Here is a 142,951-nt window from a genome sequence, read left to right on the forward strand (position 1 = left end):
AACTGCAAACAAGTCACTGGCAGGTCAGTTCTGTGACCACTCTGTGGTTTATCACAGAGGCAGCAATGAAACAATACAGAGCACCAAGCCTGGGTTACATGACCTCTACCTGCCTCAAAACTGCACAGGCTCAGCTCCAAGCACCTCATTTTGAGAGTGATCTGTAGTTCTCACAGACCTGAGCCTAAGCACTCATGGGCAAAATTCTACTTATGCCCTACACATCTTCTAATTAAAACAGCAGGTACAAATTAGCATGAAATTGAGTCCCTTAATGGATGGTTTTCCCTTTTCTCTTCCATTTAAAATCACCCTAACAAGTCTGATTCAATGTGCAAGTGGAATGTATCCTCCAGTGAAAATTCAAATTTAAGTCACTGCAATTTTACATGTGAATATTTTTTCTCCTAACCCCTATACAGCATGAATCTGGAAGTGCTAGCTGCAGAGGACACTAACTTCTAGTGACACACAGAAAAAAAAAAAAAAAAAGAAAAAAACAACCAAAACCTCTAACATTTAATTATCCTGTCCTTTACCAGGTGCTGAACCTTTTCTCCAACACCTGAAAAATTTAGCATTTTCCTTTTCATCCCAAATCTACCTTCTTCTCCCACAGCTGTCAGGGCCCTGACTGCACTATTTGTGTGACCAGTCTCAGCTGGAGCTTCCACTCACACTCTTGGACAGGGACTTTATTTAACCTTGGGGTTTAAATAGAACCATAGAATGGTTTGGGTTTGTAGGAACCTTAAGTTCATCCAGTTTTAACTCTCTGCCATGGTCAGGGACACCTTCCTGTTCCAAGCCCCATCCAGCCTGGCCTTGGATGCTTCCAGGGATCCAGGGGCAGCCACAGCTGCTCTGGGCACCCTGTGCCAGGGCCTCACCACTCTCACAGGGAAGAATTAATTCTCAATATTCAGCCTAAATTTTTCTGCCCTTTTTCAGTTTAAAGCCATTTTCCTGTGTCCTGTCACTCCAGGCCCTTGTCCAAAGTCCCTCTCCAGCTTTCTCTTGGAGCCCCTTTAAGCACTGGAAGGGATTCCAAGGTGTCCCTGGACCCTTCTCTTCTCCAGGCTGAACACTGAGCTCTCCCAGCCTGGCTTCCCAGGGGAGGTGTTCCAGCTCCTGAGCCTTTTTGTGGCCCTCCTCTGAACCTACCTAACCATGTCCTTCTCCTGCTGGGATGACAGAGGTGACTCATGGGTGTCTTTGCTGCTAATTCTGTTCCTGAACTGCTGTTTGGGTTTCCTGGGGCTGACATTGTGTCCATGTCCTTGCTGGACTGTGCCCTGTTTGTGAGGTCTTTACCTGGCTGGTGTTGTGGCCACCCTCAGCTCCCAAATTCCTTTTCCTGAGAGACAACAGCAAGAGCTGGATGAGGCTGGGCAGAGCCACTTGTCCCTGTGCACTCAGGACACCAATAATGTTTTGTTCTACATCATTTTCCCCCCAGACAGTGTCAGCTGTCAGCACTATTGCTTTAATCAAAAAATAAGTACATTTCAGCGTGGCTCATTAGGCTAAATGAAAACAACAGGGGGCTAATGAGCATTGTGAACAAGGTATTAACATGGCAATCAGAGGTTTCCACAAGAAGCTGCATCCCTCTTCCAACACCATGTATACACAACTGTGTATATAGTTGTGACCTCATCTGTTGACTTTAATTCAGGGAATAAATAGATTTAGATGTCTAACTTTGGTTTATCTTTGTGGCAAATTATGCATTGTGTTACTAATAAGAAACAAAACTGCCAGCTCAGTTTGTGCAACTGTTCAGGGGTCATTGTTACTCTTCAGTGAACACATTTAACACATCTAATATTCATAACTGTGTTAGCACATTTAATATTCATTATTTTGGAGTAGAAGTTAAAGTGTTACTCCCTCAATAAGTGTTGTGGGAGGCTTGGACCAGTGTCAGTCTGTACAGGGAAGGTGGCTGTGGCCCTGCTCTGGCAATGGCACTTCTGAACACACCCACCCAGGCTGTTATGTGCGTCCCCAATGCTGAAATAACACGTGGAGGCCAAAATCTCTTTTTCAAATTTATTTTTTACCTCTTCTCCTTTAAAGTCTAAAAGCGTGAAACAGCCTCTAAACGCTGCCGGACAGTGGGCTCGTTAAAGCGGCCACCATCGCTGCTGGTGTGGCACCGACAGGGAGAACCCCATAGCGCAGTGGCTCCAGCCCCGCCGAAACGGGCGGACAGGGAAACATCCGTGAAGAGAAGCCGTGGGAGTGGAGAGGGAGGGACAGGGAGGGACAGGGAGGGCCGGGCCCGTGAGGGAAGGAGGCGTTCCCGCCCGCCCCGTCCCTCCCCTCAGCCCGGCCGCCATTTCGGGAGCAGTGCGCGGGCGCACGGCGCCCCCTGGCGGCCCCGCAGCCGGCCCGTCCCGGCGGCCATGAAGTCCGTGTTCGTCACGGTGGGCACCACCAGCTTCGATGAGCTGATCGCCACGGCCCGCTCCCCGCCCGCGCTGCAGGTCAGCCGGCCGAGACACCGACAGCGACACCGGCACCGGACCAGGCCAGGCCTGCCCTCCCGGGGCTGGCGCCTGCGCGCCGCGGGCTGCCCCGCCCTCCCTGCCGCGTCCCGGGGTGCCTGAGGGCGCCGGGGCCGTTCGGGGATTCCTGGGGGAGAAGCGTGAAGTGTTGGCGGAGGAAGGGGAAGGACGGGGAGGGGGCGGCGGTACCGGGGCCGGGTAGTCGGGAGCTGGGCACACCCCTCACACGCCCTCTCTATCCCTGCTTCATCTCCTTCATTCTACCTCCGTTATCCTCCTCTTCTCCATCTCTCTCTTCATCTTCCCCCACCCTGCATCTCCCCACCATCTTCCCCTAACCCCCGTTATCGCCTCCATTCACCGGTGCCGTGCCCGCAGGCGCTGCAGAGCCGCGGCTACCAGAAGCTGGTGCTGCAGGTGGGCCGGGGCTCGCTGCCGCAGCCGCAGCCCAGCAGCAGCCCGGCCGTGGCGGTGGAAGCGTTCCGGTTCAAGGACTCGCTGGCTGAGGACCTGCAGGGAGCAGACCTGGTCATCAGCCACGCAGGTACAGCCCGGCTGCCTCTGGGGCTGCGGGAGGTCCGTGGATGAAATCTCCCCGGCCTGGGGTGGGCTGGCTGGGAGTGCTGAGGTTCACACTAGAGTTGGGTTGTTCTAGAGGCTCCCCTGTTTCAGCAGCAAGTAGGGGGTTATTTGATCTCTCACCATGTTTTCTGTTTCTCTCATAGGTGCTGGTAGCTGTCTGGAGACTCTAGAGAAAGGAAAACCACTAATAGTAGTAATAAATGACAAGCTGATGAACAACCATCAGCTTGAGCTGGCCAAACAGCTGCACAGAGATGGCTGTGTCCTGTACTGTAACTGCAGGTATGGAGCTGCTGGGGCTGTTCCTGCTGGGCAAGAGCATTCAGTCCACGAGACTGCACAGCTGAGAATGCAGCAAGGAAATTTACATCCTCCTCTGTCATTTCCATCTGGATATTACATTTTCCAGAGTGAACACACTAACACTAGGTAGAAATTTACCACACTTACCAAGCCTTTTTACCACAACCTCTTATAATAATTTTTTTCGATTTGAGGTAACATGTACTTAGATTAGAAAAAGAAAAACACTTGGATTCAGGGGATTAATAAATCAGATATTTTCTGGTTAGTAACTTTAAGTACCCTTGCCTTCAAGTCCTCATTCAGGCTGCCCTTTTAACCAAACTTCCTGAATCCACCATACCCTCTGACAAGGAAATTCACAGATCTACTGCCTGTCACTTCAGGAGAAAAACCCACCCCACAAACAAACAATGCATGAAAAAATCCCACCATCACCAAAACCCCTAGCTCCTTTTTTTAGAGTTCATCCTGACTCCTGTTGGGTTTATTTATTCTCCTGGTTTTGATTGTATCTTACTGTTTTCTCTTTACTTGTGATTAATTCCACTCTAAAAATAAAAGATTACTTTTAAACTGAAGGCAGAAAAAATGTAACTCCCATTACTTAGTCTGCATCTTGTTCCTTTGCCCTGCAAGCAGAGTTTCATATGTTTCAGAAGAGCTTTCTGAACAGACCGGGCCTGGCATTCATTTAAATTGAGCAAGTTTCTTAAACTCATTATCTTGGTGCTTCTGTCAGCTTTGGAATTTTTATTTCTTTGTGTTGGGCAATGCCAAGCATTTGAGCTTTATTTGCAGCCTGCTAATAGCAAGTAACAGATTGATGTAGCTGTTCTTTCTGGCTCTGTGATCAGGGGAGAACTCTGCCATGTGTTCAAATAGGATGGATTTCCTCTTATGGTTTATGGAGCAGAGCCTCAGATCTTGTTCAGTCTCCCAGCATTGCGACCACAGAAGATTAAAAAGTTTAGAAGTTGAATTTGTCTCAGAAAGCTGATGGAAGTGTGTTCTCAGCAATGCTGCCTACGAGCCAGTGCTGGCTGGGGCCTGCTGCTCTGGGCATTTTCTTCCTTTCCATACATATCCTAATTTAATATTTCCATGCTAAAGAATCATGTATGGATGCATGGAAAGAAAACTGTATAAAAACATTTCCTGTGGGATGGCTGTTTCTTCTTTAATTTTTGCCTTTGGTCTGTTTTTTACAGCACTCTTGTGGAGACACTGCAATCGATGGACTTGTCAGCTTTGAAACCTTTTCCTCCTGGACAGCCAGAAAAGTTTGCTTCATTCTTGGATAAAGTTTTTGGGTTACAATAAACAAAAAACAGAAATATAAAAGTTGGAATAAAATGTGTCTTCTCCTCCACTTAAGATCTGCAACTGGGCCAAACACTCAAAGAAAATATCATTTGATATTAACTCATATTAAATGCCTTCCAATTTGGCATCAAACTCATTCAGCTTTATGCATAAAAGAGAACAATGCCAACAATGAGGGAAGTATGCACTGTCCAGTGGCATGGACAGACCTATTTCAATCACAAAAGCTGCACTGAGATGGTAATTCCACGGATGAGGACAAGCTAAACTACTTCTTTACAGGCATGGCATATGCCTTGTGGTCTCTTGACCTTTTTTGTCAAATACAGGTGGAAATAAATTGTCCTTGTTGATGTTCCTGTGATGTCCTGCAGATGCCTTCAGCTCTTGGTTCGTGTGTTTACAGAATCACTGAAAAGAGACCTTGAAAGTGAGCTATTTAAAGCTCAAAAGGGAAAAAGGCATGTGGTGCATCCAGGTGAAAAAAGTTACAAGCTGCCAAACTGCCGCCCTTTGTTTGGGTGATTTACCCACAAAACATAGGACAGGAATGGGCTTGGCAATGCAATTCCTCCTTTTGCATGGTGTTACCCCATCATAACCCAGTGTTTCCTATTTACATTATATGTAAGGAAGAAATTCTCCCCTGTGAGGGTGGGCAGGCCCTGGCACAGGTGCCCAGAGCAGCTGTGGCTGCCCCTGGATCCCTGGCAGTGCCCAAGGCCAGGCTGGACAGGGCTGGGAGCAGCCTGGTATATTAGAAGGTGCCCTGCCCATGGTAGGAGTGTTGAAACCAGAACTTTAGGGTCCCTGCAAACCCAAGCCTTTCTGGGATTCTTTGATGCTGATCAGAGCTTCCCGTTTAGAGTATCGAATTTGGCAATGATGTGTTACATCGATTTCTTCAAGTAAATATTTTGAAAACCAAAGCGGGTTTGGACTTTAAAACCTCCATGCAGGTTCTTAGGTTTCTAATGCTCTAGAACTTTAGAAGTGCATAATTGGTGCTAATTGCCCTTCCCACAAAGACATTATTGGGGGGGGGGGGGGGGGGGGCGGTTGCTTTTGTTGTTTAAAACAAGAAGATGAAACTCCTGAATTGGCCCATTGGATGTCTAAGTACAATTTTCATGAGGAAGTTAAATGTACATAGAAGCATTCAAATCAAGCACAAAGGGCCACAGGTGGAATAAATCAGGCCGCACAGCTGTGCAAGGCTCAGTTTTGCCAATCCCCCAAAGTTTGCCCCAGATATTTGATTAGGACCCACTAAGATTCTTCACTCCCTTAACGATTTCTACGGAGTTATTTCAAACCCACTGCTAGCAACTCGCCTCCAGCTCGGCAGCTGGAGGAATCCTGGACAACCACCGGGGCGACGTCCGCGCTGGTTCCCCGCAGCCGAGCCATGAAATTGAGCTCAGCCAAGGCAGGTACGGGACGAACCGCTTCCCAGGGGCTTGGGATGCGCACCCACGCCGGGCACCAGGCACTCTAAAAACTACCCTAAACCAGCCTAAAATAACCCCAGCGGGATCCGAGGGGCCGGGCCGGGCTGTCCGTCCCGCAGGTGGGCGCGGTGCCTCATTACCGGTGCCTTATTAGCGGCGGCCGCGCGCCCGGCGCCTCGCGCCTCGCCCGCGTCTCCGCGCCCGCCTCAGCCGCCCCGGCCGGGAAGATGCACAAAGGCTCCAAGAAGTACTTCGGGCAGAAGTCCTTCAGCGAGGTGGCCATGGACGAGTACCTGGGCAGCCTGGGGCTGTACCGCAAGATGACGGCCAAGGACGCCTCCTGCCTCTTCCGAGCCGTCTCCGAGCAGGTGCGCAGCCGGCCGGGCTGGGGGCAGCCGGGGCGCCTCAGGCCCGGGGCGGGCCGGGGGTGCCCCCAGAGAGCTCCTGGAGACCCGGCCGTGAGCCCAGAGCGAGGAGGTGGCACAGGGATGGCTGGGAATGTGTGTGGGGATGGGTGCGAGCGGCTCCGGGCGCTTGGGCTCCCCTCAGCTTCAGGTGTCCCCAGGTGTCCCCAGCCTCTGCACCGCCTCCTGTTGTGGTGGCGTTAGACTGGAGGATTCATGCCTAACGCGAGGCGTGGGTTAAACTATTGACGTTATCTCTTTGTTACCGTTATTTCCCCAGCTGTTTTCATCTCAAATTCATCACGCAGAAGTTAGGAAAGCTTGTGTCTCGTATATGAGGCAGCACCAGTCGAGGTTTGAATCCGTAAGTAACCCCGAGTTTTGTGTGTGAGCTGGGTGCGTGCGGTTTGGAAGTGCTGTGGGAGGGGGTCACTGGTTTAGCACCGAGAACACGATGGTTTGGCGCACTTGATGCTTGAAAGACAGGGGAAATGACAGAGTGACTGCTTCTTTATGTTGAGTTGCAGTTACACAAGTTTTACTTGCCTTTGGTTCTGAAGTTTCTGAAACCACTTAGTAGTGAATGGGGCAAGTTATTTGTGTAGTATATTGCCTGTGGAGTGACCATTGCAGAATTTAGTAGGTGGGAAATGCGTAGGTTTCTGGAGCTAGAAAGTCATATCAAAAGATAGTGGGAAATTCTGGAATAATTACATAAAGTCATGGAGTTTTGAGATATGGTTTTTGGTTGGTTTTGTCCGTGGCAGTTTGTGTGTGTGCATTGTGGTGTTGGAGGGTTTTGAGGTGTTTTGGGGTTTTTCATTGTTTTCCCTCTAATCCGATTGAAGTGCTTCATTTAATCTAGAAGGAACTTGAATGCTACTTGGACTCATATCCTTAAATATTTTTTTAGAATCTCTTGGTATTCTCACATTGATACCTCAAATCATTCCTATGTTCTATGTGCCTTGCCCCTTCCAAAACAACAGCTGGTAGTTGTTAAGTAGTCTTTAGGTTTAATTTTAACTTTGCTTTCTAACTGCTTAAGTTTTTATATCTGTTTTCTTCTTTGGTTTTTTTTTTTTTTAAGTATGTGGAAGGCTCATTTGAGAAATACCTAGAACGACTAGGAGATCCAAAGGTAAGCCTGATTTTAGACTTATTAAGAGACTTAAATCTGAAGAAACTAGAACAGGAAGGTGTTTAGATAGTTGTTTGAAATGTGATTATTTGAATTTGAGGGTTTTTTATAGATAGACCCAGATCTTGGGGAATCAATTACATAAGTAATACTAAGGGTTTGTACTGATAAATGTGAATAAAGTGTACATGTATAAACAATACCAGTTTTAGTAGGGAATTTTTATGGGTGCAAAGGAGCAGTCCAGTCTCTGCAGGCTGAACCATAAAAAGCTTATTCCTAACTGAAACTCTTTAAGAAGAAAAAAAACTAAATATGTGGAGTACACCTTAAATGAAATGTCTGTCAGGCTTTACAATTCCCTGCTTCCTCCTTTACTGTTCAGACTTCTATTTCTTTAGTCTTTAACCAGTAACTTTGGTGAGTGCAGCAGTTTCTGAAACAAATGTGGGTTTAAAAAAATAATATCTAAAGTGATGTGTTGGAGCAGCTCAGTCTTAAAAATTTTGGTAATTGTGGCCACCCCATGTAGCAGACTCCTTTTACCTCACTCTCCCCCAAATCCTTGTAACTCAACTTTCAGTGCATTATTGCTTTAACAAACTGATGATTTTGAACAGATGTTTTAATAGTACAAAATTCTAATACTACAGAAATGTAGAATATAGTTGTTGATGTTTAGATTCTTCTGCTATCTCACATAATCTCATCATATTGCCTAGGAAAGTGCTGGCCAGCTGGAAATAAGTGCCTTATCAATGATGTACAAGTACGTACCCCTTTCTTAAGGTTTACTTTGTTTTGCCCTTTGGTGTGGGGATTCTGGCTCCAAAACTTTGTGTGTTTGCCACTGAGAGGTGAAGGTATGATACAGGATGAAAAATGCTTCCCTAAAAAACTTAACTGACATGTAAATGGTGCTATCACAGCCCCGTTCTAATGGGGGTTGAGGGCAGGGTCAGTTTCCAGCGATGCTTGTTTGCTATCATTTTGCTGGTATTAAACTTGAATGTCAGGTGTTTGCTTCTAGTGGCTGAAGACTGGAAAATGGGCAGAACTGAGGAGCTGTGTGCAGTGCAAACACTGTGTGGTAGTTACAAGCATGGCTAAAAACTTGTGTAGGTGTTCTTGAAAGCTCCAGCAGTGAGGAGTACCTGCCCTACCTGGTGTGTAAACACTGCTATTTATTTCAGAGGTAACACAGAACTGTGCAGGTGCTGCTGTCTCGCTGAATTAAGCTAATTAAATGATGCCAATTGTAAAAGGCAGTCTGGCTCTCTAGTGGTGGGAGATAAAAGCCTCCTTTTGCAGGCTCACTCTGTCCCAGTACTAAAGGAGCAACAGAAGTTTGGCAGGAATCACTAGCTCCCTGCACTGAGGTTCTAGTCCTTTTGCAGGGTGCCTAAGTCACTTAAGACTGAATAGTAAGAACAGGAATTAAGTGACTAGTAAGAACAGTAAAGCAGGAATTACTAGCTCCCTGCACTGAGGTTCTAGTCCTTTTGCAGGGTGCCTAAATCACTTAGACTGACTAGAACACCCTTCTGTTGGTGTAAGTACTTGACCTAATCTATGAGTAAGCATCATGGCCTTTCACAGATAATTTTTGTTTCCCCCTCAAGACAGGTTTGCTCATATGGCTGTTCCTTTATGGTAGCATTCATTTATCAGGGAAAGTGCTTTGCTTGGTTTTTCTGTAAATCAACAGCTCTAAACTGCTCCCTGGAAACTTCCTTATAAGATGGTTTACTGAGAGTGTGCTCTTGCAAGTCTTGTTTTCCCTCTGCCTACCTAGGCGAGACTTCATAGTGTACCGGTACCCCGGGAAGGCACCCGCACGTGCTACAGACAATGGCTTTGAAGACAAGGTCAGTAGAAGTGAGGGAAATTTCCTGCTGTTCCCCTGCCAGTCCATTTCTTTACTTTCACTAAAGCTGGATGGGTTGTCTAATTTTTTCCCTGAGAAGGGGAAGTTAATGGGAAGGGATGATTGTAATAAATTGATTGATTTTTGTGACCTACAAACTGATCCCAGTTCAGAGTGAGAGTTATTGGAACAGCTTATGTACATCAGAACTGCTGATAGTAGTAGGAGCCAAAGGAAGGAGCATAAAGACAAATACTGTGTATTACCTTGCATCTGACCCCTCTGGAGCTGTGTAGATGTGGGTGCATAATTATGTGGCTACTTCAGGCATGATGCCAGTGAAGCTCCTGTGGCATGGATTTCAGTGTGGGCTGCTAGATTTGCAAAGGTGGTTCATCTGCTCTGAACCTGTGCTGCTGCAGCTGTTACTGATCTGTTGACGAGCATTGCTGTCTTCATTACCTGTGCTTCTTTCTTCATCTACACAGTTTCCTGTGTAGCTTAATTTAATTCCAAAATGAGCTGAGTTTAAAAATCAAACAGCATGGCCTAAGTGCTCAAGGCTTTCCCACCAGAAGTCTCATTAAGTGTTGGCAGCTGTCTGGCATTACACTGTTGAGTTTGGGCAGCAGCTCCTTCTGGTGTTGCTCCTCCTCGCCACAAGAGGAGAGCTTGTGTTGGCAGAATCCACAGAGCACCCAGAATGAAGAGTCCTGGCATCTGGGCTCCTTCTGGGAGCTGGTTTTCTGGGCAGCATCCTCGCTGGCAGCATGCTGACAGCTGCCTCAGGGTTCCTGCCCATTGCAGTTGGCTGTGGTTGTGTGCCAAGAAGTTTGGTGGCACATGTTTACATGATGTGTCAATGCCTGTGATGTAGAAAGCATCTCTTCTGCTTCTAAAAAGCAAGTTTTTAAGGGCTAGAGAAGTAAATGCTCTTCTAATCTTACAGGCAGAGAAGGATGAAATGTGCCTTTGACACTTGGGATAGTGTGTCTCAGGGTGCTGCATGCAATGGGTTGTATTTATTTTACCTCCTGAGCAATTGGTGGTGTTGGAAACAAATTCCTGTTTCATGTTCAATACAGCAGGATGTACAGATGGGTTTTTTTCTTTGTATGATACAAAGTTACATAGAGACTTTACCTAAATTTCAGTTTTGAGCTGATGGTAAAGCTCAAAAAAAGCTCAGTTTTTTCATGTTTATATTGAGAATATTTACTGTTCTCTTGGTGAGTTGGTGTCAACTGTAGAATAAAAGGATATCAGAAATTACTGAATTCATCATAATTGATGGGATTACATCATTCCAGCCTTAAAACTTTGTTTTTTTAATTTTCCCAGATTTTACTGTGTTGTTCCGGTAACGGCCATTATGACTCTGTGTATACAAAACAATTTCAGGAAAATGCTGCCATTTGCCAGGGTAAACTTGAAATCATTTTTCTGTGAAAGAGAATTGTGTGTTTTCATATGTTTAGAGGCAGGGTTTGTTTAGTTTTCAGGGGTGGGGAGAAGAGAGATGGAAGCTCACTTCTGGTATATTTTTATGCATAGACTCATTTTTTTTACCTGTTAAGTGAGTTTTTGAACTAAATGACTTCCAGAGGTCCCTTATTCCCAACTAAGTTACTTTATGATCCTGTCCTTAACTGCATTTTATGTCAGTACAGCCCTTTAACAGTAGATAATATCTGAAGATCTGCCTGCCTTAAACTGCAGGAGTTCTTATGGATCTCATATTGTCGAGCTTTGTGTTGGTTTGTTCAGCTGTATTATATGAGATCCTCTACAAAGATGTGTTTGGCATGGATGAGGAAGAATTAAGGTCTGCAGTTGAGGTGTTTCGAAGTGGATCCAAGAAGAACAGAAACAGTGCTCCTGTAGGAAGTGAGGATGCAAACTTTGGTTGTCTCCATGAAAAAGTGCCCCGAAATCCATCAGAAAAGAGGTAGTATTTTGGGAAGGGGATCTGGTAAGAGGAAAGCAAAAAAAACCACCTTAAAAACCTTGCAGAAGACAACTTTTCCAAGTTTCTATGGATTTTTATGGAGTATTAACTCTTCCTATGTTATGACACAAACACAAAGCTCAGGTATATCATTGAAGAGAGTGTGCTTTTCTTGGAGTTGGGAATTGCCACATAATTGACTGTCCTCTGCTGCAGGCTGTTCTATAGTTGTGTGTTACTCTGTAAAATGACAGCTTATTTGTAAGCAAAATTGCTCCTTATTCATTAGAGCTTTTTAAATTATTTTTTTAATGAGAGACTTATTCTTCTAAGCCTCCATAGCTCTGAAAGGCTTGAGAGCTGCCTCTGAATGCTTGCAGACAGCATTGGTTTGATGGTACCTGGCACAGTATCTTTTTGTCCTTGACAGTGCAAGAATTCTGTCAGTGGGATCACCTCCATCCTTTCCTAATGCAAGCCCTCATTAGGGGTGGGTATTGGAACAAGCAAAGGTCATGTTTTTAAAGCTTGGAAAAGGCTGGTCCTGCACTGCATTGCACCTTGCTGGTGTTTAAGGCAAAATGTGCCACTTGATGGCACCATGGTGCTTTTTCAGGTTGTCTGAACAGTTGGTGATATTAATCCTGGCTGGAAATTGTGTGTTGTAGCTTTTGTAATCTTATTTTCAATTTTTTAGACTGGACGACTGGGAAGGCAATGATGCTGACAATCCACAGGAAACCAAGTTCAAACAAGGCATTGAAGAACAAAAGGTTTGGCACTTCAGGAAAAATCCTTCTGGTTTGCTTTTGGGGGTTTTTTCCTGTTGTATGGTGTTACCTTTGTTAGGGCTAAATCCTCTTTACCACTTTCTAAAAATGTATTTTTGGTTAGTAGGTGGTTTATTTCTTCCATCTACTTGTCTTTTGGTTTTGCCCTTGAGATTCTCTTAAACCGGAAATGGCTCTTTTACTTTCTGAAATTCTCTAGTCCTTCTCTAGTTGATTTTTATTTCCCCCAAAAGATGGAGCTTAGCAGATGTTTCCTGATTTGTTTTTCCCAGAATATGGTTTAAATTAGTTCACTTTTGTCTTGACTGTAGTATAAATTGCTTCAGAATACTTCTGGAAATTGTGCAGAGTTTTCAGATGTAATAACTGAAATGCTCACTTACTTTTGAAGCTGTGGCATCATTGATCTGGTTAGCTTCCTTTGATTCATTTTGAGTACAGAACAATGCCAAGTGTTACTCTTGAGTGTGTTCTGCTTTCCAGAGTCAGTTTGCTCAGCACCTGAGTGCCTGAATCTGTTTTCATACTCTTTGAGTTTTAGTTTTTGGGGAAATACAGTGGAAGTGAAAATTTCGGAAAATAGCATCTGTACTTTTTTAAATGGTGCACAGATGCTGGCAGAGTAGAGACTGTGCTGAGCACATGAAATGCACTTGTTAATGCTCCATTCCAATTCTGTTTTTAGCCTCCAGAAAATCCTCCAAAGATGCCTGTTCCTTATAAAGTGCTAAAGGCACTGGACTCTACCATCTATCGAAATGTGGAGTTTGATGTTTGGCTGGACAGTAGAAAAGGTATCTTTTGGAAAGCAAAAAGTCAAAAAGCTCTTCCTGTAGTAGGGTTAGCATTAAATTTATGAATCTTGAGTCCTGTCACCTGATTCTTCACAGCTGAAATGTGAAGGGCAGGGGTGAGCCCAGCAGACAGCTGTAGGTAGGACATGCTCTTGGTGTCCTGTCTGCCATTCAAAGCACAAAATACCCAGCTTTGGATACTGTATAATGGTACAAGGTTGCTAAAAATCTGATCTCTGCTGCTCATTGACTGTACACAGGAAATAGGAGGATTCACAGCAGAGCACAGAACTCTGTTGCCATTCTGTTGTATTGGAAAGTGTTCAAATGTGAGAGTTTTTTGTTAGAGCATGTGTGCAGAGACTTCTTTTTAGAGCATGATTTTGGCCTCAGAATTGTATAATAATGAATATCTCAAATATAGCATTGAGATCTGTCAGATGAGTTTTTCTCCTGCCTCCTAGCCCTCCTGGGCTTGAACATTCTGCAGAGATTTTGTGGTTCTTGTGGCTTGGGAAAGGTTGGCTGCTTTTTGGCATTCACTGTGGCTGATCTGTAAAGCAAGAAGTTATCAAGAAAGAGAAGTTTTTAAGTGATGCTTGATGTCTGACCCAAAGTGCTTTGCATGCTGAAGAACTCCAGCATTTCACCACGGAGTAATCAGTAATGAGGATCATTAAAATTCTTGGAACAGAGTGTGGTAACCAATTATCTGTGTAGAATACTGACGTGCAGAAAAGCCAGGCAAGGAACAGAGGTAAAAAAAGCTGAAATCTAACAGCAAGGGGACTTTAGGCAATGTTAGCTTTTCCTGGATGACATTTCATGTTTGCCAAGTGCCACTGGGACTCTGGCAAGATAAGAGATGTCCAACATTTTTAATTCCAGGATTTATATTAAATGCAGGATTAGCTCTGTGCCACCACAGGAGCTGCAGTGTTGTAGCAGTGCTGCTTGCTGCATTATCTGGCTGTTGCTGGTGACTTAGCCTGGTTATGGTCTATTGTAAGAACACCTAGAGTTACTCCACTGTTACTATGGGGAATATTCAGGTATGCACAGGAAGTATTTAACTCAATTGGCCTATAAATTGTAGTTGGCTGCTGTCATGAAGTATTTTAGGATATGTGAAGAAAGAACAGTAGCTGAAAGGCTGTTTTCCCCCCATTTATTTATTCATTTCTTTTTAGAGCTTCAAAAAACTGACTACATGGTGTTTGCTGGGAGACAGTACTACTTAGGAGATAAGTGTCAGGTCAGTACTCAAAGGAGATTCACTTCTGATCAGCTGTTAAAACTACTTTAAATGGACTGTGATAAACAATGAAGTCATTTGACTTCATAGAATTCTCTAACGCTTTTCTAATTCTCTTCCCTGTAGGTGTTCTTTTAAATGAAATTTCTTTCTGAAATCTACCTTTAAACTCGGTAGTCTGATAGAAAATCAGTTTGGGGATTCAATGTAAACCAGTCATCCACATTCTCTGAGTGTGGAAGTTCCAGGCAGAGCTCAAAATGCACACAGGGGGTGCTTTTGATGTAGTTGTCTTTAGGTTTTTCACTTGGGCTAAGCAACAATTCTGGATAGTCTTATGTTTCTCAAAAGTGAAGTAGCAAAATATTTTTATAAAATAAAAAAGTAAGAGCTAAAAAGGGAGGAGTAGAATGATCTGGACAGGAGATGCTGAAAGGAAAGTCTGTTTTCTTTGTATCCTGATGTCATATGTAGTGAGGGCCCATTTTTTTTTTATCAATCTTTAAGGTAGTGCTAATTATTCACTCAGTGATTTGTTTCTTACTGAGCTGAGCTTTCCTTTTCTTACTTTATCTTCTGTTTTCCTTAAGTTCTTAAGCAGCAGTCTTCCTTGGCACTTATCTGCTGGGCACAGGGGATAAAAATAAGTTAGGGAGCTGGTATCTTGCCTCTCAGTTGCTCACAAGACTGATTTTGTCATTTTTATCCTCCCTAGAGTTAGTACACTGCTCTTTATTTTGGTTGCTGTTTTGAAGAAATATTGGAGACTCCTGGGCCAGCTCAGTAACGTGGGACTGGCTGGGAGCAGCCTTTTGTGTTAGTGGTTTGTGGGCAATATCCTGATGCAGTTCAAGTTTTTTAGAGCCTTCCTTATTCTCCCTCCAGGTGCGTCTGGAACCAGGAGAGAAGTATTACAATGCTCACATCCAGGAAGTTGGACAGGATAGCAACACTTTGACTGTATTTGTTGAGGAGCTGGCAGAAAAGTAAGCAGTGATGACTTTGAGTTTAAACTCTTTATGGTTGAGGGCTTTCTTTTTTTTCTAATGACCAAAATCATTATTGTAATGCTTTATGTAAAACCTTGCTGCTTTTCCTTCACTGGAAAGTAAAAGTGATCTTTACAGCTTGGGCTTAATTCACAGAGAGCAAATTGCCCTCCTCTGTTGGGTTTCTCTGGAGTTTTTATGCTGTACCCAAGCAACAAAATAATTGGCACTTCTGGTGAATCTAATCACTTTCTCCCCCTTGCTGTTGAATCATTCACCCTCCTCCAAAGCTGGGATTGACAACATCCTGCAAAAATTCTGTGTTGTACCCTGCTTTTAGGTGTACCTCTGGAGGCACACAGATGCAGGCTGGGGAGAGAGACTTGACCCAGGAAATAATAGTGATTAAACTAAAATAGTGTTTAACCTAAAGCCTAGCTTGTCTTTCCTTATTAAACAAGTAGCAGTAATGTGCCAGAGAAGCAGATTATTTATTTTTACAAGCTATTTCCTCTGTCTTGGTGTTGCTTCAGCTTATGTTATTGTGCAGAGTGTATCCCTGGGGCACTGCTAACATGGGTGTCCTTCCTGCAGGCACACAGTTCCTTTGGCAAACTTAAAGCCAGTGTCACAAGTGGCTCCTGTCCTCGCTTGGAATATGGCTCACAACAGAAGAGGAGCTTATCAGAAAGTAACAGGTGGACACTTCTCAGGAATAGGTTTGTACAATGCTTCCAGAAACATTTCTTCCCTGGGGAAGCAGGGGAGTTGCTCATGGGAGCTGTAACTGTAGCAGTCTTTGGATATTGGAATGGACTCAATTCACCCTGTGATGTAAAACTTGGTCACTTGTAGGGTTTTTATAGAAAGCTATCTTTCAGACAGGGATGAATTTAACTTTTCAATAGAGCAAATCTGTTGAAATACAGAGTAAATTTGGTATTGCTCAAAATTGCCCAGAAAAATTTGCTACTTGAGAACAATCTAAAAACACATGTCAGTGAACCAGAGAGCTTGTCTGACCTGGCATTAGCAGAGATGCATAGATGGACCAGGAACCCACTTAAAATGGGTTCAATTTAATTTGGAGGAGGAATTGTGAGGTTTTTTTACTTTTATAAGTAAACACAGCCTGCATAGATTTTAACACTGAGTACTGGTTGGATCAGCTGAATCTGGGAAGGTGTTCCCGTGTCAGATGCTTGTATCATGAATTCCTGCTTGATTCTTTTAAAGAAATGTCTGTAGTGTCCATATTTACAATGCACTTTTTTCTGGAACATGCCTCTGGCTTTCTTCTCTATGGGTTCTTCTTCACTTTATCATTTGAGGCCATAGCTCGGGTTTAAGGTGTAAATCTTTTCTGTCTCATGGAAACTGCAGAAATGGATATGAAAACACGGAAGAGGATGCTCAAGAAGGTCCGTGGAAAGGAAGTGTTCATGGCTGTGGCTTACAGCAGGGGCCAGCCAGTGCTGCCCCCCAGGCTGCAGCACAGTGCTCCCTCAGGGCGCTTCCCTCCCATCCACTGCTCCCAGGGAGCTGCAGCCATGGCACCCTACAAACCCTATCACCAGCAGAACCCTCCCAGACAGCACCGTGACTCCGGCATGCCCAGGTAGGAACCTTTAAAAACATGAGCTGGCCACTTGTTTCCTGTTCACTCTTGCTGCACACTGGCTGGGAGGGAGTTTGTGCTATTCTGGTAAAACTACAGCTGAGAGGCACTTCTGGTAGTTGCACCTTTTCCCCTTTAAACTCAGGGGATCTGCCTGGTTTGTAGACATGGGTATGTACGTGGTTTGTAGACATGGGTGTGTGTGGGTTTTGTAGACATGGGGGTATATATATATCACCTGGAGAGAGAACAAGGGAAGCTCTAGAAAAGCTTAAACTGCATCAGAATATTGTCACAAACCCCTGATAGCACAGGCTGCTCCCAGCCAGTCCCATGTTACTGAGCTGGCCCAGGAGTCTCAAATATTTCTTCAAAACAGCAACCAAAATAAAGAGCGCTGTACTAACTACAGGGAGGATAAAAAGACACAAAATCAGTCTTGTGAGCAACTGAGAGGCAAGATACCAGCTTGGCCCTCAGATAGCATTCTACCCCAGCCCAGGGGAGAGAGGCTGTCAGAGTTATGACAGCTTGTCCTGGTGAGTGACAACAAACCTCTTCCACCAAAAATTGCTCTGCCAGGATGCTGGGGCATGAATTGCCTGTTTGCAGCAGAGTGTGAAAAGCAGGTTTTTTGGTGGCTCTGCAGAAGGAGCTGGGTTCAAAGTGAGCAGCCAAAGGCAGGTGGAAGTGCAGGTGGTGGTGACTGCTCAGCCCTCTCTTGCTCCCCAGCTCGTACAGCCGCAGCCGCCGCCCGCTGCCGTGCCCGAACAAGGAGTGCCAGTACGGCTTCGTGCCAGGGGCCACCGAGGAGCCCCAGGGGCCAGAGGAAACTGTCACCTTCTGTGAAATCGAAGGAGATGACACTGCTTTTCCTGCTCTGCCTGTGAGTTATGAACAAAGGGTAAGCTGGAGCCTCTCAAAGAGAGAGGAGGAGGGGGAAACTAAACATGTGATGATTCTTAACCAAAACAACATGCTGTATATTTAGGTATTCTTGGAGTGCGGTTTATCAGTGAATGCATTTTTGACAATGGAAGACTGAAATTAGTCTAGTTCCTGTAAAACCTGCTTGAAACTTCAGTTTTTCTAGATATTCCCTTCTTTGTATCCTCAGTAGCAATGCTTGTTTTCTTTTAAGCATATTTTCATAAGCATAATCATGTTTCTCCTTTCTGTTGCAGTTTGAAAACAAACTATTTTCCTCCTGTGCATATCTGTCTAGCTCTAAACATTGTGGGAGAAAGCTTTTCACTTGTTTGCCACACTATAATTTATCATTTGGGGAGCAAGATTCAGAAACTGGATAGTGATAGCCTGGGTGTTTTTCCCTATGAATTTGTAGTTGTGATGTCTTGGATTAATGTGTTGCTCCTGACACAGTTTCTTCTACTACCAAAACAAGGAAAAATTGCAAACCTAGACTTTTCTTAAAGCAATCTTTCTGTTGAGTTGTAGATAAAGTGGCCAACTGTATTCTTAAACTTTAAAATGCCTTTTTTTTTTTTCGTTATTTGTAGTCTAAACCCAGTCCAAAGCTGGGAGTGCTAAAAAAAAATCAATTTATACTTGGGTATCTGAATAGGAAAACAGATTAAAAAAACCACAACCAACCTGGTATGTTTGAATTTTTTTGCTGTGTTGATGCAGTGAACTATTGTTAGACTCATATTTAAATGAGGAAGAGAGAATATGCTTAGGGCTGTTTCAGTACCAGTCATTTTTTCTTTGCTCTGATGTACTAGATCTGTAATCTTTGCTCTGATTTTTCCTCCAAGAGTGCCAAGGAAGAAGAAGGACACATTATCCTGCAATTTCTTTTTTCCAACATGAAATCAATACAGCTCAGTGGCTTTTTCTCCCCCTTTGCTAGACTTGCCTGTAGCTCCTAATGAATAGGTTTTCATGTTCATTCAGTGACTTTGTTATTGTCAATGCCAAAGCTTTTTCTCTGTCTCTTCCTTGTCTTGTTTAGTAAAGGAATGTGACATTTCCTGGGGAAAGATGCATCTCACAGAGGACTCTGCCATGCTGCCAGAGGCCTGGTGGGAGAATCTTCTGACTTACCATCTCTGCTTCAACCTTGGAAATCTTTCAAGCCTCTCTGAGCACTTTATCGATCTCGTAGTCACCAGTGGCTTCTGAGGAGAGTTTTGAGTGTCACCTTAGCCACCACAAGAGTGAATCAGCTTATTTTACTTAAGCATCTCAACCCTACATTCCTCCTTCAGAGAACTGATTTTTTAAACTGGGGTGCAGCCAAGGATTTATTTCAGTGCAGCAGCAAAGGGCCTGTAAAAAACTGAAGGAGTGCTGTGGGTGGCCTTGGGGTGTGCTGCTCTCTGAAATAGTCAGGGTTGCACATGTGCATCAGCCTAGTGCAGACAGTGCTGTCTATGCCAGCAGCCACCTTCTGGTTCCACTGGTTGGGACTAAAGATGACCTTTCTCCATGGTGATCAGTGTTTGGATGAGCTGATCTACTGCTGCTGTGGGGGGAATGCTCTGGAATGAGGAATGCACTAATGCAGCCTTGCCTGGGATCTGCTCCCTCCTTTGCAGCTTTGTTAGAGCTTGGGAAAAAGCTGGCTGAGTTCTGGGAGAGAGCAGCTTGACTGCCTGCATGGGACAGTGGTAAAGCTTCTGAACTGCCTTAAGTGTGCAAGGCAGAACAGGAGGAGAAGGAAAGAAATGTTTGTTGCATTAGAATGGACATACAGATGATGCTTTTAGTAAGCTTTGGTTGCAGCAAGCTGGGTCTGCCAGCCTGGTTCTGTGTGTCTGTCTACAGAGCATGGAAAGGTTCTAAATTATTTCTAAATGTGTGCTTCTGTCTTTGCTTTTCAGAGCCACAGTAGCCATGCTCCCATTGTCCATGGTCCAGGGGCATTTTGGGTAGCAAGGAGAGGTCCAAACTCTGTTCCATCCAACAAGCAGACTCTGAGTGCCTTAGAGGAAGAGGAAGAAGCAAGTGAAAACGGTGAGTTCTTGAAGGATTAATAGACAAAAAAATGTTTGAGAGATTGTATCTTTTAGGAGATGTAAGGAACCTGCTTTTGACAATGAAAAGCACATTGACAAAATGAGATGATACTGAAAGCAGGTTATTTATAGATGCACTGAAGGATAATTGCAGTAACTCCGGGCTTGAGCTTTTTTGCCTTCCCTTTTTTTTTTGCCCCTGAATCAAAACTTCCTGTTCTCTTTCCCTTGTAGGGAAATTTCATGAGGAATATATCTATGTATCTTCAGGTAAGTAAAAGTTTAGTTTTTACTGATAGAACATTTGGTGAATGTAATACACTCAATTATGAGCTCTTTATATGTTTCTGAAGGATTAGATTTAGTGCAGCTCTTTTCCATTAATTTTGCTTATGTTCCCCAGATCCCAACTGTGAAACTGCAACCGTGTTTAGTTCACCAGAACCTGCAGCAAACTTGGTAAGTATTACTCAGACTGTTCAGATTTGAGATCTTTGAGGTGTGTGGCATTCATGGAAACTGTCCTTGGATGCACAGTAGGTTAGAGACTTAATAAAAGAAATGAAATCAGCATTTCTTTCTATATTCACCATCCTTTTCCTCTGTGAATGGTGAGGTTTTTATCTGAGTCTGCAGGTACAGTGTGAATTGCCCTGGATGCATTAATGATTTTCCACCTTTCCCTCTGCAAAGAGGGAATGTGTATTTGAGTGCTGTTTACTTTTCTTTCTCTGCTCCAGACAGCACTTGCTTTTATCAGGCAACCCTTCAGGTTACATTCCAGTTAAACTTAGCCCTCCTCTGTGAGACTGGAGAGATCTCATCTGTAATAGAACTTATCTTGGAACTTAATTTTTTTTTTTTTATTTGAAACTAAATCTTTAGTCACCTGCTGCTCCACAGTGGGTGTGAAAGCAGTCCTGAACATGCCAGAATAGAACTGTGTTTAGTGGAACTACAAAAGACACTCTGGGTGTATAGTCCATAAACTTAAAAATAAAAACTAGGGGTGTGGTGTGTGTGCCTTGTGGCTTCTTTGCCACTGAAATGGACCATGCTGTGCTTTGGAATCCCTTCAGGAAGAAGGGCCAGTCTCGGTGTCACCTCCAGATGAAGTGGCTTCCTACAGCTATCCCCAGAAGGTAGTGTCTGGTACTCTGAACTGTATCTCACACTGCACTGTGGTGGCCCTGCAAGGAGGTGACCACTCTGCTTGGACTGTGACACTTTCTGGGGACCCCTCACAGCCTCTGGCAGCAGAGAATGCAATTCCCTCTAAATACAAGCAAAGCAGAAGATGCCTTGCAGGTGTTTGCAACTCTAAACTGGTATTTTCAAGCCAATTTTTTCAGAGTTTGGATAGTTAGTGCCTTTACAGCTAGGATTTACAAGATGGATTTGTGTGAAGTGAGAATTTTTGAAGTGTGTGGTATTTTCATAGTCTTTGTCAAAGCCAGTTGCAGAGGCAGACTGTTGAATACTCTTGACTCTTTTCCAGGTGTTGGTGAACTCTGCAACAGTTTCCACCTCCACAGATGTTTATACTGCTCCAGCTACAGGTCTCTCTTCAAATTCTGCTGCCTCCACTCCAGCCAGTGTCATTACAGCAGCTCCCCCACAAACAGCAGTGCAGCCTGTCATAGTATCTCCCTTTTCTGTGGGGAGGCCAGGTAGAGTGTACAGACTGCAGCTGTGGACTTGGATTTCCAAGTTTTCAGTTACATTTTCCCCTCCCTTTCTCCCCCCATCCAAAACAAGTGTTAAAAGGCTTTAAAAAAAAAGTGTCACTTGCTTTGGTTTAAGATTACATAGCTGTAACTTGGCTGCTGGCTTCTTGTTTTAAAGGGGCTTTTGCCCCTAAATTTTTGTGGGAATTGGAGTTCTGTGCTTTGGGTTCCCCCCTTGCCACCTTTTAACCATTAATGCCAAGTGTTTGCTAGAAAATTCTTTTCAGAAGGCAGAAGTTCAGTGTGACTGCTTTCACCTCCCCTTTCCTACAGCTAATTTTCCTCTTGAGCTGAGGTAGCAAGCCTCTAGAACACCATCACTTCCAGGAGAGTCACTGCCCAGGGTGTTCCAGTTTATTTTTGTGACCCTTAGTTTCCTCTGTGCAGGGAGATCAGGTTTGTGGGTGCACAGGGTGCACTCTCCACCTTAGGTCCTCTATTTGCTTTGCTCTTAGAAAATGGCAGTTATGAAAAAATTGTTTTCCTTCTTACAGAGAGCACTTTTCCTGTCTTCTGTAACTTTTCATTTAGCATCTAAGACATCTCCACCTTCCATTCTTCTCAGTTCTGTCTCACTTTTCTTGGGTTTTTTTTCTGCTCCTACTCTGCATGAGAGTTTAGTCAGCATGGTTCTCAAAGCTGTCTGCTCACTGGTGCCAACCTGCTGCTGTGTTAGAGGTGTGGGCTACCTAAAAGGATATTTAACAGTTGTCTATCCAGAAGATTTTTGTTCTGATACGTCTCAAGCCTTCCCTTGTTTTTGTGGGTTTACTGTCACACTTCTGAGGACTTTAGGTGATTAGCCTAAAGCTGTTGTTCTCTTACAACAGAGAAGTCTGGCCTGCCTTCTAATATGAAGAAATAATTGAAAAATACTTTTTTTCTTTAACTGGGATATACATCTTGCAGATAGAAGTGCAGTTAAGGGAAACCTTCCTATCTAGTTACAAAATTTCTTCTGTTTGCCTTTTAAAGTGCATGCTGAGTTGTGTAAGTTAACACCTTGCTCGTTTGACATACCATGGCAAAGTTAACCTTTTGGGTGACATTTGTTTCCTTCCAATTGTAGCAGTTTCTTCAGTGCCATTCCCAGTTTATTCAGCTCCTCTTCCCCCAGTGAGTGAGGTGGGAGAAGCCAGTGCTGTGCTTCCAGCTTACTCCTGTGATCCCAGTGGCAGTGATTTGCCTCGAGGTAATTAATGATGGCGGTTTGTATTTTTACTCCTGTTGCTCTCCAGCACACTTCTGACTTGTGCTCTCCTTGGAAACTTAACAGAACACCAAGTGAGAATACATAGTGAGAAGAAATGGCTCTCTGCAATTTGCAGGGAATGAGAAATAATATTATAGGTACTTATGCTGAAACATTTTCATTCCCAGTTTGGAACAGAGAGTTTATATCTGAACTCAAATGTGTGATTTTTGCAGCTCTAGACAGCACCTTAAATAAATGCAAGCCCAGGGAGAGAGTGCTTGGCCTGTGTCATACTTGTTTGTGGCCAAGTAACCACTTTTCTGACAACTGGTTAAAATAAGAACTGTGTGTTTATAAGTTGTGCTGTTGCACAGTGGGGTATTTTAGTTGTTTTCCTTTATGGCTCCAAGCTGTAATTCTGTGATATTACAAACCAGCACTGAAGTGTGGGCTCAGCTTGTTCCTTGGGTGTGCAGCTGTGTCACACACTGCCCTCAGCTGGGACAGTGTCCCAGGTCCACGTTGAGCAGTGAGTGCAGAGCCCAAGCCTGCTGCCTTCACACTGCTGCTGCTCTGCAGTTGCTCTGCTGCCTCCCCTGTGCCCTCAAACCCAAGATTTGTTCATCTTGGCTGTTCTGGCTCCCTTCCCTGCTGTGGTAGCATCACTCTGACCCCATGCTGACATCAGAGCTCCTGCTTTCCAGCTGGAGTTGAATGCCCTTTAACTGAGGCTTTCTCCACTTGGGAGAATGGGGTGTGAAGTGTGTTGACAAGAATCTGGAGTGGATGTGGATTAATAACCTCTCCAGACCCTGCCTGGAGCTCTTCAGCTGAGTCAGTCCACATCATATTGGTCCTGTCCTTGGCACAGGCTGTAGGAATTTTAAAGGTTGCTTGTTAAATGCTACATGCAGTACTGTTATGCTACACTGCTGGAGTATAATCTGGATGGCCTTTAAGTTAAGAAACCCAGCAGGTTTGGAGTAGGGCAGGGTGAAATATGTGGGTATGCTTGATCTGGAGTTCTGTGTGCTTTGCTAAAGACACCAGGCCTGGTATAGATAGGGAGCAGGACTTGTCAGTAGACTGAAGTCCTGGACCTGGGAGGAAATCCTGCTGTGGGCTCTAGCATTGGTTGTATCTGCATTTATTCCACTTTTCATAGCGTCTTGTGTCTTGTTTTAATGGCATTTAGGATTTGGCAAGTGTGTTTATTAACCTCAAGTATCCTGCCCTTGCATGGTGCCTTGTATTTGAAGGAGCTGTTGATAAAAGCCTGCTTGAAATTGCTGTGTTCCAGAAACAGAGTGTTAAGTTCTGGCCAGAGCTTCCCAACAGCACAGTGAAAACTCTATCACCAGATGAGATTTTTATCAGGCATCAGTGTGATCTTTATGTTTTCATGTCAGAACAGGTAACTTTTTATGGCTTAGCTGTTGCTTCATAAGCAGCACATTTTACTGAAGATGGACTTGATTTCCAGACATCTAAAAGGAATATAAACACAAACTGGTCTCCTACTGTACTGGTTTCTTTTCCATCATTCCACAGATGTCAGTGTTTCCAGTGTCACTTTGTCACTTCAGTCTCCCAGCAGTTCCTTTGTACTGTTATTGCTGCTATGGAAGCAGCTGTTTCATTCAGCTGTTATGCTTGCTTTGCATAGATTTGCATAAACAATTGAAGAACAAAATTGGGTTTTTAAAAAAACATCCAACTTCTTCCAGATGTAGATGGAATTTCAGCTAGATAGTAAAAGGTTTGCACTTGTGTAAGCCTTTGAGTTATTTTTACTATTTCACTGACCGTGGTCAGTGTTACAGCCAGACCACCAATACCTCCAGGACTAAGTAAGGAAGGATCTGTGAGCATTTCCTGAAACAGCTGCATGGATTGCTGCCCCGATAATTGGGCTGAGCAGTAAAAGAATTGAGAATTGGCAGCAGCAACAGAGGAATAAATCCACGTGCATTTTAAAATTGTGGTTTGCTTTGCTGATGCTTTTGCCTTCCTGCAGCAAAGCACAACACAAAGTGCCACAGAAGCAGGGCTGGGGAAGTGTGGGAGATGGGTGGGCAGGGAGGCACTGTGGAGCCTGGTCTAGGGCAGGGTGGGTGTTTGTGAGGATGGAATATGGGAGCTCTGGAGGTGTTGCTGAGTTGAATCCCTAGGAAGTTCCTTTTGAGTTGTCTCCCTGCTTTCCCTTGGCTTTCATACAGCTGGGAGCTCAAGGACTGTGCTGTGGAATAGGTCACTTGCTTTTTCTTCAAAGCAAATCTGGATTGAAATCTAAGAAATCAATTTTTCTCATGCACAGTTCCAGAACTCCATCATGGGATTAAACACACACCCTCTTTTTTTTTGTTGTTTTTTTTTGGTCCTTTCAGTGGGTCAACTTTAAAGATTTAAAGCTGCTTCACAGCTTTTGGACAGTTGGAAATGTGTTTCCAAGTTCAAAACCCTGTTGCTTTTGGAGAGAGGTTTCAAAGTCCCTTCACACACCTGGGACTGTTTCTCAGCATGTCACTTACTTGGCTGGGGAAAAATTATTCAGTACAGGGAAGAGAGAATAAAAGACTCTGCAAGGCAGTAGGGAACTGAGTACCCTTGTGAGGAAGGAATTTATTCCTTATTCCTGCCCCCACTGAGCTTAATATAACAGTTGGAGGGGTGCAAAACTTGGTGAGAAGCTCTGTGTTAAGTCCTAGTTGCTTAGACAACTTTTTTGATTATTTTGTAAAAAAACTGCTTTATCACTTGAGTAATCAAGATGAAAAAAGCAAAACTAAAGCTAATGTAATCATTGTATTAAATAATTAATTGGCCAGACAAATGCTCTGCCATTGCACAAACATCTAACTGGATTTAATTTAAAAGATAAAACTACTTTAACAACTATTTCTATTCAAGATACTTTCGTTACCCTTGATATTTTAAAGAAAAGGTAGTGCTGAAATACTGTTATTCATTAAGTAAGAATAACTTCAGGTAAAATGTTCTTAATGTAAGTTGCTTTTGCTTCTTGGTTTATATTCCTCTGCTCTTTAATATCCTGTCTTTAATTTCAGATACAAAGGTCTTGCGGTATTATTTTAATATGGGATTGCAAGTAAGTGCTTTTAAAATGAGTATAGCAATTGCCTGTAAAAACTGCTGGGTTTTCTGACAAATTTACTGATGTATTCAAAACTTCAAGTGTCCTAAATGTGCATTTTGTGCACTGGACTATTAACGTGGATGGACTTTCTTGGTGGAGATTAAAGCCTGGCTCAGGAAGTAAAGTTCTACCACAAAATGTGAAGTACACCATATTAATAGTTTTATTGTTAACTTTTTGGGGTTTTGTTGGGTTTTTTGGCGTTTTTTTGTTGGTTTTTTTTTTTTTTTTTGTATTTTGATGTTGGATAAGTATTCTTTCTATGAAGAGAAGGGAAGAATCTGAGCCATATGAAGAGAAGGGAAGAATCTGAGCCATTCTTAAGAAGAATTTGTGTACTTAGATAAGAAATCAAAGACCACTTAGAGATGTGTGGATGGAGTCTCCTAGGGCTTGTGCAGCTGAGCTCAGACTGGTTAGCACCATTTCTGTGTTCTGGAAACCTGCTCTGCTGAAGCATTCTCTGTACCTGTAAAGTGCAGTGTTAGTGCTGCTGCTCAGGGAAGTAAAAAGAGCAACATGAGCTCCTTCAGCTGAAGAAATGGGAAAAATCTCTGAAAATGTGGCAAAGTTAATAAGTGGGAATCTTCTTTGTCTGTAAAGGCTTCACACACAATGGTAGCATGGCTGTTGCTGCAGGTATCTTTCCTTGTAGGCTATCTTGGTTTGATGGGTTTTTTTGTTTATATGTCTTAAGAGGGGTAGGGAGGAAAAAAAAAATCACTTTTTCCTAACTTTAGCTCTGAAAGTAGCTGTGATTTGGAGGAGGGCTGGCGAGTGTGACCATGTTTTTCCTTTTCCTGCAAGTACTGCCATCAGAGCTGCTGGCCTTCCATGATGTACATGCAGCCAGTGCTGCCTCCATCTCCAGTGGAAGTTTACCCAGCCTATGCTGAGCCAGCTCCTGTCCTGGATCAGTCAGTGCCCCAGCTCTTCCCTGATGCTGGGCAAGCTGAGGTCCACCAGGTCCCCTTGGAGGCATCAGCAAATGGTTTGTACTTGAGCAATGCTGCCTTCATACTCATGAAATCCTGCATAAAAAGGCCATCAGTGTGGCTGAAGTGTGTGAATGAGCTTTTTGTTCTTTTTTTTTTTTTTTTTTTTAAGGAAACTTCCAAAACACAGAGCCTCCACCCCTGTCCTATGGGCCAGTGTATTACCCAGTGGTGTCAGACCCCTACAGCCAGCAGCCTGTGCCTGGCTTTGACTCTGTGGTTCCTGCCTACCGCTACATTGGCACCTGGCATCCTGTAAATCCTCCCCATGGAAATTCCCCACCTGTGGCCAAGGCTGGGAGCTCAGGAGCACCACCCCAGGTGGGCTACATGGCCTCCCCTAACCCTGCACCTCCTGATGCACCTCAGGGAATGTAAACCTGGGAGCTGGAGCCTCCTCCTTGGCTTCTCCTTTCTTGTTTGCCAGCTCTGGTTAATACTGTTTTGTAAATGTTATCCTCTCTTAGAGGGTTGAGTCAGTTTGCTCAAACTGTGTTCAAATTTTGTGTTTCTCTTTAGGTTTTGCTACTGATAGATGACAAGATGTTGCTTTAGTTGATTAGGGAAGCATAGGAGAAAAGTACTGTAGTGCAGGGAACAGCTTGGATGTGAGTAGAGGAAGGATGTGAAAAAGCTTGCTGTGACTAAAGACAGGTTGTGTGTCTCTGAGGGCTTGCACTGAGCACTTAAACACCTGGTTCTTGCTGAAGCACTGAACCACTGCCATCACAACTCAGGTAAACACTGGGCACAGGGTCATTAGAGGGGGATAATAATGTTTAAAGTAAGTTGACTTTTTTCAGATTTTGCAAAACTAAGCTGCTTTCTCTAGTGGTCACATATTTGAAACACATATTTGTATTTCTTCTGTCTGACTTCGTGGTGCATAGGTTTCATGGCTGTGCAAAGTGCAAGAATAATGTTTTGATCTGTTGTATATTTGTAAGATTTGTTTTGTGAAAGCTGTTGCACATGCGGTGGTGGCCGTGGTGGTTAAGTTGCACTGACAGCACAAAATAAAAGCATTAAACACCTGAAAATGAGTGGTCATTTATCACTGGCAGGTAATGTTCCTGACAATGAGCTATCCCACAGCCTGGAGTGAAGAAATGCACTGGTGTGGGACAAGGCTGTTCTAGCCTTCTGTGAGAAGGCAGCAAAAGCTTTCAGCATGGAAATGGAAGCAGAATAATTCCTGGTAATTGCACCTTTCCCCCTCTAAACTCAGGCACAACATGCTTGGCCCTCAAATGGCATTCTACACAAAATTTAAATCAGCTCTATTGGCCCATTCTACTGTTTGGTGATTTTTTTTTTAAATATTTTTTCCTTTCTGTAAAACAGGTGGTGGTGAAAAGGGGATTAAGCACAGAACTGGGAGAGGGAAAAAATTGTATTTACTTTGGTATCCCTTTTTAGTAACCCTGGAAGCTAAACCACAGTAGGAAAAGGTGATTTGTTACATTTTTGTCTTAAATTCATGCAGCACTGTTGGTGTTGATAATGTAACTCTGTAGGGGCAGGGCTGCAAGCTCAGCTTTTAGTTTGTCTACTGCAATTTCTAATTGCTGTACATTTAATTTGGCAATTTAAAAATGACTTTTCCAAATGGAGCAGCCAGGTAAAAAAGTCAAAGCGAGATGAAAATGACCCCTGAATAGCTAATTTGACTTTGAGCTGCAGTGCTGTTTTTAAAACAAAACATTTACACAAAACTGTTTATGAAATAATGGGTGCCCTTTGTGTTTCTGCCTCTGGAGAAGCACTTGACTTGCACAGATGTTTTTTGGAGAAAATACCATGAGGATTTTTTTCTTTTTCTCTGAAATAGCATTCACTGGCTTAAACCTCTTAAAGGAACTAGTAAAGGCTGTGATTTATTTGAAGGAATTGAAAGTGGCACTTACCTGAGCACAGTCTCCATGCTGGCGTCATGGAGTGTGGTTCCATCTGTCATATCCCAAGCAGCTTCTGTCAAGCACTGAAGGGAATTGGAATATCTTCCCCTTTCAGGCTGTAGCTCTGAATTCTGCCTCCTCTCTGAGAGACAGCCTTGCTGTTTTCTGTACACATGATTATCACAGTACAGTGTTGGAGTTTTGTGTTCTGGTATAGTCTGTCCCTGGAAGTCAACCCTTTTTTTATTTTAATTAGAAAAGCTGATAATTCTGCTAGAATTCTCCTGACTTTTTTGGTTTTGCTTACCCACCTAGGACCTTGATTATTCACCATTAGCCATGGCTGTTTTGGCCTTACTGGCCATTTCAATACACATGAAAAATACTTTAATTGATATAGCAACATGCCATATGTGGCCAGTTAACTTATTTATGGATTTGATATACAGGAAGTACCCCTGTGGCCCATTTTATGTATTTTTTCCAAGGCTTTTAAGCCTCAAAATCAGCTTTTTGAACTAGCAAACAGGAGCTGTGGGAAGTGGTTAGCACTGTGTGAATGCTGTCCATGGATAGGAAATGCTCCCTCTTTACTAACAGCAAAAGAGCTCAGAATGGCACAGAAATTTAAGTGGTTGCTGGGGTCTTTCAATTCTGTTTCCCAGAACTGTGTTGCAGTACAACAGCTCTGCAGCACTTTTCTGAAACAGAAAAACAGCTGCCAAAAAAGCCACAGCTCTGCCCAAACCACAGCTGACCCACTTTGTGCTCCAGCCCTGACCTCAGCTGGGGCTTGCCAGCTGTGGCTGCAGCATCCCTGGATTAAAAATATCCCTGGGTTGGGGGCTGATCAGCCTTTCCAGGGGCTGTAGGATAATTCACATCAAAATTACACTGAGGGCTGGGCTTGGTTTGAGAGGTTTGGGATGGTTTTTGTTGGGGTTTATGCACGTTCCAGAATGTGGGCTCAGGGTCTTTTCTTTGGTGGGGAGCCCAGTGTCAGCCTGGTGCTTTTCCAGACCTCACTGGCACATGTTTTAGTGTGATTATTTTAGTTTGATTGCTGTTATAGTTTGGTACCAGACCAATGCTCTGGGTTTTTTATGCCCAGCAGAATTGCTGTGAATGGGGATATTGGAATACAATTTGAAGCCATAACCATATTTTATCTTTAGTTAGAAGAATGAAAAAATCCATGAGTATTGATTTCTATCTGGAATTATTTTTTTCTGCAGATCAATGTTTTAAAATTTTATTTTTATTGGACTTCTTGAATCATGTTGCCTAATAGTAAATTTTTTAAAGCAAAGATTTGATCCTGGAATGTGGGGGTTTTTGCATTGTTTTTGTTTGTTTGGGGGGGGGGGGGTTGTTTTGGTTGTTGGGATTTTTTTTTTGTGGATGGCTTTTCAGCCTTGAAAAGGGAGAACAGAAGAGTTCAGCCAGGTTTTCACTAGTCATGCTTGCCACCTCCTTCCCTTCACTGTATTTTTACAGATGAAAGGCGGAGGCTCAAATTAAATTAACACCTGCAGGCTTTGTGAAGTGGCAGCACCTTTGAGTGCTGTCCCTCCATGTGAACCCCTAGTGACAGAGGACAAGGCTCCAGCTGTGCCAGGGGAGGCTCAGGCTGCACACCTGGGAGGATTTCTCATGGGAAAGGTTCACTGATGAATGGGAGGTGTGGAGTCCCCATCCCTGGATGTGGCACTCAGTGCTCTGGGCTGGGTGACAAAGTGGGGATCACCCACAGGCTGGGCTCAGTCTTTGGGGTCTTTTCCATCCTGAATGGTTCTGTGATTCTTCTGAACATGCAGGATGGACAAAGCAGTGACCAGCCTCAGGTGTGGCACTTTGGGGCGTTGTGCTTCTCAGTGTTTGAGTCTGAGGAGCAGGCTCCAGTCGTGTGAGCTGCCAGGCTCCAGAGTCTCTGTTATCTCTGTTACCTCACCTCTGTTATCTCAGCACCCCTCACTGCACAGTCAGCCCACGCTGGTGCTTGCAGAGGTGTCACCTGTGTCACCCCCAGGGCAGCACCAGTCCTGCACTGCCAGCCTCTGCATCTCTGTGATGGGACTGCAGTTCCATCTGTGCTTGAAGAAATGATAAATACTGCACGGCCACCCTGCTGGCTCTGTCTCCAGCAGCACTGGCCGCTGGGCTGTCCCCTGCTAATACTCCTGTGCTGTTTTCCCCTTGCTCACATAACCAAACCAATCCCTACAGAAAGTTTGTTTTTCTACCTCAGTTGTTGGTTGTTTGTTGGTTTTTTTTAATTTCACTCCTACGTTCCATTTCTCTCAGCAGTGCTGCTGGGATACCTTTTCTTATATAAAATTACACCATCAAAGGCTGCATTATACATGGGAGATACTCAACATATAAATCCAGAACCAGAATTCCAAGTAACTGCTTTTTTCATAAGGGAGAAAGATAAAACCCTTGAACCAGAACTTTATAGCTTTGAAATAAGATCAGAAATTAAATTTTGCAGGGCAGACCTGTATCTAGGAGCTCCTAGCCACTGCTGCTACCAGATTTCACAGTCAGCTGGGCTGCAGCACATAGGAAACAGCTCAGCCACAGGCTCAGAGCACGTTCAGGCACTGAGTGCAGCCCAGCCCTCCCTCCAGTGGGGTGATCTGCAGCCCCAGAGCAGGTGCCTGAGCCCTGACAGGGTTTCTTTATCTCTTAGGCTCTGTTTATGGCAATACTTTTATTCCGGATGCTAAATCTTGCCTTCCCTGGAGCAGCTGAGCATTTTGCCACAAGCTTTGGGGCAGGTAAGGGTCAGTCTGTGCTCACAGCTGTGATGAGGGCTTGGGAAAATGGACTTCTAAGAGAAAGGGAATATCCCCTAATGATAAAATTGATGGATCATCCAACTCCCTCTATAATTTCCTTTATGTATTTTTTTTCTATTCCCTACCCTCCCTGTTTTCATTTTCCAATCAATTGCAAACATGTGGTTTCTAACTCTGTTTAAACCAGTACTTTTTTCACATGTCATAGTTGAAAGCAAAAGATGTTTCTTTTGATGCTTGTGGTGTTTATTGAATGTGTGATTTGTGTAACTTTTCCGGAAGTGCAAGTAAGAGGAGTGTGCTGAGTCACTCCCTGGCTTTGCAGGGACAAGGAGGGGGTGGGAATCCCTGCCAGGTGAAGTTCAGTCCCTGTTTCTGGAACAAGGACCAAAACTGGAGATTCACAGTGCCTTAACTTCAACTTTTAGCTTTCTAATGTGAGTGGGAATGTGTTGCAGACATCTTTTCATGGAAAATCCTTTCCTTAGGATTTTCCCTCCTGAGAAGCTGAGGGGCCTCAGGAACAAAATGTAAACAATGGTTATCTGCTGCTGTGGAATGCAACAGGTGGAGCTTTGATTGGTCTCATGTGGTTGTGTGTAATTAATGGCCAATCACAGTCAGCTGGCTGAGACAGTGGCCTTTGTTATTTATTCCTTTCTATTCTATTCTTAGCCAGCCTTCTGATGAAACCTTTTCTTCTATTCTTTCAGTACAGTTTTAATATAATATATATCATAAAATAATAAATCAGCCTTCTGAAACATGGAGTCAAATCCTCATCTCTTCCCTCATCTGAAAACCCCTGTGAACAGCATCACAGGAATGTGCACATCCAACTGCAAAAACTCCTTTTCTATTAAAAAAAAAAAAGGCATAGCCTTTTGTTTTTATGTGAATATTTATATTTCTGCCACTGTGGATGCCTGGATTTTGTACAGCTTTTGCCATGGTCAGTGTTAATTTGTGTGTCCACGTTGCCTCCCTTGTGCAGGAATCTTCTGCATCCCAAGGGAAGGGAATTGCTGTGGTTCAGCTTGTGGAAACTCTTGTTGTCCTGCAAGCTTGACCAAAAGCCTCTGGTCAGAGATGGAAACCTGAAATGTATCTCCAGGACTTTAATGAGATTTGCTGGAGGACAGCTTTCCAGGAGCAAATTATGTTAATACAGTTCTAAGTTGTTGCTTAATGACTCCCTTACACTATTAGCTATATTGCTAATTGTGTGGCCAATGCAGTTGTGCTGGGCTGAGGATATCTTTGGGGGGTAAATTAAAATGAAATTACACTTACTTAGACTTTTCCGTGCAGGAGTAATTGCATTCATGTGGTGAATTTTATTTACCAACGCTTCTAGTGGGTTGCTATTTTCTGTTGTAGCCAAAATATAATGAATATTTTGGGGCTGTTTTGTTGTTTGGTTTGGGTTTTTTTTCCCCCCAAGCAGGTGTTGTTCAGCTCTTGCTCAAATTTGGGTGATCAGCTTCACTGGAGGCAAGCAGGACTGTGAGATGTCATTTTTTTATTGAAATACCAATAAAGTCTCCATAGAATCAGAGCCTTTAAGTGCTCCTCTGACCTCTGACAGCCCTTGAGAAGTCTGTGCTGAACTTGTTTTTTAAAAACTCTAAAATGTCAGATCTGTTGCTGTTCATAAATGTTTATTATCAATAGGCAGCTGGAAATGTTACATCTGAAAAGGTAGAAACACCTTGATTTTTCAATAGGCTTACATTTTTTGGGAAAAAAAATTAAATGCTTTTTATTTGGGTTTTTTTTTTTCAGTTTACAGTTAAGCTAAAAATACACATAAAATAAATAATTTCATTTGTTATGTACATAGTTTCATTTTGTACAGGTTATACGAGGGTCTGTCATGGAGTCTGCACTAGGGGTGGAAGAGATGCAAGTAGAAAAGTACATAAAACTAAGCATCTGTTTTTGCTTTTTGCTCTTGCCCTTGTCTCCAGGGGTGGCTGTTACCACTCAGCTGGCAGATTCTGAGGTCCCCGTTCTGTCTTTGCATACACAAAATTCTTACAACATGTAAAAGCTCTTTTGCCTGGAAGAGGCCTTGGAGTTTTTGAGCAAAACTAAAATAAAGAAGAAGGGGGTGGGAGGATGGAAAAAACCCTCTTTTTTTTTTTGTTATTCCATGAAATAAAATGGCATTCTAAAATATGCTTGGGTGTGAAGGCTGTTTCTGTGGTTGCTTTTTTTATTAATGAAGATTTAATTTGACAATAAAACTTGATTGCTAAAAAAACTTCAGAGTGAGCCCAGGTCTCCAGGGCTCTCATATAGAAAATAGAATACTCAAGCATCTGCTACTGCCTTTTGCTTCTCAAAATCCTTAGCCCTGTAGCTCCCAGACCTGCCTTATAAACACCTTCAGGAATTTTTAAATAACTGTACAGTAGCCAGAAAAAACAGCTAAGACCCAAAAGTGCCCCCTTGCTGAAAAACAGCTATTTATAGTCACAAGGCCTCACTCTGCTGGCTAAAGGTATCACAGTGTTCTGTCAGCTCCTCCTGGGGCACCTCTGAGCCCTGGGCACAGCATCTCTGCTGCCTCAGGGGTGCTGCTGATGTGGGAATGCTTCCAATGGGATGGAAATTAAAAACATGCCCCAAACAATCCCCAAAGCAGGCTGTGCTGGTGTCCCCATGGGTGGCACTGATGGAGAAGGGGCTGGCAGGACACAGAGGGTGGGACAGGGGTCCCTTCCAGCTCAAAGCAGGATTCTGTATGGGAGGAATGAACTAGATGTGAAATTCTGTGTGGTTTGAGCTCTATTGCTGTTCTGCTTGGGGGTTTCGTTTTGCTTTGCACACCTTAAAAAAAAAAAAACAAAAAACAACAGAGCAGGCAGGTCAAAATGTTTCCCTGAAGCACAAAATGCTATCAAAGGTTTGGATGATGAGGATCAAATGCTTTTTGCTTTTTAAGTGTACTTCTTTAGATGAAACATGTTTTCTTTTTAGAACAATGGTTCTTGGTCATGAATTGCCTCCAGAGCAGTTGTTGGTCTGGGTGGAGGCAGTTACATGAATAGTGTAGAAATTACTCTTTTTGTAAAAAGGGCCTGAAATGGGGAAAGTGTGAAAACATAATTTAATCGAATTATAAATGTTTAGGAAATAAGCTGATGTGGCTAGCCCAGAGTATTCTCTATCTCCTCCAAAAAAATCCAGTGAGGAAGTGACTTTATAGCTGTTTCAAGTCACACATTCACTGAAAACTGCAGATTCTGTTGGGGGACACTTTATTTTAGATGCTTCTCCAGAGAGTGGATTCATCATCCACCGCAGTCTTGCTGACTCCAATTAATTTCACCATGACATTAATTAGAGTGCCTGATGCTTGCAGCACACCTGGGAAGGTGTGAGCAGCCCTGGCCCCTCCCTCAGCTGGGGCTGGAAATGCTCCTTGGGGGAACAGGGGCAGGGCACCCATCCCAAAACCACCTCCAGGAGGGCTCAGTTAAACCCAACCCTCGTTCCCTGCAGGCAGCCCTGGTGGCTGGGGTGGTTTTGATGGATTTTTGCCATTCTGTGTGTGGAACTGCAGCAGAGGTGGGAGGGGGGGGGGGGGGTCCTGATCCTTTGGGAATCAGCCTCGGAGGCTGCACAGAGCTTTGTCTGCCTGTGGGACAGGGGTGGGCACTGCAGGAGGAGCTGACTGCTTAAAGGAGAGTTCAACCAGCACTGAGCTCCTCCTGGTTAACTGAAATGTGCTTTTCTTTGGGATTTGGGTCCTTTGGAAAGGAAAGGAGCAACACCAAAGCGAAGGGAAGGGGGACAGAGACGTCATGGTGTGAGAGCAGCGAGTGCTTGGGTGGTTTCCAGCACCCCAGGGGTGATCCAGATCCTTGCTTACACTGCTGTCACTGTGCAGATATCCCTGTCAATGACATCCAGGTCCCCAGGCAGGGACCTGCACGTGCTCCTGTCCCTGGCAGGGAGCTCAGAGTGCTCAGAGTGCCCTTGCCCTGCCAGTCCCCTCTTAGAGCTCCTCTTGCTCAAGCCAAAGACCTTCATCCAGAGTGAACACTAAAGAAAACACATTGTACAGAGAAATCTGGGTGCGGAGCCCTTCCCAGGGATGCAGGGACAGTGTCCAGCTGTCCAGGCTCCCCCAGCAGCCACAGTGTTGGCTACCCTCTGCTGCCTGGGTGGGTGCCCAGAGCTGCTGTCCCCTCCCCCGGGGCAGAGCAGGCAGCAGGGCCACCCTGCTCCAGTCCCAGCCTCCCTCTGCCCTCCTTGTGAGCTGTCCTGCCAGTGATGGGGTGAGAGGTGATGATCACAGAGGTGATGATGTGAAACTTCCCCATAGCCCTACCCTGGTGTGCACCAGTGCTGAGCTGCCTTGGAGCCCTCCCCATGCTTAGAATGCTGTTGTACCAACCAATTTTAACCTCTTTCAAAGGTAAGGGTTTATAGTCATACATTAATATATTTATTTAAATACTCTTAATATTTACAGTGGCTGTTTCTGCTAAAAATCATGTTACAGGGGCTGTGGGGAAAGGGGTGGAACACAAATAAGGAAGGTGACATTAGGGGTGAGGCATAAATCACAAAAGCAAAGGTGGCAGAATTTAGGCTTCCAGGGTATGCTGCTCCTGCTCTCTGTCTACTGCAGAAGTCCCCTAAATTCCCTTCATGGGGAAACCATGCGAGTTTCCTACATGGAAAATTATCATAACAGACATAACAGTAAAATCCTAACCTGAATTAATTGTAAGAAAATAAAAGTACCTAATACTGCTACCAGTGTTACCTACGTACTGTATATAGCGCCTTTAAATTGCAAAGTGCTTCTAAACACTGAACTAACCCCCCCTGCGAGGTAGGTGAGTATTATTATCCCTATTTTACAGATGGGGAAACTGAGGCATTCCAGAGGCTGAGTGACTTGCCCAAGGTCACAGGGGAGGCAGAGGCAGAGCAGGGAGTGGAGCTGAGCTCCCTCCTGGCTCTGAACCTGCCCGTGCTTCCTCTGAGGGGACACGGGTACAAACACAGCACTATTTACATATTTACCAGCGAGTGAGCCATGTACAAATGCAGTTATCCAAATAACCTGCGCTGATAATTCGGTTGATTTCTTGTTTCTTGAAGCAATTTAGGTAATCTCTGACCTGAGTACAAACACCTCCCAGCTCTATTAAATTCTTAACCCTGGGTGTTATTTGTTAATTTTTTAATTGGTGATGATGCCCTATCCCTGGAAATGTCCAAGGACAGGGCTTGGAGCAACCTGGCCTTGTGGAAGGGGCCCTGCCCATGGCAGGAGGGCTGGAAAAAGAACTTTAAGGTCCCTTCCAACCCAAACCATTCCATAATTCCATGACCATTTGCAGGTGTGCTGCTTTACAAAGCCAGGTGAAAATGACACTGGGATGGGAGGTGAGAAAAAAATGCAACTTCAAGAGCAAGAAACCTAAAAAAGGGCAAATGGTTGAAAAATCTCTGTTATTCCTCACTCCAAACTCCTTGCATACATACAAGGGTCCTTCTTGAAGCCCACAGAATAAAGGCCAGGTGTGAACCAGCTGAGGCAAGGAAAAGTTTAACTCCTCAAGTGTTCCATCAGCTCCTACCCTGACCCAAGACAGCACAGGGGTCATTCACTGATTTCTCTGCAGGAAAGAACAACTTTCACTAAAAGATGCTTTCATTTTTTGAGCAACTGAAAGCAGAAAAATACTGGTGCAGTCCCAAATACTGTGCTGCAAGTGAATTAAGCAATACCTGGGTGAGGTTTTTTTTATCAAATGTATTTTTCAGAAGCTACTTCAATTTCACTCCCCTGAAGCTCCTTCAATTTCACTCCCCTGAAGCTCCTGTTTTAGCATAATAATAATTCACCAGCTGCTCCAAAGTCTATTGCTATCTACAGGGATGCATAGATGCAATCAAAGAGAATTTTGCCTTTTAGGGGGGACCAATTTGAGTTTTTCAAATTCCTGGACATGTGTATTAATCACAGCCAAATCAAATATTGGTGTTGAATTCCAGAGTCACCTCAGACTCGTTCATAGTTGGGAGCAAGGAAGGATCTCAGTCATGAAACAAAGCCCAGGGAGCCCCAGCCAGGGGACCAGAGAGCATCTCCCCCTCCAGATCTGCCCTCCACGGCCATGGGGCAGCTCCCAGCCCTGCCCTTTCTGCACCAGCAGGGCAATCTGACTCACACAGCCTGCAGGGAAGGGATTTTTGCATTTCTGGGGGCAGCACTGCTGAGTTAATTCCGTCTCTTTGTGCTGTTTGTACCTGGTGATGCATTGGAGTGACACCGTGTGAGCGTCACCAGCGCTGGGTGCTTGCTCTCACTGAGCACTTCAAAGCCTTTCTGCTGTCCAAGGACACAAACCCAGCTTCTGGCCCAATTTGATGTAATCTGCATAACTGGACTTGAATTGTTTTCATTCCTCCTCCTTACCCAGGAAATGCCACAGAGATTCTCTGGCCCCTCGTCAAGCAGAGTTCCCAGACTGCAGAGTGGGTTAGGTGAGGCACCAAAGGACCCAAATTCACCCACCTGCACCCCTGCAGCACCTCCTGCTCATGTTTATCCTTGCAGAAATGTGCTCAGTTTGGCTTCCTGACCTCTGGGGCGTTTATTGTGACCACTGCCTTGGTGGGTTCTGCCCATGGCTCTGCCCCATCCATGGATTTGCTCCCCCAGCCAAGGGTGTCTGATTTCCTGAGGGAATCAATGATCAGCAAGCTGCTCCCCCTTGGGTTTTGCAATTCTCCTTGTGTACCACCAATGTCAGTTTGCTCAGCCTTCCATGAGGGAAGAGGAAATGCCGTTTTCAAAGACAACCCTAACCCTGCAATTAGCGTGAAAGCCCGAAATCTGTTGATACAAAAATGCCTTTCACTCTGCCTTAACTAACACATCCAGAGGCTTAAATATTTGGGGTTTTTACACTGCCTGCTGAGAACAAGACTGCTGTCATCATAAGCAAGGAATACAGAAATGGCTTGGAGTCTCTGCTCCTTGCTGCTGGTTTATTCCAACACCACAGAGGAGCCACAGAGTCTGCACTGAACACTGCCATGGGTTTGCACTGAACATTGAACACTGCCCTGGGTCTGCACTGAACACTGAACACTGCCCTGGGTCTGCATTGAACACTGCCATAGGTTTGGGGTGCTTTCTCTCTCTGTTCCACTTGCTGGGTGAAGCTGCACAAGTGCCCAAAGGGAAAACCCCACAATGGGGAGTCTGCCCCCACAAGAGAAGGGAGGCAGGGTTAAAATTCAGGCAAAGCTGCAGGTGTTCCAGCATCTCCCATCCCCCTGACCCCCCAAGCTCCCAGCAGAGCTGCTCCTGCCCCTGCTGATGGAGTCTGACCCGCTCCAGGGGCAGGTGTGGATTTTCCAGCATTCTGTTCCTCCAGAGGCAATTCACAACCCAGCTCCCAGGTGAGGTGAGTGCTGGCAGCCACCCTGGGGAAACGTTGGAGCTCCTCAGCCCCTCCTGGGAGCAGAGCCCTGCAGGAATGGGGACAGGAATGGGGACAGGAATGGGACAGGAATGGGGCAGGAATGGGAACAGGAATGGGGCAGGAATGGAGACAGGAATGGGACAGGAATGGGGCAGGAATGGAGACAGGAATGGGGCAGGAATGGGACAGGAATGGGGACAGGAATGGGGCAGGAATGGAGACAGGAATGGGGACAGGAATGGGAACAGGAATGGGACAGGAATGGGGCAGGAATGGGGACAGGATTGGGGACAGGAATGGGGCAGGAATGGGGACAGGAATGGGGACAGGAATGGGACAGGAATGGGGACAGGAATGGGGGCAGGAATGGGAGCAGGAATGGGAGCAAGAATGGGACAGGAATGGGGAAGGAATGGGGACAGGAATGGGGACAGGAATGGGGAAGGAATGGGGACAGGAATGGGGCAGGAATGGGAACAGGAATGGGACAGGAATGGGGAAGGAATGGGGACAGGAATGGGGACAGGAATGGGGCAGGAATGGAGACAGGAATGGGAGCAGGAATGGGAACAGGAATGGGACAGGGATGGGGACAAGAATGGGAGCAGGAATGGGAACAGGAATGGGGCAGGAATGGGGACAGGAATGGGGCAGGAATGAACAGGAATGGGGCAGGGATGGGGATAGGAATGGGGCAGGAATGGGAACAGGAATGGGACAGGAATGGGGACAGGAATGAACCCATTCCTGAGCTCCTGGGAAGCAGCTGACCAAGACCAGCTCTGAGGTGAGTACAAATCATCTGTGCTCCTTAGCAACACTGCAGAATAAAGTTCAAGTATCCCATTGTTAAAAACTTAAAATAACACCCCCTAAAATAATCCCTGTTAGGAATTCAACCACCTTGCCCTTGATGTGGTTTTCCCCCACTTTGATGCTCCTTGGGACAACAGCAGTGACAGTGCTAAGCTCTGTCCAGACACCCCCACAGCTGGGGAAATAAAAGATAATAAAAGATTCACCTCCTGGCACACTCCTTTTTGTTGCACCTCAGAGAAGGACCTGCAGAGCTGTTCCATGCTGCTCAGGCTGCTTTTCAGACCTGCAGCTCAGGGGCCCAGGGAAGATTCTCTCCCTCAGGAGATGGATTTCCCCTGGCACCCATCAGAGAGGCAGCAAAAAGTGAATGCAGCACTGGAAGCAAAATTAGGAATTGCAAAATAAGGGCAAGGCTTAGAGCTGGGTTTTGGTTCAGCCTATTAGAAACTACTCTGAGGGTTGTATTTCAAGCAGCCAGGGTTGTTTTGGGTTGTTTTTCTTTTCAGTTCATCTACACAGGAGTTGGAGGCAAGGCCAGGTGCTGGCTCCCACTGTCAGCCTAATTGGAAAGTCCTTCTGCTCCCCAAAAGGGAAATTAGGTAAATAAGCAAATATGTTAGCAACAAAAACATGTTCCAGGTGGATGATCAAAGGGGTTTCATATTCAGTAATACCTTACAATATTAATATATTGGCCTGAAAAAACAAGCACAACCAAAAGAAGTCATATTGCTTAAAGGGAAAAAAAACACCAGTTAAAGGTCAAAACCCTTTTAAAAACATTTTCAGTGTGATTCTCAGCCTCCTGCTGAGCAGCTGTTTGTGTTGATGAGGAGCACTGAGCAGGATGCAGAGCCAATGGTGCTGGACAGCAGCACTGAACCCAGCTGGCGTGGGATGGTGATGGGAGCACTGGAGAAATCCTTTCCTCAGCCACCTGCATGCCTCAGGTCTGTGGGGTTTGGAGACTAAGACTGCATCCAGAGGGATTCCTGTGGTTTATGGCAACCTTATAAATGGTGAAACCATTATTTTAGTATTAGTGAATGTAAAAAAAAGAAGTAAATTAAAAAAGGTGCAGATGGCTATAAAATAGGCTATAACATGAGTAGGTTTACACTTTTTTTTTCACCTGTGGACAGAAAGGAAACAGTGATGCTGAACCAGATGAGAGCAAACAATTACCAATACTTGGCTGAGTTTTGCAGTGAGAGTGAAGAGAGCTTTGCTCAGAGCCGGGTGGTAACGTGATCCTCCTGCCCATCTTTCCATTGGTTTATAAACAAGTCACAGGCCTCTCCCCATGAATCAAACACATCCTCTGACGAGTCTATGAGTTTGGAGTTAGAGGAACAGATACTGGAAGCACAGTGAAGGGAACTGGTACAAACCACAGGGCACTCCTTGCTCTGTCCTGTGAGTCTCGTGTTCCCACTGTAGGCCACCTCATTGAGGTTAATTTCACTTTTGGAACAATTCTCTTCTCTCTCTCTGTCCATGGGAGAATATTTAATGTCTTTCCACATGTAGTGTGGCTGGATGATGCCGTCTGAGATGGTGTACATTGGTTCTGAGCTGGGCTCGGGGACGTGGCCGTTCATCTTGGAGAAGAGCAGGCCCAGCCTCTTGAAGGATTCCTTCTTGGAGCTGGAGAGTCTCTGCACGCGGTTCCCGTTGCGCACGAACGAGCGCTTGCTGATCCCGTTGCTTTTTGGCTTCTCCTCCACCATGTTGATCCCAGACATGGTTTTAATCAGGGCAGACACGTTGAAGTCCTTCTTCTTGTTGGCTACATTGAAGGACACACTCTTGGCTCTGGGTTTTTCCGCAGCATTGTCCTCGTTTGTCTCCTCCTTTTGGGACACCTCTGTGCTGCTGGTAGAGTAACTTCTCCTCTGGGGCTTCCTGTTGCCCAAGAGGTCAAGAACTTCATAGCGAAAGCTCGAGATGTCCTGTTTTAATTCCTGGGGCAAGAGGAGACAGGAGTTATCCCAGCAGCCTAATCTGACATGAAGGAATGACCACATTCCCTTGGGAAGGCTCAGCTGTGCCAGTGGCTGGTACCAAATCACACAAGAACATCACACCCACGTCCAGTGTCACAGAATTGGGGACCTCACAAGGCTTTTGTCTCCAAAAGTTGGGGACTGGCCCTGTTGATCAACCCCCTCTGCACACCCCAAAAAGTCAGATAAAAGAGTTACAGAAAACTGCTGAAATATGGCAGGAATCCTGCCTGGCTGATAGGCCCAATTTTACATTCATTGGTGACTGTTCTTAATATCCCCCAACCCATTCTTTGGCTCTGTCTGCATTAGGATTGGGAATGTGATGTTGACTCAAATCACATATTTCACTCCTACTCTTTTCCAATGCTCTTGTCTGCATAGCACATTGTATATTAAAATATGGGAAGTGGTCATATAGGAAGACACTCAATAATAACTCACTCTGCCCACAAAACCCCACATTCAGAGCTCCTATGTCACAATTCTATTTCCACACATCACAAATCACCCTAACGAGTTAGTGCAAACTCTGCAAGTGGCTGTTTGAATTAATAAAACAAATTATTATTGAGGAATAATAAATTACCTTGAAGTTTTCTTCAGTTAAACCTTCGTTGGTTTTGGAAGTTCTTATCATTGCAGCGACGTATCTTTTCACAAGATTTCTTATCACTTCCTGGAATAGGAAACAGTCCAAGTGATTCAATTGCTGGATCAGCCCAAACTCTGTTCTTGCTGTGTTTCCCTGAGCTCTTGCCAACAGCAGCTGTCCTGACTCTGCTGGTTAAAAACCACTCACCAGCAGAAACAAAATGCTTCCTTTTAAGCACAGCAAACCTTGGGAAGGGGTGATATAGCTCCCATCTTATGGATGCTCAGTTTTTAACTGTTAACTCAGTTTTAAAGGCAAAGCAGTTGTTTGGTGCTGGAGCTTGTAACTGTGCAAGTCATGGAGAAAAAAAATTCTAGGAGTGCTCTCTCCAAGCAGTTCTTGGATGTGCTCTTTAATCTCAGCTGCTGAAAGGTTTTACAATTACCAAACTCATGTGCACACTGCGTATCGTGATGGACTAAATTTGGCATCTGAAGGTGGTTTATCAAGTATTTGAAGCCAAGGAGCCTATCTTAGCAATAAATAATGTGAAGAACAGCCAGGATCCCATGGGTCAATGGACGTTCACCTCAAACCACATCTGCAGCTGCCTGAGTGCTCCCCAAGGGCAGAAACTCCTTTAAGGGTGGCTGCACCATCTGTGGGCAGCACTGGAAGGGCCAAATCACACTCTCAGTGACTTCTCCAGGGACTCTCACTCCTCTGTGTCACCTGTCTGCTACACCCCATGTTTTTGGTTGGATGAGCTCCATTTTGCTCCGCTCATGTCCCTCTCTGATGGCTTCACAGAAGTAAACTGGTGCTTTGAGCTTGCACATTTATGTGTGCCAGCCAAAACACACCTAGGCTGTTTGTGCCTGTTGTGTGCAGGGAAGAGACTGCTCCAAACCTGCCCTGCATCTCCCCCCCTTCACAAACAATCTGAGCAACACCAAGCTGAAGATGGTGTCTGCAACAAGGCTTTGATGGGAGGTTTTTCAGAGATCCCAATGTCGCTGTGAAGTCAGAAGTCAGATCCCTAAGCTGTGCTGTGAAGTCAGAAAGCTCCATATGCCAGTTGTCAGAGGTGACTAATGATGTTAACCACCAACTTCTGATAAAAGTGCTCTTCAGAAAGCAGGAGATGTCTTAAGTAAGACAAATTACTAATGGCTTTTGGCAGTGCAGCCTAATGTACCACCTAACATTTTGGAGAATTTTTTTTCTTCCAGCGTGCTGGCATAATACATCCCAGTGAATTCAAGGGCTGAAGTTGGTGTTTTTAATGAAGTTTCATCCTTTTGTAGGTTGAGTTTAATGAGTACTTGATGACAGGCAGGCTGAGAATAAACAAACCAGCAAGATTCAATAAAGGAATTATTCCTCCTTCCCGAGCTGTCCCTAACAAAACAATATCCCAACCACAGTCTGAGTTAGGGGTGCTTTACAAAAAAGAGCAAGAGAGGAACAACACAGGAGTGTAAAAATGCTGCAGAAATAGTTTTAATCAGGACGTCCTGATGGCAATGGGGATGTGACCTTGACTTCAGCAGCTACACTGATACCTACAAGTTTTCCACTATTCCAGAGGGGCTGAAAGGCAAGGACAGATTTACTGAACCATCCACCTCCAACAAGGAAATGCTTTAATCCATGATAAGCTAAATCCTCTTAGAGGACCTACACTTATCAACATATATTCTGGAAACAAGCAAGAACTGAAGTATTGGAAAATGAGGAGGAGAAAGAAACAGCAAGTATAAACTTTATGTGCCCAAAAGTTTACCTGGTAATGTTGATTCTGAATCAGGTTGTCAGCGTGACGTTCCTGGAAAGAGAAAGGCACAGGGGTGTCACCTGTCTGATCCTGCCTTTAGAGCTCCCCATGGCTCTGAGCAAGTGTCTCAGGTTTAGCTGGGTGTGTGTTCTGTTTGCTATCTGTCAGAGCTGGGGCAGTTCTCTGCTGTTCATGGGGCAGTTTTTCCTTTCTCTCTCCCACACCAACCCTCCCTGCAGGAGATCTCTGCTGTCCATGGCCACTGAGTGTCCCTGCAGGGCTGATCCAATGCCAGCATCCCATGGGGAGCTGCTCCGCCCAGGGGAGGAGCCAAGCATTCCTGCCTGGGCACAATCTGAGCCTGGCGCAGCACAGCAGCCTTTGCCCCCTGCATTGCCAGAGGAGCAGCTTTCTGCTGCCCTGCATGGCCAGAGGGAGCCCAGGCCCATCTGCAGCAGCCCTGGAGCTGCAGAGGAAAACTCCCCCCTTGTGCAGGATCCCTGCTGCAGCAGAGCCACAGCTGGCACTGCAGGAGGGCTGAGCCCCCATGGCATGGGGCTGGGACACCTCCCTGCACACAGGGGGCAGGGCATGGTCTGACTATGGCAGTGGGGATTTTTTTATGATTGCATTTTTATTTTATTTTTCCTAGTAAAGAACTGTTATTCCTATTCCCATATATTTGCCTGAGAGCTTCTTAGTTTCAAAATCATAATAATTCAGAGGGAGGGGGTTTACATTTCCCATTTCACAGGAGGCTCCTGCCTTCCTAAGCAGACACCTGTCTGTTCAAACCATCACAGCAAGTGATGATCCAGCAACCCTCTGCTGCTCCCTCACAACCCTCCAGAAACCAAGCACAAGCCCGTGAGCTCCTTACTGTGAATGTTTTCAGGTTTTCGTGCCTCTTCTGTTCGTTGTCAGAGTCATCTCCTGGGCACAGCTGGTTGTGGATCCACTTGCAAAGGTACCAGACCGACTTGGGGCTGGGGACAATGTTAAAGGGAGGGGGCAGAGTGGCGCCTTCATCAAAGTAACTCATCCAGAGCTTCGTCCGCGCAAACTTCCACTCGATGTCCGCGTGGTCCTGTGGGAGGAGGGCAGAGGCCATCAGCAGCTGCAGGCAGCTGTTCCTGGGACCAGGCTGAGCAGGGGAGGCATGAGGGATTCCCCCAGCTGCAGGCAGAGCAGTGTCACTCCTTACATCACCCTCGCTGGGGGTGGGCATCAAAAAATTGGTGTGAAATGTAACCGGAGTGAAAAATACCAACCACTGAGAGACCAGAGGAGAGCAATACCCAGGAAGGAGAATTCCCTGTGCTAGAGGCCGGAATAGAGCAAAACCAGCAAGGAGAATCCTGTGTGTTGGGCCAGAGGAGAGCAATACCCAGCAAGGAGAATTCCATGTGATAAAGGCCAGAGGAGAGCAATACCCAGCAAGGAGAATTCTGTGTGATAAAGGCCAGAGGAGAGCAATACCCAGCAAGAATTCCATGTGCTAGAGGCCAGAGGAGAGCAACACCCAGCAAGGAGAATTCCCTGTGCTAAAGGCCAGAATAAAGCAAAACACAGCAAGGAGAATTCCCTGTGCTAGAGGCCAGCTTTGTCCTTAAGAGGTTGTGCTTATTAGCTCACCAATGCAAGAAGCAAGAAAACACATTTCTTATTTTGCTCTTTGCTAGCACTTTTATTATCACAAACCACTGTTCCTCATGTCTAAATCAAATGAATTCTCATATTCTTCCCTGGGAAAAAAGGTCTTCCATAGTGGTTTTTGATTTGTTTTTTACGGCCTCCATTAATTCTGCTCTTATAAGGAAATGACACATTTTATGTGCGCTGTGTTTTACATCCTGCCTCTGCATTATCCTTACAGAAGCCAGGAGACACTTCACTCTTGGGTTGGTGGGTTTTGTGTTTATATTATCACTATGATATCTTGCTGTGCCCTGGTGTTTTTCACCCCAACAAAGTGGAGGTGGGAAGTTAACACCACCATTTCACAGCTGCACAGACAGACACAGGCTCCATACAGATCCCAGGAAAGGAATGCTGAGCTATGGAAGAGACTGACCTTACAGACTTCAGAATATCTGGGTTTGGGGAGCAAAATTTAGTCAATTTTAAATGACGGTGGAGCCAACCCAGTAACACAGTGCATATTCCCTCCAACACCAGGGCAGAGGCAGCTCCCTGCAGCCAGAGATGCTGCAGGGACCCAAACCACACCTCATGCTGCTCTGTGCTGGTTTTAAAGTAAAAAAAATGCCACTGCTTTGTAGGTTCTGCAGAAATTCTGACATTAGGCAGAAAAGGGGGGAAATAATTAGTGCTGAACGCAGCTGACAGCAGCACACTGAGCAGAAGTGGTGTAGTGTGTGTTGTTACCTCCGCAGAGCAGCGCTAAGCTGATGGTTGTGACATTTCAGCATTTGCGCGAACGGTGTCTGACACCAGATTAAACCAGAGCCACAGTGATTCAGCCTAAGAACAGCACAAGGTGGGAGAAAAGGACAATGCAGGAGTTTAATTTTCTGAGGAGATTTCAGCGAGGCTGGAACAAGCAGCTTATTGAGCGAGGGGTGCTGGGCTGCAGCTCTGGCAGGCAGGCACTGAAGTGTAGGACAGGGAGTTTAATAAAATATTGCTGAACATCTACCCAAAAAATTACTACACTGGCTCTCTGGCCATGCTCCAGTGCCCTGACACGGGTAAAATATGCTCACATTTTGACAGTGAGGTGCAGCTGAACTCCATTTTGGTAATGTATTCAAATTACATGCAGCCCTGGATTTAGAATGACTGTCTCAGTGGCCCAGGAGCACATTAATCTCTGCAGATGGTCTCAACCAGCCCAGAACATCATTGTCCCCTGCCAGTTTACCACAGGGGTTCTCTGCAAGCTCAGAGGTGCAGCCTGTCCTGCCCCTTTTTCCTCAAACACCATCACACCCCATAAACGGGTGAACTGCAGCATTGCTGTGAAGTGTCACGAGTTGATGCTGCTGGAAATGAAGTCCTGGGTAGTAAAAAAAAGGCAGTTTGTAGCAGTGGGAATAACTGCCACCAGAAAGAAAGAGAAGGAAGGAGGGAGGGAGGAAGGGAAGGGAAGGGAAGGGAAGGGAAGGGAAGGGAAGGGAAGGGAAGGGAAGGGAAGGGAAGGGAAGGGAAGGGAAGGGAAGGGAAGGGAAGGGAAGGGAAGGGAAGGGAAGGGAAGGGAAGGGAAGGGAAGGGAAGGGAAGGGAAGGGAAGGGAAGGGAAGGGAAGGGAAGGGAAGGGAAGGGAAGGGAAGGGAAGGGAAGGGAAGGGAAGGGAAGGGAAGGGAAGGGAAGGGAAGGGAAGGGAAGGGAAGGATTCCTGCTCATTTTTAGTTCATTTGTCTCTGCCTCCAGAAGCAGGGCTGGCTGCTCCCTGCCCTCACCTGGAAGCTCCCTCATGCCCATCTTTCCACCTGAGCCTTCCCAGGTCTGGGCAGCCTGAGCTGAAACAAGAGGAACAATGGGCACTGCAGGCCAGGTGAGCCCAGAGGGACCAGGGAGGGGGGAGAGAAGGGGCCTGAGCTGCACTTTCTGTGCTTCACCTGGATATAGAATGATTTATCATGGAAAAACCCTCTGAGATCATCAACTCCAGCCATTCCCCAAGGCTACCACCACTAAGCCCTGGCCCCAAGTGCCACATCCACCCTCCTTTTAAATCCCTCCAGGGATGGGGAACCACACCACTGCTCTGGGCAGCTGTGCCAGTGCTGGACAAATCTTTAGGGAAAGGAATTTTTCCTGATAGCCAAGCTAAACCTCCCCTGCTCTTTACTCAGTGGCAGCTGCACGTTGCTGGTCTGAGCATCTACAGCATTTTGTAGGGGAAGATCTGCACAAGCCCAGGGCTGGATTACACAGCCCTGCTGGGGCTGAGCAGGAACTAAACCTGGCAGCACTGCCTGGGGCAGCTGGGGAGCTCTGGGCAAGGCAGGAGCTGAAGGATGGTGCAAAGACTTCTTTTGGATAGAGACGGATCTTTTGAGTTCATTGTCAGCACAGGAGTTGTCGGGATCTTTAGCTGGTCAGAGTGACCACAAGAAAAGTTGGAAAGTCTCTTTTCCCAGCCTGGCACTTGAAGAAGGAGTCAGGGCTCTTCATTTCTCGGTCTCAAGGTTGTTTATTGTTTCTTATCTATAAAATATTTTCTCCTGCCCTGCCCAGGTCCATCCAGCAGGACAGTTCCAGGCACTCTGCCTGCCCCAGGGCACTGATAAACAGTCTTTATACTAAAAACTACCTGTACAATGTTTACAATTACTTTCCAATACCCATCACCTGTGTTAGACATGAGCTTCTACTCTAAACCAATCTGTGAGTGCCACCATCACAGCAGAAGATGGAGGCCAAGAAGAAGAAGGAGAAAGGCTGGACACACCCAGATCCCTCCATCTTGCCTCCTGAACCCCCATACCAAAACCCCAAAATCTACTTTTCCACCCCGTGATAACTTCACTATTATCCTACCTAAACTGTTGTGGCTTGCTGACCTTCATCTAAGGTTGGTAATTTGCTCCACAGGTCATAATCAAACCCACAGGTGTTCTGAGCTCTGTGCCAGGGTCTCTGAGCCCCCTGGCAGGGTCCTGGCCATCCTGGACAGCAGAGGGATGTCCTGGGTCCTGACAAGGAGTAGGTGTGAACGTGCTGCCTTCCAGCCCAGCATATTCTGTGATAAATCCACCCCTCGCCTGTACCAGAGCCCATCAAAGGCCTGGTGTCAGTGTGGGATCAGGAGTTTCCTCCAGCACAGCATCAAAGGGCCCGTCCTGGGCTGGTGCAGTTTGGCACTGGATGCTGGATGCTGTTTGAAGAGGAAGGTAAGGCAAATCTCTACCTTGGGGATTGCAAATTTGTTTCTGGGAAAGGAAGGAAAAGGCTTAAAAAGCTTTTCTGCACAAAGTGGGGGTTTTTTAAAAAACTTTTTGTGCTTTCATTTGTAAAATAGCTGGATGGAACATTTCACCCCTGGAGTGTCCCAGGGCAGCCTGGGCAGGGCTTGGAGCAGCCTGCTTTCATGGAAGGTTTCCCTGCTATGGCAGAGGCTTGGAAAAGGTGATCTCAACCCAAACCATTCTGGATCCTGTGACTGCACAGGCTTTCCTAGGGCTGAGAGCTGTGGAGCTCAGCAAGGCTCTTCCCTTGGGAAATTTGGAGGCTGCTCTGAACAAATCCCTGCTGGTCTGGGTGTGCCTGTGCATGCTGCCTTCACCCCACCTGCATTTCTTCTTGTGCTGTCTCAGTCAACAAGTGCACCACAGCCTCTCTGAAAAGACAGACCAGACCCTCTGTAAAAGCTCAAAGTGTGTTCACTCCCCTTCTCTGTTCTGCTGCTGCAAATTCCCCAGAGTTTGCAAACGCAGCCTGTCTCAATTATTCACCTTGATGTTTTGTGAACCTGAGCAAATCAGATGAGAGCTCCTGGCAGCAGTTTTGTGTTGGAAATATACAGCAAAGAGACACTTCAATTTTACTGACAGTGTCTTTGCGTGCCAGGAAACCACCATTTTCTTGGTTAGAGCTCTCCTTAGTGCTGTAAGCAATAAAATCCTCACACAGAGCTGCAGCTCCCCGAGCTCTCCTCCCTGTGCTGAGCACCAAAAAACCACTTCAGTGTCTGTTCTGTAGCCAGTTCAAAGCTGGGACATACAGCCAGGACATCAGTCCCTGCAATGGCTGGGAATGTGGCCCCACCAGGTGTGCTCCAGGTTTGGGGTGTTTCCTCACTGACTGTCAGCCCCTGGGCAAGAAACACATTTTTGGGAGCTGCCTGAGTCTGAGCAGTGAGTGCAGCATCCTCCCAGCCCTGTGCTGCCTCATGCAGTGTTCTTAGATGACAACTCTTTGGGAACATTTATAATAAGCTCAAACCCCACATTCACCAGCTTTGCCAGCCTGACCTTGCTGCTTCAGGAATTTTCATCTAAGTTGGGATTTCAGTGTCCTCTCTTTGAGAGCTTGTCTCTCTCACCCTTGTTCTTGTCACCATTTCCTTTCAAGCACTGCTCAGCGTTTCAGCTATCAAACACTCCACACTTAAGAGGGCCGAGCCCTCAAGCTCAAAGAATCCATGAACTCAAAGAAACCAGCACTGGCTCTGCTGTGAGGAAAAAAAACCTGTCTCACTTCCTAGCACAATGGGAATGTGTCATCCTGGCCACATAATCCTCTTGCAAATCTCTGCCATTTGAAGTGAGAATTAATCTCCCACAAAGATTTCCCTGTGGGATGGCTGAAGCCATTTCGCTGTAGCTGTTGCAAATATTTTCTAATTCAGTCAAAGTGATGTATTCACAGATGTGCCAGATTTTAAATGATTACCTGCTACACTAATTATCCATGGTAATTCAGACATTAATCTCCGTCCTCATCTCTGTGTAGAAAATGTGTTGTTTACAGTTTCTGAGATGTTTTCTATAAAGATTTCCATCACCTCTCCTCCTTGGGCCACGCAGGTTGGGGCACACTTTGCCAATGACAGCAGTGAGTCCTGACCCAGCTGTCTGGGAAGGTGCTGTCAGCTTTCTGCATGAGCTGGACACTCTGCCACAGGCTCCAGGTTCCTTTAGCTCCCCAGGAGTTATTGCAGCTCCCTCCTGCCTGGGAGCTGGTACAGGGAATCACTGTGAATTCCTCTTAGCACACAGGAGCTGAAGCTCATCCCATGGAAAGCCCGTGGCAAATCAAGGCATGGAGTCCCATCTCCTGGCTCTTAACACCCCTGGAAGCCCTGGGATAGCTCTGAGTTTTGGTTGGCTCAGGGCTGAGATGGATTCTGGGCATCCTGTGGGTTTTGCAGGTGTCCCTGCACTCTGGATCAGCAGAGCTGTAGTTCAAACCCTCAGCTCCCAGGGCAGGGTTAGATATTGAGATAAATTCCTTTACTGTGAGGGTGGGCAGGCCCTGGCACAGGGTGCCAGAGCAGCTGTGGCTGCCCCTGGATCCCTGGCAGTGCCCAAGGCCAGGCTGGATGGGGCTGGGAGCACCCTGGGACAGTGGGAGGTGTCCCTGCCATGGCAAGGGTGGAATAATGTTGTCATCTTATTGCAGAAGTTCCATCCTTCTTGGTGATTTCTCATGGACATCTCCTCACAGCACTGACTCCCTCTTCTTCACAGCTGAGCCAACAAACTCTCTCTTCTCGACAACCTAATCCACTCTTTTGTAGCATTCATCTTCTCACTGGACACAGCTGTGGCCTGTTAAGGGCAGGGCTGTTCCTGATCTTTGGGGATTAGTACAGCTGCAGCTCCTCAGGGGCGAGACTATCTTCTGCACTCTTTATTTTTTTACATTTTATTCCTCCACAGAATAAGAAGATCTTGGAGGTCCCTTCCAACACAAATAATTCCAATGTTTCTATGAAATCAAATGCTGGGGTGATTTGATGCTCAGCAGCCAGGCATGCTGAGATCCTCCAACTTTTCCACTGTCAAACAACGCCAGGATGACCAGCTCCATGATGGTCCATCTCCTCTGTGCCACTCAGAGGTGCCCAAGGGCTCCTGCCCCTTCTCCTGGGAGTTCCTGGAATGCAAATCCTCCCCAGAGCCACTTGGAAGGAACAACCTACAAAGATCTCTGTCACAGACGTCTTTCATGAAAAATCGTTTCCTTAGGATTTTTCCTCCTGAGAAGCTGAGAGGCCTCAGGAACAAAATGTAAACAATGGTTATCTGCTGCTGTGGAATGCAACAGGTGGAGCTGTGATTGGTCTCATGTGGTTGTTTGTAATTAATGGCCAATCCCAGTCAGCTGGCTTAAACACAGAGCCCGAGCTACAAACCTTTGTTATCATTCCTTTCTATTCTTAGCTTAGCTAGCCTTCTGATGAAATCCTTTCTTCTATTCTTTTAGTATAGCTTTAATGTAATATATACCATAAAATAATAAATGAAGCCTTCTGAAACATGGAGTTAGATCCTCGTCTCTTCCCTCATCCCAGAACCCCTGTGAACACGGTCACAGATCTCCAGCATCACTCTGGCTGGCACCGAAAGGGCTGTGTGAGCCTTTCTTGTGTTTCATTACACAACAGGCAGCGGGCTGGGCTGGGATCAGGCTGCTGCCTGTCAGATGCAGATACAGATGGCTCTGACAGTGCCCTGGGGACCAGGCTGTGGCTGAGTGCCTCTCGAGGAGGGCTGGGAAGCTTTCTGGCTGTGCCAGGAGTGCTGCAGTGATTTCTGCAGCAGGAGCAGCTCTCTGCTGCTGTCCCACCCCGGGAACAGCCACCAGCAGCAGCAGCCCCACAGGATCAGGATGTGCCCAAGCTGTGCTTTGCTCTGGGAAGGAAGGAGGAGATGGAACATTTACCTTGCAGGCTACTGAGTAAGGGAGGCTGGCTGCCCCAGAGGCACAGCAACTTCAAAGGTGCCTTTTCTGCTGTGTAATTAGCAGTGCTGCAAAGCCTGAGAGAAGTCATTAGGCTCTATTCAATCCATTTCTCTCTCCACGTGCCTCTTTATTGCTCTGTGCTAAACCCAGCGAAGGAAACTGCGCAGAAAATGCATCAGGGCTGGCTTTCAAGCACAAGAAAGATGCCCTTGTGTATCCTGAACAGAAAGCACTGCAGAAAGAGGGTCAGGAGAAATTTAATCTTTACAGAGCTCCACACAGGCAACTCTTGTGCTGTTTCAAAGCTGTTAATTTTGTAATATGTGTCAGACAAACTGGAAATAACATCAGCAGGGCTCGGGGGTTCGGTGACAAGCTCAGAGAGGCAAGCAGCAAAATTCCAAGCAGGGTATTTGACGTAAGTGGTGCTTAACTTTTTTTCAAAAGAAAGGATGTCATAGAAAGAAAAAAGTCTGTGAGAAAATCAGGAAGCTACAAAGTCAATTAATGCATAGGTAATTCAGCTGCAGCTGGCAACAAATGACTTTGCTTTCAAAGCTGGGGATGACATACTGAGGGGTAAGAACTTAATAGGATCAATCTCCAAAATAATACAAAAAAAATTACTAAAGGAGGACAACCTAGCATTAGGAAAAGCAATTAGAACAGTGAGGGGATGAGACAGCCAGAGAAGAGATGAAAGCACTGAGGAGCACAAGGCAGGCGCTGGGCAGCAGCTGCAGGGGCAGTGCCCTGGGACAGGCAGCCCTTGGCAGAGGAAAATCAGGGAAAACCCACCTGGAGCAGCCCCTGCAGCAGCAGGCAGGGCAGGACAGGGGGGAAAGGGAGAGCAGCTCCCCAGGATGCAGCTCCAAGGGGGGACACAGGGAATTTGGCTCCAGCACAGAAAAGCTGAGGAAATACTCACAAATAAATACTAGCACTGGGAAACAAGGAAAAGGAATTATTGGACCAGGATGCAGGTAAATGACTTCAGGTAAGAGCTTGTCTGGTGTGACCGTGTTCACAGGGGTTTTTGGACTGGGGAAGAGATGAGGATCTGACTCCATGTTTCGAAGGCTTGATTTATTATTTTATGATATAGATTACATTAAAACTATACTAAAAGTATAGAAGAAAAGGTTTCATCAGAAGGCTGGCTAAGAATAGAATAGGAAAGAAATTATAAGAAAGGTTTGTGGCTCAGCTCTCTGTCTGAGCCAGCTGACTGTAATTAGCCATTAATTAGAAACAACCACATGATCCAATCACAGATGCACCTGTTGCATTCCACAGCAGCAGATAATCAATGTTCCATTGAACATTTTGTTCCTGAGGCCTCCCAGCTTCTCAGGAGGAAAAATCCCAAGGAAAGGATTTTTCATGAAAGATGTCTGTGACAGTCTAGCAAAAGGCAGCAAGGCTCTTAGGAAAGCAAACAACACAAAGAAAGAAAAAACCTCAAATGCAAAGTTTTATACATTAGATAAACCATCACTGGGACTGTGAGCCTTCAGAACCTAAAAGCTGGGGAAGATCCCACATGGCAGAGCCCGTGAAAGAACACACTGTAATGGAGGAAGTGAGGAAAAATTTCCTTAATTTTGCAGTGTCCAAGGCCCCTCACTTGGGAATGGCCAGTGCAATGTCAACAAGACGCAGCACAGGAGCTGCATTTTGTTATGGGTTGGGTAAAGGACTCCATCTCTGGAGCACAGCCAAAGAGGCTCAGGAATTATGGAAATGGGGTTGGTTGCAATGGAAAGGAAAACCACAAGTGGCTTCTGAGCACACCAGGTGGGTCAGAGAGCAGGGACAGCCCAGCAGATCTGTCACAGGAGCTGTGGCACTGCCCATCCCTGCCCTGCTTCTGCCAGCCCCAGGGAATCAGTTTGTTTGTACTTGGAAAATGCATGCTTTAGCATCTCTGCTATTTATAACCTCCATGTGCAGAAGATATTCATAATTAAAATTTTTATTATGGCTCGCGATGTGCTGCATTCCACAATGTATTTAGGTTATATGTACATATATAGATATATATCAAATACTTTTCATCTCCCAGCAGCATCTTGGATGGAAGCAATGATAGCTAATGAGAAGGCCAGGGAATATTGTATTGGAGAAAACACAGAGAACTGGGGATTGTGCTGGTTTTCTTGCAGTTAAATTATGGGAACTGACACCTTTTTGTTTCTGCAGTCACATCCCAGTTAAGTTCAGTTTTTATTTTAATAGTCAAATAAATCTGAGCAGTGGGAAGGTCATGCAGAGAAGCAGCTCTCTAAAAGCCTCAGCAGGAAGATATCACCAAGGCTTTGTTCTTCCTGCCATCCATTCTCTCTCCTCCATCACTGCCTGATAAGAGCCTCTTTTCACGCTGAAGGTCAGAGAGATAAGGGGCATCTGTGCTGATAACTTCACCACCTCCAGCCAGGTCAGAACCAAGTAACTCTCACATGTCCTGGGGAACTGGAGGGCTGAGCAGGTATGGATAACCCAAAGTGTTGGAGTGCTGATGACTCTGTTAGAGCTAAGGCACAAAATAAACAAACTTAGCCTCATTTTTACTTGCCCTATTTCCAGAAGATTGTCTTTGATTTTTTTTTTCCTGCATAGCCAGTCAGGCTGGGATTTGATCTTCAAAGGTCTTTTTTTAACTCAAGCCATTCTAAGAATCCATAAAGTTCTCATTGCTAAAGAGAACTTTAGCAATGAGAAAGTTCTCTTTAGCAATGAGAACGTTATGGATTCTTAGAATGGCTTGGGTTAAAAAAAAATAAAAATCTGCATTACACTTGGAGATACTGCTGGGCTCAAGAAAGTGCCTGTTCCTCTCTGAGCATCCATTCCCAAAGCTTAGAATCAAACTGAGTTCTCTGTTCTGGCCTCAGGGTGCTCAGTCTGTCAGTCCAGGCCACCTTCTGCAGGTGGATGGGAACCCTGGATTCCCTGCTGGACACAGCCAGGATGATTCCCTGGCACAAACTTGCCCTGGCAGGAAGGAGCAGTGCAGAATTCCCCACTTTTCACTCTGTGTGCAAGCACTTGGTCCGACCTTGGCTCCTCCAGCTGAGCTGCTGCAGGTGAACTTCAAAGGGGAAGGACAAACCACAGAAACCAAAACCCAGCCTGTGAGTCACGGTGTCCTGCTGAGGATGGAGCAGAACACTGTGAAACTGGGCTGGAACAGCCTCTGGGGTGTTCTGCAGGTGCCAGGCTCCCCCAGTCTCAGAATTCCCTCATCTCCTCAGAACCAAAGGCAAGGCTGCTGCTCCTCGTGTCCCCTCCCTGCTCCTGGCAGGAACACGGCTCTGTGCAAGTAATTCAGGCACCAAATGCCTCAGTGCTCTGCTCTTTTATGGCTGCCCATAAACTGCCTGTCCTCAGCACAGGAGTGGGGCTGGATTGTGTGCTTTACTGAGCCTGCAAAGGTCACAGTACCAGAGGGAGCAGCAGGTGCCCAACACCTCTGCGAGGCAGCCTGCCTAAATGCAGGGCCTGAGCTTAGCTGCCAAAAACTGAGTAATTGCTCAAAAATTAAAAAATCTTGTGTCCTGACCATTTAAATCCATCCTTGAGCCAAAGGGAAGGGACAGATTATAAATGTATGAGATTGCCTGAATCTGTAAGTGAACCTTGAGCTGTGCAGATAACACTGACTCAGGAGACAAGACTCTGTTTTCTCCCCCAAAACACAGGGATTGTAGCTGAGTGGCTACAGGGAACAGGACCAGCAAACAGAAACAGGTTATTAATCACATCCCCATTTAATTAGGAGTGATTGTGTGTATCCTCTCTCACCTGTATGATCAGCATCCATTTATTTGCAAGATTGCAGGGTGTTGCAAAAGGAAATCTCTGAAGCACTGGCAGCTAAAAAGTCATATTTCAGAGAATTCTTAGTAATATAGCTGTTTCCATTGTTCAGCATCAGGGGAAAGCTCTTCCCAGATAAATCCCTTTTAGTATTTCATTGCTTTTTCCTCAGTAATATTCTCCCTTTATCTTTCACTTTTCCCCTTTTCTCCTGCCTTTCTAACAAGAGTCCCCTCGATGCAGAAGCACAAGATAATGCTAATTGAGCTTGTCAGGCCTAAATAAAAGATGGGATAATGCAGGGGCTGCAACCTATGTGGTTCCATCTGGAGACTTCAACTTCTATCATGTAGCAAGAGCAAACCTTGCTGTGCTGCTCACACGAAATGGGCAGAGAGTTATTGACCTGTCAGGCAGGGCACTGGGGTGTTAACCACACCAACAACCCCCAGAGCCCAGCCCTGAAAATTCCAAAAATAAATGCCAGCAACCTCCCTGGAATGTCTTACATCAGCCAGGGCTCATCTACAGATTGCAAGCTCTTCTTTCTTTTACTTGAGTGTAACTTTTCTGCCCTGAATAAGCCCCGAGATGGTTTGGCCATGGTGGTTCCCAGGGACACATAAACTCCTGTGGTTTCAAAGATTAAAAGCCGCAGAAAGGCTGAAGCTCCTGATTGTGCTGCCAGTTCTCACAGGAGAGGCAGGATTGGATCCCAGGATGGAGCACAGGCTTTGTCTGGGCTAAGAACAGAAGATGCAGCCTGTGAAGCTGGAGCACATCGAGTGCCTCTATTTAGAGGCTCTGCAAACACCAGATGAATATTAACAATGCGATTCAAGTCCATGGGTTACATGTAATTAGGCCAAAGCCAGCAAAAAGACAAACAGTTCTACACCTTCAAATGAATCCTTTAGCTTGCTAACAAAAAGCAATTAAGCTGCCTGCCAGTCTGGAGCGAGGCTCCAGGGCTGATTTCACACACACAGGCTGTATGGGAGCATCCCAACACACCACTGCTGCATATTTCCCTTCACTTTCCAATAAAAATGTGCTGGGATTCTCCCCACACCCAGCCCCAAGGTGCAGAGAGAGCACTCAGCCTTGGGAATCAATCCCACTGCTCTAGAGATGGGCTGCAGCTCCTCAGGAGGGAACAGGAGTGGGATCCAGCATTTCTTCACATGGGAATGGAACAGAAATCATGGAGTCATGGAATGGGCTGGGTTGGGAGGTCTCAGATTTCTGCAGCTGGAATGGCTCCTGAGGTGTTAGAAAGTCTCTTTTTCCCCAGCCCCACAACCAAAGAAGTTGAGATTCCTCGGTTCTGCTTTTCAAGATTGTTTATTTTCTCTAATCTATTCCATTCTTTCTCTGACCTGCTGAGCTCTGTCCAGCAGGTCGGGTTGTGGCACAGCCCCTGCCCTTGGGGTGGTGCTGGCTTTTTATACTAAGAACCACATGTACTTTATTTACAATAACTTCCCAATACCTATCACCTATGTTGGACAGTCTGTCTCTACTCTAAACCAATCCAGAAGTGCCACCATCACAGCAGAAGGTGGAGGACAAGGAGGAGGAGGAGGAGAAGGAGAAGGAGAAGGAGAAGGAGAAGGAGAAAGGGACATTCCCAGATTCCTCCATCTTGCCTCTTGAACCCCCATTCTAAAACCCCAACATTCTACTTTTTCACCCTGTGACAAATTCACTATCATTCTACTCAAACCCTTGTGGCTTGTAAATCCTCACACAAAGTTGGTAATTGTTTCCATGGGCTAAAATCAAAGGCACAGGTGGTTTTGACTCTGTGCCAAGGTCTCTGAGCCCCCTGCCAGGGTCTCAAATCACCCAGGGCAGCCAGAGGAGTGTCCTGGGTCCTGACAGGGAGGGACCTCAAAGTTCATTCCAACCCCCTGCCATAGGGACACCTTCCACCATCCCAGGCTGCTCCCAGCCCTGTCCATCCTGGCCTTGGGCACTGCCAGGGATCCAGGGGCAGCCACAGCTGCTCTGGGCACCTGTGCCAGGGCCTGCCCACCCTCACAGGGAACAATTCCTTCCTTATTCCTGATCTGAACCCACCCTCCTTTAGCTCAAGGCCATGCCCCCTTGTCCTGCCTGCCTGTCCAGGTGTCACTGAAGGCACTGACTGAGTGCAGGAGAATTCCCCTTTCAATTAATTACTGCTGGTCCACAGATGAGCGCAGTAATTGAGATCTGGGTAATTAGAGCTGTGCTGCAGAATAAAGCAGAGGTGTGAGTGTGTCACCTGCACCTCAAACACTTCTGCATGTGGGCAGTGACCAGCAGATGTGTGTGCTGGTCAGCAGGAGGCTCAGAGGACCACAAAACTGAGGGGCAAAGAGGGGAATTTCACTCAGCTGGCAAACCAAGGAAGAGCCATTTCATCTTCTTTCCAGAACCCCCTTGTTTCACTGCACCATAAAAAGCTTCAAGAAATATTGATCCCAGCTTGTACTGGCAACACAGCAAGAGCATAATTTCATTTCTTGCTGCATTACAGAGTTAAAAACTGATGGCTTAATTTCTAAGAAATTCTAATTAATGGTGCTGAAATGAGCCTGGGAGATGAACATTTCCTGATGCTTTAAAAGAGTTTAGTTCTGAGACCAGATTTAGGAGCTAGCCTTACCTCTACAGAGGAACAGCCACCACCCCAAAATCTGCCACATGCACGGACTGGGCAGCTGTTGTACTTCAAACTGAGTTTATTGATTCATAAAATTCCTCCTTAGCCAAACCACCAGGTAATAACTGTGCAGGTCGTGCGAGCAGAGGAACATTTTCTGACAGTCCTGAGGGTCACAAATCACAGTGGGGAACAGAATTTCTGCTGGTGCTGTGAATTAAACTGGGTAGCAATTACTGCCACGGTGCTGAGGGAGTTCAGCTGCTGCAGAAAAGTGCAGGAATCTGTGTGCTTTGCAGAAGAAGAAAAGTTTGAAAGTGCCACCTGGGGGAAATCCAAAGTTATCTTGGAAACAATGTAATAGGGAGCTGAAAAATCTTTATGTTTCTCTGAGCCTTAATTTTTAAGCTCTCTTGCCTGCAAAAATTGATAAAATTCCATATCTAATATCCCTATACTTACAGTCAAAGTTTTATTTATTTTTTAGCTGCACGTGCCATGTCTGTTAAGTGTACAGCTTTTGTTTTGCTATGCGAAATATTCTTTTCTTCATTCTTGTCCTTAGCCACTTGTGTTAATCCACTCCATTTAATTTCATCATCTAAAACTGCATCCTGAGGTTGGTGCCCAATGCCCTGATTCCTGCAACCCAAACACTGGCACTAAGTTCCAATTTAGACATACGCTACTCTCAGAAACATATTTAAAACTTATTTTTATTTTAAAGACTGCAGCCTTTTGCAGGAACAGCTGTCTGAGATGAGCCAGCTTGAAATCACAGAGATACCAACCAACAGGAGGATAGAAATACAATATACAGAACAATTTTGTGACTTCATGCTGGCTGCTGAAGCCATTATTCCAACATTACACACAGACACTGCATTACACACTCGAGGCTGCAACACCTTCCCACATGGGAGTTAGAGGGAATTTTTCTCAGGCTCCCTTTGGTGTTAAGTAATCCCAGAGGTATTAAACATTTCTGTACTTTTATCCCAGAACATCTGAAGGCTGTGAGGGCCCACATCTCTCTTTAAAGTGCAGAGCTGTTGAGCACCATTCATCACCCCAGCTCACCTGCAGCTCTGCCCAGCAGCAAACAGCCCGTGGTTGCTGTTCTTACACTGGTACTGCTCCTGCTGCTGCAGAGTCACCACTCCTGGCGCAGCTCCAGTGACTAATTCTTGCCTGACTCCCCAGAATAATCACAGGTGTGGCCACCAGGAACAGGCTGTCAGAAAATACACCTGAAATCCCCGCATGTGTTCCTGCACTCGAGTGTCGCAGACATCTTTTATGGAAAATCCTTTCCTTAGGGTTTTTCCTCCTGAGAAGCTGAGAAGCCTCAGGAACAAAATGTAAAAAAATTATTATCTGCTGCTGTGGAATGCAACAGGTGCATCTGTGATTGGTCTCATGTGGTTGTTTCTAATTAATGGCCAGTCACATAAGCTCACACACACACAGCTCAGGCTTGGACACAGAGCCCGAGCCACAAGCCTTTGTTATCATTCCTTCCTATTCTATTCTTAGCTAGCCTTCTGATGAAACCTTTTCTTCTATTCTTTTAGTATAGTTTTAATGTAATATATATAATAAAATAATAAATCAAGCCTTCTGAAACATGGAGTCAGATCCTCGTCTCTTCCCCAGTCCAAGAACCCCTGTGAACACCGTCACACCCAAGGGCACCCCCAGGGCCAAAATGCACCTGCACCCTTAGGAACACCAACTATGCCCCTTATTCTGAAAAAAAAATGAGCATCTGGCAGGAGGATTGTATGACATGATGAGAAACAGCCCATCACACACAAAGTGTCCTCATCACCCACTCAGTTACTTTCTGCCACTTACAAATGATGCAGCCACCTGGGCACCCTCACATCATTCCCTTGTCCTTCCTCTTGTGATTGTGACAAATTCATCTTCCCATCCTCGGCTAATGGCATTTCTGTCGTGTCTGGAAGGTATTGAGATGAGGGAGCTGGCAGTGCGTAACATCCCACTGCATCCTGTGCTGTTTGTATAAAACATTCTGATCTTCCCATATTGAAACAGCACGAGAAGTATGGAAATCTGGGGCATTGCATTTGGATTTTGTTTGCTTTCTTGGTGAAAGATGGTGTCTGCCATAACCAAAGTATGGTTTGGCAAAGGAGAAAAATGGGCTGTCTGGAAATAATCGATATTGAAACTGCTTCAGGGCACTCCTGGAAGTATGTGTTTATTGAAGTCTGAAACAGCTGAGGAAAAAAACAACAAAATTATGGCAGAAAAGTTTCTCCTTCTCTGAGTCAAAAACCACTTGAAGCAAAGGTTTTACTCTTTGCTTGCCTTGCTCTGCCTTCCACAGACATTGGTGTTTTCGTGCTGTGTGCCTGCAGTGCCTAATTAAACACCAAGCCCTAATCCCCAGACTGGGGAGACACAAGGAAGGGTCAAGGAGGAGCAGCCCAAATTCTCCTGTCTCAAACCTCACAGCCAAAAACTTATATGTGAGTACAGGAGAAAAGCTGACCTGAAAAATAACTGCTACAAATGCATTAGATGTACTTGTCCCTGCAGGAGAGGAGGGGAGAAAGCCTGTTTGCATTGCAGCAGTGCCTGGGGCTCATTAACAAACGGGATTAATGAAGATGTCCTCAGCACTCCACTGCAGGGAGTCAGCAGCAGAGATGCACTCTCATCTCATCTCCACGTCTGTTTTATTGCTCTGCAGTGATGCTCAGGCACAGGATTTCCTGCTGATGCAGAGGAAGACCTGCACCCCACCCCAAGGACTCCTTCCCCTCCTTCCCCCTGGAATTCTGTCATTCCACGTGTACCCACTGCAATATAAATACCAGGAGGGAGAAATGCCCAGTCTAGCACCCAGCCTGCTGTCATTCAGCAGGGGGTGAACCTGATTACAGGAGGTTAATTAATGCCCCACATTTGTAAAGCTCAACGTTTATTAACGACTTGTTTTCTTCGGGGGAGAGATTAATTGATGTTTGCCCTGAGGAGACACACGAAGGAAGTGTGTCCCTGAGAGGAAGAAGGATGCAGGAATGCAGCTGGGCAGAGATGGGAAGTGCCTCCCTCCTGCCTTCCCAGGAAATGTCACTGCCCTCAGCATCACCTGCAGCCAGACACTTTCAGTGACAACTGTCAGGGAAGGTGAAACGGGAAAGCCTTATCAATATGATTGCCTGCCAAAAGATTCTGAGAATATGGAAACTATAAGTGAGATTGAAATGAAAGTAAGCTTTGAGATACCTCAGGTACTGAACAACTGGAAAACAATGGCATGGCCAGCTGAAGGTAATCCCCTTTTGATGAAACAACACCCTCTGCTTGCAGACAGGCCCAAGGGTCAGAGCAGACCCTACAGCTTGGCAGAAGGGGCCCAAAGAGGAGATTTTAGGGTTTAAAATGTATCACAGTATGGTAATGTAGTGATTCTTATAAGCTGTATGGAAATGCTATAGAATTTGTATCTTGATTGGTTAGTGAGAATTAGGATATTCAACACAGAAGAAGATTTATTGTGTTGTAACGGGAACCTCGCACTCTTACCCTTTTGCTCTCTTACCCTCTTACTCTCTCCCCCTCTCTTCTCTCTTTGCTGCTCTGAGCTGTGTTTGGCAGCTCCCAGCAGGGCCCTGCACCCAGACCCTTTGCAATAAACCCCAAATCCCAGCAGGGCCCTGCACCCAGGCCCTTTGCAATGAACCCCAAATCCCAGCAGGGCCCTGCACCCAGGCCCTTTGCAATAAACCCCAAATCCCAGCAGGGCCCTGCACCCAGGCCCTTTGCAATGAACCCCAAATCCCAGCAGGGCCCTGCACCCAGGCCCTTTGCAATGAACCCCAAGTTCCAGGCCTGGCTGCAGAGATCTCTCGTCTCCGTCCATCCTGACCGTGCTACCCCCCGATGCTCCTACAGACAGCAAAATCTCCTGTAGCATTTCCAGCGTCATTTTCCCAAGCAGAGGCTCATGCTGCTCACTGAACTCCATGCTTTGCCTCAGTTATCTGGAGAGTTCAGCCCTCCAGCCCCGGCTCTGTCAAGAGCAGACTCTCTGATGGGGCCAGTCCCTCTGCCAGCTGCTCCAGACACAAAACCATTACCACAACAGCCCTCCCTGGACCCTTCTCTTCAGTTAATTGTTATGATGGGTCCCTCTAATTCATGTGGGATTGTGTGTAATGTGTCATTGCATCACTGGAATTATTCAGGGGAAAGAATGATGAGTGGTTTGTGGCTGAGTGAATAGCAAATACTGCAATTCTTGTGCCAGTCTTAGGCTGGGCCTTTGTCTTAGTGACAAGCCTGTTCGATGACAATAAAGGAAAGGGAATTGGAGAAAATGGCCAAGGAGAGAATCTTTGTTTTCTGTCCCTCATTCCAGTCTCCCTGGAATGTGAGGAGTAGCAGTGAACAAAGAAAAAGCACTGGAAGCATTGAAACAGACTGATAAATGCCTTTGTGATAAACTGCTTTTCTGCTCATCTGGAAGGTCAGTGGTCCAGTTTTTCTCATACTTTTTACCATGATAAAGATCAGATGTCCAAAAGAATCAGCAATTTGACTGAGTGAATTTATGAACCACTTGAATCAGCAGATAATCAACAACAATTGTGGAACCTGTTCAAGAAAACAACTCAATACTCCCCTCTGTGCTTCAGCCAGGAAAGGAACTCACCCACACACATCCCCGGAGACTTGTCCAGGAATTTGGAAATGGAAATTGTAGGAAAACTGCTTCTGGTTCTGTTTTTGCTCTGGTTTATCTTCCAGAATAAAACAAGAGTCACTCAAAGCAGAGGAGGAAGCTTCTATTCTATCTATGTGTACTGAGTGACCAGGCAGGGACACAAACAGCTTCCCCCATTCCTGTTTTGCTCCCAGATGCTGCAGCAGAGCAGTTCAGCACCTCCCTGTCTCCAAACCATCGTGTTAGTGGTCACAATGGAGAGTAAGTGCCCACTGATTTATCTGAACTCCTGTGCACACAAGATTTTGCTTCCTTCCATACTGTTCCTGACCTAAAGAGCCTTAAAATGCAGAGCCACGCTGCTTTAGCTTTCAGTCTGTTGATAAATTTAATCATCAAGGTACAGATTGGCTTTTGGGTACACAGAATGAGATTACAGTGGAGAAAACAGTTTTGAGCATTCAAATGAAAGTTCAGTTTGATAAAGGCTCTACAGCCCAGAGCTGCCTCAGCTCAGATCCATCCTGCACTGGGATTACTCAGGAATCTCACACGGTTACACAGCCAGGAGACTCTGGTATTACACATGGACATGGTCTAATTTCACGTGGGAAAAGACTGTGGAAAAAGAAATTGCAGGACTGGGCTCCTGACACACATGGTTTCACATGAGAAAGCAGAAATAGGATAAAAAAATACACCACAACACCCACCCCCCAGGTTCTAACCAAACATCAGGAAGCAGTGGGAAGTTTCCCTTTATACACCAAGGTGGTCAGCAAGGTCCCTCCACAGGAGGAGACAGGGGCAGATCACAGCCCATGAGCCTTTTCCAGCTTTACAAACAGAGCAAAACCTCCTCCTCAGGCATGATTCAGGCTGCTGAGCAGAAATCCCAGCTACCTGCTGGCAGAACCTGGGGGCAGCGCTCTCCAGCAGCCCCGAAGGGACCCACGTGCTGCAAGTCAGACAAATGAGGCACACAGGGAGAGATGCCAGCAGAAAGAGAAGGGGTAACTCACAGCAATGAGCTGGTAGGAGTTGTTCATCATGGCTATGAGCATGTTCAGCAGCACAACAAGGGAGATGACGTTGTAGGTCCCAAACATCGTGGCCCCAACAAACTCGGTGAACTCGTGTCTGGCTTTCACGTTGGTCACGTAGAGATTCAGCAGCCCAAACACAGACCAGAAGAGTGACTGGAGGGTCTCGAAAAGCCTGCAAAGAAAACAGATTTTTAGCTGGCTACCTGATGCTGGGGGGTGGAAAATGATCTTTTACCACAGAGATATTGGGAGACATCACCTAGCACAGCCTTTTATCCCTCCTTGGGGACAGCCTGTGCTCAGCCACAGTGACCCACCAGCCAATGCATGTGAGAGCTGTCCCATCAACAGCATTTGCTGTCTGTCCAGGAGCCCAGACCACATCCTTGTGAGATGCAGCGAGCACAACTTCCCCAAGGAACCCAAGGCTCCCTCTCCCACTCTGCACTCTGCACAGAACAGCCACAATATATTCCATTTAATTAAAATTGCCATGCTGCGATGCTGCTGCTATCTATAAACTCTCCTGTTTAATCAGTGCCTGCATCATTAACATGTCTGCAGGATAAATGCTCAGGGAGCCCATCCCCAGGCGTGACTGCAGCAGTGAACAGTGCACAACAACAAGGCACCACGAGGTGGGACATGGCAGAAATCACAGCATTTGCACCTTTGCTCTGTTTGAAACACACCTGCCCAAAACACTGCTCTGTTTGCAGTACACCTGCCTGAAATGCTGCTTTGTTTGCAGTAGGTCTGCCTTAAATGCTGCTGTGCACCTGCCCAAAATACTGCTCTGTCTGCAGTGCACCTGCCCAAAACACTGCTGTATTTGGAATACACCTGCCCAAAGTGCTGCTGTGTTTGGAACACACCTGCCCAAAATGCTTCTCTATTTGCAGTGCACCTGCCCAAAATGATACTGTGTTTGCAGTGCACCTGCCCAAAATACTGCTGTATTTGGAATACACCTGTCCAAAACACTGTTGCTCTGTTTGCAATGCACCTGCCCAAAACACTGCTCTATTTGGAATATACCTGCCCAAAACTCTGCTGTGTTTGCAGTGCACCTGTCCAAAACTGTTCTGTTTGCAATGCACCTGCCCAAAATGCTGCTGCGTTTGGAATACATCTGCCCAAAACACTGCTCTGTTTGCAATGCACCTGCCCAAAACTGCTCTGTTTGGAATACATCTGCCCAAAATGCTGTTCTGCTCACAAAGAACCTGCCCAAAACTCTGCTGTGTTTGGAATACACCTGCCCAAAACGCTGGTGGCTCAGTGGTTGGAGCAGCAGCTCCCACCCACCACGGGCAGAGTCCCTGGCAAAACCCTGCAACCACAGCCCGGTAATGACTCAGATGAAAGAGAGTCATCACATTAATTCAGCTCAAGGGTTTCTCTTCTTCTGAAGGCCTCCTTCCCTAGATGAACCAGAGCTGACCCCACTGAGCTGGTGAGATCATCCCAGGTCTCTGTGCTTCCAGTGACCTTTCGCAGTCACGTCAGACGCGCAATCAGCAATCGAAGTAATTGCTCTATTTGGGCATCTTTGTTTTGGCTTGCCAAAATATGGCATTTATATCATCCAAAAATGACATTTATATGCCTGTTTAAGAGTTCCCATTTTGGCCTGAGGTCAGCAGATGTTTTCAAATGCAACTTCTAGACACATCAATATGAATAATTCAGATGCTTTACTTGACATACTAGGAATCTGTTCTCCCATCATCTCCAGGCATTTGTTCACATGTATCCCCATGCCTTATATGAGGATTCTGTTTATACTTTGTGGATGTAGCTTATGTTTTTCACTGGCCAAAATCATAAAGATGCTTTAAAGCAAAAAACCTTTATCCCAAAGCTCAGGCTGTTTGTTAGGCTTATTAAATAACTAAGGTAGTAAAATACAGATTAACCAAAGAATGCCAAGCATTTCTTTACTAGAAGCGGTGGAGTGCTAGCTGTCTTTTAAAATATTTATAATATTTTTACTATTAATAGTAGAAATACTACTTGGGCTGTAGATACAAGAGAGACAGGGGTTCTAGTCACTGAACTGAAATCAGTTTTAGAAGTGATCAGTGCGTTGTTCTGGATGCACAATATTACCCAGGTGTGTAATCTGGGCCCAGACTAAAGCAAATATGCACATGTAGTGCCCTTGACAAAGACACCAAGTGGTTCCTGCAGCTCTGCAGAGCAGTGAGGATGCTGTGAGGTGCTGTGTCCTCAGTGTTCAATGACAGGACAGGTCCACAGCCTCTTTTCACAGCCCATGTTTCAGGGCAGGCTCACACTCCTTTGGAGAAGCAGCTATAAAGAAACAGAATTTTGGAAATGGTGATTGAGAGGCTCTCATGTCCTGCTGAGTGTATTTTGAATCCTAATCAAACAGAAGAATTGTCAAAGCTCCACCACTCTCCATGGTGGCTTAGGGAGAGCAAGTGCCCCCTGTGCCACAGGAACCTGTGCCCAGGGAATGGCAGAGAGAAGGACACAGCAGGCAGGGAGATGTGACTTCCTCCACCCCTTCCTCCTCTTCCTCACTCTCCTCTCCCCCCTTCAGTTGCCAGCATCACAGCTATAAACATATTTTCCAATCATCTGCCTAAGCAGCAGGCACTCTGCTTTCTGAGGGATGGCAAGGCCAAAGCAGAAAGCCTTAAATTATTCATTACTTCCCCTCGTTGCTGTCACAAAGGAATATTACTTTTCCATGATCTGTGTGTGCAATGCAGAAAATTTCCTCGCCAAGAAAACGTTAATCCCACCCTTTGAGAGTAATAGGAAATAACGTGGCAGTAAATAGGTGTCACACTTGACACAAGCTGCACACACACCAGGGGCGTCCTCTTTGCTCCCCTGGAAGAATTAGAGCCCATTGTGAGCCCAGGAATGCTGGTGGGAATCAAAGTGCACTGATTCAGAGCTTTGCAGATTTATTCCTTCATAAGGAATGAGCCATGAGCAAAGTCAGGGTCCCCAGCCCTGCCTGGACTGGCTCCAGCCTCCTTTGCTTCCCCCCAAAACAATATTTGGATCTGCAGCTGCTCCTTCCCAGCCACTGCCCCGTGCTGTGCATCTGCTCCCCAGCCAAATGTCAGCTTGTGCCGGGGGTGTTAATAAAGACCATTTAAACTTTTAAGAACACGTTAAATAAATTTCTTAAGCGAGCCTCAAACAAAAAGTACCTGCAGAGTGTTCTGTCCCCTGCCAGGAGACCTCACTCCTAATGGATCCCCTCCCACTGGGACTTTGTTTTACACAAGCCTCTGCCACAAAGACTGAGCCCCCTCAATTTCCTTTCTGTGCTACATTCCCCTGGCAGGGGGTTTAAATGAACGTTAGGGTGGCAGGAATTGTGGTTTGTATTTAAGCTGATCGACACACTTTCTGCTAAGTGCTTCTTGTATAATTTTTAGCTCTCAAGACATTACACCTTCTTACAGACTTCAGGATGGTTGGTTGGTTGATTTGCTTTTTTTCTTTCCCTGCTGGCCCAATGTTCTTTTTCTTCAGTCAAATCCTGCTGTTGCTTTCTCCACTTACCTGACACAATGAAATCTGTAAAAAACCCAGTGTGCAGAGGTGGCAGGCCCAAACCAGAACTGAACACATCTGTTCAGCACAGCTCCAGAGAAAGGCAAGGTTTGGTACTGGATTTCGTAGGCTTGACACTTCCTGAGGTAGAATTTACCCCTTTACACACACTGTGCTTGCCAAACCTTCCTCCCTCTGGCTGCTGCATCAATATGGACGCAGATCAAGGAATAATTTTGTTATTTAATTTAATTCCTTTGCCAGGGCAGCACAACACATTTCTGGGTCATGTGAGGCAGCTAAAACAGCAAAAGGTCTGAAATCTTTAATTCTGTTTTTCATTAGCACAATGCAGGTCCATTCACTTCCCTCAGACAGAGATGGGTTTCATGAGAAAATTAATCAAGCCCGTGGTGTTCCTGTTCTGCAGTGGGAAATGGCACATGTCTGCTGTACCAGGGCCTGCTGTTCTTGAAGGATGGGCTCTATCCCATGAAAATTCCATATTTCTTCTAGGAGAGAGCCCACAGGACAAAGCTGGAACCTCTCCTCTCCCAACCAAGTCATGTGGCCTGAGCCATCATCTGTTTTTGATAACAGTGCAAATACATCCCAAATCCTGTCTTAACCCCAAACCTTCAGCTGACAGAGGGAGGAGAATTATTGGGCATCATTTCAAGTTTTATTTAATTTAGCATAAAGTGGTGGACAACAGTTTTGTTTTGCTTGTTTGCAGGGCGTGGGCCTTTTTCTAGCCCGTGCTTTATTTATTTCTCCTGCCATTGTGAGTTAAGTACTGTGCAAGCAGCAAGAACAATTGGGTGGGGGCTGATTATTATAATTATTTCTACTATTAGTAATTAAAACAAATACATCAGCAAGACAATTCATGTCATTTTTCAGCATGTGCTCGCTCTTTCAGCTCTGCCAGATGTCCTCACAGCAATTTCCATGCCAGCATCTCAGCAAAGTACCAGCAAAAGAAAAAAAGGTTTTGCTGGGATTTTTAGTCTGCAAGGAAATCAGAGAAGCCTGCAACATCACGTATCCATAAAAATGGTCTAGGTGAGATTGTTGTGGTTGCTGCAGGCACATTATTTATTAATAAACATGTTTATTCCTTATTTTCTTCATTTTATTCAGGTTCTCCTCCTTTCTTCAGTAACTAGGTAAAACAATCACTGTGGCAAAATTACACTTCCTTTCTCAAATCTACTGAAATTGTGCGTAGTCATAACAAGATTTAAGTTGCAGGATCATGCAGGGAAACCCCTTGGGCCAGAACTAAAAGGTCTCCCAGTGCCAGACCTGAGTGAAAGTCTGTGACAGCAGAGCTCAGCACAGTGTCTGCCCCACTTAACTCCCACCTTTCCTGCAGGGCCAACCACCTCACCTGGCACTTGCAATGAATAAATACAGGCTCTGTCAGTGCAGTGACAGGCAGGGGACAGGGGAAGCAGCCTCAGAAGCAGAAAGAGAGGATGTCTTACGTGGAGAAGGCATTGTTCTGTTTCTCACATCGGATCCCCTTGCAGTTGTTGGGTTCCTCCGAGGCACTGGTCTCATAATAAAAATAAAGCTGGTTCAGTCCGTTGGCAAAAGCCAGAAGCACCAGGCAGTAGATAAAAAGGAATTTGAGGATGTCTAGCAGCATGCGTCCCAGAGAAATCTGCAGGGGTCCCAGGTGCGAGTTGGCTGTAAACAGGGAGATGAGGCGCAGGGAGCTGAGGATGTTGGATATTGCAAAGAGAGCTTCTGCAATCAGGGTCGGGTGCCACATCTCCCACTCCTCCCGCGGGCGAGAGCCGTTGTACTGGCAGGAAGGAACAAAGAACAAGGGCAGAAAAGCGAGATGAGGTGTAATGACTCTGAGGAAACTCCACTCCAAGGTCACACCCACTGACCCAACCCTTCGCAGGTAAATCCTAACCAGGTACTGTGGCACAAAAAAAGCTTTTAACTATTGTTGCAAAGAGGCCTCAATGCTGGGAATAATGTGTTCTGACTCCATGATTCAGAAGGCTGAACAATGGCTTTATTAAAACTATACTATATTACACTATAGTTAATTTTAATATATTACGCTATATTCACACTAATTAAAATTAAACTAATTATATTACACTAATACTACATTAAAACTATACTAAAAAACTATAAAACTATAAAAACTATATTAAAACTATACTAAAGAGATACTTTACCATACCATATTATACTATACTCTACTAAAGATACTAAAGAAAAGCTTGTGACTGCCTGAGACAGCCAGGACACAGCTTTGAGTGACTGGCTAATCACTCAAAACCACTTTCCCCCATGCCCAATTAACCAAATCACTTTGGGTAAACAATCTCCATAACACGTTCCACACGTGCTAAAACAGGAGCAGGGAATAGAGATAAGAATTGGTTTTTCTTCTTCTCTGAGGTCCTCATTGCCTTCCCCAGGAAAAATCCTCTGTGAAGAGAGCTGAGGCCACATTTAACCCCTTACACCCCAGCTGCTGTCAGGCTCATTGTCAGGATTCAGGACTGAGGTTTAAAGATGTTTTTTTATTAATTGTGGCTACTACATTATGACCCCCTGATGGTGAGAGATGTAAGACCAGGTTTTCTTTAGAGGCTTTGGGTATGTTGGCTGTTTTTAGCCTAAACTGAAAAATTAGGATTTTTAAAAATTTGTTTTACTTTTGAGTTCACAGTCTGTGGGTTCCTTATGTCCATGGCTTCATACACAACCTCCTTATCTTTCAACGTTTAAAGGGGTTCAGATTTTAGCGTGTTTCAGATGTAAATTTCCAATTACTTTTGTTCCTTCTCCTGCTAAATATGTCTGCACATTATAAACACTGCACATTCCAGGAACAATGGGAGGCAGGGAGAAGGAAGGGAAGAAGAAAAGCAGTGAACTATTGGATGCTTTCCTTCCCATGTAATCTCAAAAAAAAAAAAAAAAACAAAAAAAAACAAAAAAAAAGCAGGCAGCCCAGAACCAAAAGGCTTTTTTCGTATTAATTTTCTTATTAGTTAATTTGTCATGGCAATTTTAGGAGAGTTGCTAAAGCAGAGGTCTTAATTACAGCTAAAACTGGGTACAGTTGAGTGCATCAATTACAACATTAACTGGGTTTGTAATGTAGCTGTAAAAGCAGAAGCATTTTCTGAGCAAAGTGCAGCCAGATGCGAGCAGGTACCACAAAAGATTGGTCCTGTAAAATGTAACTGCTCTGGTTCTGTGAAATGTGAAATGTAACTGCTCTGCCTTAACGACACTGGCACAGAGAATGGAGTCAAAGACATTTAACATCAAGGAATAGTTGTCCTTTTAACATTTGTCTCCGCTCATTTAGCATGCATAAAAAGGCAGAACTGCACTCAGGATAACACAGCTAAAACCATAACCAGTATGTCTGGGCTGGTTTAGGGCTCCTAAAATAATTCTGCTACCTCAGAAAAGGAAATGGCACCAATATCACACTGACAGTTCGAGATTGCAGAGACTTTCTATTTAAACCTGAAGGTCCAATACACAAACTCCAGTGTATTCAAGGGCTCCCAGTTTTTTCAAGGGCTCAGCAAAAAGCAGGTTGATATTTCAAACTATCCCTCTGTATGAACGAGATGAGACATGATACAAAGGCATTTCAGCATGACCTCGGATTGCTTCTGACATTTCCAAACTGTTCTTTATTACATGAACATCATGGCCTGAGCCTGTTAACTTGATTTGAAGATGGGTCTTCAAATGCCTACAAACAGGCAGAGAGGTGAACTTTTTGTGGATATCCAGCAGTGGGGGTGGGTGGGATTGGGAAGCAGATTTGCTTCTGGACAGCAGATTTGCACAGTTATTCCCAATTCCCCTCTTCAGGCTGGCTGGATAGAGCAGCCCAGGGCTCTCTGCTAAGGTTTAGCACAGATTGCACATAAATGCGGAAAATACCTTTTTTAAAGGTATTAGTATTTTTAAAGGTATTTAATATTTTTAAATATTGCTTTAAAAAGAGGCGTGGCACACTCTTCTGTGTAACATTTAAAGCAATAAATAAATAAAGCAATGTTTATGTCATTAATGTAATATTTTAGTCCTTTATGAACTGATGGTATCTCCTCGCTTGGCAAATAGCATCAGAGCAGCCTGACATCACAGGTAACAGAGAAACAGCAGATTTCAGAGTTATCTAATGAAGCTGGGTATCTGGGAAGGCTGGAGTAGTTTGGTTTTGTGTCTGTTCAAAAGATGAAACACAGCAGAGATGTACACAGACTAGTACAAATAAATTACACCATGCTGTCACATTTACCTTTCCTCATTACACGATAATTCAATGCAGCAAATGGAAACTGATTAAGAAAGTATTTCTACCCTATAATTAGACTCAAGATTCCATTGGTATCAGACAATATTAGAGCCAGGTCTTGGAACCAGTCAAATCAAGGAAAAAAAAGTCTTCACATAAAAACAAGGATGGAAAGCATTTAGTGTCAGTATGCAATTTATTTTTTCTGCTATTTGGCAGAAAGTTAAATGTCCATGTAATCCTTTGAAGTTCTAAGAAGTGTTAGAATATGGTATATTGGCATATATCCCAGCCTCTTCCAGCTCAGGGCTGTTCTATAAATAACAAATCATGTTGCAAAATGTTTTGTAGCCATTATCAACGTTACAAACCCTCACACTGCAGAGCGCACTGAGTGACACAGGGCAGAGGGGACTTCTGTGACCACATGTGTCTCAGATGTCTTTCATGAAAAATCATTTCCTTAGGATTTTTCCTCCTGAGAAGCTGAGAGGCCTCAAAAACAAAATGTAAACATTGATTATCTGCTGCTGTGGAATGCAACAGGTGGAGCTTTGATTGGCCCATGTTGGATGTTTGTAATTAATGGCCAATCACAGTCAGCTGGCTCGGACAGAGAGCCAAGCCACAAACTTTTGTTATCATTGTTGCCCATTCTATTCTTAGCTAGCCTTCTGATGAGAACCTTTTCTTCTATTCTTTTAGTATAGTTTTAATATAATATATATCATAAAATAATAAATCAGCCTTCTGAAACATGGAGTCAGATCCTCGTCTCTTCCCCAGTCCGAAAACCCCTGTGAACGCCATCACAAATGTGTTTCAGAAGATTTTCTGCACCTCTCAGAATTGCCTGGCATGGCCCTCATCAGGAGCTGACCTGAGATGGGCCAGGTTTAACCCAGGAGGGTTTGATCTGGGCTCAAACTGATCTGTTCCTGCCAATCCTCCTTTGTGTGCTGGCCCATGGGGTTTTGGGGTTGGCCTGCACGTTTCTGTGGCTGTTACAGGGAGCACAAACAGAGCTGCATCTCCTCTGGGGCTGGGCTTTGGCTGGGAGTTGCATCCCAGTGTGTGACTGCACAACCCCTGGATGCACAGCTCCTCTAGTAATTTGTGTGTAAGGAAGAACCAGATTTGTAACATTTTTAGTTTTGTCCATGCATTTTACCATTTCCGGCTTTTTTTTTTTTTTTTTTTTTGCACTGCTTATGGTTTAAAGACCAACCTTTCAAGTCTGTAATTTCCTCCCTGGTTCTGAATGCTGGGAGAATAAAAGACATAATCTGTTCCTGCTTTGATGCTGTTACAGAGCTGCCTCTTCAGGGAGCAGCAACCAGCTTAAAAGCTTTTCCCTTTGAAAATCTGACTCACCAGGACTGCAGCCTCCAGGATTTAACAAAGGCCCCATAGCAGGGCTGTTTGCACTCTGGAGTCAATGGGCTTGGGGAAATTTTCTCCTCTTCTTCCCTTCTGCCTGCTGGGCAGGACTAAACAAGGCTGCTCTGGGGAAGGGCTTGTCCTGCTTATTGGGAGCTGGGCTGGCAGAAGTGGAGACCTTACAAAGCTGGGAAAAGTGGCCAAGGAGCAGATCCCAGTTGCTGATTTACACCTGAGTAATTCCACTGACTGCAGAGAAGCTGCTGCTGATTCATAGCAGGGGAAGAAGTAGGCCAAGCACGAAGCTCCAGCTGAAGCCAAAGAGAGCTGTTGCATAAGGAATTTTACTTTTGTGTCTTGCCTTTGAAAAAGGGAGACAGAAGGAAAAGTGCTTCAGGCCATCCCCTGCCTTCAAACCCTGTGCATATGCTAATTTGGAGCATCAGAAGTTTATAAATGTGGAAGGTGCTTTTGAGGATGAGCTCTGATGTGGGCTCTCACCACAAATGGAACATGACAGGGAAGAACCCACAGGGTGTTAAAGCTCCAGCTTGCTCCTTTGTCACTTCCCTGCCCACAGGTTACATATTGAAGAGTGACTTGACCCCTTTATATCAGATTATCAGAGAGAAGCCTCCTAATAACAGTCTTGCTCTTCTCAGTAGACCTGTCACAAACTTTTGATCACTAATCTCCAGATCTGTAGGATCATACAGATTATGAAGCTTGGTTCTAGAAGTTTTCAGGTAACCCTGTTCTTGTTTTCCCTTTACCATTTTATTTAAAAGCCATGTTTTCACTATGCATTGTTGAAGGAGGTGCCAGCACAGAAAACAAAAAGTGCCTTGGCAACTGAGTAGCTGCAAAAGGCACAGAAAGTGGAGAAATTTCTCCCCAGTGCCCAAACAATCTATTTAACTTTTAATCAAAGAGTCAGAACGAGCAGGATGTTCATTCTCCAAACAAAATAGCTTTCCAGGTGAATATTCAAAATTGGACTGCTTGAAAAGCTGCTATTTTCTTTGCTTTGTGATTTTGATTTGAACAGTTCGTATCCCGTGTACCACAGCTCTCACCAGCACATTACAAATTCCCTCTCCCAAGTCACTGTACCTTGACATAGGCAACAATTTTGAGGGAGATAGTGGCAAGATAAAGGGAGTTCATTGCAAAATCCATCAGATTCCACCAGTCATGCACGTACTCATTGAATCCACCATCCCACATTTCCTTGATTTCTCCCCAGATGAAACCTGTAGAAAGAAAGGGAGTTCATTACCATGACAAGGCATTATTTGCCATTAAAACCCTGTGTATATACACATGATGTAACAGCAGACAATTTGAAATTAACAGCTTGGAAAAAATGCCTCATCCCTCCTGCCTTCCACAAAGCACAATGCTGCTGATTATGAGACATTTTACAAGTCTGTGGGGAATGCAGTCTGGAGAGAGCTGAAAAAGACCTTGGTTTCCTACCCAGGGCTCCAGATATGCACATGAGGAGACTGCCTGAAACACATGTTATTTATAACCAGGACGAGTGAATTGGCTCAGCTGAAATTTGCTCTACGTGAACAAACTCTTCAAGAAGCTCTATTTGGTATAGTTCCTAATAGATTGTCTGCTCTCACAGACACTGTGAGCAATTCATTGCTCTGTTGGACAGCACTGATTTTCCCTGACTTCCTCTAGCAGCACCAGAACCAGCATAGCTCCTCCCTGACCTGGAAATATCACCCCAAAGGAGGAAGAAAATGGATCCATTCTCTGCTCAGGCCCTGCACTGATGCATCCTGCTGCAGAAAAAGCCCACAGGGATTATTTGTGAGGAAAGGTGAGACTCAGCAGGAAGCAGGGCAGTGACTCACCTCATGTCAGATATGGCTGTGGGGTTGGTGAGCTCTTTGTTCCCAAGGATACGGCCAGAGCCCATCATGCCAACCCTGAAATGCCTTCTGGTGATCATTTTGGGCACTTGCTAATGCTCACTGTACCTCCCTGCAGCTGAAAGGGTGAAGGGCAGCCTCTGAAATTCATCACCAGACTGATGATGATAAACCCACCTGACACAGTTCTGATTATAAGTAACTTCCATGTCCTTCCTTGCACAACTGTTTAAATATTTCTGAAAGCCTAAGTCCCATCAAAAATCAAATGGCAGCTCCCTCATGCCCTGGATGCTTCTGAAAAAATTACTTTAGAGCCCCAGGTATTTTGAATTACCCACTTGACATTATCCTTGAATGGGAAGTGGAAATGTGTGAAGAGGACACAGAACAAAGCAAAGCAAAACAAAACAAAACAAAACAAAACAAAAAGTACACCTCCAGGTGCATTACCAATGTCATTACCCAAGTGCTGCCCCTGCCTAACCACAGGATAGTGCAGTGGTCACTGATGTGCTGCTTGCAGCTCAGCTTTAAGGACCTGGATGCTCAATCTGAAGAGCAGCAAAGTTGCAATGAACTGCTGCACGCCCCCAAATATCAATCTGAGCTGCTCAGCTGCCAGCCAGCAGGTCAGTGGCCACACCAGCAAAATGTCAGGGCCAGCCAGGTAATCCCATTACAGCTGCCTCCACGTCTCTGCACGCACACAAACCCATAAAATAAAATAAATCAATGGAGAGGAGCCTGTTGAAGAACTCGTACACTGTATTTATAGTGAGTTACCCTTGCTGGTTACTATAGCTACAGCAATGCTGTGTGTGCCTGCTCTCTCTCCTTCTGTAGTGGAAAATATTTTGTAAGTAATAACCTTTAATCTGGTGAAACTGTTCTAATTTCTCTATTTAATAAACAGTCATACAATATCTCTATTTATCTGAAACAAAGAAACTCAAGAACAGACAGCTGTAAAAAAGGTTTTTGAAGGGATTGTGCTTTTGAAAGGTTTTTTAAAATGGATTATCCTTCCTTCATCTGCAAATCAATTTTACTGAAATGCCTACCATTTCCCTCAATTTTAACCATGAATTTAAAGATAAAGTGAATATATGACCTAAGCTCAGAAAAGACATTTAACCCCCTGAGCTTACTCTGAAGTTTCCACCAACACCTGCCTTTGAGTGCATAAATCAGCTCCATCAGATAATGGTGGAGCTGTGCAAGGAGCACAGTGCCCTGGGTCAGCACCCAAAGTGATTTGTGAACACGTCTGCAACTCTTTCTTTCCTTCCTCGTTTTCCATCAGCAGCTTTGGGTTTGGCACAGGAACAGCTGGGTTTGCTCAGCACAGAGCCAGCCTGACCCAGAGCCAGAAACAAAGAGCAGAGTCCTGGTGTCACCAGCACAGGGGAGCCAGAAAGGTGTGGGGAAGCAGGAGAGTCAGAAAGGTGTGGGGAAGCAGGAGAGCCACAAAGGTGTGGGGAAGCAGGAGAGCCACAAAGGTGTGGGGAAGCAGGAGAAAGGTGTGGAAACCTCTGCCCATGAGCAAAGTGCCTGGTGACACTCCCAGCTCCCAGGGGTGGCACGTGAGGGACATGGGAGCTGATCAGGATCCTGATGGAGCTCCCAGGCTTCCACTGCTGCTGTGCTGGAGCTCACTGTGGAAGGGTGAATAGTCCTCTCTCATCAAAAACACACCCATCTGGCTTCTGTCTTCTTCTCTCATCCCATCACAGTGCCTCACCTGAGCACCCTCAGCACACAGACACCTCCTCCTCTGCCCAGCTGCCCAAGCCAGACTGCAATAAGAGCCTCACATGTAACTTCAGACAATCAACACTCCTCCTCCTCCTCCTGCTGATATCAGAGCACTTGATGCTGATGTGGCCGGTGATTATCAGCAGAGAGTGAGCCTTATCTTCCCTCTCCTGCATTCCTGCAGCTCATCTGGGAGGAATAAACCAGGCTGGGAGCAGGTCAGGGAGCAGGGATGGCAAAGCCAGGCTCTGGGCACTGCACAGGCACAGGACAGAGCCAGCACAGCAGCAGGGACACTGTGTGTGACCCAGGAGCTCCTCCCAAGCTGCTCCTCTCCTCTCACCCAGCCTGGGGAGGCAGGAGGGAGTGCACCGTGCATCTGTCACAGTGCACTGGGGTCATGGCCAAGGGCACATCAGGTGGCACAGAGCAGCAGAGCAGCCCTGGGCCAGCAGGAGCTGCTGCTGCAGGAGGAGCCCAGCTGTTCCAGCTGTTCTGTGCAGCTCCTGCAGCTGCCTGACACAAATCTGCACTGCTGGGCCTGGGAGGGGGCCCCACAGCTGCTGTGGGGGAGAGTCAGGCCCTACTCAGTGGGGATTTATGGGATTTACCTAGAACCCAGGGCAGGATTGGGTGTGGGATTTGCCTAGAACCCAAGGCAGGATTTGGTGTGAGATTTATGGGGTGTACCTAGAACCCAGGGCAGGATCGGGTGTGGGATTTATGGGCTGTACCAAAAACCCAGGGCAGGACTGGTTCTGGGATTTACAGGATTGGGTCCGGGATTTACAGGATTGGATGTGGGATGTACCAAGAACCCAGGGCAAGATTGGGAGTGGGATTTACGGGATTTACCTAGAAGCCAGGGCAGAATTTGGTGGGGGATTTACGGGATCAGGTATGGGATATACCAAGAACCCAGGGCAGGATTTGGTGTGGGATTTACAGGACTGGGTGTGGGATTTTCAGGATTGGGTGTGGGATTTACCTAGAACCCAGGGCAGGATCAGGTGTGGGATTTACAGGACTGGGTGTGGGATTTTCAGGATTGGGTGAGGGATTTACCTAGAACCCAGGGCAGGATCAGGTGTGGGATTTACCTACCTAGAACCCAGGGCAGGATCATCCACTCCACGATGGTGGGAGGCGGCCCCTGCATGTGGAGGTCAGTCCTGACGATGTGCTGCGACGCCAGCAGGAGCATGAACAGGAAGGTCAGGTAGGAGCCGGTGTGGCAGATAAACTTGATAAATGGCTTTTTAATGAACAGTCCCAGCCTGCTCTTGGGTGCAATCAGGTATGCCACGGACAGCACGGGGAACAGCAGCCCAATGGTGACACAGGTCAGGAGTTTCACTGCCCAGTGTTTCCTCCTCCAGCCTGGAAAGCCGTCGTACCACAGCGTCGCCAGCAGCTGCTGGCAGTTTGGCTGAGCAACAAACTGGGGAGGAAAAAACAAATAATAATTATTAAATTATTACTGACTGGTACGTCACTCCCCCTCACTTATGTGTTAGAGCCCCCTCAGATTATGTTTGGGGCCAGCTATGGGCTGGAAAAGCACATTTTGGAGATAAAGGGAAAAAAGGAGGGAAGTTTCACTCTTCTTTTTCTATGTAGGATTTAAGATTCCTGTTGGGAAGGATGAAGTTTGACAAGAAAGTCTCACAGATATGTGTGCTTAGCAGAAAGATTTTTAAATGTAGAGTCTGATGAAGGAATAGAGATGGAAGCAAGTTTTGATATAGAAAAAAGAATTGCTGAGCCAGTCTTACTGGATAACCAAGGAGGCAAAGGATGTGTTAGTTAGAAGGGGTTTTTATGGCTTAGAGCAAAGGATAAACCCACCCCAAACAAGAAGATGTTTTTACCAAGCAGGAAGAGAGCACAGGCAAACAAGTCAGCAAAGTTGCAAGTAGAAAAAAGGTCTCAGAATTTTCCACTGCAAGAAAACTGAAAAACAACTTCTAGCTTAAACTGTAATGTACTGACTTTTAGTGATTGGGGAACAGTAACATGAATATGGTAATTACAGTAATTATGATAGGCTATAGATAAGAGTTAAGGTATAGATTGCTTCTTCTGTATGAAGATGCTCAGCAAAGAAAAGTCTATAATGCATTGTGACCAAAACCAAAGGGTGTCCAGGCCTGCCTGCAGCTGGGGCTGACAGCTGTAGGCACAGCTTTGTCACCCATGACCCTGGATTCTGTAACCTCTTGGATACAATAAAGTGCATTTTGGAGAGCCCTTGGAGTCCCACATCCCTCATTTTGGCTCTTACAGATTCCTTCTCATGGAAGAAATGTTTTTCTCCTTGCAGCATCCTTCTGCAGATCAGGCACTCACCACACACCCAGCCTCGTGCCAGAGCAGCACCAGCAGGATTACTACAAGCTGTTTCTCTCCCCATGTGTTGGAGCACGTTCCTTTTCACAATGTTTCAGGTCCAGACTGCCTGGAACAAGTCACTGTCAGCATCCTAAAGGAGTGACTCAGGGATGAGGCAGGAGGGAAAAGGTGCAAAGCTCTGAGAGTGTTGTGTGAGAGGGAGAAGCGGAGTGTGTGGAGTGCTGCAGAGTGTGTGTGTGTGGGCTGGCATGAGACAGCCAACAGCAGCCTGAGGTGTGGCCAGGTGACACCTGGCGGGAAGCAGGACAGCACACTGGGGACCTGCCTGGCTGCTCAGCAAGGGATTAAACAGCTGTAAAATGCAGCAGGGATTAAGCAAAAGCCAAAATTAATCTAAGTGACATTTGACAGTTCACTTTCACTCTGCGAAAAACAGCATTGTGGTGGTGGTTTTGTGCATCTCACCCACACCACACCACACAGGCTCAGGGTGCAACTCCTCCAGGCTGCCCTCATCCCAAACAGCCTCTGGGATTTCAAACGTAGCCGTGGTATTTCTGCTCAGTGCCAGAAGGCTTCATGTTCCTGGTTATAGCTGGACAGCCCTGTCACAGACATCTTTTCATGAAAATCCTTTCCTTGGGATTTTTTCCTCCTGAGAAGCTGTGAGGCCTCAGGAACAAAATGTAAACAATGGTTATCTGCTGCTGTGGAATGCAACAGGTGCATCTGGGATGGGCTCATGTTGGATGTTTGTAATTAATGGCCAATCAAAGTGAGCTGGCTCAGACAGAGAGTCTGGGACAGAAGCCTTTGTTATCATTCTTTCAGATTCTATTCTTAGCTTAGCTAGCCTTCTGATTAAACCTTTTCTTCTATTCTTTTAGTATACTTTTAATGTAATATATATCATAAAATAATAAATCAGCCTTCTGAAACATGGAGTCAGATCCTCATCTCTTCTCTCATCCTCAGACCCCTGTGAACACGGTCACACAGCCCCATGGTTCTCAAGCCTTTCCAGACCCAGAACTAACCAAAGATGTCTACAAGACCAAGACAACTCTCTTTTTCTTCAAAAATCTTTAGCCCACACCCAAATCTTTTAAAGACACCAAAAAAAACTGCCCAGTATTGGGAGGACTTTTAAGCACAGTTCTCAGAATGCTCTAAACAAGCAGAGCACTGGCACTGCCATGCTCAAAATGACTAAACCAAGGTCAAACAAAAGGACAAATTAGTTGCTTGTTCTGATGAAGTCATTCACTTCTGTAAGTATTTTTAGATTTTGATAATACATTTTATATGTCTTAACAGGCTGTTTACATCAGAATCACACCATTTTTGGACTGGGTAGCTCAAATCTATGGAATGACCAAAGCTAGCAGAGAAAATAAGCTCTCCAAGGGAACTATCTGGCATTTATGAAGCTGGATTTTGATGTGTTATTACAACAATAAGCTCTTGATTACTTCTGCATTGGCACATAACTGAAGACACTCTGCTCCAGAGGGCTTGGGAAAATAATATCAGAAGAGTGTGTGATTTGGAATCAACCAGCACATGCAGCAGCTGAAAATGGGCCACAGCTCGTGGGGTGATGGTCTACAGAAAAAGCCAAGACCTGCTGCTTGTAGTGATGAGAAAATATTGTAAAATCCCATATATGGGGAGAATGAGCATAGAGTCAGAGAAGCCCAGAACGGTTTGGGTTGGGAGGGACCTTAAAGCTCATCTCATTTCCACCCCTGCCATGGGCAGGGACACCTCCCACTGTCCCAGGGTGCTCCAAGATCCATCCAACCTGGACTTGGGACACTTGCAGGGATCCAGGGGCAGCCACAGATGCTCTGGACAGGTAAGAGAAACAATTCCACAGAAACTGGAAAACCACCAGGCAGTGATTGGAGTTTGTCTGTGTTGAACTCTGATTTCAGAAGGGTCAGCGCTTTGTGTTTAAAACCTGGAAGAAACAAAGAGTTGCACTGCTCTGTTTTCTCAGGAGCTGTTACTGGATGTGTTCTGCAGTGACTCACAGGGCAAGAGATGCTGCTGCTTCTCTGAGATGAGGCACAACTTTTTCTTTTTTTAATTTTTTTTTGACGGAGAAAATGTTATAAACACATTTTCTCTTTATCACATATGATAGAAGGCTCTGAGGGGAGAATAAAACTGTTTTTCCCTTGAGTCAAAGTCAAAGTCATTTGAGAAATCAAATGACTGTATGTTCCTCTGGTTGCTGTGCAACTTGCAAGCATCTTAAAAGTGCCTCTTCTCTGCCTAATAGCTCATTTCTAAAATCTGCTTTCTCAGTTGTATCTGATGTTAGTTCTTCAAATGGAGACAAATTCACACATCATGAAAGAGCAGCTTTAAAGAGCAGATTGGCAAAAGGGAATGGAAATGGAAAAAGCCATTAAATTTTCCAATCAAGCTGATCCCAACCTCAATGAAAATTGCCCAAGGGAAATTTAAGCACACCACACAAAGAGACTCCCTAATGTCATAAACCACCAAATGCTGTGTTTATTAAAGGTAAGGCCAAGCACTTACCAAAGTTGACTTTTACTAACTTGTATTAGTCCAACTTATTAATCACAGATCTGAAATCAGTACACACTGATGCTTTTATCTCCAGTAGTGCAGCTGGCTGAAAAATAAAATTTCCAGTGTGCAGAAACATTGGAATTCTGAATTATAATGAAGAGGGAAACCAAGCCACTGGTGTGCTGCCTAAAGAATTTATTGGTTTATGGTGAGTTTGCTCCTAGGTGCTGTTAACTAAACTAAACCCCCAAATTCATTGACCAGACTAAACCACTGAATGCTCAACTTATTAAAGATTGTCTAGGAGTCATAGTGCTAAATCAATTCACACAAAATACAAAAGTACATTCTTTTAGGTGTGAAGTACCCTGAAGCTCTGATAATACTGTGGAACTTTTGTTATCCTCCATAATTTCAAATTTCTCCATAAGGTTAAGGAAATTTCTACTTTGCAAATAGCAGAGCAGAGAACTGGAAAAGCAACTTGACATCTTCAACACCACTTTTACCAAGGCTTTTCCTGAGCAAAAGTTAATTTTCCAAAGTAACCCCAAATGTGTTTTTTTCACATTTTTGCAAAGCCTTTCATGGGCCACAGCCTGAAATAGTGCCTGTGTGTATCACAGCCTTTTATCATTCCACATGAATGTACCGTGTGTGACAGCATTTGGCATCAGTCAAAGTTTCTGCACAACAAAAAGGGTTTTTTTCCTAAAAACCTGCATTTTGTCCCAGTTTTGTGGATGGGCCAGAGTCACAGGCAGATGCACTGCACCAGAAGCTCTGCTAGGAGAACACATGGCTAACAAACACTATTTCGCCAACACTTGACAAGCATTTTATCCAAGGACTGCTGCATTTCAGGAGCCTCCAGTCTGTACCACCAACAGCAGCACAAGGCATCACCCCACAGGCAGGATGGAGAATGTTCTGACAGCTGCACCAGTGAAAAGCAATGTCACCAAGAGGTGGCATTTCTGAGCATTTCTGAGCATTTCTGCATTTCTGCTCAGCTCAGTGCATGCAGGAACTGAACATCTGATGCTGTGCAGGGTTTGATTGGGCTAGAGTTAATTCTCCTCACAGCAGCTGGGTTTGGTTTTGTGCTGATAACCCAGGGGTGTTTGAGCTCTCCCTGAGCAGGGCTTGCACACAGCCAGGGCCTGTCCTGCTCCTCACCCTCACCATAACCTCTAAAACCCTCTAAATAACCTAAAAATAATCCTCTAAATAACCTCTAAAATCCTGACACTCTTCCATCAAAATTCACGGGTTTAACAACTTCAAGTTGGATTGGGTTCAATATTTAAATGAAAAGGAGGAACTGGGGGGCACAGCCAGCACAGCTGATCCCAGGGATATCCCAGACCTGATGGCATCACCCTCAGCACACAGAGCTGGGGGAGAAGGAGGAAGGGGGAACATTCTGGGTTTGTCTCCCCAAGTCACTGTGACAGCGATGGAGCCCTGGGGATGGCTGAGCTCCTGCCTGCCCATGGGACACAGTGAATGAATTCCTGCTTTTGCTCTGCCTGCACACATGGCTTTTGCTGCACCTGTTCAAGCTGTCTTTATCTCAGCCCACAGCTTTTCTCACTCTGCTCTTCCAGTTCTCTCCCCATCCCACGGCAGGAGTGGGCGAGTGGCTTCTGGGGCTGAGCTGCAGCCTGGGGTTAAAGCACCACAGAAGGACCTGTGGTTGTACAAAACACTGCCCAGCGTGGTCCCCACCTGCAGATGCATTTCTGGAGGAGCTAATCCCAAAAACAAACTCCTTGCCCATTACCTGTTGAGCAGAACCCGTCCCTAGCTGAAGATACAGTTCACAGGGAGGTAAGATAACGCCCCTGTGATACTTGCGAGCAAGGTGCTGAGTCTCCTGGCTTTTGAAAATGGGGATAAATATCTTTTCCTTTCCAAGAAATGAGATCAGCAACTCCAGTCATAGTTGGGAAGCACTCTAGAGATTACTGCAGTACAAAGTCTTTTATATTCTCTCCTTCTTCTCTCAGCCTTGCCAGGGTCTTTGTGTAACATTTGGCTCGCAGGTGGATTGTGCTATTAGAGAATTTCATTTTCAATGTTCATCACGCTCATTGCCACATAATCCTATACCAAGGGGGATATTTTTAAGGGGAAAAAAGGCAACTGCTGGATGGAGTGTCTTTTCCTTAACAACTAGTCTTTACTGATATTTTTAAGTCACCTAAATTCCACTTCTCAGGAATTAAATACTTTCTGCATGCTGTCAAACACAAAAATTATGTCCCACCCCCCCTCCCCTCATCTATGGGGAAATCCCTGATCTCTCACAGTCATCAGTAATTTAGGATCAGACACAGATGGGTTGAGATGTGAATGCCTCAGGGAGCAACTGAAATAGCTCCCTGATAGACATCACAGGGGCTGAGCACAGCATCCCTCTGCCTTTATTCTGATTATTGTGGCTGCTGCCAGCAGCCTCTTGTTTGGAGTTTGCTGGAGTTCTTGTCGCTGCTCTTGCTGCGGATGGCGAGAGCGAATCCTCTTCATAGATGAATAACCACTAATTTGGAACTGCAGAGCTCTGTCTTAATCAGCAGGACCCAGTTCTTGTATCAATTAACTCCAGCAGCTCCCATAGAGGTCACCAGTGAGAGCCAAACACAGCCTGGGAGCCATGAAATCACCTTTGGTTCCTCCCAAAGGTCAGAGCTCACCAACATCCCTGCAGCCCAGAGCTTCTCAGACCTGCAAGGCTACTGGGTAACTGTTCCAGATTGCAAGGCAAGATGTTTCCTATTACCATCTGTAACAGAAATATATCTATACAGATGTATAGCAGATTACCTTTGTCAAGTCGGCAATTTGCCTTATCTCTCTCTTTGAGTGACCACATTCACTCCTCTCTTGGGAGGGGACATCTGCTGATAACAGCTATTGAATGTCACTGCATGGCTGATAAGAACTACAGCATCCCACTGGGAGATGTGAGCCCAGAGGGAGGAGCCAAGCATTCCTACCCAGATATAATCCAGAGGTTTTGAGACACCAGCACGGCTTCTCCACTGGATTGCCCAGAGGAACAGCAGCTGCCTCTCCTTCCCCTGGATCTTCAGAGGAAGAATCCATCCTTCTCTCCAGGATCCCTGCTCCAGCAGAACCACCCCTGACACTGCAGGAGGGCTGAGCCACAATTCCAATGGGACTGCTGCCAACACCCTGACCCACAGGGTGTCAGGCTGGGTTCTGACTCTGTCAATGTTGTTCTAGTGTACTGCATTGTTTGTTCTATCCTTTTTTTTTTTTTTCCTTTGCTTATTAAAGAACTGTTACTTCCTGCTCCCATATTTTTGCCTGAGAGCCCCTTAATTTAAAATTTATATAAAATTTATAGCAATTGGGAGGGATGGGGAGGGTTTACATTCTCCTCCTGCCGTCCTTAGCAGACTCCTGTTTTCCAAACCAAGACAGTAACACTGCATGGTGCTGGCCTCCACCATTAAAGCCATTCAGGTTTTGGAAAGGCAGATTTTCTCAGATTTTGCAGCCTGTGTGCAGTGTCTGATGCAGCAGCATATCTCAGTGAGGTCTCTGAGGAATGCAAGTTCCCTGTGAATCCCTGTCTCCCATGAGAAGGAGAAATGCCACTGCCATTCTCCACTCAAGCAGCACCACGTACTTCCAGGGCCACACCAACCCCTCTGCCTGCATTTTTACCAAGAACAAGATCTTCTGAGGAAGAATGGAAACATGGTGGTTGCAGCAGGCTGATTGCTCTTCAGGGAAATTCCAGTGGGCAATATTCAAAGAGCCTCATTTCTAAATTAGCCCAAGACAGGAGAGAGAAACTCTGTGTGGCCTAATTTGATGGCTGCAGCAGAGAGCCAGTGAGCCCTGTGAGACCACATATTCCAGAGGAGAAATGCCAGCCTCCTCAAATTTGCAGTGTTGCAAACAGTGAGATGAATAAGGAAACCCTCTTTTGTAGCACATTTCTTTTTAAAGTTCAACCTTGTTAATGACTGCAAAGTTATTTACATTCTGCTGCCGGAGTGTGAGCTGCAGAGGGTAAACACCTAATGGCTGTTCATCCTGTTAATTAAGTACTTTCTGCAAGAGGAACGAGAAAAAGAATAAGGAGAAATGAGACAAAGTAGTTGGAGAGGGGGCTGTGTGATGTGGGGGAAAGGGACTACACAACTCAACATTCCTGATCAGACACTTCCAAGACATGACAGCTTTTTGCAGGATGAATATCCTATCAAAACCATAGCTGTGAGGAGCAGCAGTGAAGCACTGATGAAAATCCAAGTGGCAGCATTCCTGCCATGAAGGAGATCACACAGCTGAGCTGGACCAGCCCTTCAAGGAAACCAGGTGCTACCCAAACTGCTCCAACCCTCAGCTAGCGAATAAAACAAACTCCAGATCCTCCACAGATGAACATATGGCCTCAAATTAGACAGGAATTTAGTTTAATCTGTTCTTAAAATATTTTAAATTATGATGACACATGAATCTCAGCTAAAGGTCTCTTATCCATAATAGATCTCTCTGGTGGTAGCAGACATGAACTCAGCACAAGTGGCAGCAATTGGAAATTCAGCAGTGAGGTGAATGCTGACAAAAGGAAAGAGGGAATAACCTCTAAAATCCTGCCACTGTTCCATCAAAATTCATGGGTTTAACACCTTCAGGTTGGACTGGCTTCAATATTTAAATTAAAAGGTCCCACATATCCTAGGACAAAGACAGATGCTTGCAAATCCTGCATACCAACCCATGGAAGAAGCAATTATAAAGTCTTTAAGCTTGAAATTAAATCCATCTCTACCCCGAGTGCTTAAATGTGTGTTTAGCTGTAGGTTTGTATTTGTGGCCTGTGTCAGCAGGATTTGGGTGCATTAATTCTGCTCTGAGCCAAGGCAAGGTGCTCTTGGAGCAGAGACGCCCAGCAGAACAGATTCCTCTGGGAACAAGAGCCCAACAGAACCAGGATGTTAAATACTTTAATAAATATAATAATAATGCTTTCCAGTATTTATTCCAGCAGACAGCTATAGCTGATGAATAAATCTATCATTTAAAGGGATGTATCCCAGCAAACCTCTCAGGATCCAGCTCTTTTACAAAGATGCAGGAGCTCTGGGCTGGCTTTCCAAAGGCAGAGTGCTGAAGTGACGAACAGGAGCAACACAGCCCACAAGGAGTTAATTCCAACACATACCTGGGTCCCAAGAGCTGAACAGGGGATATCAGACACAGAAGCACTGGAAAAACACTAAAAAGTGTTTAGAGACAAATCTACCAGCGTTTCCTGAGTGCTCTTTCAGGCAGCACTTCAGGAGTTACAGGTTTTGGCAGTGAATATACTGGGAGCTCTCAGGGGCTAGGGCAGAAGTGGGGAAGGTGTTGACTTTTAAGTAAAAGGCTGGGCACATTCTCTAGTGAATTACTAACATTTACATTAAATGAGTGATAAGTAAAGCAAACATGAAAATTTTAAAAGCCATTTACTAGTATTTTAAAATACAAACTTACTTTACCCGATTAGTGTTAATAAAAAGTCCCAAAATTAGTTTTCCTTTGCCTCCTTTCTGTCCTGAGACACGTTTACACTGAAACTGTGTAATTTTGGATTCCTTTTCCTTTCTGCCTTACCTTCTCCTGAATGAGTAAATGTATTCCAATATCCACAAAAGAGCAGAGTAGCAGACTACAAACACTTCTCACCTCCCCGGGAACTCCCAAAGGCTGCCCCTGCTCCTGGTTGTACCACCCTGGCAGAAAATACACTTTGCTGAGGGAAGTTTGCTCAGCCAGGTGGGGTTTGGAGAGAATAAGAACAAAAACTGCAGTCACAGCTTTTAAATGTCAGTCTGCACAAGAGCTCAGTCTGGGGGGGTGTCATGACAAACCCATCTATTCATCTCACTTCTCCTGGAGCCACCTGTGAGGTGGTGGCTGAGAACAGTCACCACTGAGATGGTGATGGACCTGATTTGTACATGAGGTGAGAGGAGTCAGTTCTCTTCTGAAAGGAGCTTCATAACTCACTTCTCTAAGCCACAGGAGTGAAGCTGAAATTCTCAGAAATCAGGTAAATAACAATGATCACTTCTTAGTCCAAACGAGAGTATCCATGCCCACAGTTTTTCCCCAGAGTTTATTACTTCAGAGTGTCATTCAAAGTATGAAATAACATGATTTACTTTTCTCCACTGACATAAAGCTGACTTTAAACACACTTCAGCCCTTCAGATGTGGGCACACTGAACACTTGGCTGTTACCACACACCAGGCATCACTTGTCCTCTCCAGTTCCTGCTGTCTATAGAAAGCCCATCAATCATGTCCTGTACTTTGGCTTTGGCTTCACAAGCTTCTTCTCTGGCTGGCAAGGAGACTGATGGGAAACATGAAGTTTAGGGAACTGTCAAACTCACTAAATCACTCTTGAATGCTGTTAAAACAGTGGCGACCTCTTTAGCTTTCAACATATTTCCCATCTTTGTCCAGGAGATCATTAAGTAAGAGGAACAAGACACTAAAAATTACTTAAAGAATGATCCTGGCATTTTCTGCCCACTTCACATCACCATAATGCAATCCAAGTCCTTGTCCTTGACCTACATACCAGTCTTAGGGTGCTTTTTCAAATTGGTGCATGAAAAGATTAGTCAGAGATGATTTTGCTGTCAAAAGACAGTGTTCTGCAGCTCTGTTCAGTGACAGCTGCAATATGTGGCTAACCTTCATCAAGCGAGAACGCTTCGGCGTTACGTGAACGATGTACCAAATAATGCTGCTCCCTCAATAAACACTCCAGCCCACTTTGTCAGACCACTGAACCATCAGCCCTCTGAATATTATTTCTTCTTCCAAGTTCAAAGAGGAGTTAAGATTTAAGAGTTAAGATTTAAGAGCCACTTGTCCTGATTTTTGTAACGCGCCGATGCAGCCGTACAGGTTAAATTTCTGTGACGATTTCCCAAACTGCACAAAGAGATCTGGCAACTGCACAAGCCCGTAGAGGAGGGGCTCTGAGTCATGCACCACCAGTGATCAGCAGGGATGGCTCTTTTACAGTTGCAAATATAGACAAATATCCCCTCCTGCCACCCCAAACTCTGCCTCTGAGGCTGCTGATAACAGCTCAGTTAGTGCCACGTTCACACAAGATTATCCAAGGTGGTCAAGTGCTGCTGGGATGGAGTTTGAGAGAAAACAGCTTCATTTAGCACAGGCCACTGCTCACACACCAGATGGGAACACTGCTGCAGACAACAGTGAACAAATGAAAGGATGGCTGTTGGAAAAGGGAAGGTCACATTTGGACACTCAGTGCTTTTGAAACCACCAAACTTACGTTCAGGTTTGTGGCACAGGACAGACCACACCATCCTCACCATGGAACACACTACGGCATATCAGCGTTCCAGACCACCAGAAACCAAGAAAAGCATCCACAGGGAGCAGCTCCACTTCCCTCACCTAGTCCTAATAAAGATCTTTTCACGACCTGATTTCCTTCTAGAAATCTGGGAGTAAAAGCCTCTTTATTACTCTTCTGAGCTGTGCAGGCTCAAGCAAGACTTTTCATTGTGCCTTTGAAGAGCGCAATACAAATATTCAGCCCTCTATCATTATTCCTCCAGGCAGTATGGCAAGAAAACAGACAAACCCACAGGAGAATAACTGAGCTTTGCCTGCAAGCAAAGAAAGATCTGTGGCCATCCATCAAGATACCTGAATGGCTTTCAAATCGGGTAAACAAGGTGCAGGCGAGGAGCTTTGATTCTCACAGACCTCGCACTTCATTCCTCATGCATCTCTGATATTTTTATAAGCTCTTTTTATACACTAAGTGAAGTGCCCTCAGAAATTTCCCAGGTTTATGCATGCTCCCTGGAGAGGGATGCTGTGCTTCTGACTGCAGCCACACACTTGACAAGAGTCAAGACACAGCGGAAAAATATGCGGAATGGCAGGAGTGATTATTCATTCACTTCAGAACTGCATCTCAGGAGGTGCTTGTCTATGTAAATGTCCTGGGAAAAAAAATTAAAAAAGGAACTGAAGCTGTTGAAGCTTCATCCTGAGGAGAAAAACGGCAAAGAGCACTGGTTTTTAAATTGGAAAAGCAAACAATTCTGCTTCTGTCCTTTCCTGCCATTGATTAGAGCACAGTGAGGAGATATGGGGGTTAAGGGTTTTTGAGAAGGAATTTCTCTGTGCACTCCTTTGATCTAATTCTGTGGAAGTGCTAAGCAATAGAGTCATAGATAAAATAATGGGGTTTTTTTCTGAGTGCCTTGCATTGTGCAGGCACATAAACTAAACCTGCCCAGCTATTTGCCAGCACCAGAAAAACACATTAAAACCCCCACTACTGTGATGTTTCACTTCGTTTTGGAGATGGGAATGACCTGTGATGGAGAGCAGGAGAGCAGGAATAAGCTGAATGTGTATTGCTGCTCTTTTGGCTCAGCAGAATGTTAAATATGAGCAGAAATCTGCCCTTTTAGACCTGACTCACTGCTACACTGTGGATGTTTTACATTATTGGCAAAGGAAAAAAAACTTAAAGGACATCAAAATTTTCTTTGCCTGCTGCCTCTGCTCTGATTCCCTAAATCAGACACATACCCTGAATACACAACTGTGCTTTACAGGACTGGCAAGATCCTAAGAGATGACTTTTCCCTATCTTTTCTTGGAAATGCAAACAAATTAACAAATGTAGAGCTAATTTGGTGCCAGGAGAGCACAGTGAAGACTGATCCTCAACAGCTGAGCTCTGCCTTTTCCTATTAGGCCCTCAGTACCCTTTCTCCTTCCAAAATTAGTCATGAATAAAAGAACTAGAAAAGGGATAATATGAAGACAAATGCCACACACTACAGAACATTTATGAAAAGCCTGCTGGTCTCTTAGACCTTAATTACTGCAATCCTTGGCAAATAATTTCTTTAACATTGGACTGAGAGAACTGATGTGTCTGTGCTGGGTCTAACTCATTGTGTTCCACAGTGTTTTGTGCTGTCCTCATTTTTTCCCCAGATTTTGGGACTGCCATGCAATCAGATATCACAACTATTAAGTCCTTCCCATCTCCTACAGAAATTATCACAGTGAGTTGAAACTGAGTACACAGCCATTCTACACTTCACATGAGAAGGGAGAGGGAGCTTGAGAACATTGCACAGCATGTTTTTACCATTTAGTGCCATAAAATATACTACAAAGCTACCTTAGGGCCCATTTTAATCTTTCCTGTGTAATTGATTTTTTTTTCTCCCCCCATTCTGTGTAAGCAGTAATTTACCTTCTAGGATTTACAGGCTTATTAAAAACAAACAGGAAAAGCAACAAATTTATTATAGCTCCATTGTTTTGGCCCTCCTCCAAAGAAGAATGGTCTTCTTCCTCATGAGCAACACGTTTCTCAGTTTACAAAATATTTAGCGCATGTCATGTTTGGGAGAAATCAAAATTTCTAAATTCCAAGGGGATTTTTGGGAAAAAACCCCAACAAAACATAATGGGAGATTTTTCTTGCCTTTGTAAAGACAAACCCCATGATCTCTTCACCCATCTCCCCTTGAGAGCTTCTCTGAGAAGAACCTTGAAGTTGACCTTATCTGCCTGATAAAGCTGAAATGGAATAATTTCATATTTTGGGGAGAAATTTTCAGGTTCAGCTTCATTTCACTCAAAAAGAAAAAAATCTGCAGGAAATTTGTCTGAAATCAATATGAAATTACACATTCTTTGTGCAGAATATAGACAACTAAAAACTGTAGTAACAATTGACACTCCAGAAAATGGCACAAACTCCATGGTGGATTCTTCTCTTAGGCTACCAGAGATTTGACTTTATTCTTTGTCAATTTTCAGGTGTAAAAACCTTCTCCATCCAATCCAATCCAATCCAATCCAATCCAATCCAATCCAATCCAATCCAATCCAATCCCATTTAACGTTAAGACATAAAAAGCTTCAGCAGAACAAGATGATCTACTTTTAAAAGTCTGCTGTTTTTCTCTGCAGAACCTTCTTTCATAAAAACCAAACTCCCTTCTGTTTTCCTTCCTGTCCCCACAAAAATCCTCCCAGTCTGATACTCTTCAGTCAGGACTGAAAAACATTTCTCATTGTCTCCCTGGCAAAGGTTCCTACTCATTTTCTCAGAAGCTGGCAAGGGTGTTTGTATCTTGCTTGATGTTTTGTGTTGTGCTAATTGCCACGATAAGATGGCCTAATTATTATGGTAAGAAAACCCCAGCCACCCTGCAGGATGCTTCAGGGTTTTGTGAATAACCAGGTGGGATGGAAGGGATCAGCAGCTGCTTCCCCAACCTCATTCATTTGCCCCTGCCCACCAGTATTCCACCTGAAAAGAGCACTGACTTTAGCTGGCAACACAGAGCGTGTTTGCTATCATTTTTAGGCTGGAACTGTCATGAATATGTCACAAAACATGGAATTGGTCCATATGCTTGGAATTCAGTCAAATACGCCTTAAAAAAAAAAAAAAAAAAAAAAAAAAAAAATAAAAGCTGTCAAGAAAGCAGGCAACGATTAAAAAAATTAAAATTAAAAAAGCTCCAGCACTGTTCAGCACCACGTTTCAAACACAGTGAGCTGCTTCAGCAGCTCCTGAGTGTGAACACAAGACAAGAGCAGGCACAGATTGACACCTGGATGTCACCAGTGACCCAGTGGGACCAGCAGGGACCTGCACACAGGAGCACTGGGGTGATCTGGAGCTTGTGCCTGCCAGGCCAGTGCACAACCAGAAGCAGAATGTCTGCTCCTTCTCAGTTCCAATGAACATTGACCTGATTACCTGGGCTGCCCTTCTCCAGAGTAACTCCTCACTGCTTGTCCATGTCCCTAGAGCACTTGTGGTGTTACCCAACCCTGTCACAGAGCAAAACCCAACCTGACATGACACCAGCGAGCTGACATTCCCCCAGAGCAGCCCAGCAAGAGCAGGGAGATGCCAAGGGATGGATCCCAGGAAGTTTGAGGCTTTGGCTCCAGCTTATTGCATGGAGGGGCTGGCACTGGGGGGCACAACATGAAAGGAAATCTGCATTTTTCACCTCTCAGCCCTTCACACCATGCTGGGTCAGTGTTGGATGAAAAGAGGAATGTGGCAAGATCTTCTGCCACTCAGGTGACCCTTCAGACACAGAAGAATGTAATGCACATTGAAATTCAGTTGAATTCCTCCTTCAGATAACCCGGACCATCGCTGGCCAACAGCAATTTATCATCTCCTAAATTCTGTCTGGATTTGGAAAGAGAAAGGAAATCCAGAGCCAACTAATGAAACTGCTGTCAGCATTCTCCTGGGGTTTGTGGCCTTTATTGAATCAATTTATAAATCTGTGGATCTGAGGGCTTCTGAAAGGCTCTGTGCCCTTTAGCTGAAGTGTGGCTTCCCTCTCTGGAACTTGGGGCAGGAGTCTGAATTTCTGGGAATTGCTGCTCAGCTCCTAAAACAGAGATGGGTCAAGAACTGAGGATCAAGAGGTGTCACAGGTGCGAATAAACACTTGCACCACATGAGTGTTTTCACAAGACTGCTGGTAATTTGGAGACCTGGGACCCTGGGAGTGCCCCCAGCCTCTCCTGCTCTCTTTAGCTGCTGTCACATCTCTGGCCCTTTAGAGTTGGTGCTGAATGGGTGCCTGGAAGTGCTTGGTGGCTGCAGGAAGTGAATTGTGTGCTGTATGATTTCCATGAGGGAGCCAGGCAGCCCCTTCAAGCTCTGGGCTCCTGTACAAAAGCAGCCACTGGGAAAAGCTTTCAGAGTGAGCAGACCTGGGAATGTCTGCAGGCTGTTCTTTGCAGGGGCACAATGAGCTGGGATTCAAGTGGCTCTGAGACAGAAATTATTGGTGCTGTAGAAGCCACAGCCCACTGCAGCAAGCCCCAGTCCTGTTACCCTCAACTGCTGTCAGATTCACGCTGTCACCAAGGCACCCTGAGCCTCCTGGTTTGTGACCAATCCCTGTGCATATTAAAAAATCCCACCTGAGAGCCAGCACTGAACAAACCCACAGTGTAGGATTGATGGGGGGTAGGATGGTCAGGACGGAGAGAGACAGAGATCTCTGCAGCCAGGTCAGGAACTTGTGGTTTATTGCATTTATTGCAAAGGGCCTGGGTGCAGGGCCCTGCTGGGAGCTGCCAAACACAGCTCAGAGCAGCAAAGAGAGAGGAGAGGGGGAGAGAGAATGAGAGGGAAAGAGAGTAAAAGGGTAAGAGAGTAAAAAGAGTAAGAGAATAAACAAGGTAAGAGCTAAGAGCTAAGACCGCGAGGTTCACATTACAATACAATAAATCTTCTTCTGTGTTGAATATTCTGATTCTCACTAACCCATCTAGTACAAGATACAAATCCTATAGCATTTCCATACAGCCTATAAGAATCATTACATCACCATACTGTGTTACATTTTAAACCCTAAAAACTCCTCTTTGGACTCCTTCTGCCAAGCTGTAGGGTCTGCTCTGACCCTTGGGCCTGTCTGCAAGCAGAGGGTGTTGTTTCATCAAAAGGGGATTACCTTCAGCTGGCCATGCCATTGTTTTCCAGCTGTTCAGTAACTGAGGTATCTCAAAACTTGCTTTCATTTCAATCTCGCTTATAGCTTCCATATTCTTAAAATCTTTTGCCAGACAACCATATTTGTAAGGCTTTCCTGTTTCATCTTCCCCAACACACTGAGCAACTCAAGAAATTAATTCTTTCACCCAACACCTTCACATTTAGGTGACTCTTACCTCTTTCTGGTGATACTTTATTGCTACCTTCAGCTTTGCCAAGTCATGACACTTCTGGGGATCCAGCTCCTCGCTCTGATCGTCCCTGTGATTGAGAATGATCTCCAGCTCCCGGGAGCTCCGTGCCTGGTCCAAAAGGTCCTTGGCAAAACGCTTGCACTGCTGGGACAGCTCCTCATACTCAGCCTTGAACTCATTCTCCACTTTGCTCAGCTCCTTCAGCTCCCAGCCCAGGCGGAAGGCGGTCAGGATGGGATCCTCGCTCGATAAGGCAATCAACGAAGGGCTGGCTAAGGCTTTGTAGATGTTCAGCCTCGACCTGGAGTGCCTCAGGCTGTCCACCTCGGAGCTGGAGACGCATTCCACGCAGTTGCACCGGATCTGGTGCGGCCGTGGGATGGTCACTCGCCTTTGCACGAGCAGTTTGATGATCTCATAGTTGTTGGTGTGAGCCGCCAGCATGATGGGGGTGATGTCTGGGGTGAACTCTGAAAACTGGGTGTCCATCATCAGCGTTGGAACCTGCATGGAGGGATAAACCACCAGGGGAAAAGTCACACCTCACGTGGAGCAGCAGGATTTAGATGTCCCTCATTCATACTTTGGGAGTGACATTATAACAAAATGGGTTTTATGGCACCCTCTGTGCTGTAAATGCTGCTGTAGGCAGGCTTGGCCATACACTGCTATTCTGGCAAAACCATTTTCCCCCAAATGCGGCAAATCTGCCTCCTGAGCACTCCTTCCCAGGCTGGTGTAAAAGTCAGTCCCATCCCCATCCAAATGTGAATCGGGTGTGAAGTGGGTATGGGCTCATACATTCATACATCAAACAGAAAAACAAAAAACAATAAAACAAACAAAAAAAAAAAAAAAAAAAAAAAAAAAAAAAAAAAAAAAACAAACCAAAATCAAATTAAAAAAAAACAAAACAAAAAAAAAGACACACCAAAAAAAAAAAAGAAATAAAAACCAAAAAACAAACAAACAAGAAAACAAAGAAATCAGAAAAAAAAAAGGAGGACAAAAAAAAGGAAGAAAAACGGCCCAGGTAATTACACAAAAAGAAAGAAAAGTCTAGAAAAGAGTGAACACAGAATAGATTTCCATAACTACTATTATTGCACTATATATCTGCATCAGCAGGCCAAGAACCTGCTCAAACCCTGGTCTGCAGTTGGGCAGAACTCTTCCTCACTTTTGCCTACTGTTTTTATTTGAAAATATTTTTCAGTGTAAGGATACATTACTTAACTGCCCTCAGAATAGACTTTTTAGGTTTTTTTAGAACGGATTTGAAAAAAATTAAATGTAAAATTAATGAGCCATAGTCCACTACAAATAAGCCACTCCAGGGTGTGCATTTTCCAGCTACTGCTGCACTTCTCAAAGGATGAGCTTAATGCACACCCTGTTGTGTCTTATTACTATATGCAGAGTGTAAAATTAGCTGGGAATGCTGTTAGATGCAAGCACCCAGTGTGTTTCCATTTGCAGGCAGGCAGCTCTCTTTGCTACGTGTTAATCAGTGCCCACCACTCCTGCCCTGGCACATCCTGCTGCTCCAGGGGGCACAGCTGGGCTGGGGGAACAGGGGGTCTGCTCCCTTGGCAAATATCAGAGATGTCTTGGAGAAACTGCTGCCAAAGGGTCCTAATGGCTGGAAATGCTCCTCAGCCTGCCTAAATCCAAGAGCAAAGCAGTGGTGGAGGAGTGTGAGGTAAGAAATCTGCAGGACACACCTAAGGCTGGTGGTGAGACCTCCAGGCTCATCAGGAAGGTGGCACACGGCTGAATAAATTTCAGCATTCATTTTAGGTGATTCAGTGTTGTGTGTTAATCAGTGCCCACAGAGAGCCCACAGTGCTCTCCCCGTGCCCACCACTCCTGCCCTGGCACATCCTGCTGCCAAGGATTCCTAATGGCAGGAAAGGTTCCTCCGCCTGCCTAAATCAAAGAGCAAACCAGTGGTGGAGGAGTGTGAGGTAAGAAATCTGCAGGACACACCTAAGGCTGGTGGTGAGACCTCCAGGCTCGGAATCTCAAGTTTCCTGGGAGTTAAGAGCCTGTAGAGCACTAAAGAGCCAAAACTGATCAATAAATTCTTACATGTAGAAGTGTGACAGCTCACAACACGCTCCCAAAGGTGCTCACCACACTGTCAGGTCAGTCACAAGAGCCTGCAGGCATTTTGGGGCACAAAATCTGCTCCCCTGGCTGTGGCACATGAGGAGTTAAATCCCTGGCACCTTGCAGGCTTTGGAGAGGCTTTGCTAAGCAGGCTGGTGCCCACAGAGGCAGCAGGGAGGGAAAGCAGTCCTGAGGATTTGCTGTGGGTCATGGAGGGCTTGGTGGCCCTTAGAAAGGTTGGATAAATGTATTTTAAGACATCCAGTGACAAATGGCTGAAAGCAGCTCTCCGTGTAAGGTCTTGCTCTCTCTTCCTTTCCCTTTGCTTAGCTTGTTTAGGTAGTTTCTTAAATGTCAAGAGAAAGGTGTGGGGTTTTCTTTTTTTCTCTTTCTTAGAAGCTTTATTTTCTTCAAGACCTGATGCTTGACTATAACTGCATTTATCTTTCTCCCTGCCCTTTTTCAATCAGTGCCTGGCTGCTGTATTCAGAACCTGTGCCTCAAAGGAAGAACACTTTTCCTCCTCTATCACTTCTATTACTGTCAGGTTTAATCTTGTTTTTCTATATGGGAGTTATTGTACCCAGGGCTGCGAGAAGGATTTTCAGCTTTACACAGATGAGGAATTCATGTTGCTCAGAATGGGCACTGGAGGAGAAGGCAGTGATGTTACAGGTGGGGATAGTGCTAATCCTGTCTGCTCCACAGGCTGTCTAAATATGGATCTGGAGCACTCAGAATGGTTTGGGATGGAATGAAGTGATCTCCCATCCTTATTCTGGCTGGGGTCACAAGCCCTCAGCCCCAAATCAGAGCAGTGCCTCGTGAGGACTGGAGCACTGGTAGGGGAGGTGTGTTCTTGTCATAGACATCTTTTATGAAAAATCCTTTCTTTAGGATTTTTTCTCCTGAGAAGCTGGGAGGCCTCAGGAACAAAATGCAAACAATGGTTATCTGCTGCTGTGGGATGCAACAGGTGCATCTGGGATTGGTCTCATGTGGTTGTTTGTAATTAATGGCCAATCACAGTCAGCTGGCTCGGACTCTCTGTCCGAGCCACAAGCCTTTGTTATCATTCCTTGCTATTCTATTCTTAGCCAGCCTTCTGATGAAACTTTTTCTTCTATTCTTTTAGTATAGTTTTAATGTAATATATATCATAGAATAATAAATCAAGCCTTCTCAAACATGGAGTCAGATCCTCATCTCTTCCCTCATCCAAAAACCCCTGTGAACACCACCACAAGTTCTCCTGGGCACCTCACAGAACTTTAAATTAAGGGATAAAGGGGGAAATGGTGGTGCAGGCACCCAGAGGCTCCAAGGAGCAGATCAGTGCAGGGTTCAGTCACTGGAGTTATTTCTGATCAGCAAAGCAAACCAGCACAGCACAGAGCAGGGACAGTGTGACCAGGGGCTGCTGCAGCCTCTGTTCTGTGTCTGCCTGACCCAAGGGCCATGGATTGGCCCAAAATTGCCTGTCTTGTGATAAATATTCTTGTTGTCTTCTCACACAGTGTTTTTTGATAACCTGCATCACAAACTAGCTGTTTTAAAGCTGTGGCTATGCAGAGCCTTTGCTAAAGGGCTGTGCTCTGTCACTGGAGAGGCAGCAGAGATCACAACAGCACTGATGTTCCTCCTGTGATGCTCTGCCCAGCTGAGTTCATGTTTAGATCACCTTCTCCTGTGTCTTGGGCTAACCTGCAGTGATGGAAGCAGAAGAGGAATAATTTATTCCACCCCAAGGGCCCTGCTGAGCTCTTCCAGGGTTATTTTCATTAAGTGACCTGAAAAACAAAATTCTTTTCCATTAACCTCCTCAGCTGACACCAGCTGCTAACCCCAGTCCCTCAGAACCTTAATGCCACCACCTGCACAGGAGCAAACACCTTGTCTGCATTTCATCTTGGTTCTTTTCATTTGAGAAATTAATGCTACTGTTGACAACAAGTGACTGAGTTCTTGTTCTCACCTACCTAGATTTAATCCTCATAAGGTCCTGCTTACCCCTGTACCACTGCTGCTCTGAAAGATGCTGCAGCAAGTGAAAAATCCCCTTTATTTGAAAAGGAGGGTGAAGAAACAAGCTTAATTCATTAAAGGAGAAGGATTAGCTCACATAAAAGTGCTGTTCAGTACAGCTAAGCTCTCCTCTGAATGGAAAAATAAGTTTTCCAGCAAAATAGTGCTGGAAAGAAGCTCTGGATAGAAAGAGAGCAGGAATCTCTGCTCTTGGTCAGGAGTACAGTGTAAGAGGAAATAAACTGCAGAAGGGAGGAAAAAAAGAAAGAAGCTGGCACAGAAGATCTGGTGGCCTTGTTGTAGGTCTTTTAGGAGTTTTACTTTGAATTTAATCTAGTTTGGTATCCGTCCCTGGAGCAGCTCCTCTGGTTTAGTGTTGTGTAAAAGCAACCCAGCCTCCAAGACTGCTCAGCAATGGGAACCACACTGCAATAAAGGGGAAAACTGAGGAGATTCAGCTCAAAAACATTCACCGTCAGCCAAACTAACAGACAAATGGAAATGTACCTTTTGCCTTTTGTGGACAATAATATTTTCTCTGTAAATAACTCACAGTGCTTTTACCTGTAACATTTGGAATTGCCATGTTTTCAAGCCATCTGTATTTCATAAACCATCATCTCCCCTGGATCAATGCAATAAATTGTAAGTATAACCATGATAAACTGTAAATACATTAATCTGCATTATTTTCAGCTTGTGTAGCTTTTTGACTCAGCTGTGCTTTATAGAAGATTTTCTGATTGCCAACACGAACTTGGGGAAAGCTACAAATCTAATCCAGCTTTCTTGTAAGCTCCCTTTAGGCACTGGAAGCAACCTTGTGTGGGACCCTGGGAAGGTGGTACATGGCTGAATAAATGTCAGCATTTATTTCAGGTGATTCACTGGTGTCTGGTATCAGAGTGATGCCAGAATTTATATTAATAGGGAGTTTGTGGGTTTTTTTTCTCTCAAGAGCAATTCATTGACTGAAATGATGTAATTTGGTTAATGAAATATAATGAACAATACAAAGTGCTACCTAAAAATGTCATGTAGTTTAAGGGCTTTTGTATTGGTTATTCACAATCTTGGTGAATATGGCACACACTGTAGATGCACTTATGGGCAAACTCTGCTGTTATTTTAGTGTTCCACTGTTTCCAGTACAGCTGTCCCAGAATATCCAGCTGAAAAAAAAGGCTCTTCCTGGTCTAAAATCTCCTCAGTGACTTACAAATGTGCCTGTAAAGCCAAATAAAATCTCTGCTCCTCAGACTGATACTGCAGAACAGTGACAATTAGTACCTTTTACTGCCTTGCAGCAAGCCAAATGCTGATACACGGTTACCAGATGGTGCACATTAACACTAAAATAGGTATCTCTGAATAAAAAAAATAATTTTATAGAATCACAGAACTGCTAATAATTGATAATTGTAATGCATGAAAGAATGTGAAAAAGTAGATCTGTGATATCTGCATAACCAAATATCCTTCTCTAAAACCAGTAAACAAAAGTAAAAGACAGATAGACCTGCTCTAGATTCTTCCAGTTTTAATCTGGCTTCTTATCCATGTGTTTAGAAATGGAGGTGGGCCCAGGGGATTCGTTCTCAGGGCTGAACTGAACCCGGGGCACTTGGCAGGGGCAGAGCTGCACCAGAGCCTGTGCTCAGCCATGTGTGCATGAATAAAGCACAGCCACAGAGACTGTCAAAAGATGTCACCAATTGTGCCTGATGCCACATAATAACTTCTGCTGGGGATTAAAAAAAAAGAGAGGGACCCGGAGAGGAGCCTTCAGGAGGAAAGGACTTTGCAAATATGCATTTCAATGGCTGTGGCAAGTTCCTGCAGCCAGAGCCCCTCTGTGTGTGTGTGTGTCTGTCTGTGTGAGTGTGTGAATCCACAAAATCAGAGGGTTTGGGAAAGCTGCAAAAGGCAGGCCTCAGAGACAGCAGAACTGTGATTAGAGCTAAGCAGTGGCCATAAAATAAGTCAGTAGAAAAATTATGTAAAAAGTAGAAAAGTAAGGACAAATAGAACAATGGTCTGTGTATTAATGCTTGTCTAGAATTCCTTAAGCTGCAGAAAAGTATATCTAATGAGATATTAGGAAGTTCTAAGCTTAATAGTGGAGCTCTGTGCATTGTGTTTTAAGGCTTACAAGCACATATTGTATTTGAAATAAGCAAACATTGCTTTAACAGAAGGTACCTGTGCTTATAGTGGTTGGATGGAACTACTGTCAATGTGCTTTTGCTTTGTGTGATTGGTCAAAAAACTTTTAAAGTGAGCTGTAACATTAAGTTCTTTGTCTGCTGCCTGGGATGTGAGCTGCTGGCATCTTTCCATTGTCATAACCATGGAATGAGACTGATGCTGGAAAATAAAACAGCTCAAGGCACGTTCCCAGCAGTGCTGGTCCCATTGGTGATTCGTACAGAGACCCAGGCTGGTGATATGTGTGTGTGTGTGTGTGTGTGTTTGTGTCTGTATCTGTGTATCTCTGTGTCTCTGTGTGTTGTGTGTCTCTCTCTCTCTGTGTCTCTCTCCTGAGCCCTCTCCTTTCCCTGCGTGTGCAGGAGATGAGATGAGGCACTTGATGATGATGAAGGAATGCAGAGTGCAGTCACTGTGGCTGACTCTGCGAGTCACAGGGGGACACTGACGAGAGTTACCTCGTGTTTGAACCTCTTGTGCTGAGCTGGAGTGCAACCTGAGCTCACTTTGCCCTGAATTCCTGTGCCTTGATGCACTTCAGAGCCACTGGGAAGAGCAGAACCACTTCAGAGCAGGGAGATGGGCTGGGAGTGCCTACAGGAGCTGTGCCACAAGGAGCTGCAGCCTCTCCTGGCTTCTCCTCAGTGCAGGAATGTTTTACAAGCCTGCTGCAGTCCTAATTTATCACATATTTTATCCTGATTTATCACATATTAAGCGATGTTATCTCCAGGGAACCGTGGCTCCATCACACCCCTGCATGGTCTGGGCTCACTGAGTGGGGACTCCTCCAGGCAGAACAAACACAGCACAAAAGTCCAGGACTGTGACAAATCCAGGCAAAAATGAAGCTGCTGAAGTGGCCCAAGTGACATGGGGACCTGGCTCACAGGGTGCATTGGGTCTACCAAAAATGCAATATTCTGGGTCTTCCCAAAATGCAGATTCCCTGGCTGCTTGCTGGAGCTTTTCCTGAGACTGTGACACCAACACAGGTGTAAGTCCAGAATTACTGACATGGCAGTGAACTGAATTATCTCCTCAAGACTGGACAGGCAGACTAGCTGGCTTATTCCTGATCATTGGTACTTTTTCCCCTCATTTGGAAACATAAAATGCTGTTTGTTTGGGTTTTTCCACCTTTCTTCATTACCATTTTAAGAGTTACTCTGATAGGACCAGCTGTTCTGAGTAAAAGTTATTAGGGTTTATTCTTTATTTTTAATGTTGTTTTTAAGCTTTGAAACTAATTTTATTAAAAAGCTTGCCTAATTCAGTCCTATAAATTTCTTAACTACTCTAAGGACCTTGCAATATTGCTGCATCTGAGATATTTTTTCACTTTATGGACAAGCTTTCCCCTGACCCCAAACACAACTGAAACAAAGACAGCCCATGGTTATCTGGAAATTTGAGGCTCTGTCTTCAAGGTAATCTTTATTTTATTATAGTTACTATTTTTCTAATATTTTTCAGGCTTTATTCTAGGAGGGAGAGCTATCCAGTTTTTTGATTCATTTTTCTTGGTCTCTGTATTATCTATTCTTAGTGGTAACAAGGACAAGATGTGCTAATATAGGTTAATAATCATGCTATCTACAGCCTTTTATATCATCTTTGTACATAAAACATCCCCTCTTCCTGTAATTCATCACCTTGTGTGGATGAGAGATGTTTCATTAAGTTTAGGTGAGGTAATAAGTTGCTGACAGGGCTTGAAGAGGGAGGGCTTTTTCCTTGGGTTGCATTCATATTCAATCACATTCCTTTAGAAAAAAATTTAGATCAGATTGGATCATGAGACAGTGTCAGGGAAGGAGTGAGTTACTGCCCCTGGCGCCAGCCCAGCGCTGCCTGATGCTGCACAAAACACAAATCCTGGTGCTCACAGACCAGGAGCTTCATTATTCCCCATTCTGACTACCAAGCTGTGCTTTTGGTGATGCCTCAGGTTTTAGCTTTTATATTTTTCACATTCTGTGCTGCTTTAGTGGGTGGGTCTGGGCTTCATATGAGGGGATGGTGAGCTCTGTGCACAGAGCAGGGAGACAAAACAATTCCTGCTCCAGCTGGGGACCAAGGACAAATGATCCAAATCTCAGCCCAGGAGCACAAACACCGTGGGCTGAAGAGAGAAAACCAAGAAGGGTGAGACTGCATGGGCTAAAGCTGGAATGGGACAATGAACTGCAAGGTGCAAATAGAGCTCACTGATCCAAGGGAGAGACCCCGTGCCTGGTTGAGAATGTTGGGACCATTTTAGTTCATCTTGGGTGCAGCCCTGGCTGGGCTCTTGTGCTGCCCAAGGTGGATCCCTTGAGGCCTTTTAATAAATCTCTGCTTTATTCTTTAGCTCTGTCCAGCCTCTGTTTTAGGTCAGCCCTCACAAGGCATCATTGGCACTGTTGTTTTACCAACCAATGCTGCGGCTTCTGAAAAGACCCCAGAGTTTGGAACAAGCAAAGAAATGACAACCTAGACAGGTGACAGGGGCTTGCACAAGAGAGAAAAAAGATCTGAGTGGTTGAGATCTTCCTTTATTCCCACTCTGTCAGTGACTCCCTCTGATATCCCCAGTGCTGGGAAGTAAAAGCCTCCAAGTAATGCTGTGCCCCTGCTGCTGCAGAGCCTGGCACTGCCTCATCCTCTGCTGCCTGAGGAGCACTTGGAGCACACCAGCCCTCCCTCACTGCCATGAACTAAACACCAACAATTCACATGGCCCTGAGCCTCTCAGCAGTTTTCCAGCATCCTCCCAAGGCAATGACAGAGCAAAGACCTTGGATCACAGCGTTCCCTCCCTGCAGCAACTCAGACAAGAAATACTGCTCCCAGTCAATGCCTCTTTGATATTCCACCACCACTGCCACCAAAGTGCTGCCCCACCAGGCTGTATTTTGCCATGGGACAGCAAAATACTGCTCCTACAGGGATAAACAAGCCATAAATGTGATTTTGCCAGGCCAGCACAGCTCTATTCGACAGCGAGGTGAGGCTGAGGGACTCCTGCTAAGCTGCCCTGCAGTTCTTCACAGATCTTTATAGATCCCAGAGCTTTGTTTGCAGGAGCCTGTAATTTGTGACATTCACTCTTCCCACTGAGAGAAGCTTCCCTTGGAAAAAATGTGTTGTAACTATTGCACCAGGAAGAGTCTCCCACAAATCTGTACCAGGGAATCTAAACAGCCATGTCAAACCTCTGGGTTTGGGGTTTCAGACAGAGCAGAGGCAAATATGTTTTGGGTGATGTCAGGGGATGCTGTAATTGGGGCTTAGGAGCAAAGGGAGGTGGGTACCTAGGCACATCTATGGATGATGGGTAGATAACATGGATTTTTTAAACTAAGCTCCTTAATCAGCACATCTACAGAGAGCCCTGAAGTTCACTTGTGTAGCAGCACAAACAGGACTTTTTTGCCCTATAATAGTTCATCCACCCAGCTGAATCCTGAGAACCCATCACACCTGACTGAAAATTCTCTGTACAGTGTGCCCAGAGCAGGCAAGTGCTCAGAATCCTCCCACAGATCAGTAAGGACAATTCTCTGGGAAGCATCTTGGATAATCCCTGACTTCTCATCTGTCTGTGTGTTCAATTACAAGCATGGCAGGTTTGTGCATGCTGTGATGCAATTCTTAGCTTGACCCCCACCAGCACCCTAGGAAATAATAACAGAGTTTATGGTGACCCAGGAGAAGGAGCCAGTGCCTTATTGCCACTGTTAGAAACCTGGTATCTGCAACTGCCTTCATCTCCTGAGTCCAGGAGATGTTTCACCCGGTTCTTTTTCCCTTATATTTAAGATTATCTGGGGACTGAGGCAATGGGGAGGGAGGAAAGAATTTCCCAGTTAAATGTAATCATTAGCTGAAGTGATCTTTGATTCCTCTGTTGTTTAGTTTAATTAGATGGAATTCATTTTGAAGGCAGCCACCAGTGTCAAAGGCATGTTAACTATAACTGTGAATTATTACTGCATCAATAAAAATAATGAAAAGCTTGGGTGCTAATGGAGCCATTAGGCTTTGAAGCTGCTTCTCTGTTTTCAGACATGATCCTTCTTCCTTATTGTTCCTTTAAAATATTCCCACACTGACAACTTGTGGCCGTGTTTTTCTTCACTGGTTCTACTCTTCAGAACCTCCTCTTGCTCAGGAGTGTTTCTAACCAGGTTCTGCCCTTCCTTTTCACTTTGGACCCTCCTGTTAACGTGGAAATGACTGGTTTGAGTCACACCCATCAGCCTGCTCCCCTCTGTGTTCCAGAGCTCCTCAGCCACCATTCAGAACTGCCACAGAATTCCTTCATACAGATGCCTGCTCCTAAACCTCTCCTCTTTCCAACTGCCTGCATAATCTAGATTTTATACTGTGAGATTTTGGAGAACTGAACTGTTTCTTTTGACTTAAATGGTCCCATCAGTGGTAGCACAGGGCTGGCAATGAGCTTGTACCAGCAAGTCCAAAATCAAGGCCTGTCAGTGGTGAGGGCTAAACTTTAAACTGGTTTCTGCACACAGGACAAAAACCCCTGTGTGAGTAGGGAAATTAGGCTAAATCACATTGTCTCAAGAAAGTTATAAGATTTGGGCAAGAATATAATGGTTTAATGCAACCTTTATTTTCTGTTTCACAAAAGGCTGTCTCTAGGCTGTTCATCTGTGGGATCTGAACAAAGATTAAGGTGGATTTTCACTCATCAGCTGCTTAAGAGAGGATTTTTGAGGTCAAGTTTTAGGATCACTAACACTATCTAGTGCAGCAATCTTCTACCAATTTTCACTCATCAGCTCACCTAAAAGGGGATTTTTGAGGTCAAATTTTAGGTTCACTAACACTATCCAGTGCAGCAATGTTCTACCAATCTGATGATTAGCAACTAAGACTGAAAAGTTGCCTTTTATTCTCTATACTTTCCTCTTCACAGCCATACTCTTCCAGAGGCTGTACCTGCAAACTCCTTCTTTTGGAACACATATGGATGGCACTGATTCAGAAGGACCAAACAGATCAGAACAAACCAAATCACAGCCATAAACCCTAAGATCCCTTTTCTCTTTTTATTCTCATTATTGAGGAATTGCATTTGTAGTCCCATCTGTGAACCAGCTTAATTTGGAGCCATCTGCCACGAGAGCAAATTGCAAAGTTTGCCAGCCAGCAGAGAGAGATGCTGGTACCCTCCTTATGCAAACAGCTGATGTCGGCTCTGATTGCTGTGAAGGAAACAGCCACCGTGGAGGTGCTCACGGACCTGGAGCCATTCAGATGACTGATTACAGCTCCTTGAAGGAGGGAGGAGGGCTCAGCAGGCAGCAGAGTCCGTGTCTGGAGTGCTGCAAGCACAGCCCTGGCAGGAGGGCAGAGAGGCAGGCGAGACCTGAGCGCTCTGACGCACCTCCTGCCACCACCCCACACACACAGCTCACACCAGTGGGCCCCTGAACGCCTCATTTCAACAGGCTCCCAAGTGTCAGGAAATACAGCTATTACTGGTAAATTGAGGGTGAATCAAATGCAGGGGGAAATGGGAGTTTTCAGACATGAATTTCCTGCTCTTTGCTGGCGAAGGTTAGGTGCAGCCTCCAGCTTGGCTGAAAGCAGAACTCACTGTATTGATGTTTGTATAGCAAAAATAACAATCTGATAGCACTTTTAGGGGGAAAATAAACAGCAAAACTCAAAAAGATCAGATAGGTTGAGAGACAGAAGATTTTACAGGGAAGGAGAATTCATTCAACAGGCTTCATATATACATTCCCTTGCTTGTGCAGTAGTTCTGAATTAAGAAACAACCCAATAATTTAAAGTTCCCTGTTAATTTCAACCCCATAGGATGCCAGCCAGATCTCTGGTTTTGCTGTGTGCCTACTGCCTTGTTTTGCCATTGCATTTACTGGACCTGTGCCATGCACAGACAACTTTGCATTTCAACATTTCCCCCCCACCAAAGAGAAAAGCCTCTCCCAAAGTCAATACTGCATTTGCAGCTGCTCAGTTTTGCTATTTCAAACCTATCCCTGCACTTTCTGTTGGTTATTCAGTGGTTTGTTGTCTTATTTAAGTAACATGACACTCATCACTCAGGATGGATTGCCACGCCAAGTACACCTATATTCCTCCTCCGCCCCTATGCAATACATCAGCCTCTGCACTGCCCAGAAAATCAAACAATAACTACCACCAGACCAGGCTCACTTTTATTTCCTGAAAAATGCATGTTTGCTGACTACAAACATCTGTAGGAAAAACAACACTTGCACACCCTCCAGGTTCCAGGAATATTAGTTTGTTTTGTTGTTCCTCTTAATATTCATTAATAGGTTGCTTGGTTTCCAAGTGCCTGCCATGAGTTTGGGAAAAAACAAGCTATGCCATGGTTTAAGGGACCAGCTGTGTGATGGGTCAAAGAGATCTATGGTTTATAAAAAGGAGTAATTGGAGTAAATTATGTAACCCTTGGAAGTTAACCTGTAAAAATCACAAAATTAGGAAAGCTCTTTGGTTACTGAAGACGAGGATGGGTCGTTCAAGCCTGGGCTTTACTCTCTGCTGGGAGTGAAGGACATCAGAACATCTCTATGCTCTTCCCATTGTTGCACCATGATCACTTTCTCACTGACCCCAAAATCTCCCACAGCCAACAGCATCTTTCAAAACAGCTCTAAGTTTATTAGCATTATCCTGCCTGTAATTGGTGAAGCCTCCTCCCCAGCTCCACCAGCAGAGTCACAGCTCAGTACCCAAAACCACAGCTCTCAGTTCACAGAATTCACAGAATTCACAGAATCACTGGGTTGGAAGAGACCTTCAAGACCATTGAGTCCACCGCAGCCCCAACACCTCAGCTAAACCCTGGCACCCAGTGCCACATCCAGGCCTTGTTAAACACACCCAGGGATGGGGACTGCACCACCTCCCTGGGCAGCCATTCCACAACTTTATCACCTTTCTGTAAAAAACCTTTTCCTGCTATCCAGCCTGTATTTCCCTTGGCACAGCTCGGGGCTGTGTGCTCTGGCTGTGTCAGTTCCTGCAGACAGAGCCCAGCCCCAGCTGAGCACAGGCACCTTTCAGGAGCTGTGCAGAGCGATGGGGGCAGCCCTGAGTCTCCTTTTCTGCAGGCTGAGCACCCCCAGCTCCCTCAGGGGCTCCTCTCAGGGTTTGTGTTCCAGCCCCTCTCTCTGGATGTGCTCAGTGTCCCAAGGTCCTTCCCAAGCTGAGGGGCCAGAGCTGGGCACAGCACTCGGGGTGTGCCCTCACAGTGCCAGGGACAGGGGCACGATGCTCTCCCTGTTCCTGCTGGCCACACTATTCCTTGTTGTCTGGACTGGGCAGCACGGATTGGATAAGAAACACTAAGATCTTAAAATAGCCCACAAAGCTCGGTTGGAGATAACCCTAAAAAGAAGCCCATCTGCTGGAGCACATCGCTGCTGATCTCCGCTGTGCTCTGCAGCATCCTCTGGAGCGAGGTGGCTCTCCCCATGTAAACAGAGCAATTTGCTCCTGCGCCGAGCCCCGGGTTGTTATAGTTACTGCCTGTGACTTACCCCTGCCATTGTCACCGCATTCCCAGTCAATGCCGCTTAAACAGCAGGCTAGCAAAGGTTTGCAGAATAATGACTCAGAAAAATTCACTTAATGACAGGATCCCAGCCCCTGAGCCGCCCAACCCCTTCATCCATCCTCACCCTGGGCCTTACAGCATCAACGAGACCCTGATTCCCTTACATAAGGAGCACAGCAAAGGTGTGCTCGAAAGGTTTTCCACTTCTGCTCCCTGAAAAGGTCATCCTACAGGTGGAAAAGCAGAGCTCTTTCCCTCGGGCAGCTCTCAGAGCCGGGAATGGAGCTCTCCTCTTGGAGGCTCTGTGGCTGCTGAGTGAACCTGCCTTGGCTGAGCTTCTGGGGGGTCCCTTTTCCAAACCACATCCAGCCACTGCCACTCCACGAGAGGCTGGAACGAGGCAGCTCTAAGAGCTGCTGTCAGGACTGTGGCACGCTGATAAGGCTGAAGATACACACCCATGAAATGGATTATGCTGGATGATGCTGCTCAGCTGCTTTGGAGATGCAAAGACAACAATTAACAGGGCTGACGTGAACAGACGCAAATGGGAACAGCTCTCCATGCCCAGAGAGACACCAGGCTCGGGGAGAGAGGCAAATAACCAGGAAAAGGGAGCCAGCAGGTTCTCCCAGAGCCCAGGCTCAGGTGAATGAACATTCAATAATACAGAGCATTCAGAGGATGCTGCCCCTGCACCTCTGCCCAGAATGCAGCAGAGACAGCCAGACCCTGATGGCACACACGAGCCCAAAAGCTGTCCCCACACAGGCTTGTGCAGGCAAACTGAACCCTCTGTACATTTAATTAATAGATTATACTAAATCTAATATGTAAGAAGTGCAGTGATAGCATCTTACAAATTTCACAGCCAGACAGAAACCTTCCTATGAGGTGCGATTCTTTTGTTACTACAGGAACAAAAGAGCAGCGTTTCTACATGTTTTAGAACACCTAAGTAGCTGATGAGGACAAAGCTGTGCTAATCTGCTTTATCAGGTGCTTTTTGTGAAAGCAATTAGGTGTGGGGCTCCCAAAGGACCTTCTGAGAAAGGGTCCAGCAAGGACAATTAATGAATTTATATTGATACTGCTGCGGAATTAGCATCGGGAGCTCGTGCTCAGAAACCCCTCCTGGAACAGCTTTGGGATTTGACAAAACAACCAATTTTGGCCTTTAACAAAATAACCAACTTTGGCCTTTGACAAAATAATCAACTTTGGCCCAGCTTGTCCTATCACCACACACAAAATAAATGTTCATCCCCATCACTGCATGAGCAGTCAGCGAAAGAGCTGCAAGGGCAGCCCAGTCCTGCAGCCCTCTACCAGCAAACTCTTCCTGCAGTCCCCAGAAGAGCCTGAACCCCAGCCAGGGAAGTTAATCCGAGTTTGTTCACAGAATCTTGCACCACGCCAGTGCTAGTTTAAAATACACTGACGAAATCTGCTCTTGTAACAAACCTTGTAAATAAAGCTGAAACTGGCACCGTATCTTCTCTCCCCCACACATGCTCTCCTCCAAGTTGTAAACCCTGCAGCAGATACAATTCTAGCTACAGAAGGAGAGGTGGCACGGAGATAACAGAAATGGAACAGGCCTACTATGAAATGGATCACTGAACTGGAGACACTGGGGCTGCATTTCAGCTGTAATATATCAACCTCATTTCACGGACCTCTGTCTCTGCCCAGTTAAGCCAGCAGGGATGGGGATTTGAGTGGACACAAGTTTTGGTATTCAAGGGATGTTACAGAAATCCACACGAATCCCATCACTTGCTTTCCATGGCATTTCAGGAGAAACTTGTCATTAGCCTGCTATAATCAGTGGCAATTCCTTGTGCTGCTGAAAAGAACTTTTCTGTTGTGCTTTCTGTCCTGCTGAGCTGCAGGATGCTCAAATTTCTAGAAGACCAAGGTAAAAATGGCTCATTCTTAATGGATGGTCTGTATTTTGCTACTTACATTTTGTCAGACTAAAACTCAGTACTAACACTTGCATTTTTAGGTCAGATAGAGGAGTTTCGTTATCTCTCTGGTTTTTAAACCACACATTAGAATCACATTGCTACAAGCAAGCACAATGCTGCAATTTCTAAATAATAAAGCTGAGCACTCTTGAATTCTGTCAGGGTTGATCCCTATTGTTTGCTTGGCTACATGAAATTACTATTGAAAAACAGTGTGACAAGGGGCCTATCCACTGAAAACATTTTCTTCCGTGATTGATTGGTATTAATCCTTCACACACACAGGGATGTGCTCCCTTCAAAAGGAGGCTTGATATATAAGGATTATCCAAGTTTTGGATGTTCCTTTCTAAGCAGTGAATATGCAAAAATTACCAGTGGTCAGCAATTTACATAAATTATTCTAGTTATTGGCAGTAGTGCTTATAAATGAAAAGAAGAAAATCAGAAAAAAAAAAACAGTTGAAAATAGGTGACACTTGAAGTGACAGGATTCAAATTTGGTGGTTTTTCCTACGAGATCCTTATGTAACTCAGAGGTGGCTTTGCAGCTCAGGATCCTTCCTACAAGTCATTGCTGTAAGTTATGTCCTGCCTCAGCATTTCTGCCCTGGAGCTCTCTGGAGAGGGAGACCAAGATGATCCATCTGCACTACAGCAAAGGACTGAAACCCAGCAGACTGTTTGCTTGCTTGCAGCTGTAAATAAGCTTGTGTGCTTTCAGGATTTACTTATGAAAAACAATTCCACTTAATATCAGCACAACAGCGTGGCAATAGTTCATATTTACAGATTGTAATATAATTTCAGAGAGCCACAAATTCCTTTAGAAAGTGCTCATCTATAAATCAATCTATAAATCAGTGTGTCCACAAACACTGTGGGGCTGGAAAGAACACTGAGTGAGAGAGAAAAAAATGAGTGTTTAAATCAGGCAGAACATGTTTGCTCAGGCTGGAGATTACCATCCAAACAGGACTGCCCAGGTGTGGCATTCACATTCTCTGAAAAATCCCTTTGCTCAGGGTTTTTCTCCTGGGAAGCTGAGAGGCCTCAGAGAAAAGGAAAACAATTCTTATCTCATTTGCTTCTCCTGTGTTGTGCTCATGTGGAATGTGTTTGGAGATTGTTTACCCACAGGTGATTGTTTCATTGGATTCTGGTGGGAGCTGTTTTCACTCTTTGGCCAATCAGGATCACACTGTGTCAGGACTCTGGAAAGAGTCACGGGCTTTCATTATTATCTTTTTAGCATTCTGTAAGTATCCTTTCTGTATTCATTTGTATAGTACAGTATTCTTTATTATAATATAGTATCATAAAGTAATAAATTAACCTTCTGAGAACATGGAGTCAGATGCATCATTCCTGCCATCATCAGGGCATCCCTCGTTTTACAATACCCAGGTCTGCTCTGGTATTTAAAGCCACGGACCAACACCAAGGACATTGAGCAGCAGCACTTTCCTGAGGCAGGATAACAGCTCAGAACTGAAGGGGAACACTCAACCTACCTGTTTTTCACCACTGGGCTTCCTGTAGTTGAGCAGCAGCTCCACAGCTCCCACCACCTCCTTGCGTATGGCGTAGAGCAGCGCGTCCCCCACGTAGACGCTGTGGCTCAGCAGCAGCTCCATGATCTCCAGGTTCTCGTTCTCTATGGCTATGAGCAGGGCACTGCGCCCCAGAGGATCCATGCAGTTGATGTTGATGTTGTAGTAGATCTCTGCCTCCTGCAGGGCATGTTTCACGCTGGCATAGTCCCCCTTCTCCACGGCACTGAGGTAGGCTTTCTCTTCCGACGAGAGCTCTGCCTCCGCTCGCACGATCTGCAGTGGGATCCGGTCTCGGTACGGAGAGAAGTTGACCTTTTTGTAGTATAGCTGGGCCATGGTTCATAGTGACCAGGCAACCTGTGAGGGAGGAGAACCACGCATCAGCGACAGCACAGCCCCACAGGGGACAAAATTGCAAAGGGCCATCATGGGAAAAGCTCCCCATCCATTTTTAAGATGTATTCATAACACCCCCTCAGCAACCCCACCTCAAAGGCCACCTGAAAGCAGAAAGATGGCACCACTCACAATGCCAGAAACTCAGTATAAATTTTCATCTTGTTTAAACACTCTGCCATTGATGTCTTTGTCTGGTCAGAAGCACGTCTTGATGTTTATGGTAATCCAGCACACGCAAATAGTGGATTTCTCATCTTTGCTATACTTTCCATTCAAAGTTCCTTTTATTTCCTCCCTTTCCACTGCTAAGCCAGGTCCTCAGCATCTCTGAACTGTCAGTGATGGGAGCTGCTGATTTACAGCCTCCTCTTTACAGTAATAGATTCATTCTGAACATTTTTGCTGCTGCTTCTCTGCTTCCGTCTCTTAAAACAGTCTTTTATTCTTCCTTACTGTTTACTCTTCGACTAGGTCATGGTTTTCTTTTTAAAGCTTGCATGTTTTTAAACATTTTTTCTCACTCTCCTCATTTATAAATAGGACCTAAAGACAGGCTGATGTAGAAAGCTCCCACCCTTGCTCTCCAAAGGCAGCAATGTTGTTTTGTGGTCTAGGAAAACGAGAAGTAAATCCTGCCTTGGAAAAAGTGCAGCAAACTGAATGAATTGAGGTTCCTTGCCACGCCTCAAAGATCCCAGCAGGTGACTGGAGTCACAGGAGACACAGGCTGGGTATTCACAGGTAAGGAAAAAAGGAACCAGGCTTGTCTACCTCTGCTTGGCTTTGACAAAGGACACCAGGCCAGCACCAGGGCCACCAGCAGCTATGGCTAATTGGGTGACTTATTCCAGCTCCTTGCTCAACAGCTTCCTGCAGCCAATTAGCTGGAGTTTTGGCACATTGTAGTGCCTGTCCTGGGGTAAAAGGAGGTGCTGATGAAGGATGGTGATGAGGAGGCTGTGGTGGTGCAGAGGGCTCTGCAGGCGCCGCCCCAGGCAGCCACAGAGCCCCACGGCATTTCTGCCTTGCCAGAGTGGGTGGATCTGAGCTCCAGCCCAGCTGACACTGCAGAACAGTGGGAGGCTGCAGCAGACAGCAAAGCTGCATCTGAGAACTTCCTGGGGAGCCAGGGATCTGCACCAGCTGCTTTGGCACCTCGGGGAAAGTGCTCACACAGGATCCTGCTCTCCTCCAAGTGCCAGAGAAGTTTGTGTTTGTTACTTACCCAGAGATGCTGGTACAGTGCTCACATGTGTCTCTCTGCACAGGCAGAACCACAGAATCCAGTGGTTCAACCTCAAGACACACACAAAGGCACTGGAGGCAAAGGGACACATAATCTGATTAGAAACCATAAATATATTGTCTGATTTTCTGCAGGAACATTATGCCACTAAAGCTTTTAGAGCTAAGGAAGAATCTCAGTGACTCAGAAGCTTCAATAAACTGCATGTAGAACCAACTACTCTGACTTTGGAAAGCACCAAGCATCACAGGTCATTTTCAAATTTTGTTTTTGAAAACGTTATTCCTTTGGGAATCCTTTGGGATTCCCACTGAAACAGGAGACAGAAGGATGCAGCACAGGTCTGGTAACAACCAAGGACCAAAGAGATCTTTGGGAAAGTAAGGAGAAACCCAAATGGGAAGGGAAATGTGTCCTTGTGTGGCAGTCTGGCTGATGGGAGCAGGGAACACCAACCAGTGGGACTGGTGCCAGAGGACAGCAGGCACCATGTAAAGGTCTCCTGGGGGAATCTGTTGGCTCCAAAAACCATGAGGGATTCTGGCAACAAGTGCTGCTGCTAAAGTGGAATTGGATATTTTTCACTGCTCTTTAGTTTAATTGGACGTTTTGTAGATGGTGAGTAACATTTGCAATGAGTTATAACAAATGTCACCTTATAAAGCATCATGCCAGCACTGCATCCCTTTCCTTCCCAACAGTTCTGGAGAAAGAAAAGAAAGCTTCAAATATCTCAACTCCTCAGGGAGATCTCATCTCCCAGTAGAACCCCAGCCCAAAGAAAGCCAATAATGTTCATACCTCAAGTATATAGGAAGCTGCAATAAAACCAAACAGGAAAGACTCACAAAATTAATGATCTTCCTGAATTCCTCTCATGCCAATGCCTGCATAGCCTGACAAACACATGCTGCTGACTGGGTTTGGAAATAATAGCAGGCAGGATTAAAAGAAAATAATAAAAATGCCTGCCTGGAGTTCATGGAAGATTTCAGCAAAACCTTTATCTATTGAGGTGTCCCTCAGCCAGAGACCCAGCAAAATTTACAGACCCAACGTCTTTGTCAACCAAAATCATTTAACAAAGCATCAGGCACACCTGTGGATGGAAAGAATGAGCACAAGGTCCCTGCTCCAGCTGTCCCCTCTCAGCACCACCAGGCTCCCAGGGTAGAATCTCTTGGTGCAGCAGACAATTCTGGTATGCCCTAAACACTTGTGTTTCCCAAACTGGCCCTGTCTCCTCCTTAACAGTCCAAAATTACAAAAATATTGATACAATCTAGGTAAGAGAAGGGGAAGGCAATGCACAGGTGTTGCCTGGGGAAAAGCAGCAGTGATATTCCTGAAAGGTAGCAAAAAATAGAAACATAGTCACACTAAAATTTTGGAATGGGTGCAGAGAGCCTGAAAACACGTTTTCCATATGAATTCTCCTCACAGAGAGGCATTTTCTGCTACTTGGGTTACTGTTTGGGGCAAGGAGAATTCTTCCAGCCTATGCCTGAGTGCAGATGCCTCAGATATTTGCTTTGATCATCATCATGAAGCTGATTCAGAGGTGGGAAAGCACCATTGCTCCTGATGGCTGAGCTGCCTCTTTAAGGGAGGCACAGAGACTCTGGGGTATTGAATTTAGCTGCCAGCTGACATCTGAGGAACTGATCAAACACCGATTTTGGACATGAAACGAACAGCAAAGAGTTACCTTTGCCACATGCTGGGACTCTGAATCACACCTAAAAGCAGCCAGCAAAGCCCCCACCAGGCAGGCTGCTCAGAGCAGGGCTGGGTGCTCCCTTACACCAGTGCGCCAGATTGCAATGCCAGATGTTTTCTATTACCAGCTGTATGGCAGATTACCTTTGTCAAGTGAGCAGTTTGCCTTATCTCTCTCTTTGAGTGACCACATTCTGTCCTCCCTTGGGAGGGGACATTGCTGATAACAGCTATTGAATGTCCCTGCATGGCTGATAAGAACTACAGCATCCCATTGGGAGATGGGAGCCCAGAGGGAGGAGCCAAGCATTGCTACCCAGATATAATCTGGAGATTCTGGAACACCAGCACGGCTTCTCCACTGGATTCCCCAGAGGAACAGCAGCTGCCTCTCCTTCCACTGGATCTTCAGAGGAAGAATCCATCCTTCTCTACAGGATCCCTGCTCCAGCAGAACCACCCCTGACACTGCAGGAGGGCTGAGCCACAATTCCAATGGGACTGCTGCCAACACCCTGACCCACAGGGTGTCAGGCTGGGTTCTGACTCTGGCAGTGTTGTTCTAGTGTACTGCATTGTTTATTTTATCAGTTTTTTTTTCCTTCCCTATTAAAGAACTATTATTTCCTGCTCCCATATTTTTGCCTGAGAGCCCCTTAATTTAAAATTTATAGCAATCTGGAGGGGTGGGGAGGGTTTACATTCTCCATTTCAGGGGAGGATTCTGCCTTCCTTAGCAGACTCCTGTCTTTCCAAATCAAGACAACCAGCAAAACTCAGTGTGTGAAATGCCACTGCACCTTCTCTCAGACCTGAGCAGGGTTTATGTGCTGCAAAAGCCACCTGCATTTATCAGCCCCATCAAAGAACTGATCCCTTGCAACACATCTTGCTCCACTGCTTCCCCTCATCCTTCTTGCCAAGGCTGTTTTCTTCTTTTTAGTCTTTCAGGGAGAGCATTTTCCTCATTTTGCAATTCTAATCTGGACTCCAGGTCTGGAAATCACGGCCCATAACTGTGAAAATGGCCTGACTTTCATGGTGCTCACACACTGCCTGCTCAGTACTATTGATCTGTTTAAAAAAGGTTATCAACCTGAGCTATGAAATGGTCCACAAGGGCCACTTAGGTAAATAATATTACATGTAGTTAATGGACCAATTGAATTTGTGATTGGATCCTTCTTTTAAGTGCTCTAGATCTTATTTACTAACAATGCATGGCTGAGCACAGTATGAGGAAATAAAAGTGACTTTGTAACGTTCTGCAATTCCCTTCCTTCTGCAAAGATACCCCCTTGTTCCAGAAAATTGCTTTTTCCTTGGAGTTCAGTGGGAACCAGATTACAACCCTAAGTCTCACTGCCTCTCATGACATCTCACCACAGAAGCAGAAATTTTTCCTGATGCTTTTAAATGCAAAGAGAGCCAAGACTGAATAAATGTATGACTTCAGACATGTTTTAAAATTATAAAATTGCAGTGACCTTCTGGTTCTATGGCTGTGTAAATTCCTTTTAGCTAAAGCCCTGTGATCTCAGAAAGTTTATATCCAGCTCATAAGTTATATAAAATATATCACTGACTGGAATAAGTGCTGTCCAAAACTTGCAGGGCCACAGCACAACACAAAAATGAGAAAGTGACAGCTAATAAAATTGGGGATGAGTAATCCACTTTCACTGCCCAACATGAAGAAAGGAAGAGCACTAATAGCACATGTGATAAAAATGCAAGGCTGTAGTGATTCACAGTGGAGATATGTCCTCAAAAAACGCAGAGAGAAATTCCCTAGGAAGTGTTTTTCACTCATCCTCACTCCAGGCCTGGGTAAGAACACATCAATTCCCTGGGTACAGCACAGAACCTCCCAACCCAGAAGTGTTTGTGAAGAAAGACAAACCTCAGACTTCAGATTACAAAGTTTGCAGCCACCAGAAGAAAATCCTTTGTGCCAGTAACGCAAAATGTCACAATTTGACTCAAGTCCCAACTGCAAATCTTAACTTCCTGGGGAGGGTGACAATTATCCAAGATATATATGTTTGATTTGGAAAGGACAACTCTTTGGTAGAAGTCTCTTCCGCTGCATAATCAATTTATGAGTCATAAGCAACCCCATATGGGGATTTATAGACGTGGTTTTATATGTCTGTATGAGATATATAGATCTATATTTATGTGTATATATATATATATAATATAAGCTTCTTGCTGGAAGCTTCAGCTTTGTGTCCACTTGCAAGGCACTGAGGATTCACCTGCCTCATTCTGTTCAAAGATGAGCAAGAAGCTCCCTTTGCACCAGGATGTTCTCCTCTGCCAGGCAGAGCATAATTCATGGATGGGGAATTTGGGCTGACCAGAAATCTCAAATGCTCAGAGCTCCCTGAAGCCTCCTGCATGTCCAGGGGTAGTTCTGTGTGTTTTGATCCACCCCATGGATGGGATGAAGGTGGACATTTTCCCAGCGCAGGCCCACGGGTGAATTTCAGAGGGCATTGATGGAGTGTTAACGATGCTAAAATTTCAGCTGAGCTGACGGGGAGAGCAGTTCTGCAATAAAAACCAGCTGCAAACCAGATTTCCCTGCAGCACAGCCAGAGGAATTATCCCTGCACCTGGGAGGAGGAAGCAGAGGTGCAGGAGCTGCAAAACAAGACACAACTTTGGGAAGGATGACAGAAAAAGCCTCTGGTGTAGAGCCAAATGCAAAGCTCCTCTTTGGGATACAGCAGGAGGGGGAAGTACTGACCCAGCCATGGAGTATTTCAGTATTACCTCAACAGAAATCAGTCTGGGCTACTAAAATGATTAAAATTACTTCCTAGTGATGGAATGGCTGCAGAACATGCTTTTAGCTACTTTTATAATAAAGCATTTTCAGTCTGCAATTCTCCCACTTCTTTCCACACAGCCATCACGCAGGTGGTAATAAATAAAAATGTACCATTGTGAGAAGATTAAAAAAAAATAAGCCCTGGAATATATTCCTAGTACATATCTTTACAAATGCAGGCAGAACAGAAAGCTCATTTTGTCTGTCTGACGTCACTGCTCTGTCCCTTACTTGCTTGAGATGGGCTATGTATTCATTTTCCACAAAAAAGAGATGTCAACTGAACTGAGAAATACTGTCAAGCACGCTGCCCTGTTGTCTTATCTGCTAATGCAGCACTAATGTAGCATGGCATCATTATCATCTCCAGCTCTGTGTCCACTGCCTCTGTGCCTGCTGCTTGTAATCTCTGCCTGCTGCAGCTATTAAACAAGAGATTGGGGGGTTTTGTTGTTTTTTTGCTTGTTCCCACTCTGGCTCATCACTCCTGCAATCAGCAGGATAATCTGGAGAGCAGTGAGGAGTGTCAGACCTGCCTCAGCCCAGCTGGAAGGGCAAGTGAACCACCCAGGCAGGAGGGGAAAGTCCAGATGATGGCACAATGGCCAGAGAGGGGAAAAGGCAGTGGCAGTGAGCTCTGAACTACCAACAGCAACAGTCTGGGCTCCTTTTCTCATCTGCAATGAGTGGATTTATCAGTGGCCATCAGTCCCCATTTCTGAACAAGCTCTGCTGGGCTGTTCTCACTGGCACACCTGTAAAAACAGAGTCAGACCCAGCACATGGAGCATCCATCACCTGCAGCCCCTGCTCTGAGCCTCCAGGGTTCCTGTGCTGCAGGAATTCTACCTCTGGCTCCATTTTGGGTTCGTTCCCAATTCTGGCATTCAACCCTGACTGGAGGCTCTTGGAAGGAAGAGGCAAATTCGCGTGCTGAATTCTCAAATGAATGTTTTCCAGTTGCAAAAAATAAAAAGGTTTTTTTAGACAATACTATGTTCATCTCCAGCACCTTTTGGACATTAAAAAGTGCAAAACATGTGAATTCTACTTCCCAAGTTAAATTTTAAACAGTGGTAAATACAGGAGAGATTAAAAGCCAAATCCATTGCATCTGTAGAGCACCGGGGACAGGAAGACAAGGAATCTGTGCCCCATGGAGAGCAAGCACACCACCTTCACAGTTGTCTGAACAAATGGGGCCAAACAGAGAGCACTGGGTGGGCAAGGAGCTCACCCTGCTCCCATCAGGGTGCTGGTGCCTGGCAGTCATTGTGTGCCTGCCCTCCGTGCAAAAGGAACAAACCTCCAGACATTGCCCTGTTCTAAAACCTTTGTGGAATAAAAAAAATATTCTTTTGAGGGGCTTCCAGACAGAGGAAAAAAAATCTGAAAGATCCAAATACCTGTAGTAGTTAGAGCAGGTGACTGAATTAAATACAGCACAGCTTGGTGCGGGGAGATTCCATCTCCTGCAGCAGCTGCACACAATGCAGCTCTCAGTCCCCTTTCCATGCAGCCTCCTCACCATGCTGGATCCTGCCCAGCACAGGCACACCAAATCCCACAGTCTGAGCCACCCAGATGGTTGTAGAGCTGATAAACAGAAACATTTCCACGAGCAAAAGGTCTCTCTGAATGAATTTTCAAAGGATGGAGACCGAGCATTACCATTACAGGGCAGCCACAGCTTGTCCCAGTCACGGTTTTGTCCTGGTCACCACATCCTTCACAGTCCCTGGAATTGCCTCAGCTTCATAGGGAGGTGGAAATGCCATCCAGAAAAGAGAAATCTTCATAGAAAGCAGGTGTGAGCGAGCTCCTCCTGACAGTGATAATAAACAGAATAGTCTGCAGATAAAGAAGCAGAGCCAAATCCTAGTTCATTAACATAGCTCAGGAGAGAGCCTGGAACTGCAGACTGGACAGTTTTTGAAGGCCCACAGAAAGGCTGCAGGCAGTAAAAACACATCCATTTTAAGTGGAAAAATGTTGTTCTCAAGAGTACTAAGCAGGCAAATCCAAAAGACTCCAAAAATGCTGCACAGACATGAAGCAGCTTGGGAGAGCAGTAACACTGTGATACTGCTTCTAAGTGAAGGAATGCTCAGAATCAGGGTTTCGCTTCCATGAATGCCCTAAAAGGTTCCTGAATAACAACTGCAGTATAAAACTTGCTTATCCAACCTCCAGATCATTCCAATAAAGTCAGAGATTTGGGTCAGAGATTTGTAGGAGTAACCACAGTTATTCCTTGATCTCTGCCATCCTTACATTGTGCCCTTTGGCTACCAGCAATAATAACACCCTGATCTTTTGAGCCACAGACTTGAAAGTCCTTTTTAAAGGACAGACAGAATTCATCCTCATGTTGTATGGGCTGGAAATCTGCAGCAGAACAGAAGTTATTTGTTTCATCCTTGTGACAGCAAGTGGTAACTGAGCAGGATAAACAAATAACCCCATAAATACAGATACACATATATATTCTATACCTAGAGCTTAGCAGGTGTAACAGTTCTTTGGTGCCTGCTGAGATAAGCCCAGTGCCAGAGAGATCTGGAGAGCAGTAAGTGATGAAAGTGATGATAAAAACTAGAAATGTCCCATTTTACCAGGGAAAAACCTTATTTTAAATATCCCACAGGGCTACTATGTCACACACTGAAAAATCTGCAGGGCAGTATCTTGGCAATCAGTTCTTGGTCTTCCTAAGGGGAACTTCTCACACGGGCACAGGATGCCTTTTCCCCCCCAAGCCTTGTCTGCAGTATACCTTAACACCACTGCTTTTTTCTTTTCATATTTCCCCTCATCAAGATAATTTTCAAAAATTTTCTCCCATTTTCTCCTGGATTTAATTTTACAGTTTGCTGCCCTGTTCAGTTAAGTGTCGATTCAAGACACCTCAGCTTTCAACAGACATCTGAGGTGAGGCTCATCCGTCTCTTTTCAGGAGAATTTCATTTCATGTGCTCTGGGGTTCAGGCTCAGCTACAGTACAACTGCAGGGGGTTCATGTTTAAATTGAGCTGCATTCCTTTGGCTGCAGGAGTGGGCCCAGGCAAAGGAAATGCACAAACCCATAAATAAGGCTTGGCACGATTCCCCTGCTCTACTTAATGCCGACATTTACAAGCTCTGTTTTCCCAAACCCCTCGCTTCCAAATCCCTGCACCTGCTAATTTGTTAATTCTGTTTTCACTGAGTTTAGACTTATGTATTCTTAATTATGCTAATGAAGAATAAACTACTTATAATATTAATGTTTTGCAAGCCTTAAAAAGCAAACAGTTAACAAATACCTTGCCCCTGGGGTCTGTCTTGACTGCTGGATTCACAGACCAGTCCAAGGCATTGCTTTTTCTCTTGAGGAGATGCCCTGTCCTCCCCTTCTCCTTTCTCCTCCCTCCCAGGTCTCTCCTGATACAGCCTCACTTTCCTTTTCTGTCTGACCTCTCTTGGGAGGGAGAGCTCACAGTTAAATGAAAATCACCCCCAAGGTGGTCATTACCTCAGATGTCTCCCCCAGTTTTCTTTCTCTCTCTTGGTATTGATCTCTCCCATCCAAGGCTCTGTAAAGGCTCCTTGCCCTGCTCTCTGTCAGGAATTTTCCCTGCTGGGAGTTCCTGGGGTGCCACAGAGCTCTGTCCCCTCCTGGTGCATCCCTCAGGTACCCCTGCTAGGCAGCAGAGTGACAGTTCTGGCAGAGGAACAAGGCAGGAGCTGAGCTCTCCTCCCTCCACATGTGTCAGAAAATGCCCTTTACTGACCCAGAGATGGGGCAACTGAGAGGCATTTTCAAAACTTTTTATTCCATTTTCAGCCTCATGTGAAGGGTGAGACAATACTCGTTACAATTCACTCCAGCACAATCAGAAGCCAACTATTTCCTAATAACAATACACTGTGTTTCTTGGCCTATCAGCTTTCTGCCACACCATGCTGTAAATGCCTTAAAGCCCATCATCTAAAATTACTCCTTGTGGGTACTAATACAATGCACCTTCCATAGTTCTATTTCTCCAAAGTACCACGTCTTATTTGTAAGGCCATCCTTTGAAACTTTTTTTCTAGGTCCATTCCTCTCTCCATGGCATCTCTAAATCAGTATTTCTCATCTCAAGGTTTGCATACAGATGTACACTATGTGAGCCTTCTGCAAGACCCTGAGAACTCTCTACAGATCCATTTCCCACATTCATGCACCCACAATTTCACCAAATTCTCCCTTGCTCTCCCTGAACACTGCTTTGCACACCTGGTTTATGCTTTCCTGGCTTCTACCTAAACCAAAAGTCACATCATGACAGCCATGCACCAAAATTGTGATTTACTGCACATGACAGGGATGGTGAGCACTGCACCTGCAGAGAGGAAAGCAAACTAATTGCTTCATTTCCCCAAACAAGGACTACCTGCAGGACGTCCCTGCCTGCTTGGGGTTCCTTCCTATCTGTGCACTCCTGATAAAAGCTGTGCTTTTCATGCTGCCAGCCTTTCCTGAACGTCTGCGTGGAGCTGCTAAATCGCAGATTACAACGTGTAGGATATCGTTCTCACCATCTCCCTGACAAGGCAGCATTGTTTCTTACAGGACAGATGGCTCACAAGATACTGATCTCTGCCAAGGGAGCAGCACTGCACTGTCTGCAAAGTGCCTCTGAAGTGACTCTGAAAGCAACAGTTTTGGCATTGAGCTTGAGATTGAGGATAAACCACCCCAAGGAGCAGGCCTGTGAGCAGCATCACTCCCAGCAGGGTATCAAGGAGCAGTTTCAGCCCAGGAGAGCAGCTTTCCCCAGGGCTGTGAGCTCCCCTAGCTGCTCACAGGCTGCACCACTAGACTGGATTACAGTCATGCCATGCTTGTCACTTCCCTGGGAGTCTAGCCACGCTTGCTGGGGTTTATTTTCAGCCCTCAGCTTTGGGAGTTCAATAATTATATGAGAATGTGTTCTTCTGGGGGGAAAAAAAAAAAGAAAAAAAAAAGTTTCTAGCCTCTGGGGTGTGAAGTAAAGAGTGTGAGTCACGGAGTGAACTTCATTGATGCAGAAACCAGACAGAAAGTGTCCCAAATTCTCTGGGTTTAAAAATCTTCCAACTTTAAGCCAAAGCTTGCAGATTTGAGATGTGGGACAGAGAGGGGAGAAATGGGAACAAGACTCACAGAAACACAGAGTCACAGAACATCCTGACACTGAAGGAACCCACAAAGATCAACCAGTCCAGCTCCTGGCCCTGCACAGACACCCCAAAATTCCCACCCTGAGAGCACTGTCCAAGCACTCCTTGAGCTCTGTCAGGCCTGGGGCTGTGACCATTTCCTGGAGCTGCTTCATTTGGGGATGCCAGATCTTCTCTGCAGCCCCTGCACCTCCTCTCAAGCCCCTTCCTGGCTGGAAAAATCCCCATCACGATCCTTGCAGCAAGGGATGTGCCTGTGCTGTGCTCTGGCAGCAGGTCAGGGTGACAGTGGCACTTTGTGCACTGCCTCAAGCCCACACACTGCAGGAATTGCCTGCTCTGCTATTTATAAAGCTGAAAGGTGTTATCACTCAGCCAGCACAGTGCAGAAGCATCACTGGTGTTCTCCATGGAGGCAGTTTTGTAAATCCATTAAATCATTCCAGCCAGATATCATGCACCTTGCTCACACGGAGTGACAGAGGATCCCTCTGACTCAATCCAATAAAGCAGTCACCAATTTAACAGCACTTTTGGCAGAGCAGAAATGCATTTCTGTACAGGCCTACTCAACAGCCAAGGCCTGCTGAAGCTCCTGTACTGCAGGACACCTCTGTTACTGCCATGCTGGGCTTAAAATCAGCTGTAAAATATGCTGCACACTGGAGACCTTGATTTAAGTGTGGCTGCAGACAGAAATGCAAACATCACCAGACAGGCCCTCCTGCAAACCCTGCCCACTGACACACCTGGGCAGGGAGCCCTGACAGAGAGGAGCCATCACCCCCATTTTCTGAGGAAAGCAAAGCAGGAGACACTTCCAGCTTCTGAGAGAGCATCCAAGGCAGTAAAGAACCTCATTCCACTCCACACTTCAAACACTGACTGACAGCTGAACCCCTTGTGGGATTCTGCAGTGCAGATGAGACCTCCCTGCTGATGTTTTCCCTCAAATCAAGCACTGGAGCAGCAGATGTGCAGTGATGAGGCACTGCTGGTCTCCTCTGACAAGCAGCGTTCTTTAAATCCTCATTTTCTTTTGCTTCCCTCTTGCTTCTTCATCTGAAATCTTTCATCTTCTATGGCTCTGAAGGGTCTGAAAATTCAAGTATCTGATGCTTAGACAGCTACAGGAGTTAGCAGACAGCCTGGAAAGGAATAAAGGGTTTGAACAGTCCCATCTGTCTCAGGGAGGGGTTTAATCCTGAGGCACAATTTCAATCCTTACACAGCAGAGGAGATGGAAAGTTACCAGTTTACACTACCTTCCTTTTTAGCATCCTTATTGTATTTTTTACTCCATGCCTGGGTGGTTTGAAGACACCCTCACCTATTTTGCCCCACCTAAATGGAGCTACATAAATAAAACTTGTGCAAGAAGTGAGCTGTGATTAAAGTGTTCACTGAAACACAGGAAACAGAGAATTTAAGGAACTCTGCAAACTGCTGGAGGCACCACTGCAGGTGTCATACATCACCTGGACATGGTTTCACGTGGCACGTGCTTCTTTTCCAGCTCTTGCTTGCTCAGGCTGACCCCACTCCTGGACCTGAGCCTCCTCCTGCTGTGAGCACAGAGTTCAGAATGCAATCCTCCCTTCCCAGGGCTGCTTCCAGAGCTGTCACAGCTCTCAGCACTGGCTGAGATCCCCCTGCACAGCCTTTCTGCACTCCTCCACAGCTCCCAGCAAAGCAGCCAAACCACACCAGCCCAGCTCCCCACAGACCATCATGTCCATGGCAGAACAGGCAGAATTAATGTGCAGGAAATGAGATTAGTGCCCAGCTCTGCCCTGACTCTGGTTTCTCACACCAGTGATGTGAATGGCCTGGTGTTCCACCAGAGTGGGTCTGTCAGGAAGCACAGCCCATCACACATGACAAAATAATCTGTGGGCGCCATCCCTGAGGTACCTGAGTGTTGCAGATGACTTTTATGAAAAATCTTTTCCTTAGGATTTTTCCTCCTGATAAGCTGAGAGGCCTCAGGAACAAAATGTAAACAATGGTTATCTGCTGCTGTGGAATGCAACAGGTGCATCTGGGATTGGTCTCATGTTAGATGTTTATAATTAATGGCCAATCACAGCAGGCTCAGACACAGAGCCCGAGCCACAAACTTTTGTTATCATTTTTTGTTATTTTATTCTTAGCTAGCCTTCTGATGAAAACTTTTCTTCTATTCTTTTAGTATAGTTTTAATGTAATATATATCATAAAATAATAAATTAAGCCTAATGAAACATGGAGTCAGATCCTCATCTCTCTCCCAGTTCAAGAACCCCTGTGAACACCATCACACCTGAGAGCTTCTCTGGGGCTGAAAAGCAATCAGGACTCTCACTGGGACTCTCAGCAGCAGCATTTGATCCATCTCACATCCCAGGCACTGGGGATTGCTCCACTGCCCTTCTGGGCAAGCAGCTTTTCATACCTGCATTTCTGTTTGCTCCTCTCATCTGGTTTTAGTGTGTGTGGCACCACTGGTGCCTGCAAGCAAGCACAACCTGCTCTTGGTTGCTGTGACAGGAACCTGTTCTGTTCCTAGAATTCAATTTTTGCTTCTTCCTATTTCCAATAAATTTCACTGCACAGCTCTCCTCTTCAATGTCAGCACTCTTCTTTCCAGATACAGAAAAGCAGATAAAGTGTCTGATTAAAAAACAGATACAAAGGGTTAAACCCAGCTTGTATAACAAGCAACTGGCAGAGATAATGAATGAAGACCTGGGGATTTTCTCCCTTACTCTTTCAATGGACATTGGCATAATGAGCATGCACAGCTCCATAATTTCAAGCTCCATGGTTAGTTTTACACATTTCCTTGTTCATGTAATTAGCTGTTAGCATCCTTGAACATTGTCCATTAAATTTTATTACCCACAATCTAGTTTTCATAGAAGAACAGCAGAAATTACTGCAGAAATAATATCCATGGAAGACATGTTACATGCATCATCACAAGGGAAAATTGGGACGTTCCTCAAATTCTGAGCTGTTCCTAGACAGACTGCATGATTGATTAAAATACTGAGTCTGATCTTGCTTCTGTCACAAATCTAAAATTAATTCTTCGACTCTTTAGGATTACCCTGCATCCCTGCTAGCTTAATTACATACAGGACTTAATTTTGATTCACCAAAAGTATTCAGGTTCACAATTTCCTCAAAACCTAATTTTTCAGGTCTCTTTCTGTAACTGTGCTAAAGGAATGGGTTTGCATTTAGTAGCTAGTTACCTCTGTATTCATGAAAAAAACAAAACCAGAACAAATTTTTTCCTCTGATGAACTAAGGCCAAATTCTTCTCAAAGCACTGAGGTTATATTCCCTGGGCCCTGTGTTCTGAAGTGCCATGAGGGACCTGATTTTTGCTTAGTGTTACAGTATTTGCAGCCTGTCTAAATTTCCTCAGCTTCTTCAGCCTATTTCTCTGAGATTTCCATGCCCTGCTCATTAATTACCTTTGCCAGCTCAGCTCTCCAGTGGGAAGCCAGATTCAGAACCAACTTTCCTGTCTTCTCCAGCAGGAAACCTTGCACTTTGTTTTCTTAGCTGGATCTTGCTGCCAGTGATGACCTCTTTTCAATTCTGTCATAAATGCATTAGGCCAAATTTTCTGTTTGCTTTCTTCACCTACCTTTGGCCAAGGTCTGACTCCTTCCTCCCTGTCTTAGGCTGAAAGATTTAGCTGGGGGGGTGTGTTCTATTTTCATCTATTAAAGGTGGGGCAGTTCTCTGGTGTCCATGGGCAGTTTTTCCTTTCTCTCTCCCACACCAACCCTCCCTGCAGGAGATCTCTGCTGTCCATGGCCACTGAGTGTCCCTGCAGGGCTGAGCCAATCCCAGCATCCCATGGGGAGCTGCTCCGCCCAGGGGAGGAGCCAAGCATTCCTACCTGGGCACAATCTGAGCCTGGCGCAGCACAGCAGCCTTTGCCCCCTGCATTGCCAGAGGAGCAGCTTTCTGCTGCCCTGCATGGCCAGAGGGAGCCCAGGCCCATCTGCAGCAGCCCTGGAGCTGCAGAGGAAAACTCCCCCCTTGTGCAGGATCCCTGCTGCAGCAGAGCCACAGCTGGCAGTGCAGGAGGGCTGAGCCCCCATGGCATGGGGCTGGGACACCTCCCTGCACACAGGGGGCAGGGCATGGTCTGACTATGGCAGTGGTTTGTTGGTTTTTTGTTTTTTGGGGTTTTGTTGGTTTTTTAGTTTGGTGTTTGTTTTTTGGGGTTTTTTTTGTACTATTGCATTTGTATTTTTATTTTTCTTAATAAAGAACTGTTATCCCTGCTCCCATATCTTTGCCTGAGAGCCCCTTAATTTCAAAATTCTAATAATTCAGAGGGAAGGGGTTTACGTTCTCCATTTCAGGGGAGGCTCCTGCCCTCCTTAGCAGACACCTGGCTTTTCAAACCAATACACTCCCAGAACTGCAGCTCAGGTCCACCCTACCTGATTTCTGATCAAAACATGGAGGAGGGGATTTTACCAGCTGCAAGCACCTCTGGGGAGCACAAACACTGCTCTCCTGGGCATTTCAGACTATCTGTGCTGGCAGGCACTGACCCCCAGGTGAACACTGCACTGACCTGAGGCTGTGGAGAAGCTTCCAAAATGGAATGATAGAACTGGGATTGTGGGTGTGGAGTTTGAATAGAAGTGTGTAATATCACAGGGTGGAAAACAAAGAGTTTAAGGGTTTGGAATGTAGTAATATATATAAAGCAAGATGGAAGTTTTAGGGCAGAGGCCACTCCTTCTTCTTCACCTTCTTCTCCATGGGTTTGGGTGGTTTTGCGTAATTGGATTTAAAAAGTCCCCACTGCAGCCACGGGTGGTTGGTTATTGGGTTAAAAGTCAAAAAAATTTAGGTGTCATTTCTGAATTGGACAGTTTATCCTTAAAAGGCCCTGGAGAGAGAGAGATGGGGCTCCATTTTCAGTTTGTTAGAGTGAAGTGCTGTAGAACTCAGCGTTTGTGAGACTGTGACAGAGATAAGAACTAACAAACCTCTGAGTCCCAACAAAAAAATAGTCTTGTGCATTTAATTCCAACCTTGACAAAAAAGAAACAAAGATTCCACACACCTATGGACAAATCCAAGCATTTTGTGTTTGTTAGTAAACTGTTACTTGAATGGACAAATTTGCTTTTTTCCCCACTGGTTTCCCTGGATTTCCACAATGAAGACAAGAAGGGCCAGAAGCCATATGGGCTCTACCCCTATGATCATGGCGACTACAGCTCTTCCCTCTGCCCTTCTTTTGCTCCAAGCTTTACCTTAAAATAATTAAAGGTGCTGCTTGCTGCTGACCCAGCTGACCCTGGCAGCTGCTGTGCATCCCCCCTGCACCAGTCCCTGCTGAATTTGCCCCCTCAGCCATGCCTGTCTCCTCCATGGGAGGATGGCTCTGCAGTCCTTGTCCCATCCCAAGGCCAGGCCTTGAGCTTCCAAGAGCTATTTATTCACAGTGTGCAATTTGGAGGGATTCCAAGTTGCAGATGCTTCTCTACCTCAAATCTTTATTTTTCCTGCTGGTACTCTCGATTTTACTTCATCCCTGGGGTGTCTCAGAGCAGTCCACCCTCGCTCAGTCATGGATGATTTCTTTTCCTTAGTAAAATCTTTTGCCTAAGAGTATATTCTGCACCTCAAAGCTGGGTTTGGTGGGATTTTTTTTTTAATATAAGGAATATTAGTTTTCCTTTATTCATACTTTGAGTTTTCTGTGGTACTTTTAATGACAGTAGCGCTCAAGCTCACTGTGGATGTGCTGCGTCAGGTGAAGCAAACAGTGTCACACTTGTGAGATGGTCTCTGAAGCCAAAAACCATGGATCACCTTCCAGGGGAGCTACAGGATGAAGGGCCTGGGTGAAAGGAGCTGGACCCCTCCAAGAATTCCCTGTATTGCAGGAGAGCTCCTGAGGCTCCTTGCAAACCCTTAGCAGGACAGTCCAGGCTGTCACACTGTGTCTGACAACAAATGTCACTTGGCTGACATTTCAGGTGGGAAAAAAATCAAATGCTACCTGTATGTTTCCCAAATTTCTTTCTGGACTTCAACTTTCTACAGAAGAAAACAAAGGGCAGCGACAGCTCCAGGGATGCTGCCTGGTGAGTTTGTGAGGGGTCCCCAGGATGAGGGGAGAGATGAAAATCTGACTCCATGTTCTCAGAAGGTTGATGTATTATTCTATTCTATTCTATTCTATTCTGCTATACTAAAATTTTACTAAAGAAAGTGAAGAATACAGACAGAACAAGAATGATAATAAAAACTCATGACTGACTCTTCAGAGTCTGGCACAGGTGATGGTGGTTGGTCATTAAGTAAAAACAATTCACATGAAACCAATCAGACATGCACCTGTTGGTAAACATGTCCAGACCACATTCCAAAGCAGCCAAACACAGGAGAAGGGAATCAGATAATTATTATTTACATTTTTCTCTGCGGCTTCTCAACTTCCCAGGAGAAGAAATCCTGGCGAAGGGATTTGTCAGAAAATATCACAGTGACAGTTGCCCTTGTGCCCAAGATCCCACAGTCTGATCTGCTCACAAACACACACCAATGCTGCTACAAGAGTGAGGGGGAAACTGCCACAAAGTGTTCAGCGTAACTCAAGAATGAGCTCCTTAAAGCCAGGCAAAGGTGACACCACTTTGTGCAAACCCAGGCCACAGGGAATATTTCTCTGTCTGCTCTGGGGTGTCCTGACCCCCAGGGGAGCACTGACTTTGACCCTTATTCATGGAGAAAGTTTCCCAGACTTCAAGATAGACTGGAATGCACAAAAGTGTGAAATAGATTATAGAGAGCGGTATAGGTGTATCGCTTGGTGAGAAATTTAGGATTTGGGATTTTTAGTATGTTGTGGATGGAAGCAAGATGGAGGGCACAGGATGTTGTTCTGGGTTTCTTCTTCATGCTGCTTCTTCCTCCTTCTCCATGGGTTTGGGTGGCATTTTGTAATTGGGCAGAAAAGTCCCATTGTGGGCTCTGTGAGACCAGTTATTGGGCTAAAAGGGAAAATAATCCAGGTGTCAGTTCTTAATTGGATAGTTTAATCTTAAAAGACCTTGGAACAAGAGATTGTTGGCCATTTCGTGCCTTCTAATGAAAAGCTGCCAAGCTCATGGTTGTGAGACCATCAGTTTTACTGATCAGAAACCATAAACACCTGAGTCCCAACATGAACTACCTCCTCAAGTGCCTTCAATCCAGACCCAGAGAAACCCACAACTGGAACCATCACACCACTTCAGCAGACACACAGACACACAGACAGACACCCCATTGCCCACCCTGGTTCATGCAGGGCTGGCCACAGCACCAAGCAGGAGCTGTGCAGCTCCCAGGTCTGTCCTGGCTGGCTCACAGCAGCAGGGACACCTCTGTTGCAGTGCAGCAGCAGGTCTGCACTTGCAGAAGCTGATAAATGCTAACTCAAGGTGACTCCACTTCATGGATTGCATTAGCATCAGCTGCAAATCCTCAGGGCACAGCCTGAGCAAGCAACATCAGCAACTGCAAGTGACACAAGCCCAGGGAAATGCTCCCTGCTCACACCTGGAGCCAGGACAGCATCTCAGGGAGTGTTTGCAGCCTGCTGGGCTCAGGGCAGAGGCACTGAACACACCGAAGGCAGGAGGGATGAATATTGCCTCTTAGAGACACCTCCTACATGGTATTATTACTTTCCATTAAATTGAACAAAAATACCCTGGTTCTGGAAACACTGTCTCATTGTAACACCTGCATGATTGGATGAATAAATCTGTTTTAATTAACTGCCTTTTTTTATAGTAGGCTGTAACAAAATATTGTGAGAGAGTGAGAGGCTGATAGTTGGCTTTGAGATTTCAAATAACCCTCTCCTAATTAAATCTGTATATATTTATATGTCATCTTGGAGCACAAAGGCACTTAGACCAATCCAGACTTTTAACTTCCTTGCCTATTTTCTTTCCTAGTGTTAGTTATTAATTAACTATGCTCTCACTTCCCTTTTCTTCAGCCAGAGCAGAGCCAAATTGTTTCAAATGCATTTTGTGCACTCTGAATTTCACTCTGCCTATGCAGACGCACTTGTCTTGCAGGCTCCAGTGACATAACTCCTAATTGCACAGCTAAAACTGAGAAGTCACTATCTTGGACTCCTTCCTGCTTCTTTGCACTTGTGATGCCATTGACTAGAGTTTCCAAACTAAAACTCTCCTCCAGCTCAGCAGGGAAGGTGCTTTGGGAGCACATCAAAGCATCTCTGTGCACTGCTGCCCATTTCATGTCCCACCAGTGCGGTCTATCACATGCTGCCACTGAACAACTTCATTTCTCAGCCCCAAAGCCTGCTAAGCTTTAAGTTAAGTCTATTGTGACTCCCATTTTTGGGCTTATCTGCCCTCCTCAGCACCCACAAAACAGGAAAAGAACAATGAGGAGAATGTCTCTATCCATGCATTACCAGGGCTGTGCTGGGCTTGGGTGTGTGCTGCCTTAGGAGGAGAACCCAATAAAGCAGAAATATGCACCAAAACAGAACCATCTCCTGGTGCCTTGTGCAGAAATAGGGTTTGGGCTAGCAGGAAACATGGAGGGGGCTCTGCAAAGACTGTTCTGACATTACCCTGGAGGGTGAAGATGCTCAGGTCATGGACCATTCCTGGGCTCTAACAAACACAAACAGGGTTCACTCTTGCACAGTCACACACTGCTGGGTTTTAATATTTCCTCTGAACTAAAGCTGTGCTTTTCTGCCCCATAAGGTCTCATAAAAGGCACTGTCAGCAGTGCTACAAACACATCCTGGCTGCTCCAATGCCAGCAGATGACTGGGTTTCCACCAGGAACAGCCCATCACTTTGCAGCATCCATCAGTTCTGAGGGATTCAAGCACTCATGCTAAGTGCAGTCATGCTCCAAGCATCTACAAAAACAGACATGCTCCAACCAAAAATCCTGGTATTCAAACACCCCTTGTGCCTCCAGCATTTCCACTGCACTGAGGAGATTCATGTGGGATAGGAAAACTCTGCAGTCTGAGCAGGCTGATTCCAGAGTTCATTTTTCAGGTGCAGGACGTTCTCTTCAGCAGCAGCTCTTGATAATGATAATTGATCCACATGGATTAAACAAGAGTGCTGGATGAAAAGCATTAGATTGGGCCCCTGGTTCCAAACCAAGATAAAGGAAGAATTTAAATGAGGCACGAGCAGGTCTACTTATGTGTTTGTTAATTTGGAAACAAACCAGTACTCCTGAGCAGCATCAGTTACCCATTATACTTATAAATGATCTTCCCTATAAGAGACTTCACTGCCACTGAAGAACTGCCCATACTCTTCACTTTTCACATCTGAAGTCTCAGTTCTTTATGACTTGATTCCCCATTTAGTACTCACAAAGGCATGTTCTGTGTGCTGAGATGATAAAAGATGAATAAAATGAGAATCCATCCATCACAAATCCACACAGCAGGATGGTGCCCCTCATGTATCCACATTTTCAGCCACACACTGTTCATTTGCTTCTGAGCTAATAAACTGAACTCAGTGACAGCTTTGTGTGGCACAGCCTCAAGGAAGGAAGAAACCTAGCTTGGGCTTCTCAATCTTGCTGCTTTCTCTCTCCTTGCCTGTAAAATGGGTGGAAATGCTGCTAATCTATCCTAACTCCACGCTAAGAGGCTCAATCCGATTTAAGCTGCAGTATGGGCACAGTAATAATGCCATTAACATACTCCAGATTTTCCAGAGGTGAACAAGAACTGAAAGCCTAATTTTATTTCTTTTTTTTCAACTCTGCATTCTCCTCACAATGCTTCAGCATTTAAGCACAGGAACATGCTCTGGGCCAGGACTCAGTGCTGTGTGGATGCTCTCCCTGCATGCCCCAGCTGCTCCCACTCGAGCCTGGTGATCCCTTGGAAAGGGAGGAAAACCCACCCTTCATGTGTGTGACAGCTCTCACCTTGCCACTGTGACCAGAAGGCATTTGAAATGGCTCTCAGGCTCAAGCATCAGTTTCTGGATCAAACAGAGCCACATCCTGTTGCTGACCAAAATCTCCTATAAGCATCACAGAAAATGAGAGTCCTGCCTATGAGCTAGCAAAAACACGTTTGGCCAAACATCCAGGAACACCAGGGCCATTTGTAGAGCCTGTATCAGGGTTTGAAATGGCCATTAGCAAGGAAAAAAACCTGTGTAACAGTGTTGTTGCTGTAAATAACCTGACAGCAGAGATTGGACAGGTGTTTGTGGTTATATCCTGGTTTAAATGTTGGAACAAACAGGCACAGCATCCTCTCACAGCCTCAGTGCTCCAAGTTTGGCAGTTAAAGGACTTCAGCCAAGCAGAATAACCAGATTAAAGGACTCTGAGAGGGGCTCTGCAGCAGGACTGCACGGATCACAGATCCTCTGTGACTCTCAGCAGCTCCTCAGCTCCCTTCACCTCAGTCTGTCACAGCACAAAACAACACACAGCTTTTACCCCATCTGTAATTCTGTGCTTCCAGAGGGCTGAGCCTGATCTCCTGCCCAGACTCCTCCATTCTGGGAGGGACAGAAGGATGCCCCTGAAGAGGTCACTGGCACAAGGCAGATGTCCCTGCTCCACACACACCTCTGGTCGGCATACAGAAGCAGCAAAAAACAGCTCTGAAGCTAAAAAAGCAAACTCACTGAACAGTCCTGAACTGGCCAGCTCTGCACAGGTCAGTGACACAGGAGGGGAAGCCTTGTTTGCAGCTGGTTTTTGCAGGAGAGAAAGATTAATCCCAAAATGTGCAGGAAGGTCACGGCAGCAGCATCACTCTTTCATTACACCCCAAATGCTTCACCCAGAATTTTGGTGCTATCACACAGTGTGCCCTAAGAAAGAATGAAAACAAACCATTCAGAGGACAGTGATAACTTCTGAAATAAAACATTGTTCTTCATGCCCAGATCTAAATCTTGCTCAGTTCAGTGGGAATTTTTTCATTTCCCAATGCTGCTCCCGTGCTCAAAGAAGGGCCCTTCAGTTTTCACCAACAATTCAACCCATAGCCAGCCCCAGGACTGGTGAGAGAGAAGAGGCTGATTAGAGCCACAGTTCCCTTCAGCCTGGCAAGAACTGGAAATTCTGAGAATTTAACTCAGCCTTGGACTGGGAATGTCCCTGAGCAGGGACCAGGCAGAGCTAATAGCTCTGACAAATCTGATCTTTATTCCCTAAAGAAAGACCAGTGTTGGTGGCCTGAATCCCAGCCTTTCCTTGTCTTTCCCCAGCTCTCTGCTGAGAGATTTAACTACCAGGCTCTCAGATTCTCTGGATGCTCCTCTTTGCATAAATATTTAAAAACTTTGGGAGCTTGCTGGCTGTTATCCCGAAGACTGGAGCGACATACCAGGAATCTGTAAGATTTTTGTAGGACAAAACCACGTATTTTAAGTTTTGCTCCATTCATGAGTAAATTCAAATCTTTGTCAAAATCAGAGGACAACCCAAAAGATCTGCTCATTTTTGTGTTCCCTGATCCACTCCATATCTGTATGGCCAGTGCAGACGAACTATTTTTGACTGGAGATCATCCAGAGACCCTTGCATGTAAAACACTTCTAAAACACCTCCCTTTCATCCAAATACAGCATCCTGCATTTCTTTTCAGCCAAGCCACTCTTCATCCTGTCTTTTCCCAAACTATTTCAGTCAGTCAGCCCGGGGTTCATGTGGCTCCTGTGGACAGCAATGGGTTTATTTTGGGAGGGGTGCCTACCCTTCCCCATTCCATTTTGTGCCAGTAGCTGAAGTGATGGCTTGTTGACTGCTGATATTCCTACTCCTGTCTTTGACAGGCAAGGCTCCCACTCACCAGCTGCTCAGCCTGTTTGATTAGGTTACAGACAGGGTGCAGGGAAAGCTGCAGGAGATAATGTGTGAGCGGAGCTGCTCCGGCTGCGCAGGCGCGGCTGGGCAGGACCACAACAAACCCCTGCCAGCTCCCAGGCTGATCCAGCACTGAGCTCCTGGGCACCCTGCAGCTGGGGGAGAAGTCAGGAGAGCTGGGAGGGCACCACTCCAAACCTGGCATCAGCTCAAGATCCACAGAAAGACACAAATGTCAGAACATTTGCCCTAACAGCCCAGAAACGCAGAGCTCCGCGCTTAAACAAAGATGTGCAATTTAAGGCAGAAGTTTAGACCTTGGTTTAGACCTTAAATCTGAGAAGCCTGGAGCCCTTTTCCCAGCTACAGAGCATCTCCCTGTCCTGGTCTGGGTTCAGCTTGTGCCCCTTAAATCCATGGCACAGAGGAGGGACTCTGTGTCTGTCTGGAACAGGGATGTGGCATCTCTTTCCTCCTGTGCATCCAAGCTGGCCATGGGGGACCAGCAGGACCTCAGAGGAGCTGCTGCTCTCCCTGCCAAGGAAGCAGGAGGCTGCTGGAGCACAGGGCTGTGTCTGGGCAGCCCTGGTCTCCCTTCAGCAGTCCCTGTGGAGCCATTGGGTCCAGCCAGCTCCAGTATGGCCCCCATGGACTCGCCCAAGAGGAAAGTTCATCTTTGTTTTCCTGCTGAAGAAATGAGATACTGCAGCAGAAGCAAACTTTTAAGATCCTTGAGAGGCTCAGTCTGCTCTTCCCAGATGAGGATCCCCTGATGGTATTACACAGGACAGAAAGATCTGGGAAAAGGCTTTTCACTACAGCCCCTGCAGGGACTTTGCATCTTTTTGTTCAAACATTCTCTGTGCTCTCCTGCCCTCTTCCATAGATCACATCTTACTTCCTTTGTCCACATAACCTCTTCTTTTCAGTTAGAAAATCCCCTTTTGCAGCAGATGCTTCTCTTTGAATCAGCCTCCCCAGCAGCTCCCCAGGGACCCCCTCAGAGCCCCCTGTCCCTTCACTGACCACATCCCTCGACCTCACAGGAGAAGGGGGTGACAAGGCACTGCCATCCTAGCAATCCTTATCCCTCTTGCTCCTGTTATGAACAGCTTTAGGGCGTTAGGACAATTTTATAAACCTGGAGGCCTTTCCTCCTGGAAATTTTCAAATACCCCAATACACAAAATACAGAGATTTCCATTAATTGCAGCTCCAGGCTAAGTAAGAGATCAGCACCTGCATTTCGTAATGCAGCACAAACCAGAATGAACAGGACACAAAGAGCCAATGAGACAGGAATTATTTCATCTTGTGGTCCCAGCAAGAGCCCTGAGCCCCAAATGGCTTCATCCTCTCACTGCTTTTGTCAGTAAGGCTTCACACAATGAAATTCTTGCAGCTTCCTATGTTAATCCATTAATACCTGTGAGAGCATGCTGAAATCTCTACCCTGGTTATCATTCTGGAGCCAAAATGCCCAATAAACACTGTTCCATAGGCACTGTTCTATCTTTCCCTCCCTATTTTACTGAGCAGAAAGTGAACTGCTGTTTTAGCAAGCTGTGCATGTCAGAGCTGGGAGAACACAGGAATGGATTAAATCCATGCTCCTTCTATCCCAGGATGCCATCCCTGGGGATGGGCAGCAGTCTGTGTGCCCTTCTACACTATCCCTGCATCTGGAAATTCCAGGGAGCCAGAGGTTACACCCAGACCTTCCTCCTTCTGTCCTCTCTCTGTGCATTGTGAACTCACCTCGTGTTTTTCAACCTGCTTGTGCTTTTGGCCTCCACAGCATCCTGTGGTAATGAGCACTACAATTTAATTAGCAGACATGATAGGGAACCTATCTGACTCTGTTCAGGTGCTTAAGCCAGTCTTTCCCAAAGAGTGAATCAGATTGCTCTCTAAGGATGAAAAAAGGGATGCAGAACACGTGAGAGGGGCCAGGAAATTGCTTCGGTTCTCACTGGAACATGTTCAGTGCACGTGAAGAGGGAGAGAGAGGGAGAGAAGGGAGAAGGGAATAAGGACAAAGCAGCTTCCTGGCTTGAATCCAGAGACTGAGCTGAGAATAAATAATAATATGTGTCTAATGAGCTAACAGGGGCACCCATCATTCCCATCAGCACAAACCACCCTGCTGCCTAGGTCAACCCCCCTATCATGGCCACTGTGATCAACACCACATAAAATGTGATGTGCTCTAAAGAGCATAAAAAATGGAGGAGAACATGAGGACCCAAGTCTACCTGCTACTCACAGGCAGAGAGAAATACTCCTTGTCACTCCAGTTCCTCCCCTTACCAGCCAACACCTCACAGAGAACAGTGCAAGGATGCCATGCCACGCTTCACTCACTGCTCTGCAAGGCAGCAAGCCTCAGGAAGAAGAGCACAACTTTTATGTTGAAGAGCTGCACACAACAACCCAGCAGCCTCTCCACCATGATGATAAAAGCAGCCAGAACATGAGGCAGGTTATCCAGCAGGGAGGCAGAGCTCCAAGGAGCTGATCCTCATGCAGCAGCAGGAGGGGACCAGCCCCAGCTCTCCTCATTTCAACTCTGGATGCCAACACATTTCTGGCTTCCCCAAGAGGGAACTTAACCTAACTTAGCCTGAAAACACACTGAAGCGGAATGGCTCAGAGAGCTGAAAGGAGCAACAGCCCTGCCCCAGCCTTGCAGCCACTGCAGCTCCCTCTCACAGGGACAGCTCCATCCTCCCTTGAGCCCGAGCTGCACTGGGCCTGGCCATCCAAGAGAAGCTGGCTGGCAGGATGCTCTGGTGCAGTGATTTGTGCTTACTGGCCATCTCCCTTGGAAGGAAAATCAACTGAGAGCAGCCTCTGTCTTGCTCTGATTTAGTGTTTGTCTAGCTAAGAAACCCACAGTTGTTTAAAAACCACTGACCTGCTCTGGTACTTCTTAATCTGAACCACACACTGGGTCTGCAGTTATTCACACCAATTCCACATTGCTCACCAGGATTTCCTGCTCAGAAACTTTCAGGAATCATTTGCTAGCTTGTATAGCACAATTTTTTCCCCCAAACCGGACATTGTAGGGATGAACAGCCATCCCTGGCAGCACCCTGTCTCTCTGGGACAGGCAGCACACTGGGTTCCCAGCTCTCAGCCTCTGAAAAGTGCCAGACGCAGGTGCTGAGAGGAACCTGCCCACCTTTGTACCAGGCTGCCAGCCCAACCAACTGCAGAACTCTGCTCTGTGCAAAACCTGCATTTAGGCACTCGCTCCACACAGGTGCCTCTCATTTCCAGAGATGAAGCACCGAGGCAACTCCAGACCTGAGGTTTTCTGATGGTTGCACCCTGTGCTGAACTTGGTGATCCCTGCTAAACATGACTTTATAAATGTCTCATCCTGCAGGTTGGCTTTTTTCTTCTCATGTTTTCCTTTCTCTGTCTCTAGCCAGAAATGATTTACATGTTTGTTTACTCTGAGCTACATTCATCTGAGTCATTCAGCAACCCTCTACCCACAATCACATTACAGCAAATTTGGAACTGGAGTCTCAGGGAGTGAATATTATGCTGTTGTCAAGATGAGAGTGGGGGGCCATATTCTGACACTGGGTTTCAGGAAATACTGACTTTTGCAAGCATGTCAAAATCCAACAGCCTCACAATCCCCTGTGTTCTGCATTTCTTCTTAAAGAAGGAGAAAATCCAGGCAAATAAATTACTCTATATTTACACCAGTTACAGTGTAACAATTAGTAGGATTTGGCTCATTTTGTACAAATTATACTACTGTACTTGTAGGAATAATCTATTCTGTTTCAAACTAATTTTAGCCACCCTTGACTGCTCTTCCATCTGTTGTAGGAAAAAAAAATTATTTGCACATAGCTATTGTGAATTTTCTTCTCCAAGGTATGTTTTCAAGAACTACATCTCTCAAAAAACAACCTAATCATATTCTTAGCAAGACTCATAGCTCAGCTGACAGTACCTTGTCTATTAAATCCACAACATGAAAAGACCTCAGAATTGACATTCTAAAGGATTTTTTTAAGGTTCCCTGAAATAAATCTTTGCAGAAAGGAAGCTGATCAAAGAATTTTGAGCTTTCCATTACCTTTAACGCAATCCTAGAAGCTATTCAGAGATTCTACCAAAGCAGAAAGGGGTTATGAAAAGTAACAACACCTTTTAAAAAAACACATTACAAAACCAATGAGATTTCAATACTACAGTGAAAGCGATGCACAATAAAACAGAAATCGTTCTCTCAGAAGCCTCAGTAATAAAAATAAGGAATTCTATTAATGTTCTATGCACTTGCAAGATATATTAAGACTGATCAGAGGTTACTCTTAAGCTCAAGTCCTTTTCCATCTAGTTTCTCTTCACCACTTTACAAGAATAAAAAAACAACTAAACCAAAAACCAGCACCTTGACCTTTTTCTTTACTTTTAATTCTAGAAATGTGCTCTGTAGCAGTATCTGAGGTATAGTTCTTGCCTAGGAAGTCTTGCACCTAGCTGACAGTGTATTGATCCCTGCTGTACCTGAGAATAAAAGTACAACCAGAGGAGGAGCAGAGCCCCAGCACAGAGAGCAGGGGGCTCACAGAGGGCCAGGGGTGTCGTGGTCAGGGGAAGCACCTTCGTGTCTCCATCCACCAAAGGGTCTGGGGCTGAAGCATTTCTTCAGCTGATAATTACTGCCAAGTTACCTGCAGGGAAACTGGGAGTGAATACTCATGGCCAGAACAAAGAGTGACACATCTGATAGCACCCAAATAGGGGGTGCTTTTCTGCCTTTTCTCCAGAAACAGCACTAGATTTCTTTAGGAGGGAGTATTAGTCAAAATGCCAGTTCCTTTAGTCTGCTTTGAGCTCCCTGAGAAGGCATTTGGCTACAAGTTCCAATGAGCTGCCTAAAGATACCGCCTTAACTTCTGAAAAGCATTTTTAAAGCAGCAATACAGTAATTTGCATTTACACAGTACCTGCCTGGCTGAAAAGTGTTCTCAAGGGCTTCTGAGCAGCTCCACGGAGCCCTGGGAAGCAGTGACACACGACATCACTAAGGAGAAGGCAATCAACACTGAAGAAGCTTTGCCCAGGATCGGGGAGAACGTCCTCAGAGCAGAAAAACCCTGCTCAGCTTTCCGTGGGGACAGGCACACACACACAGAGGCACGGTGACCACAAAGACAATGCTCTTCCCAAAAATCCTTCCTCCCAGCTTCAATCCCGGCGGGTCCCTTCACACCCGGGAGATTCTGTGCTCCTTGATCCCCTCCTGCATTCCGCACAGGGCACTGCATTACATAAGCTCGCCTGCACGGAGATGCACAAAAACTTAGGGTTCACATCTGACCCGCAGGAGGACCAAATGTTTTTTACAATGCAGTGGAAAAGTTAAGAAGAAGTGGTCAAACAGGCTGGGAATTCAAAGTGATGCTGCTCGGGAACGCAAGACTTGGTAGGTCACTGTTCAACCATGTTACCTTAGAGCATGGAGAATTTAATGGGAGACTCGCACATTACCATATTCATAACCATGACTAACAAATCTGTTGTCAATGCCACCAAAAATATCACACAAGCAGAATGTTTTTATACCAAAGAGACCACTGAAGTCACTGCTCCATAGTAAACAAATGAACTTATGAAGAGTCTTGAAAATCAGCCCTTTTTTCTTTTTTCCTTTTTTTTCCCCCCTGCAGAATTTGAAACACTATGAACTGTGAGATGCCTGGTAGTTCAAAGAGGGGTCGATAAAAAAAGCATTTTTCTTCTGCAAGCATCACAGCAGCGAACACCCCTCCGGTACCACTGTCACCTTTCCCATGCTGAGGGCACGTGGGTCACCCAGATGACTCACAGCCAGGTCAAGGGCTGCCCGAAGGAATAACAATTGAAACCGGCATTTAACCCGCTCTGCGAGGGTGCAGGTGCTCGGTGCGGGATGTCATTTAGGGCAAGGGCAGACAAAATCCAGCACCGTCCTTCGGGATGCGAGTCCCGGTGCTGCCGGCAACTCCCGTAGGGGAGCGAGGCCACGCATCCCGTCCAGTCCCGCATTCCCCCGGCTTCGCATCCCTCCCGGTCCCGCATCCCTCTGGGTCCCGCATCCCTCTGGGTCATGCATCCCCCTGGGTCGCGCATCCCTCCCAGTCCCGCATCCCTCTTGGTCGTGCATCCCTTTCGGTCCTGCATCCCTCTTGGTCGTGCATCCTTCTTGGTCCCGCATCCCTCTTGGTCCCGCATCCCTCCCGGTCCTGTATCCCTCCCGGCCCCGCCGCCGGTAAGTTCAGCGGGAGCAGCGCTCCTCGCCGGGGCAGGCAGTGCCGGTGGCTCCGGGGGATGCGGGCACGGAGCAGCCCCGACCCCCCGCGCCCGGCATTCGGGGGCTCGGGGCTCCAAGTTCCGAGAGTGACCGCGGAGCTCTCGGCCCGGTTGTGCCCGGTTGTGCCCGGTGCTGCCCCGTCCCCGCTCACCTCCGCGCCGCTCCGTCAGGCGGTTCCCGCCGGGGTGCCCGCGGGCCCGGGGCTGCTCCGCGCTCCGCCGGGCGCCCCCATTCCGCTGCCCGTGCCCCGCTCCCTACGCCGCCGCCCGCGGCCCCGCGGCTCCGCGCCGCCGGCGGGCAGGGCAGGGCGGCCGCCGCATCGCTCCGAGCCCGGCGGGCAGCGCTGCC

General features: G+C 45.6%; 3 protein-coding genes across 3 annotated transcripts; 2 read left to right on the forward strand and 1 right to left on the reverse strand.

The window, feature by feature from the left end:
* The first annotated feature begins 2,331 nt into the window (after positions 1–2,331).
* Positions 2,332–4,742, forward strand: LOC132079944 (UDP-N-acetylglucosamine transferase subunit ALG13 homolog). The gene is made up of 4 exons (XM_059482850.1): positions 2,332–2,492; positions 2,892–3,057; positions 3,239–3,377; positions 4,610–4,742. The coding sequence occupies exons 1-4, from the start codon at positions 2,412–2,414 to the stop codon at positions 4,719–4,721; spliced, it is 498 nt and encodes a 165-aa protein (XP_059338833.1). The 5' UTR covers positions 2,332–2,411; the 3' UTR covers positions 4,722–4,742.
* Positions 4,743–4,895: 153 nt separating this feature from the next.
* LOC132080191 (putative bifunctional UDP-N-acetylglucosamine transferase and deubiquitinase ALG13) lies at positions 4,896–28,077 on the forward strand. Its single transcript, XM_059483218.1, has 25 exons — positions 4,896–4,904; positions 6,295–6,543; positions 6,860–6,943; positions 7,670–7,720; positions 8,443–8,489; positions 9,516–9,588; positions 10,929–11,010; positions 11,307–11,535; positions 12,233–12,308; positions 13,012–13,120; positions 14,311–14,375; positions 15,261–15,361; positions 15,959–16,083; positions 16,748–16,982; positions 17,715–17,886; positions 19,829–19,961; positions 20,198–20,233; positions 20,367–20,422; positions 21,043–21,105; positions 21,462–21,633; positions 22,760–22,882; positions 25,954–25,994; positions 26,850–27,033; positions 27,150–27,358; positions 27,557–28,077. The coding sequence occupies exons 1-25, from the start codon at positions 4,896–4,898 to the stop codon at positions 27,590–27,592; spliced, it is 2,760 nt and encodes a 919-aa protein (XP_059339201.1). The 3' UTR covers positions 27,593–28,077.
* A 13,173-nt stretch (positions 28,078–41,250) lies between these two features.
* On the reverse strand, positions 41,251–113,344 carry TRPC5 (transient receptor potential cation channel subfamily C member 5). The gene is made up of 10 exons (XM_059482972.1): positions 112,967–113,344; positions 95,547–96,068; positions 78,969–79,305; positions 75,331–75,470; positions 70,025–70,347; positions 64,968–65,163; positions 45,280–45,486; positions 44,409–44,450; positions 42,617–42,706; positions 41,251–41,985 (listed from the first exon to the last, which is right to left on the reverse strand). The coding sequence occupies exons 1-10, from the start codon at positions 113,342–113,344 to the stop codon at positions 41,251–41,253; spliced, it is 2,970 nt and encodes a 989-aa protein (XP_059338955.1).
* Between the last annotated feature and the right edge of the window lie 29,607 nt (positions 113,345–142,951).

Source organism: Ammospiza nelsoni, chromosome 15, assembly GCF_027579445.1.
Source record: "Ammospiza nelsoni isolate bAmmNel1 chromosome 15, bAmmNel1.pri, whole genome shotgun sequence".
Taxonomy (NCBI): Eukaryota; Metazoa; Chordata; class Aves; order Passeriformes; family Passerellidae; genus Ammospiza; species Ammospiza nelsoni.

Excerpts from the sequence above, each read along its gene's own strand:
- LOC132080191 (XM_059483218.1), top strand. Across the intron at positions 7,721-8,442 it reads AACGACTAGGAGATCCAAAG|GAAAGTGCTGGCCAGCTGGA; the intron begins GTAAGCCTGATT and ends CATATTGCCTAG. Across the intron at positions 27,359-27,556 it reads GCTCAGGAGCACCACCCCAG|GTTTTGCTACTGATAGATGA; the intron begins GTGGGCTACATG and ends GTTTCTCTTTAG.
- LOC132079944 (XM_059482850.1), top strand. The coding sequence starts at position 2,412 with ATGAAGTCCGTGTTCGTCACGGTGGGCACCACCAGCTTCGATGAGCTG. Across the intron at positions 3,058-3,238 it reads CCTGGTCATCAGCCACGCAG|GTGCTGGTAGCTGTCTGGAG; the intron begins GTACAGCCCGGC and ends TTTCTCTCATAG. Across the intron at positions 3,378-4,609 it reads GTCCTGTACTGTAACTGCAG|CACTCTTGTGGAGACACTGC; the intron begins GTATGGAGCTGC and ends TGTTTTTTACAG.
- TRPC5 (XM_059482972.1), bottom strand. The coding sequence starts at position 113,344 with ATGGCCCAGCTATACTACAAAAAGGTCAACTTCTCTCCGTACCGAGAC. Across the intron at positions 45,487-64,967 it reads ACTCCTACCAGCTCATTGCT|GACCACGCGGACATCGAGTG; the intron begins GTGAGTTACCCC and ends CTCCTCCCACAG. Across the intron at positions 42,707-44,408 it reads TTCAGAATCAACATTACCAG|GAAGTGATAAGAAATCTTGT; the intron begins GTAAACTTTTGG and ends TTCCTATTCCAG.